Below are 144,179 nucleotides of genomic sequence, written 5' to 3'. Positions count from 1 at the left end.
CAAAGAATAAACTGGAGAGACAGGGACAAAGGGGCTAAGGTGACCCTGAGTCTCTTCCAAAAGTTATACTCCAGTGAATAGAATTAAGGTGGGAGGATTAGCACCTGCAAGCAGACTCCTATAGGGCTGAGGTGAGACTGGAGCATAGCACGAATCTTAAAAGGTCTTATTAATGAAAACAAACCTTGAGCAAGATATTGGGGTCAACGCTGGAAGATCAGAGAAGAAGAACAAGCCACAGGCACCTCACCTCACCAATTCTTCAGCTGATCCTCTTTCCTCAGACTGGAAGTCTCTGTATCCTCATCCGAATGGATCTTAGCTGAACTGCTGCACAAAAGCTAAAAGGTTAACCAGGCTGTAGTTCCTCATCCTCACACCTTAAATACCTTTCCGCTTCCTGCCATCACTTCCTGGGATTAAAGGCGTGTGTCACTATGCCTGGCTGTTTCCAGTGTGGCTTTGAACTCACAGAGATCCAGACAGATCTCTGCCTTTTGAATGCTAGGATTAAAGGTGTGCATGCCACCATTTTCTGGCCTCTATGTCTGTCTAGTGGCTGTTCTGTTCTCTGACCCCAGATAAATTTATTAGGGTGCACGATATATTGGGGAATACTATCACCACACTGGAGAGCTTCTAATGGGGGACAGGAAAGAGAATGAAAATAACCTACCCAAGTTGCAGCCACACAGGGCTTAGGTAGAGAATGTTTCTAGTTATTGTTTGCTGCTACAAAGGATTTAGAATGGCCTAAAAGGGAGTTCAAACCTAATTTTGTTAGTGTTCTTAAGAGAATAGAGATAGAGTGGAAGAAGAGGTCCCTGCAAGAAGACTACTATAGGGCTGTAGTGAGACTAGAGATGTCTTTTTTTCTTCTCTCATACAGCCTCTCCCTGCCACCTCCCTTCTTCCCCAAATCCACCCCCTATCTTGCTCCCCTCAGACATGAGCAGGCCTCCCAAGAACAAGACTCAAACAGAACATAAAAATCTTCAATAAGGCCAGGCACAAACCATCACATCAAGGCTGGATGAGGCAACCCAATTTGAGGAAAAAGGTCCCACAAACAGGCAAGAGAATGAGAGAAAGCCTCTTATCCCACTATTTGGAATCCCACAAGAAGACCAAGCTACTCAGCCATAACATATATGCAGAAGAGCTAGGTCAAAAGCAAACTGCAGATTAAATGCAATTCCAATTAAAATTCTAAAACAATTTTTTTTTTTTTATTTTTTGAGACAGGTAGCTTTGGCGCCTTTCCTAGAACTCACTCTGTAGCCCAGGCTGGCCTCAGACTCACAGAGATCTGCCTGCCTCTGCCTTCTGAGTGCTGGGATTAAAGGCATGCACTACCACCACCGGCTCCCAACACAATTTTTTATAGATCTTGAAAGAACAATACTCAACTTCATGTGGAAAAACAAAAAATGCAGGATAGCTAAGACAATCCTTTACAGTGAAAGAACTTCAAGAGGTATCGCCATCCCTGATTTCAAGCTGTACTACAGAGCTGTAGTAATAACACCCACATGAAATTGCCATAAAAACAGACACGTTGATCAATGGAATCAAATCAATGAGCCAGACACAGATCCACACCTATGGACACCTGATTTTAGATAAAGAAGCCAGAAATATATACAATGGCAAAAAAAGCATTTTCAGTATAATGGTGCTGATCTAACTGGTTGTTAGTATGCAGAAGAATGCAAATAGATCCATATCTATCACCCTGCACAAAACTCAAGTCCAAATGGATCAAAGACCTCAACATAAAACTAGATATACTGAACCTGATAGAAGAGAAATTGGGGAATATTCTCAAACACATTGGTGTAGGAGACAACTTCCTGATCAGAACACCAATAACATAGGCACTAAGATCAATAATTAATAAATGGGACCTCATGAAACTGAAAAGCTTCTGTAAGGCAAAGGGCACGATCAATAGGACAAGGTATCCTATAGAATGGGAGAAGATTTTCACAACCTTCTCATCTGAAAGAAGGTTAATATCCAAAATATATAAAGATGTTAAGAAAATAGATATTCAAAAACTGAATAATCCAGTTAAAATGGAGAACATATCTAAAAAGAGAATTCTCAACAGAAGAATCTCAAATGGCTGAAAGACATTTAAAGACATCAGGGAAATGCAAATCAAAATGACTCCAAGATACCATCTTACACCTGTCAGAATGGCTAAGATCAAAAACACTGATGATAGCTCATGTTGGAGAAGATGTGGAGCAAGGGGAACACTACTGTTGGTGGAAGTGCAAACTTGTACAGCCACTTTGGAAATCAGTATGGCGGTTTCTCAGAAAATTGGGAATTGATCTTCCTCAACTGGAGAGATCTTAATGGACAATAGAGAGTAAAAAATATCATCTGCCTCTATATGTTAGTTCTTAGTCACTGCTTAAGTAAGGTATACAGTTAAAACTCTGCTTTCTATTTTCCTTAACAGACACATCTCAAGGTCAATGTCTACTAAGTAAGAAAGGTGCTCGTTATATAAAAGGAAGATGTGTTTTTTGTGGAAGATTTACCAAGGTGGTTTGTGTATGCACACATGAGTGTGTGCAGTTGTGTGTCAAAATGTCATTCATGAGAATGAAGTTTATAAAAAATCTAATGCTATTCTCATGTTCAGAATATGAATTATTCTATGCTTGGGATTGAAGAGACTGTGACTATTACAAGACAAAATGTGTAAAGATGAAGACTTCTTGCCAACAAGGCACTGTTTTTCAATACTTTCTGGGATGCCATAAGTTTTTGGTTAATATTCAGAGCTCTAAAAAGTTGATTTTAATATTAATTTATTGAAAATTTTCATCCACTGCTATCAATGGAGAAGCAAAATTTTAAGGTCTTTATTTCACCACTTTGCGGGACATACAATGGCATCTGTTTGAAGAACGTACAGTTCTCCCTGAGCTAACAAAATTCAAATAACAATGTGTCTTACATAACCAGCAGATCAATAGCAATAATACAGAAAATATTTATAGAAAAAACTATTTTCTGAAATCCCCTTTACCAGAAGTCAATTCCCAATAAATCACACATTTCATTTTCAAAGTTTGAAATTTTCAAAGTAAACATGGTCTTTGCACATTGCAACACTTTCCTTCACAGTCTGAGTTTTAAATGAAAAGTTCATCTCAAGTTAAAAACAAAAACACAGGGAAAATATTACTGGAAATTACTTGGAAAGCCCCTCCCTGAGAATGAGCTCTCATGGTATGCAAAGGTGCTATTTAGGCTTCCAAGGGTAAAAAGCAATTAATAATCCTACTGAACTGTAAAACTAAAGAAGCACAACAATGACTGCCCTGGCAAGATATTCCCCATGGTGCAATAGTGACACTTTTATTTTGGGACTAAGCAGCTATCTAATTACAGTTAAGGGCTGCTGAATAGGAGGCTATTCATGTTTTGCAATGTAAACCTAGCCAACTTCCCATAGCTGGTGAGGTTATAGCACCTAAAGGAGAAGTTACTCTTGCCACTTCACTAAACCAGTATAATTTCTAACTGCTTTCTAAAACCTTATGCTTATATCAACACCTAAGTGTAGTTATCACCACTCATCAATGGGCTTGAAACAAACACAGTTTATTACAGAGATCCACACTGCTCAAAATGCAGGAACCAAGTGATCATGGGGTATTCACCTCCAATTGATACATCTACAATACCCCTGATACAACCTAGGCTCAGAACATTGCAGAAGAAGTATGGAAAAGCCAGGGGATCATGATGCCTGCTGCTACTTAGTGTCTTTTAGATATGACATCAATAATATGCACATGAAATTTCAAAAAATATGATTGACAGAAAACATTACCTGAATAATGACAGCACCAGTACACATTCCATCATTGATGAGAGAAATTTCACAAGGCTCCATTAGTAGAGCTACAGGTAATAAATGGCTCTGAGAGTGAAAGAATAAGTTTTCTAAAGGAGTGAACTTCCTGAGAAGTTTTGCAATCCCAAGTGGTCAACTCCAAACACATGACACCCTAGAAACAATAAAGACTCAGTAGGTTGTATAACAGTCATAATTCAAAAAGAGGTAAGGAATTTGAGAGAGAGGGGATATTGGAGGAGTTGAAGGGGGATATGGAGGGATTTAACTGATTCAAACAAAAATTTCACTTAAAGAAAGATTTAAAGCAAAAAAAATGTTTCTAGAATTTTATAATTTTAAGTGTTTTTATTATTCTATTTCCATGTAACAGTCATTAGCACAGAGAGCTCATTACCTGTGATAAGAGGGAAAAAACAATCTTAACTGAAGAGAAATATGACCTGTTCATAACAAAAGTTCTTCTAATAAGCCTTCTTAGCACGCCAATACTTTGTCAATGGATAGCATACAGTCATTAAAATGTTTTCCTCATACATATGTTTACTGTATTATACCAGAAAAATTACAAAAACAAAAAGTTCACTTAAAGTTACAACATATGGCATAAATGTTGGATAAATCTTAGAAGACAATGATCAGCTTGAAACAACATATTGAATAGATAGTAGAGTGGAAGGACCATATCAAATTAAATGGAAAATTAGAAAAATAAAATAAAGTGATTAGATTAGATTAAACATTTAGTCTGTCAATGAGCCTTTGAAAATGTTCTGATACCAAAAAATAAAGATGATTGAAGGCAAATTAACTTGCATCTTGTTAGGAAATACTATCTCTATAGCACAGGGTAGAACTAGAGATAATTGATTGTCATAAATACAACAAAATGGAGATAGACTAAACAGATGATAAGATGACAATTTTAAACTTGATGTGGTATATTTGTATGTCTGTTGAAATTGTAGAATTTTTTTGTCCCAGTAAAATGTGCACAGGCAATATTTTCTTTATCATGTTAGTGGATTCCTATTGCTATTAAATCTGACTAATAAATCTTAGGTCCACTGTTGCAAAAGAATCAATTCTAGAGGTCATATGTCATATGACATGGTAAAGCCATAGTGCTAGACAATTTGAACACTGAAACTAAAGTTAATTTTGGTCCAAATATACTTACATTGACATTGTTTTTGTTGTCCTTTTTTTTATTATTTTGTCACAAAAGACTAAGATATGTACTTAAAAATTCTGTTGAGTTCATGGCTAAAGCAGTGCTCTCATGTCCAGAAAGCACAATTTTACTGCAGCCATCCACTATCTTTGTCTTTTTTTTTTTCAATCTCTTTGCCCACTTCTTACAAAATCATCTCTGAGTCCATGTGTGTCTAGGTGTGGTCATATGGTAGATCTGTTTTTACCAGGAGGAACCTCCACACTAATTTCCATTAATGGCTATACCAATTTCCTTTGCCACCAACAATGAATAAATGTTCCTCTATTCCACATCATCACCAGTACTTAAATGTTATTTTGTTTTGTTTTGTTTTTAATTGTAGCTATTCTGGCTGGGGTAAGACAAAATCTAAAAGTAATTTTAATTTACATCTCTGCTGGGGGATATCTTTCTGTATGCTGTGAATATATGTTGTTCCCATTGGTTAATAAATAAGCTGCTTTGGCCTATTGCAAGGCAGCTTAGAGGCAAGCAGGAAATCCAAGGAGAGAGACAGGAAAGAGAAAGGTGGAGTCTAGAGAGAGAATCTAGGCTACTGCTCAAGGAACAACATGCTAGCAGACCGGTAAGCTATGGAACACATGGTAAAACATAGATTCATAGAAATGGGTTAATTTAAGATATAAGAGCTATCTAGCAAGAGGCCTGCCATAGTCCATACAGGTTGTAAATAATGTTAAGTCTCTGAGTGATTATTTTATAAGCGGCTGTGGGTGAGAGAGATTTGTTCTGACCACAGGCTGAGTGAGACACAGGAAAACTTACCACTACACATCTCCTTGACAGCTGAGGATGTTGAACATTTAAAAAAAATTAAACATTTTTATTTTTCCTTTTGAGAACTCTTTAATTAGTTCTGTCACTCAATTTTTAAAAATAATATTTTAATTATTTTTTGAAAATTTCATACAATATATTTTGGTCATATTTACTTCCCTTCCCCAAATCTTCCCAATCCATCCTCTCAACCACCATTACCCTAATTCCACACTTCAAAGTTCTTATTATTTTTTAAAAATTCAACCTAATTTTTAAATGGTTGGTTAGTTTTCTTGGTGTTTAGTATTTTGACAAAGATATATGCCTCCTAAATATTTATTTGCCACTTACCATTCTGAAGGTTGTCTCTTCAGTCAAATGATGGCATCCTTTCCTTTACAGAAACTGTGGTGGTTTGAAGGAAAATGGTCCCCCTAGTCTCACAGAGAATGACACTATTGGGAAGTGTTGACTTTTTGGAGTAGGTGTGGCCTTGGAGGAAGTGCATTACTAGAGGTGTGTTTGCAGTCTCAGCTGCTCAAGCCTGGCCAGTGTGTCTCAGTCTCTCCTTCTGCTGCCTGATGTAGAACTCTCAGTTCCTTCTCCAACACTATGGTTGCCTGCATGCTGCTGTGCTTCCTGCCATAATGACAATGGACTAAACCTCTGGAACTGTAAGCCTGCCCCAATTAAATGCTTTTCTTTATGAGTTGCCATGGTCATGGTGTCTCTTCACACAAATAAAACCATAACTAAGACAGAAGGTTTTTAGTTTCATGAGGTTCCATTTGTCAGTTTTCTTAATGCCTATGCTACTGGGATCCTATTCAGAAAGTCTTTCCCTGTGCCTTTAAGTTTAATTGATTGTATTCCTTCTTTTCTTCACTACCAGGTTCCCAATATCAGATCTAGTCCAGATGTCCTTGATCCATTTGGAATTGAGTTTTGTACAGAGAGAGCTAAGTATCGAGTTTCATTCCATTGTATATAGCTGTCCAGTTTGACTAGTACTATTTGCTGAAGAAACTATTTTTCATACACTGTGTATTTCTGGCCTCTTTAGTAGCACAAACATGGTTGATTCTGACAGTTTTACCAACTTTTTCTTTTAATTAAATCAGGGATGTCCCTTGCAATTAGCAACGTGTCTATTTATCTCTGATGTCACTGTTCATATTGATCTCCTTCTAAAGAGATACAAAATGTGTTCAATATAGGAAAGAAACTTTTTTTACAGAAAATAGTGTTAGAAGAAATTAATATTCATGAAAAGAAAAGATCTGTGGTTCTAAACCCCTGCCATATTAAAAAAAAACAACAATTTGTGATATAGACCTAACAGTAAATGCTAAATCCAGTTTCTGCATCAAAATGTGTGAGAATGTATTCATGTGTAGACAGAGACTCACCATAGAAAAAAATAAACATATGAAGTAAATAAGCTTAATTACAATGATTTTGTTTTAAAAAACTCTTTTGCTTATTTAAGATGCTTGTACATTCAGTAAGTAATTTGTATTCATCCCATAAAAAGGATTCTTAATACTAAATTATAACCAAAAGAAAAATACAATGATGATGAAAAATCTCTGTAAATATTTCAAAAGGAAATATAAAATTTGTCATTATAAACATGAAAATATTGCCTTAGAAAATAGCTGAATCCAAATTAAAATAAATGTGATACCATTTAATATTTACCCAAATATATAAAATTTTATAAAGCTGACAAATACTGAATGTTTATAAAGTTGTATAATAAATGACATCATTATTATTACTGGAGTTTGTTTTTTTTTTAAACAAAAGCCTAAGGTCCAGCAGCTACAATGAGCTTGATTTTGTCTGTTCTTTTTTTGTTTTGTTTTGTTTTTTTAAGACAGGGTTTCTCTGTATAGTTTTGGAGCCTGTCCTGGAGCTTGCTCTGTAGACCAGTCTGGCCTCAAACTCACAGAGATCTGCCTGGCTCTGCCTCCTGAGTATGAGTGCTGAGATTAAAGGTTCCACTACTGCCCAGCTTACTTTGCCTATTTTTGATATGCCTAATAGAGAGACTGATTATAAACAGAAAAAAGATTCCATTAGTCAGAATTCTTTAGAGAGAACAGAATTTATAGAATGAATCTCTCTCTCTCTCTCTCTCTCTCTCTCTACATATATATATATATATATATATATATATATATATATATATATATATGGGACTTTTTAAAAGATTGACTTACAAGATATTGCTCAACTAATCCAACAATGATTAACTATGTACAAAAAGTCCAAGAGTCCAGAAATTGCCCAGTCCATGAGGCTTGATGTCTCAGTTTATCTTCAGTAGATTCTGGAATCACAAAGAAGTAGGTTCTATGCCAGTGAAGGAAGGGACTTGGTAGCAAGACAAGAGCAAACTGACAAGTAGGAAAGTCTTCTACCTTTCATGTCCTTACATAGGCTTCCAGCAGAAGGTGTGGCCCAGATTAAACATGTGTATCTTCCTGCCTCAAAATTTGAATTAGAAGTGAATCTTCCTACTTAAATTAAGCAAAAATCCCTCACAAATGTGCCCTCCAGTTTTGGATATAGCTAATTACAGATGCAGTCAAGTTGACAACCAAGAATAGCCATCACACCATTCTTTAAGCCAGGAGCAAAATTATATACATTTCTGATTTCACTTCTAAAGATTCCAGGACAGGCAAACTTTAATTTGTTAGTAAAAATAAGAATAGCATTTGAGGGGCTAGAGAGATTGGTCAGTAGTTAAGAGCTTGTGCTGCTCTTGTCAAGGACAAAATTCAGTTCCATGCACCCATATACAGTGGGTCAAAAACTCCTGTAACTCCAGTAGTAGTGAATTCAGTGCCCAGTGTACTGTCTGTGGCCTTTTGCACTCATGACCCACATATAATCAAACACGTATATACATACGTAAGAACAATAACAAAAAATCTTTAGAAAATGCATCTGTGCTGGGGTGCCAGGATTGAGTAGAATCAGACTTATAGAAACATTGTGGTATAATTAAAATATTGATATATTAATTAGGATTATGTCTATATAAGTATATCCTTTTAAAAGTAGTAATATGCATTCACTGTGTTTAAATTTTATCTAAGGAAAAATAAATACATTGTTTTTTCAACAATTAAAAATTTATTTATTCACCATTTCAATGAGCTTTTTTTCTTAATTTGCTTCTATAAAATGGCATTCTTCTCACTACTCTATAGAATGAGGATTGGATGAGTATAAGATAGTACATGTTTTCCTCTTAGGTTTATCACCTACTATTTTGCAGATAATTTGAAGTATTATGTATCCATAGACTCTAAATCCCGAGGAAAACATATATATATATATATATATATATATATATATATATATATATATATATATATAATGTATAAGAATGTCTAAAGTAAATTAGAAAATTCCTACTGAATGGCTTGTAGGCTTCTGTATAAAGCGCCCCTTTTTATAGTCAATTGAAATTTTAAAAACTTAATAAAAATTAAAACTTTTTACTTTGTCTGTCATCTGAATTCAGAGTTTATGAATTCAACTTTATGAAAGTTTTCTTTCTCCTGGGTCACATTCAAGGCTAATTGACTAGGACACTGTTATTGAGACATCCTTGAGAAATCCTGTCTAAGCTAATGTCCCCTATGACTCAATATGTACACCCTTTCCTCTTGAGAAAAACACTCAATCCATAAGAAAAGACTGGATGATAATATTAGAGGGAGAAAAACATCATTGACATTTAGAGGTTTTATGTTTTACAGAAAGCATGTCTTCTTTAAAGTGGGATAGTTAGCGATAGCTTCAAATTGGTTTCGACAGTGGATAAAATCTTCTTTAGAAATTGCAGTCAGGTAACAAACAAGTTCATTGTGGCTATAGTCATTCATTTTTGAAGAAGAAGGAAACTTTCTGCTTCAGTGTTCCTTTCATACATTCTTTAGAGAATCTATTTTATTCAGTCACACTGAAGAAATCCTCTGGCTATTGATAAATTTTTGAGCATCTTCTAGCTATAAGAAGGCTCTTGTGACCTGATGCAATATAATATTCAGGAAGACTAGTAGCTTTCCACATGGATTAGAGTTTCTTTCTTTATCATCAGTTCACTTGTTAAATCAAATACAATAGCTGTGTTAGAACCATTGCATTCCATTGTAACCTGTCTTATCTTTTCAATACTGACATAGCCTGTAAAGATCTTAACACTTTGGCTAATATCGTTATGGCTACCCGTCTTGGTTTTGGTGGATTTATGAAATTATATTATAAAGAACTTAAAGATTCTCATAAGAAAGACAACATATAATGTAAAATTCAGAGAGAGAGAGAGAGAGAGAGAGAGAGAGAGAGAGAGAGAGAGAGAGAGAAGGGTTTTAATGAGAATGAAAAATATAATTTTAATTACTCTTGGGCTTAGATCATTTCCTTTTTCAAAAACCAGTAGTCCAAAATAAGCTTATTTATAATATTTTGAAACAATTTTTAGTTTCAACATTTGACAGATTGTAATATTCCTATTTTTCTAACATATTCATCTCTAGTTTCTATGTATTTGTATTTATTTCTTTGAATTGTCACATGCATCTCAGAAAATGAAGCTCTGTTCATTCATAAGAATCTCCTTGACTTTCATTTTTCTCAAATCTAGTAGTCTCAAGATTACTACCAAAGATATGAACATATATACATACATACATATGATACTGTTGCTAAGCAATAGGAAACCTTAAGTTTAGTTCAATATAAAAGGATGGTACAATTTATTATAAATGTTATTTGCATTCTTGATAATTTGCTTTCATTAATTTCTAATTTTGTCACATCTTTTCTATGAGGATCCATTTTAAACAAAATAACAACCAAAAAAAAAACCAGACTCACTTCCTTATTACTTTGCTCCACATTTATTGTTTAGTGTTGAATGCATAACAAATTTCTACTTATTTACTTGAAATCTTTAACATCTACATAAACATTCAAAGATACACAGTACATAAACTTTTAAAAATATACATAAATGCATGTAGTAGCAATTCATGTAAAAAGCGTCAATGAGTTTGAATGATTGTGTAACACTCGATTGTTATGTGTGTGACAATGCCAGACATTAGTCCTCCAGTTTCTCATATTTTACCACATCAAGTTTACTCTTCCCCATCTACTAACAAGGACTTAATGTCCAATAATGTGGCTTGACCAAACTTTAATCAGGTTTCATTCTTAACCCTAGCCTCCTGACCCTGATACCTGGCTGAACCAGCATCTGAATATAGAAGAGCACACGTCTTTGACAAGATTAGGCTGACTACAAGGAAATCATTTCAGGTTTTTAACTCTCTAAACACACACTGTTTGCTCCTCTGTACCATTCTTAGGTGTTCCTTAGTCTTGTTTAGCCCTTGCTATGATGAGCACTACTTTCTAGTTTACCTTGCAAGTCTCAGGCATGCACCTTTCACCCTGTTGCAAAAGCTAACCTCTTCTGGTAATAATCTTTTAAAATAATGCTCTACTATGTTCCATTGATTTTGATGTGGGCTCTTACTATATAGCCCAGACGGACAGCCTCCTTAGTACCAGTACCAGGATTATAGATATGACCCATGACACCTAGTCCAAAGTTGATTGTAATTTGACATAATTAAAATCACAAAAAATGAAATTTCAAAAGAAGCTAGAAATTTATGCATAAACTATTCAATAAAAACTGCAATTTTCATAATGTTCAAATCTATTAATAATTTTATTAAGAATTTTGACTCATGACAATTGAAAATACACATTCACCCTTATACACAGTTTAAAGAAAGCTTCAGCTTCAAAACTAATTATACCATTATACTAATGTATACATCTGATTTTTAAAATGAAAATAAATTAGAAATGATAAACCCATAAAAATTAATGAAGACAGACTAACCAATAGGCTGATGCTATATAAGACTTATTCAGCATAGAAACAGTCAAATCTTGTAGCTTTCCACAAAGGAAGGCTGATAATATTCTAATTGTTTTCTCCTGTGATTGATGCTTTAATGAATTTTGACTAAGGAAAATGTACTCTCTACATGCTATGTGTGTGGTTCTTCATATGGAGTAGGCCATTAAAAACAATAACAAGATATTTTGTATGGGGTGATAAGTAAGGATAATGCCAAGATGAGATCTGATCCTAGAAAGTTTGTAGGAATTTTCCTTTGAAGAAATAAGTGAATATCCGACATTATAGCTCACTGGTACAGTGCTTGCCTAGTATATACAATGTGCTAAGTTTAGTCTCTGGTTATGCAAAAAAATAAATAAATAAACAAAGAATGAAAGGGGAAAATAGAAGCAAAAATGAGATCAGAAGTGAAAAAAATGAACAAAAAGTAATCCTAAAAAGGAATAATGATATATTTGTCATTTTGCTATAGAAAGGTAATATGTGTTTTAAATATAAAAATTTATGAGTCAGTCTTATCCCTGACTGACCTAAGCTACATGATATTCATGCAACCAAAGCTCCACCATTTGTCAGCACTGAAGGATTCACAGTAGCCAAGGTGCTTTCTCTATATTTGATTTGATACTTTCGCTAGTATGTGATAGATACTATCCTGAAACCTTTTCCTCAGATGAGCACATTGAAACACAGAGGGTTTGAGCGACTTCTTTAAGCTATGCAATCAGACAAAGGTAGAGCTAGAATTTTAAGCCAGGCAGTCTTACTCTGTAGTTCAAACATACAAATTATACTATATAAGCAATAAGATAGTCACCACATTTTGTGCCTGTATTTGTATGACTCTACTGGACTTACTACACTCCACAGAAATAGAAGCAATCTTCTTTGAAATTAAATTTAAATAAATAACAGAGTTGAAGAGAATTCCCAAAATCAAAGATTTGAGAATAATATGAATCACAATTTGAAGAACAGTTGTCTTTAGAGGGAGGTAGTATTTGTGTTTAATTTTCTCTTGCTGAATTTTTAATTTTTTCTATAGTGAAAGTAGATTGCTTTCAGAAGAGGAAAATATTTTTAAATTATTGCTTATGGAAAAGAAGACTTTATTTTCAATATGCTGTTTGCCAAAAGACTAAAACAGTTCTCTTGTGCACATCCCATAGGGCTTCTGTCTCTGATCATACAGGTTTTCTCTCACTACGAAAGTGCCTTGGAATATTTAGTATGATTAATATTTTTTGAAAAAGCAGATTCAAGGCCACTCCCAAAGAACCTCATGTTTAAAAAAAGCTCTGTGTTTTGCTTTTCAAAGGTGCTTCCAGTGACTATCATGCACCTGGTCAATGAATACAGTAAACCTGAGATTTAATCTCCAAGTCTAAACTATAGTACTTTACAGAGGGAAAGGGAATGTCAAAAAATATAATTGTCTATTTTGAAAACATGTATGTATTATCTTCAAAATTGCTTTAACTACATTGATAGAGTAGTAAATTAGTTTGCATTTGGGTAGGAGGGAATGGAGTAACAGCAGAATGAATTTAGGGAATATCATAAGTTTGGTTATTACACTAACCCTGACACTAGATTATAAACTGGTTAGTTTTATTTTATTGATTTACTTACTATATTTTTAGAATTTTTATTTTGATAAAAATATAATTACATCATTTCCCCCGTCCTTTCCTCCCTCCAGCCCCTTCCATGTTCCCCTCCTCACACTCTCTCAATTTTATGCCTCTTTCTCATTATTGTTACAAACACCAATAAACAAATACATACATATGTTTTAAAGAATTATTTAGTAAATCTTTTCAATGTATTCTCAATATCAATTATTGCAGATTTTGAACTGGTGTAAATGGCATAGTCATGCTCTGAAATATTGCAGGCGACCTACTAGTGCATGAAAGATGCAGAGTTACCATTAGCCTCTGTGTGTCTTGAATTTTCTGTTTGTGGGCTTTTCTCTTGCTAACAGAAGTGGATACTGGGGTACTTTTTATTTTCCTATGAATCTTCATAACCATTCTAGCTGAAAATAATATCAAGAATGACATATAGAATAATCAAAATTAACACTCCATAATACTTACATAGAGACCACTGAAAATTACCATATGCTCCAAAAATTGTAGGGATGGGTTCATAAGGATATTTGTTGTTTTAGTTTTCAACTCCCTTCTGGGAGAGAGAACTGGTTCTTTTTCACTCTTACTCTTGGTGTTTTGAATGTGATCAATTCCATCATCTTTTTCTAAGATTTGATGTGACACAGACCTCCTTCTCTTAGATATACAATACAATATGTAAAACAATAACAACAATAAAACCCTAAAACAAACAAGAAAATCAGCCTCAAGCATCTAAAGAGATAGCTTAGCAGTTAAAAACACTTGTAGCTTTTAGAGAGGACCTGGGTTCAGTACCTACCACCTACACAGTGGCTCACAGTCATCTGTAACTCCAGTTCCAGGTGATCTGATGTCTTATCTCTTCATGAAGCAGGCATGTATGTGATACACATACAAAAGTGCAGGATAAATACTCATATACACATAAAATAAAATAAAAACATCTGAAAAGACAATTTTCAAAATGAAACTCCTTCAAAAAGTAAAGTTTTGCATCTTTTAAAGGCAATATATTTATTTGAATATTAAAAATCAGGTGGAGCCTAAGGTGGTTGTGTATCCTTATAAATTCAGTTCCTTAGGGGACTGAGGCAGGAGGAAGGCAAATTTGAGTCTCACCTAAGAAAGTTTGATGAGTCTCTGTTTTGGAATAAACTTTTCTTTTAAAAAGGAGGTTGGAGCTATAACTTGTCCAGCGCATGTGATGCCCAGGGTTCAGTCCCAAACACCAATAAAGAGCAGGTCAGGCACTTATTCTTTCTATATATTCATTCACACTCATCAGTTTCTTAGAAATTCCTGTGGAAAATGTACTGGTATTTTGAGTATACTTTAAAATACAGTCTTACTATTCTCAATATTTTATTTACTGAAATATTCTTCAAAGTTACATTTTATATTTCCTAAGTTTGAAATGATATATACCCTATATTGATTCATTTATTCACTACTCTTCAGGCTCTAAATCCTGAAGCACCTAGAAAACTAAAGAGAATTCTGTTCACTACACTACATTCTCAATTCTGTTGATTACAATGAAAGGTGAGCATATGTTTAGATGCATTGGTTTTAACCTTTGTTCAGAGCATGTTCCATCAATACATGTGTTTCATACTACAAAATAACTGATGTTATCTCATTGAAACACCTGAATATTTTAATACATTTCTGCACGGAAAAATCAAAGACTTCTAATTTTTTCCATCTTATTATGAAAATGATAATTTAACTGAATTAAAACTAAATTTAGAACAGTTGTTCTTTGAAAAGCTCACAACTCAAGGTATTCAAAAATGAAATATAAGATTATAAGTTTCCAGTTTCTAACACAATTTAAGCTATGATCATTTTATTTTCGTCTCCTTTTCCCGTTCTGCTTCATTTTATTTCAGTGCTGTGTACTGAACTCATGGACTTTTGTATGCAAGGAAAGTTCCCTAGCATTGAGCTATACATGTATGCCTCCATTTTCAATGGGGAGAAGGTCCTGCATATTCTCCAGGTTCATCATGAGTTTATTTTTGTCCTCATATTCCTGAGTAGCCATGGCTTTCCCTTTGCTTGTATAATACCAAATTTCATTTTCAATGCTAGGAATCATTAAAAGCCAAGAAAAGTGAGGAAAAATATTTCAATCTTAGCGAATTAAAGAGTAGCTGATTCTGAAAAGATTCAACAAATATAAAGTACTTATTTGCTAAAAATACTTTATTACAGTTGTATAATAGGCTAATTAAAGTAGTTAGAAAGGGGGCTTTGTTCTTGGAATGACAGCTTCGGAAATATATCTGAATTCTAACTGGTGATTGGCAACAAATATGAAAGGAGGTATTTATATTTAGAAGACTCTCTAAAATATTATTACTCAATAGAAACTTCACAACAATTAAGTGTTTTATTAATTACTTTTTGTCAACAATGCTCTTCTTATACGTTTAGTAGATTTTTTTTATACTAAATGACAGAATATTACAGTATTTTGGGAGGATGTAGTTAGAAAATATTTCTGCTACCATCAATTCCAAAAACATTTTGCAAAAACTTATTTTACAAAGAAAACATTATCATTCATTATTCCACCAATATTTGTGTTCATACTGTTACTGTAAACTAATTTTTCTATAGATTAAATGTTTCAACTGAATGGTCTTAATTTGATATTGTAAGAGCATGAGCTACAAAATATGGTTTATAAAATGAACCAGGATACATCCCATTTCTTATATAATGAGTTTAAATTAGGACTCACATGCTATTAGGTCATTTATTTACTTATTTTCATTTTACTGACAGAAAAAAAGTCTTTGATGAAACTTGAAGTTTTTCAGTTCTCTAGCGTCAATTTTGTTTGGTCTCAAAAAATCAAATGGCATCAGCACAGTTATGAAGCAACCAGTTACAGGGCTATAATGACTATTTTTACATTTTTGATGTGGGTTTGTATCTGAGAACATCCAACTTTCAGTCCTTATAGAAGTATTGCTTAGATCTACTTCACAGAACACACCATTTCATATTTTTAAGCTTCTTCTAACTTCTCTCAGAACATGAGATATGTCTGTCACAAGGTTAACATTTATCTTATTTTTTAAAAACCAGCAATGACAGCTTATTGGTGTTGGTGATAATTACATGCATTTTCACATTTGGAAGCATCAATATTAACACTGGGAAATCACAGTGTTTAAAATTCTGAGTCTGAAGTATTTTAAACACTATCACAACAATGTCTCTTCCAAAAGAAGACTTTGGCACTGGACCAAGTAAGGGATTTGCTCCAATTCTTTATATGTGATACATTTAAATTCCATTTTAGCCCACACAGTCTATTGTTCTGTTATTTGTTCTTGCCATTTTACTGATATATGCACACACTATGTGCATATCAAAAGTGCTTTGGTTCAGATTTCAGATTCTTCCATGGGTGCCTGTCCTTCTCTAGGATTTATAAGCAATGCCTCCTTCTTTCAAATCTTCCCTTTATCTTAGTTACCTTTTCTGTATCTCACTTGAGGGGCACACTTAAACTTAACTATGTCTTTATCAGGACTCTCCTAGAAAGTGACTACGTAGTAAGAATAAAGTGGGCAGAATTCACGCAAGGACCAAAAGGACATCTGGTAGCATAGAATTTTCTCCAAAGAGACACTTGGTCCTGTTATAGACAGTCAGGCACTGGAAAACTCTCAGAATGGTGTCCTAAGAAAGACACACAGTAAACAGGACCTTAATGACCTCCCCTGGAACCCTATCAGGGCAAGAGTTTGTAGGCATTCCTCAAGGAGAGACTTTGAAAGAAAATTGCAGAAAAGATAAAAAGAGCTGGGATAGTGAAATTTTCTAGAAGCTGATAACACTGCCTGTCCAAAATAGCTCTTCACCTATCCTAGAAGGTGATGACAGTAATTGGGGCACTGTTTGTATTGGGATCACTTAAGATGCTCTAAGTGGAGCTCTCACTTCTAAGTTACAGTATCACAGAAGTTCAGAGTGAGAAGTCAATGACCATAAGAAACCCAGAGTTAGTCCTTGTGGATTTAATGATTTTACTAACTGCATTGAATTCTAAAAATACTGTTCCTTTGTTACCTTAAATTTATTTCTTTAAAATACATCTGTTTGCTAATTCACAATTTGTTTTTCAACAGTGGATTTTTTAAAGTAGAAAAATAACAATTTATTTGGTTTGTATTATATCAATCCTCTTTTCAACCTTAGTGACTACTCATTATTTATCATCATTGTGGGGATACCTTTTCTTTAATTAGGTCACATTTTATACTTGTGTGTGTGTGTGTGTGTGTGTGTGTGTGTGTGTGTGTGTGTGTGTGTGTGTGTGTAATGTGATATGTATGTGTATACATATACACATATATTACATAATATATACATATAATTGTGTGTGCAGCATAATTTTAGGTAAATACACAATATATAATAAATATATAATTCACTTAGGCTTTATAAATAACCTTGTTATTTGTCCCTCATCTCTCCATCTCCTTCTGCATTAACCTCTTTACACCCCGCCTGCTTGGAAACCCCTCCCGTTCTTCCTTTCCCTTTTAATACCACCTCTACCCAATATTTTCCTCTCAAGCCACCACTCAGTTGTCCCGTCATACTCTCTTAGTTTCTGAGGTTACTCAATGTTGTATACTCACATCTGAAATTTGGAGCTAGAAACTGCATAGGAGAGAGAACATGAGGCGGTTTTCTTTCTGGGTCTGGGATACCTTACTCAATATGAATGAATAGTGCTCCATAGTTTATATGTATCCTATTTTCATTATCCATTCATCTGTTGAGAGAAATTGAGGTTCTTTTTGTTTCCTAGCTATTGTGGATAGAGGCCCTCTGCTTTGACAATGTAGACTCCAACAACTATTTGAGAAGATTTTGAGTGGGCTATAATTCATTCTAATAGATCAGCTTTCCCTGGTTTTGACACTATGGTCATTCTGAATGGATAGCTCTTTGTTACATGGAGTTATATGCAATTTAGCATATTTAGTCACAATTTAACATACTTATTTGCAATTCTGATATCTACTTAATATATGATTTGTGAGTCCATCAGTTGTGCAATATCTGCAAATATTGCCAAATATTACTTGGATGAAGAAAACTGATTCCTGTTGAGAAATCCTATTGTAGGCTGTGAAGATAGAGAAAGAGAGCCCTGATTCATGATTATGGCTATAATCTGTTTTGCCCTAAATAGGAGAGTCCAAGAAACTGTAGTTACCTGTAGAAATGAAGATATACCTAACCTCTTTAATATGTGTTCAATTTGTTCACAAGTCCCATATAGGGCTCTCCAGAGAAACAGAACCACCAGCGAGTTATTTTAAGACATTGGCAAACGTGTTGTGGGAGCTAGCAAGTGTGAATTTTGTAGGGCAGACTGGCAGGGTGGGAACTCTAAAGGCAGAATTATCACCATTTTGAAGCAGATTTTCTTTTTTCTATGGAGAAATTTCAATTTTTCTCCTAAGGTTTTTAATCTGGTTGAATGAGGCACACCAATACAATCAAGGTAATCCTAAAATTGAATTCTATTGATTTTAAGATTAGTCATATTTACAAACTGTGTCCAAAATAATAAAGACTTTCATGTTTGATTAACTGGGTACTGTGGTCTAGTCAAGTGACATGCAAAGCTACCATACTATCTACAATTTTTAATTTCCTAAGCAATTATCTTTGAACATACATGTTGTCATATTGGTTGTGAATTACAGTAATTCTTGAAAATCAAAATTTATAGCTATTGCTGCTTAAAATTATAGAAACTTATATAGTTTACCCCTAACATCACACACATGAGCTCACAAAGGAGTGATCACAGCAGCAGAAACATGTATTCTGGAGTGAGGCAAGCCGGAGCCTGATTCTAAACCAGACCCTCCTCACCACTTCCTATATTATATGTAGGGTTATTGAAAATTTAAACTTTATCCTATTTCCTACTATCTTTTGTTCCAGAGGAGACCTACACTCCTTCATTAACATATTTTCTATACCTGTTTTTATGTAAATAAACTGAAAGGAAAAACTACTACAGAGACTTTATAGTTGTTAAAACCCCAAATACTGGCTATATGATTTTTACAGAAAATATTTGCCATCCTGATCTCTACACTGCTATAAACTTGGCCTACAATCCATTCTTTATCTCTCTCTTCTCTCTCTCTCTGTGTGTGTGTGTGTGTGTGTGTGTGTGTGTGTGTCTGTCTGTCTGTCTGTCTGTCTGTCTTACTTAAGATTGTAGCATTATATGAGTCTAGAAAGATATAAATTTGTGAAACAGTGAAATGCATATGGAGAAGCTGCCACCTAGTTGATGCTGATAACAGTATTCATATGATAATGGAAATGAAGAGAAAAATGGTTATATACCACCATCTACTGAGAAAATCTGAGATTACAGAAGATGGGACTAAAATCAATTTCATTCAGTTTCGATTTTTGTATCCATCAGCATCACCTGGTTTCTTAGTATAAAATAGTAATTTCTGGATCACATTCTTCATTGACTTTAATAAAACGTTCAAGGGAAACAAAATCCATACCTGCTTACATTTCCAATTATTTTATTTACTTTGTGAACACAGGAACATATCACCTTCTAGAGCAAGTCATGAATTTGGGATCCAGAGAAGTCAGTAAGTACCAAGGCAGAGTCCTAGGCATACTGATTTGTAGTGGCAGAGATCATTCTGAGACAGATGTCTGCAGGAAATCAGAGCATTTTAGTTAGCTGTGCTAAGCTAGAAACTATTGGACTGAGCAGGTTATTCTGGATGAAAATTTCAGGGTTGCTTTGGTGTGAAAAAGAAAGAAATCTGATGAACTTCTCAAACAGGGAATCTATTACTAATTTTGTCAGATATTATTCTATCAAGAGTACAGAACTGTCCTCTGAATGCATCAAAAAGTTATAAAATTTCTGATAGCAATCACTATGTATAACACTTTAATCTTCAGCATCTTATACACTGTACAGGCTATAAAGCTTCATTGGTGTGTATATGTATCCACATTATTCCACAGCAACTTTGAGGCAGAATTATAAAATATTATCCTTTTTAGTCTAGATTCATTCATCTTATTCAGAGTCACACCAGGAGATACAATTATGTGTTAGTCAGAGTTCCTAGAAAAATAAAATGGATAGAATAAAAATATATGAATACATATGAATATATATTTATATATGGAATTTTATAGTGGTTTATGAGTTATGGTCAGATGATTCCAGCAATGGCTCTCTCTTTAGGAGGGTCCCTGCAGGCTCTACAGCAAGAAAAAAAAATAAGGGTAATGTAAGAATGAAAGTCAGATCAGCACAGTTTTGGTAACTGGTGATGGACCAGAACTTCTAGAGTCTGACTCAGATCATTTTACTTTAGACATATTCAGCAAAGCACAATTTTGGGAAAAAAGGTTTTGATAACAATTAATTCACTCCTGAGTACACAATAATTTTAAGACATGTTTACATTGAGATTCTTTACAAAGTACATCTGGATTCTTTCACAAAAATGAGTACTATTGGCTTAGAGATACCTGAGGTAAACATAATGCCTGTGGGTGCCAGGATTGGCCTGGCCCTAAGATAACATAGAAGTTACTTAGCCTATGATAAAGTACAAGTGATAGCACTGATATGGATGAATTTTATGGCTGAAATGCAATGCTTAAGAATTAGAGGAGAAGGGTCTAGGATAAGTAAAACATAAATTCTGGAAGATATGGGTGGGGCTAGCTCAATATGTACCAAAGGATTACCCAGTTACAAACTACAGCTAAGCACCTCATACCACTGAACAGATAAGCTGTGCATTTAACTTTCCTGAATTCTTCAGTGCTTAACTGTGTACACAAGGACTTTCTTGCCCTCTACATGTCTCCCAGTGGAAAGTCCAAGAATACAGTAGTTGTTGAGTCTCACAAGGCTGGTTGTCTCTGCTGGTTTTCAGTATACATAAGAATCTGGAAGGTTCTAATGCCATTAAAAAAATGAACTAGCCAGCAAGGACGAGGGCAAGAAGTCAAACAGCAAAATCTTTCTTCCTTGTCCTTTACAAAGGCAACTGTAGTAAGTCAGGCCCATAGGGTTGAGGAAATTGGCTCAAACCAGTTGCCAAGGTATGCACATAATGTACTTCCTTATGAGCCAACCTGTAATCTGCCTGAGGGCCTACCAACAGGTGCTGTCAGAGTTCCTAGTCACTGTCAGAGTTCCTGACTGTGTGGAGTCTGCCTGAGGTCCGAGTAACAGGCACTTTCAGAGTTCCTGGTCACTGTCGGAGTTCCTGATCATGCCCAGCCAATGAGGGACAAACATTCAATGCCACCAGATTTGGACACAGCTTGGGTGCTGGGAGGAGGATATATAAGGCCTTCCTCTTATTGACTAAAGGAGTCTATGTTTGCCTTCAATTGACTCCCAGGGTCTGTGTCCTTGATGCTGCACCTTCTCACTCCATCCCTTGAGGGAGCCATTAGGATCCAGCAACAGGCAGCTACCAGAAGATGTGGTCCAGATGATCCAGATTTAAGGTTGGTCTTCTGACCTCACGTGTTCCAATTAGCTAAAAATCTCTTGCTTGTGGGTCCAGAGGCTTGGGTTTTAATTAATTCCACATGTAGTCAACCAAGAATAGTCATTACAAGTCTATCCCTTATCAACTTGATACAAAATCATATGTCTTTATATCATGCTTAATTTCTAAGTAAAAACAATAATCAGATCATAATTACTTCTAACATGGTATAACTATCCCACATACAACTGCAACACATTATATCTTTTAGAATAGGTGGTTGGCCGGGCGGTGGTGGCACACATGTTTAATCCCAGCACTCAGGAGGCAGAGGCAGGCAGATCTTTGTGAGTTCGAGGCCATCCTGGTCTACAGACCAAGATCCAGGAAAGGCGCAAAGCTACACAGAGAAACCCTGTCTCAAAAAAACCAAAAAATAAAAAAATAAAAATGAAAATAGAATAGGTGGCAATGTCCCTTGAGGGATATTTTTTAGTATCTCAAAGCTTAAATATGGAAATCACTAAGATTATCTCAATTGATCTTATATGACATGATACAGAATTTGGGGAAAGAAATTTCAAATATTGGTACAAACACATTATTACAAAATATGACAGAAGCAATCATATGTCATATGGCCTTAGCTGGTCTTTATAACTATCTTCCTCTACTATTTATTCTGCATTTCCTCCACCCTCAAAAGCACCTCAGGAGATCCTTATTCTTTCCCTGGAGGATTTAACCATACATTTATTCCTAAAGGGTCTGTGCCCTCTATCATCGTGCCCAGATTGGGTTTTTGTAGTTTCCCATTGACTTTAATTACAGGACACAGTAACACCAGGAGAAACCCTGTACTCCAGACATAATCTTACTCCCCTCTACTGTGAAGAAGCAATCCCATTTCTCTTTAGTAATCTGGAACAATCATCACTCCTAATACTGTTATTCCTTTGTTAGCCTGTCAGCTTAAGAGCATCAGAAGACCAAAGTGGCCAGGAAGTAGTCTGAGACTCTAGTTCAATGGAATATTTGTTGTGTCTCCTAGCAGGAGTCTTCTGCTCTCTAGAACCAAAATTCTAGGCCAGTAGAACTTAAGGTTGTTGGAACAGAAAGAAGTTCTTTTGTCCTACTGGTCACTAGGGATGAGATAGTGAGTGGAACCATTCCCTTTTCCACTTCTTGATTTCTGGACTCATAAATCCTGGCTATGGGAAGGATCATATCATATAGTATGATTCAAAGTTTATACCATCTTCTGGAGAACCCTGATGCAACCATCCATGACACTGCCATATAAATGATGCTTTCACTGTGTCTACAAAAGGCCATTCCAAGATTCTATAAGGCAAATTGCTTCAGTATGGTGGGAAATATAGTAAGATGAGTGGATTTCATGACTGTTCCCACTGATGCAGTTCTCTGACTGTGAAATGAGTTCCTTCATCAGAAACAATATGATATAGAATATAATGACAGTTGAATATGGATGGTAGTCTTGGGAGAAGCATTATGTACAAGAAATGCAAATACATAACCAGCATAAATATGTACTAAAGTAAGTACAAAGCATTGTCATTTTCATGAAGGATGGATTTATTTCAATGTATTCAATCTACCACCAGGTCACTAGCTGTATACCTCAGAGAATGGTGACATATCAGAGTCTCAGTGTTGCTCTCTTATTGGCAGATCTGTCACCCAGCAGCAACTGTGGCCTGGTCAGCCTTGGTGAGTGGACATCCATGTTTTAGAGCCTACATACAACCCCCATCTTGCCACCATCGCCACTTTGTTCAATGGCCCATTGAGTGATGACAGGGATAACAGAAGAAAGAGGCTGACTATCCATAGAATGGGACATCCTATCTACATGACTGCTGAGCTCCTTCTCCATTAAAGCAGCCTTTTGATGAGGATTTTGATGGGATACAAGTATCTTCACATCCTCCCCCCATTTTGAGAAATACATTCACATAATTCTTCCCCAGATGTCTTTATTACAAAATTTCCAATCATGTTCTTTCCACTTCCCTCATCATCTAGCCAATCTTTTGGCTAGAGCCCATGAAGTAGTGAGCAATCCCTCATCTGGTCATTTCTCCTTCCAAACAAAATGTATGACCACATGTACTGCCTAAATTTCTGCCCCTTGTGTAAGTTTCCCTTTGCCTGTGTTGTTCTGAGTTGCCCAAGAAAGGGATTGTAAGGCAACAGCTCTGTGCTTCTGGGGGTTGCTTTCATAATGTGCAGAACCATCAGTAAACCAGGGCCTATTCTTCTCTTCCTTAGTCAACTAATAATAGAGGACACACCATGAGACCATAGGTGCATATTGAAAACAGTCAGCATTGTAACAGCAGTAGAAGTCATAGGAAGTTGGGCAAATTCTTCATGTAACTTGCTTGTGCCTTCAGGACCTGATTGGACCTATTCATTTTGTATATATATTCCATTAGCTAATGTATTGCTGCTATGTATTATCTATTTTATGACTCTGTAAGTCAGACAATACCCAGCACACGATAAGAAGCTTAGCTCACATGGTAACTTGGTGGCTCATTGTCAAGCATTCAGTTTCCACTAAGGTCCAATAGTAGGGCAAGAGTTGTCTCTTAAAGAGAGAATAGTTGTTTGCAGACTACAGACAGTAGAGCCTTGCTCAAAAATGTCAAAGGTCTCCTCCTCTGGTTTACCTCTAGGAGGCTGCCAAAGGCTCCAAACAGCATCCCTATCTGGCACTGACACTTCAAGTACCATTGGGTCTGCTGGATCATATGGTCCAAAAGGTAAAGCAGCTTACACAGCAGCCTTGACCTGTTGAAGCTCCTTCTGTTCCATGCCCCACTCAAAGCTAGCACCTTTCGAGTCACTTGGTGTATAGGCTATAGTAACACACCCAAGTGAAGAATATGTTGTCTCTAGAATCCAAAATGGACCACTGATCATTGTGTTTATTTCTGGGTGATGAGAGAGACCAGGTGTTACAGATTATCCTTCACTTTAGAAGGAATATCTCTGCATGCCCCCATACCACTGGACTCCTAAAATTTCATTGTGGTAGAGGTTCTTTGAATTTTGTTTGGATTCATTTTCCATCCTCTGACATGGATAAGTCTTATCAAGTCCAAAGTGTTTGCTACCTCCTACTCACTTGGTCCAATTAGGATAAAGTCATCAATATACTGGACCAATTTTGTATTTTGTAGAAGACACAATCAGAATCTCCTCAAACTAAATTATGACATAGGACTGGAGAATTAATATGTCCCTGAGATAACTGTAAAGATATACTGTTGGGCTTTCTACTGAAAGTAAATTGCTTCAGGTGGTCCTTTTCTAAACACCTAGATAAAGGCATGTGCTAGATCAATAAGTGCATAAATCTACAATAGATGTGTTAATAAGTTTGCGAAAGGACATCACATCTGGTACAGTAGTTGCAATCAAACTCAATATTTGATTAAGCTTTTAATAGTTAATTGACATTCTCAATGATCCATCTGTCTTCTGTATAGGCCAGATAGAAGAGTGAAAGGGAAATGTGGTGGGAACCAATGGCTGCATCTTTCAAGTCCTTGATGGTGACACAAATTTCTACAATTCCTTCTGAGATGCCACATTGTGTTTGGTTCAGTATTTGCCTGACAGAATCAACTGCAATGATATCTATTTGACCTTTCCAACCATAATGGCCCTCACCACACATGTCAGGGAACCAATGTGATAATTCTACTAACTTGTATAAATATATATATATATATATATATATATATATATATATATATATATATATATATTCTGGAACTGGAAGAGGTTGAGTTCTGGGACCCACTGGACCTACTATGTGTTGGACTTTAGCCAAAAGTCCAGTGATCATCTGGCCACCACAAGCCCTTACTTTAACCAGAGGGCCACAATGCTTCTTGTGGTCTTCTGGAATCAGTGTCAAAATTACAAAAGTACAATGTGAAGAAAAATGAGCCTTGAAAGCATAAGAATGTTAAGATGAAATTTCTGGTAACAATCACCAGGTCAGCTCCTTCATCTTCAGCTTCTAGTATAGGTTATAAAGCTTCAAAGGTTTATAAATGCATTTGCATTCTTCCACAGTAATTCTGGGGCAGAATTATTAAACATTCTTTTTCACCCAGACTCATCCATTTCATTCCAAGTCTAATCAAGAGCTACAACTAGCAGTAAATGTCCATAAATATGTACATCTAATGAAAATTTAATGAATGATAACAAATATAAATGATTTTTGTTTTTTGTTGTTGTTTTGTTTTGTTTTATTTTGTTTGCATTTAGAAGTCTATTTATTCACTTCACAGAAACCATTAAGTCAATGTCCCTCTTCTTCATGGTCTATCAGATCCTAGAATGGATTTCAGATCAAACCTTAAGGTAATTTCAATCCAAGATTACAGTTTGACTACAGCATAAAGACTTTGAACTACAACCAAACACTCAAGTTTCTGCTGTATATGTGATTTTCAAAAAGTGGTATGTAGTTAATCTTTGTTGTAATAAAATTTTCAGATACTTTATTATACAACAGTGACATAGAATGGATATGATTATCCAATAATATTTTTGGTTTTTTTGAGAATCCATGTATGATTTTCCAATAATATTTTTGCTTATTTTTGAGAATGTATTTTGATCATACAAACCACCACAACTCCTTCAATTTTCCCCATACTCTCCCAAACATGTTTTGTTCCTAACTTCATGTTTTCTTAATTTTTTTGTATTGATTTTTATATCCCCCCTGAATCCACCAAGTGTTCTGCACAATATGGACATAGCAAATGATTATGGGGTCATGGACTGGAACATAAGCAACACACAAGGACATCTGTATGAGCTATACTCTTATAAGGAAGAAAATGGCTCATCATCTACTTGTAGACAGTAAATACCAGTGGCTCTTCATCAAGGGCTGTGACTTCTGTACCCTTCCCCATACATGTTGGAAATTTGCCTGTTTAAACTTTAATAATCTTGTGCAGGTAACATAAGTTGCTGTGAACTCATGAGTGAAAAAACCCTGTCATGTACAGAATGCAATGTATTTCACAGTCCTCTTCCCCCTTATCTGGAACTTATGTTCTTTTAATGTCCTTTTCCAAGGTAATGTTTCCTGAGCCCCCAAGAAAGGGAGTTGAAAATACATACACACATTTACAAACACACACACACACGCACACACACACACACACACACACACACACACACACACACACACACATCAACATTATTTATTTTGGCTGTTCAAACTATGTGATGGGGTTAAAGCTGAGTTATCTCTTATTTTGCATGTATTTGATTAAAATAATGTTATTTTAATACATATACCCCTCACATACACTATTGTAATGGAACTCATTTGGTTGCAAAAGCAACACAAAACACACGAAAGTAGGAACAGCTAGATTAGAAGAGGGAGGATGATAGCAGGATTGAGGGAGGAAAAAGAGGGTTAAAAAAGGGTGAGTATTAGCAACATATATTATGTACATGTAGGAAATGTTACAATGCAACTCATTATTATGGATAATTAATATATGATAATTAAAACTCAAGTAAGGTCTTATATGTCTTATGTGTGTATAATAGCCTCTCTATATCTCTCTATCTCACTTAAAGATGTGGAAACGTCTACAGCTCTCTGTTGAGTATTTCAGACAAAATAAGAAACAATTATAGACAAAAAAAAAACAAATAGGATATTAGCATTCAAATATTTTAGCTATCAAGGCACTACAGCATCAGAAGGATCATTAGACATGCACTCAGTATATTCTAGAACACAGTGTTTAGAACCAGAGGGGAAAGATTTTACTTAAATTCAAGTTTTTCAAAGTACAAATACCTTTGTACAATTTATACTGTGCTTTAAAAAATGGTAGATAGTAGTAGGAGGAAGAATACATTTTATAAGCATATCTTTGGATTTTTTTAATTGCAAAAAAGAGCAGTAATTTGGATGAGAAAAAAATTAAAAATGATCAGAGCAATAAATTTTTCTAGCACTTTAAAATATAGTGTGTAACTGTTGTCTATAGTTAGCATAATTCTAAATGGCACACCAGAACTTCGTACATTCTATTTGCTATGGGATTCTTAATTTTAAGCGAGGGGTCTTTGCTGTGGGATGTTCTGTATGGCAAAGGTGTTGCTCTGATTGGTCAATAAATAAATCACTGATTGGCCAGTGGCTAGGCAGGAAGTGTAGGCGGGACAGGGAGGAGAATAAAGCTGGGAAGTGGAAGGCTGAGTCAGAGAGACACTGCCAGCCGCCAAGATGAGAAACAGCATGTGAAGATGCCAGTAAGCCACGAGCCATGTGGCAAGGTATAGATTAATGGAAATGGATTAATTTAAGCTGTAAGAACAGTTAGCAAGAAGCCTGTCACAGCCATACAGTTTGTAAGCAATATAAGTCTCTGTGTTTGCTTGATTGGGTCTGAGTGGCTGTGGGACTGGCAGGTGAGAGAGATTTGTCCTGACTGTGGGCCAGGCAGGAAAACTCAAGCTACAGGTCTTTTTGCTCATAAAACACAAAGAAGTTGAGAATGTGACAAGATCTTCCTGTGACTAGCACACAGACACAGACACACAGACACGCAGACAGACAGACACACACACACATACACATACACACACACACACACACACACACACACACACACACACACACACACACACTTAGACTATTTTGTTTTATCAGCAATCTTCTCATGATGTTTTCTTTCTAGGTCCATGGTATCTTTATCTGGTATCTTTACCAACTTAACTGGGGACCTAGAAAAACCTACTTGTAATTTAACATGTCTTCTTATTGAATCCCTTTTTCTTATATGTACATCTACCAATCTTTTAATGTGAATTATATTATTCTGATAATTTCAGACTGGGAGTATAATTTATATTGTTACATAAGAAAAGACAGAAATAGTCCCTTGAACAAGATTGGTGAGTGTTTGGCACTGATATCTCTGTAACCACTCAGCTAAATGAAAGATGTCAGTAACTTGTGATTCAGCCTGATTCTCTCAAACAATAAGAAACAGAACATCATAATACCATTTTGATGATTTTATAATGTTTTATTTAGAAAGAAATGTACAGACTAAGATAATAAATCATTTAAATGACAGAACTTGTGTTTGTAAAATGTTATTTGTAAAGTTACCTAACCACAACCAAAATAGAACTGTAGATCTGTGTAATTTTACAAAGAAATTTCAAACACATTCTTTTATATCCCATATTTTAGCCAGCCTTTACCTCCAGCCCAATTTATCAGTGATTTTTCAGTTATAAACACTTCATATAAATGGAATTATATGATGTAGGTCCCTACCACAAAACCTGTAAAGACAGAACTACAGGTTTCAGAAGGTGAGAAATCTAGTACAATATGTCTGAAGGATGTGACTACTACTCTCAATAGTTATGGAAGGTTATAAGTCTCTTGCACTCTGTGTCTTTTTTTGAAACCTCTAGACTGATGACCTAGAGGTGAAAGCATCTCAACAAAGATGTTTGTAGATTGCACTAGTGTTATAATGGTTTGATTGATATCTGTTTTTTATTTATTGATGGTGTAAAAGTAACATGCATAAAGTGGAATCCATACTTTAAGTTTTAGCTTATTGTCTGTTTCCATCCTACATACACATATTAGGCATATATATTTCTAATATCGGAAAGGCAGGACATCAGCAGAGAATTGCAACTTCCTGGCAGCTACATGATCACAAATATAAGTAGTTGATATTCTATTATTCATTGTGTTAATGTTTTGATATTTAGTAGGTTAGAGGCATTAAATGTATTTGTACCTTGGATGTTTTCAATTTATGATGAATTAGTAAGAAATAATACTGTCATAAGTTGTGAAATATTTGTACTCTGGACTTCAAGATCCAAAGTAGTTTTTTTGTCTGTTTGTTTGTTTTGTTTTTCAAGACAGGGTTTCTCTGTGTAGCTTTGGTGCCTGTTCTGGGTCTCAGTCTGTTGACAAAACTGGCCTCAAACTCACAGAGATCTGCCTGGCTCTGCCTCCTGAGTGCTGGGATTAAAGGCGTGTGCCATTGCCACCCGGCTTGTTTTGTTTTTCTATAATTGGTAATTGGAATCTGTCACTTCTCTCATCTTTACTACTTCTATTTAAGAAAGGACTGTCTCTCATATACCTGTCCATCATATACATGTATATGTATATATATATATATATATATATATATATATATATTTATTTAAAAATGAATAAATAAATACAAAAATTTTTCAAACATTGTATTCTCAATCCATTCCCCCTCCTCTAAGTCTTACCAGAATCCCGACCACCACTACCCATCTCCAGGCCTTTTCTTTCTTTCTCTGTTTAAAAAACCAACAGACAGATAAACGCCAAAATAAAAATAACAAAAACACCAAGAAAAAGCACAGGAAAGTGTGTGTGTACACACACACACACACACACACACACACACACACACACACACACACACACACATAAAAATTAAAATTAAAATTAAAAGCACAAAACTGGAAACTATAATATATAAGCAAAAGGCCTGTAAGACAAAATTTGTCCCAGCACTGCTGTATGAGACAAAAAGTCTGCAAAAAAAATGCCACTGAGTTCTGTAAATATCTGTCCATTTGAATTATGATGTTACTTAAGTCCAGCATTTCTCTGTTTAGTTTTTGACTGATGTCCTATTTATTGGAGAGAGTGAAGTATTGAAGTCTCCCACAATCACTGTGTGAGGAACAATATGTGATTTAAGCTACAGTTAGTGTGGCTTTTACAAATTTGCATGCCATTGTGTTTGATGCCAAAATATTTAAAATTGCAATATCATCTTGGTGGATTTTTCCTGTGGTGATTATGTAGTGTCCTTCTCTATCTTTTCTGATTAATTTTGAAATCTATTTCATCTGATATTAAAATGGTTCCACTAGCTTGTTTCTTGCATCTTTTTGCTTGGAATATTTTTGCCAACATTTTACCCTGAGGTGATGTCTATCCTTTTTATGTTAAGGTGTGTTTCTTGGAAGCAGCAGAAGGATGCACACTGTTTTCTAATCCAGTCTGTTATTCTGTGTCTTTTTAGGGGGAAAGTGAGACTGTTAATATTTAAAGTTGTCAGTGAGCACTGTTTATTGATTCCTGTTATCTTGTTCTTATGGTCTGAGTTTTCCCTCCTCTTTGGGTTAACCGGTCTGTAATCATATATTTTTTGTATTTTTATGGGTGTAGTTAACCACTTTTCACTGAAGTTTTCCTTCTAGCACTTTTGGTAAAGCTCAAATTGCAGATAGAAATTTGATTTTTACTGTGGAATGATTTTCTTTCTCCTTATTTTGTGATTTATAATTTTGCTGGGTATAGTTGTATAGACTGTAGTCTTTTAGAGTTTGAAGAATGTCTGTTCAGGCCCTCCTGGCTTTTAGAGTCTCAATTGAGAAGTCAGATGTCATTCTAATTAGCCTGCTTTTAGATGTTACTTGATCTTTTCGCTTTGCATCGTCTAATAATTTTTACTTTGTTCTGTATTATTAGTATATTTATTTATTTATTTATTTAACATCCCAGCCACAGTTTTCCCTTCATTCTCTCATCCTATGCCTTCCCCTTCCACCCATTCTGTGCCCATTCCCCAATCCACTCCTGTTTCTCTTCAGGAAACTACAGGTCTCCCATGGATATCAACAAAATGTGGCATATCAAGTTGCATTAAGACTTAGTACCTTCCCTTATATTAAGTCTTGGCAAGGCAATGCAGTGTGAAGAATAGGGTCCCAAATGCCAGTAAAAGAGTCAGAGACAGCCCCTGCTCCCACTGTTAGGAGTCCCACAAGGGGACCAAGCTACACAACTATAACACATGCAGAGGGCCTACGCCAGTCCTATGTAGGTTCCCTGGTTGTTGATTCAGTCTCTATGAGCCCCTGTGAGCCCTGGTTATGCGGGCCATTTTCTTGTGGTGTCCTTGACCCCTATGGCTCATACAATCTTTTGTCCACCTCTTCCACAGGATTCCCTGAGCTCCACCTAATGTTTAGTTGTGTATAGGCAAGAGTTTTCAGTCAGGACTGCTGGCTCCCCAAAGAACCACACAGAGACTTGTTATTAATTATAAATGCTCAGCCAATAGCTTATCCTTGTTACTATCTCTTTCAACTTAAATTAACCAATATACCTTATCTCTGCTCCACCATGTGTCAGTATGTCTTTCTGCCTAGCTAATGGCCAGTTGGCTCTTTATTAAACCAATGACAGCAAAACATCTTCACAGTTTACAAAAGCATTTATTCCACAGCAGCTGTGTGTTTGCATCTGTTTCCATCAGTTATCGGATGAAGCCTTTATGATGATAATTGATCTAGGCACCAATCTATGATTATAGCAGAATATTGTTAGGCATCATTATAGTGACATTATTTTTTTTCTCCTGTCATGTTTAGTTCTATCGTAGGTCTCTGGGTCATTATTATTATTATGTGTCATGGGGAATTTCCTTTTTGGTTCTGTCTATTTGATGTTTTGTAAGCTCTTCTACCTTGACTCTCACCTCCTTGCTTAGATTGGGGAATTTTTATTCATTAATTTTGTTGAAAATATTTTCTGTGCCATTGGCCTCAGTCTTTCCACTGACTTGGGTCTCTTCTTCCTCTACAGCTATTATTGTAGATTTGATCTTTACATTGTGTCACAGGTTTTCTGGAATATTTGTGCCTGACTTTTTTATTTTAGATTTAACATTTTGTTTGATTAAAGTATTCATTTCATCTATCTCATTTTCAATGTGTGTGGTTCTCACTTCCATTTCTTTTACTCTGTTGGTGAGTTGTACCTATGAAATTTTTTGTTTGACTTTCTAAATTTTTCATTTCTACTTTTATTTCAGTTTGGATTTTCTTTAGTGGTTCGATTTTTGTGATAAACTCTACTCTCATGTCATAAATGGGTTTTATTATTTTCTTCAATTGATTGTGTTCTCACAGATTTCATTGACTGATTTATTCATACCTTCTTTAAGGTCTTCAAACATACTTATAATTGCTGTTTGCAGTTCTTGTCTTGTGCTTCAGCTATATTATGTTTCCCAGAGGCAACTATCATAGGTTTACTTGGTTCTGATGGAGGCATATTGTCTTGGCTGTTACTGTTTTTGCATTGGTATCTAGTCTTCTGGAGTTATGGTGATTGAGGTTTTATCTTTGTTGGGTGGCTGTTCCATTAATTTATGTTTCCTGCTCTGGATCTTAGGAAAGTGGGTTTGCTGTAGGTTCCCTGGTACAGATTGCTTCTACCAGTTGGTGGGTGGCAGAAATGAATGGAAATGTTATAGGAGAGAAGGCTAAGAGGGACTGCAGGAAAGATCTAAGGTAATGCTGCTGTGGGATGGTCTGTATGTCAAGTGTGTTGCTGATTGGTCAATAAATAAATCACTGATTGGCCAGTGGCCAGGCAGGAAGTATAGGCGGGATAAGGAGGAGAATAAAGCTGGGAAGTGGAAGGCTGAGTCAGAGACACTGCCAGCCACCAAGATGACAAACAGTATATGAAGATGCCGGTAAGCCATGAGCCATGTGGCAAGGTATAGATATATAGAAATGGGTTAATTCAAGATAGAAGAAGTAGATAATAAGAAGCCTGCCATGGCCATACAGTTTGTAGCCAATATAAGTCTCTGTGTTTACTTGGTCGGGTCTGAGTGGCTGTGGGACTGACAGGTGAGAGAGATTTTTCCTGACTGTGGGCCAGGCAGGAAAACTCTAGCTACAAATGGTGTCCAATGTGGTGGCAAGAGTTTCCACCTAAAAACTGAGAAAAAAGATTCTAAAATGGAGCTAAAAACAGTTCCTAATTGTCTCTCTCAAATGAGCAGCAGCTGACGGTTTGAGCTACTTGTGGGTTCCTAGTGTACGCCCTATGGCGGGAATGAGGCCTCTGCAAGTGGCACATTAAGCTGCATGGTGGATTTAGCCTTTCCTAGTACAAAACAAAAAAAGAGGTTTCTGGGCTACATACTGCTTGGATAAAAGCATAGAGACCCACTATAGCTCCCAGAGCTGGTGGAAAACGTACCACCGCCATGTTGGGAAGCTGAGGTGGGCAGAGCCAGCAGCCATAGAACAATTTCAGTCTTACAAATGCTGTAGTTTAAAGCAATAGTTTCATAATAAGACAGATTCAGATGTAATAGTTTACAGTGTGTGTAAAATATACGTAGACTTGAAAGAGAAAAAAAAGGTGATATATACAGTTATATAAACAAATACATTGTTTTAAAAAATAAAGTCTTTAAAGAGACAATAAAATTAATATAAAAAATAAGCCACATGAAGATGAATATTACACAGAGAATCTGGATTGTGTTGTCTTTGGGATTTTTAACTGCAGAAAAACATTTCATTGTAAAAGCTGTTGAGTTATGCCAAAATGTATATTTTAAAGGTACCTTGACTTCAAAATTTGGATATAAGGATATATTGCTTTGGAAAAGAGTCTCTGCTTTTGTTCCCACAGAAAGCCAGAGGCTATGGATTTGTTCCAGATTAAGATACATCAGGTTTGACCAGCCAAGACCCCCTGAAAGGTCTCCGATGACACCAAGGCCCAGACGATCCAACATCCAGAATGGTTTGAAGGCAACTGGCTCAGACAATACAGCCTCATGGACTATTCGATAATCCTAAAATTTTCTTTGTGTCCCCATAAGATACAGCGCCCCCCTCCAGCAGGATGTAGTAAGAGAAGCTATGCCCAAATTCCCAAATTATATGTAATTTTCCTTTGTTAAGGTTAAAACCTTCCTTTTTGAAAAAAAAAAAAAGAAAGAAAAGAAAAGGGGAAGTGCTGTGGGATGGTCTGTATGTCAAGTGTGTTGCTGATTTGTCAATAAATAAAACACTGATTGACCAGTGGCTAGGCAGGAAGTATAAGTGGGACAAGGAGGAGAATAAAGCTGGGAAGTAGAAGGCTGAGTCAGAGAGACACTGCCAGCTGCCACGATGAGAAACAGCATGTGAAGATGCCGGTAAGCCATGAACCGTGTAGCAAGATATAGATTAATAGAAATGGATTAATTTAAGCTGTAAGAACAGTTAGCAAGAAGCCTGCCATGGCCATACAGTTTGTAAGCAATATAAGTCTCTGTGTTTACTTGGTTGGGTCTGATCGGCTGTGGGACTGGCAGGTGAGAGAGATTTGTCCTGACTGTGGGCCAGGCAGGAAAACTCTAGCTACAAATGATGTTCACATCAAGGGGCAGGGTCCCCTGGGAGTTGACAGGGTGGTGGGAGGAGGAGCTTCTGAATGTGGACTGCAGTAAAAAAGGAATAATTTGGAGAGACAGGGATGAAAGAGAGAGAGGAAGACACTGTGTCTGCATCGAGAGTTGGAATCTCCAGTAAATGGGGGTGGGACAAGGGGAAACTGCAAGCTGGTTTTGAAAGGGCTGAGGGAGAGGATAGAGTGATTGTAATGGAGGATAGAAAGTATAGTGTGAATCATCTACCTGGCATGGCCATCGAAGGTCCCAGGTAGAAAGTGATTTGAGGTATAGAGGGATGACACAAATGAATAGGAGTGGACTAGAAAAGAGGGCTAAGAGAGTCCACAGGTAGGAGCAAAGCTGAGTTCTCACCAAGTTTTGGTTTCAAAGAATCAAGATAATTTGGGAGGAATGACATCTACTAGACAGGAGAGATTATAATGGAGGACAGAAAGAAGAGTAAATATTTCCTACTGAGTCCCAGCTGGATGTGCCTACTGGGGTGTGCCAGTTAGGATGGGTTTCTAGGTATCTGAGGCTGATGCAAAGGAATAGAAATGGGCTAGAAGGAAGGACTGAGAAGGTCCACAGGTAAAACCAATGCTGGTTCAGCATCAAGGCTTGTCAGGAGTCCTCATGAAATGGAGGTAGGGTGAGAGGAGGAACACCTGTTAACAGGCTGCTACAGGGCTGGGGATGAGACTAGAGAGATTGTAATGGAAGACAGGAAGGAGAGTAATAATCTACTACCTCAGTCCCAGCCAGATGTGGCACATGGGTATTCCAGTAAGAAAGTATTTTTAAGTATAAGCAGCTGAACCAAAGGAAACTTATTACAATTTATATTCACACTAATGTGGTTGGTTACATAGGTTCATTGATGAAAATGAATTTTTTCCTTAGGATAAAGCATATCTTGATTCTCCCCCATATCTGATTTAAATGTTTAGACAAAATGTTAGACTTCAGAATTTCAAAATGAATCTACAAAGTATTAAGTGTCTGTGGTGGTTCTAATGGAATAACAATTTTACATGTGACATTGGCACATGTCCTAGAGAATCAGGACTTAGATATGTAAGTAGAGTGTATATACCTCTTACCTAAATACACATTGAAGTCCTATTTCCTATTTGTAATGCTATTAGGAAGGGAGGTCTTTTAAAAACAAGTGTGATGTCATGAGGATACAGCTGTATTTAATGGAATGAATGTTCTTATAAGAACTCTGAAAAAAACATGTTTCTCTCTATTTTCCATTTTGTTAGGATTTAGGGAGAAACTGGCAGTCTTAAAGCAGAAAAGGAGCCCTCACCAAAATTATATCATGCTGGCACCCTAACCAAGGCATTTTATTATCAATCAGTATAACAAATAAATATCTTATTTTGATAAACCACTCTGTTTATGGTATTCACAAGCTAAGAAAACAATTTTTATCATTATTTTTATCATTGTTGATTTTAAGGGTTATTTGTATATTTTGGATAGTTATCTTTTCCAGATATTTTTTGAAAATATTTATTTCTACCCTGTAGCTTTTGTTTTCATTCTCTTTATAATATCTTCTACAGAGAAGTATTTTTTAATCCAATGAAATATAACTTTTATTTCATGGATTATATGTTTGGTGTTATACATAAAATAAATTAGTTAGATCTTCTATTCATCAAAATATTTTAAAATTACATTATTTTTTATTGTGTTGCATGCTCTTGTATGCATGTAAAATTTAGAAGACAACTGGAAAGAGTTAGTTCTCTAATTATACCATATAGGTCTCAAAGATTTAAATTATGTCATCAAATTTGATTATACATTCTTTTAGTCATGGAGGCATCTTATTTGCTGTCTGAACATTTTTATATTTACAATTTTAATCTTCAGTGCTATAGTCTGGGGAATGTACTTAGGTCTCTTACTTAGCTCTACCTCATTTATTAGTTCACCTTTTCAGTGAATTTTCACTTTTAATATTTAATGTTTCCCTTTCTGAAAACATACTTTATTCATTTAGCAACTCTCTCCAGATTTTATGACCTAAATGTACATTGGCACTAAGAACCCATGTGCTCAGAATGTGTGACTGAGTTCATTAATTGCAAGATTAACACTAATACCATGTGAATGTACATTTCTTCATGTTCCAAGTGGTTTGATTTTACTTTTCCAGAGCTTAGCTATGCATCTAATATTTTTTATTTTTCATCTTATATTACTGTATTTTTTGTTTCAGATTTTAATTTTAATTTTATTAAAATATCTTCAAAAGACCTGTATTCACCTGAGAGAAACATTTGGGTAACATATTTGATATCAGGCTTCACTAAAAATTTAAATTTTAGTTTGAAATTAAATTGCTTTTGGTGTAATATTAAGCTGAATTTTTAACTCATTCAGGCACTCTATAATTAGATATCCACAATAAATTCATTCCTCGAAGTATATTTATAAGTAAACTTCTTGGAATCTTCAGGGTTCAAAGAGGTAAAACAAATTCAGAGACAATTCTTCAAATCTGGTCAATATGCCATTTCAGTTTGTCTTCTCAAGTATGTTTTTCCTTTCTTGTTTTCACAACTTTATACATGTTTAAAATAAACTGTGATCATATTCACAAGTAAGCCCCCTTTTATACCCCACCTACTTGTGGTGATACTTTATTTGTGCTGAAATGTGATATTTTATTTGTATGTTAATACATAATGTTTGCCTGGAGATCAGAGGTCAGGAAGCCATTAACAGAAATTAAGCAGTGGTAGCCCATGCCCTTAATCTAATCACATGGCAGGCAGAGTCTCTGTGTGGTCAAGGACACAGCCAGCATGGTGACACAGTCTTTAATCCAATACCAAACATAGAGATCTGGAGGTCTGCATAGATAGGCAGTGACAAGGAAGTCATGTGGCTGGGCTTAGAGCCAATGAAAAGGCAGAACAGAAAGGCAATAAAATCACAGGTCAGACAGGAAGAAACTCTCTCTCTCTGGAAACTACTGTTGGGGGTAAGCTAAGGCTAGTCATGGCTGTAAGAAGAATGGGATGCAGAAAAGAACAGGATGCCAAGATGAAGCCACCCACAAGCCAAAAAGAATGGACAGCTAAATTCCAAAAACACCAACAATTTCCTGAATTTAAAATCTTAAATCATGACAGGACACTGGTAGAATTCAGGTTTATCTGGTACATGGACTACTCTCACCGAATATGAGGTCGAACTTTAGGCCTTGTGTACAACCTACTTCACAAATGAGTCTGTCAGATACGCTAAGCCTATAGGCTGAATATGATGCCCCAACGTTGTGTAAAAAACCTCAGGTGACTGTCCAGGCAGCTGGCTGTTTCTGTCAACTCACATTTTTTTGAAGGCCACTTGATTACACTTCCTGTTTTACTAGGTAATATTATTTCCTTCTTGAGTCTCTGAGGGAGTTGAAGATTAGATAGTTATTGTTATCGTTAGTTAAAGATTAGTTATAGTTATAGTTTTCTTTGTTAAAATTTTCAAAAAAGAAACTCACTAAAGAGGTGTAAGTGTATAAATTTAAAATACATTATAAGATAGTTCTCTGTTAGTAATACAAGTTAGGATAAAAAGTGAATCAGGCCGGGCGGTGCTGGTGCATGCCTTTAATCCCAGCACTCAGGAGGCAGAGCCAGGTGGATCTCTGTGAGTTCGAGGCCAGCCTGGGCTACCAAGTGAGTTCCAGGAAAGGTGCAAAGCTACACAGAGAAACCCTGTCTCGAAAAAACCAAAAAAAAAAAAAAAAAAGTGAATCAGGTACATTTTGGACTTACCAAAATAGGATAGATAATGTAATATTTTCTCTGAGTTTGTCAAATGTAAATGGATTAGACATTGTTGAGGTATCTATTGCTTGTATATATTATATATAGGTATTATACTTATTGTATATTGTTTTTCTTATATTAGTTATAACTTTTTTCTTTTTATTAGAATAAAAGGGGAAATGTGATGATACTTTATTTGTGCTGAAATGTGATATTTTATTTGTATGTTAATAAATAAAGTTTGCCTGGAGATCAGAGGTCAGGAAGCCATTAACAGAAGTCAGGTGGTAGTAGCCCATGCCCTTAATCTGATCACATGGCAGGCAGAGTCTCTGTGTGGTCAAGGACACAGCAAAGCATGATGACATGAGCCTTTAATCTCAATACCACCATAGAGACCTGGAGGTCTGTGTAGACAGGCAGTGATGAGGAAGTCATGTGGCTGGGTTTAGAGCCAATAAGAAGGCAGAACAGAAAGGCAATAAAATCACAGGTCAGACAGGAAGAAACTCTCTCTCTCTCTCTCTGTGGAAGCTACTGCTGGTGGTAAGCTAAGGCTAGTCTTGGCTATTTGCTCTGATCTCTTCAGCTATTACCTCTGTAATTGTGTTTCTTATTTAATAAGACTGTTTAGAAATTCATCTACACCTACTTCTGCTGATTCCCTTCTACTTCCCAACTAATACCTTTTCTATCTTTGTGTATTCTTGTTCAATAAACCAGAGCTACTGTGTGTTCATGATTGCAAATCATATCCAGAAGGCAAAATTTTACATTCTTCTACATTCCAAAACCCTTACACTGTTCACATCCATTTCTCCATTTTTAATTTGGATGTGTATTATAAGATGTGACATTTCTATCTACATATTCTTCCAGTGCTATTAATTGGATACAATCTTCATAAAATACAAGGCCCTTGATACAATTACAAGATGTATTTGTTTATTGAGTTGAATAGCTGTTTATTGAAAAACATTTTTATACTAGAAACTATGACATGCTTTGGACATACTACAATGAATAAAACCAAGAGCCATCTTGTGATTAGAAAAGAATTATCTGTTTCTCACTGACTTTGACATTTGCTCAGTCAAGCAAATTAATGTGCATTGGGCTGGCCAGAAGTGTCATATAGGATCAGATAGACTTTCTGAACCACATTTGTTAGTGTAGAATTGGAAGAACTAAGACAAATGGAATTGTGAAGATTTGTGAAGGTATGGCTTCCAAAGATCTCCATCCAATTTTCTTATTTCAGGCTTATTTTAAAGTAAGACTAGTCTCACTTCAGTACCCTCCACCGTAGTTCAAGTTAATTCTTCCTGACTATAGAAAGTTTTTAAATATTTTCTATCAATTAAACTTGCTTTCAGATAGTTTTGCCTGTGTGTAATGCATATTCATGACTCTCACCTCTACCTCCCTACCACTCCTATGAGTGAATCTCCTCCCCACAAATTTCTCTCACACATTCATACTATTCTTCTTGTTTTGTGACTAACCATAGGCCATATAACTCCTCCCAGATCCACCCACACCTCTCTACCTACACAACTTCTTTTTTTTTTTGTTTCTTCCAAACCTAGTGAATAGAATGCACTGTACTAGGTTTGGGGCTACCTCCTATAGTGCCGTAAATCTACCAGGAGTCACACCCCTAAAGAAAACTGACTCTCCTTATTTCAGAAGTTATCAATGGCCAATTTTCCTTGGCTAGGGACTTTGTCTCCACTTTTGCCCTCCATGATCAGATTTTGTTGACTTGAGCTTGTGAAGTTCTTGAGCATGCTGTCACAAACACTGGGAGATCATATGTGTAACTCTCTTATTGGTTCAGAAAGCACCATTTCATTGCAGTCATCCACCACCTCTGGCTCTTGCATATCTGTCTCTTCTTCCTCTAAGAGTCTTGAGGCTTGGGAGGATGGTGTAGGATGTAAATTTACTATGTATGGCTAAGCATTCAACAGTTTCTAATTTTCCACATGTGGATATGTTACAGGTCTTACTGTATATCAGTATCTCTTGCAAAATGAAGCTTCCCTATGAGTATTGAGAGATATACCAGTCTGTAGTTAAAGTCAGAAGTCATTAGGAGTCCATTTAGCAGCATAATAATAGTAAGTTCTCTCATAGAGCCTAAGATTTTCTAGCTAGAGGTTTTTGGTCGCATTATCAATGCCAGGTATGGGGTCCATCTTGTGGATTGGGCAGTAATCCAATCAGAAAGTGTTTGCTTATTCCCTGCAACATTTGTGCCACTATTTCACCAATGGGTTTATCTTGCTATGCAAGTCATTATGATATCCTGCAGGGTTCACAGCTGGGTAAGACAGCAGATGCTTTTCTCTTCTGGTAACTTGCATAGAACCTCTCAGAAATCTGAATGCTAGAGAATGAAATGAAGCTTCTAGGTCAGTACCAGATTGATTTCTCTAAATTTTATGACTCATATATGTGATACCATCAGCAATAAAATCTTATTGTCTATTCTGGGGTAAGGTCTATAGGATCCCACAGGCAAACAATTCCAAAAGAGGTAACCCATTTCTGGCCCTGGATTTTGTATTTCCTAACCTGTGTTGTAGTGGAATTGTCACCTGTGGGAGCCCATTTTCAGGTTTCTCATGGCTTTATCCAACAGGTCTGTGTAGAGAGGATGATTAGGACCACAGGCCTGAGTGCAGGTGTCTGAGATGGTCTGCACTTGGCTGTGCTGCGGGGAGGTCTTTTGTTCCACCCCTAGGCATCTCTATAAGATACCTTAGTGCAGATACAATCAGGGCCCATTGGAATAGGTTCTAGGCCCTCTTGAGGCTATCCTGTATTTTCTATCTGTTTATCTCCACATTCTAAATCCTTCTATCTAGTATTTCCTGCTGTTCTCACTCAAAAAAAAAAAAAACTCTAGGGAACTGTAATGTTGGTGGGTAAACACCCCACAGTCACCCATTATAATGTAATAATATAGCTATCTATCGATCTATTTATCTATCTATCTATGTGTGTGTGTGTGTGTGTGTGTGTGTGTGTGTGTGTGTGTGTATCGAGAAGCAATATTTGTGTCTACAAATTGTAGTGTTCAAATGTATGCATTCATACACTTGTTGAAAGAATATATTAATTAATAAAACATTTCCTGTAGTGGTTTGGATTAGAAAAATCCCCAAAGGCTCATATATGTGTATATTTAATCCCCAGTTGGTGAACAGTTTGGAAAGAATTAGGAGGTGTGGCCTTGTTGGAGTAGTTATGTCTTTATTGGAGCAGATGTGTCATTGGAAGTGGGCTTTGAGGTTTCAAAAGCCCATGCCAGGCCCAGTCTCTCTCTTTCTCCCTCTCCCTCTCCCCATCTCTGCCTACTGCCTGTGGATCAGGATAAAAACCTCTTAGCTACTTCTCCAGCACCATGTCTGTCTGTTCCCTCCTCATGACAAAAATGGACTAACCCTCTTAGACTGTAAGCAAACACCAAATTAAATACACTCTTTTTTATGAATTACCTTGATCATGGTGTCTCTTCACAGCAATAGAACAGTAACTAAGACATGTCTCTACCTAAGTCTGCCTAAATTATACTGATAGATGATCTCCATGAATACCTGGAAAGAAGGAACTGCCTTCACTCCATTTCCCAGCTATGTTTCACTGAGACAAAGAGAGCTATGGTTTTTTGTTTGTTTGTTTGTTTTTTTGTTTTTTTTTTTTTGTTTTTTGTTTTTTTTTTGTGTGTGTGTGTGTGTGTGTTCTAGGCCACTGTAGGTCTTTATACATATTGGTCACATCTGCCCAGATTTCTGGATTTCATTTTGAGTTCATTCTAGGATAGAGTAGCCAAGCATAATTTTCAAATGCAGCTGTGAAATGGTAGCTCTAGGTGACATGTGCATTTCTCCTTAAAGTCAATAAGCATTTAAACAGAAAACTAGCAAGCTGGAAAAAAAAAACATTGTATTCTTTGTCTGTTTGTTTGATTAGGCATTAGTATGGGCACATTTAGTTTGTTGATACCATGTAATCATTACAGTAATGTTGACAATCTGTGATAAACAACAGGCCATTTAACATGTAGCTTACCAAATTGTTCACAACCTTACTTAAGTGGGTGCCTTAAACTGCAAGACGGGTTAAAGACTGAGATATTTGTACTTCACATTGATTTGATAAAAAAAAATGTTAATTTAAAACATCTAACCAACCTCTCACCCATGCTACTGTAAACAACACTAATGGAACTCATTTGTTTTGTTTTGTTTTTTTGGTTTTTTGAGACAGAGTTTCTCTGTGTAGCTTTGTACCTTTCCTGGAACTCGCTCTGTAGACCAGGCTGGCCTCAAACTCACAAAGATCCACCTGCCTCTGCCTCCCGAGTGCTGGGATTAAAGGCGTGAGCCACCACTGCCCGGCTTCATTTGGTCACAATGAGTTATAAAAGGTAAATACAATAGTCATGAAAGGAAGACCTAGCAAAGGAGAGAGAGGAGATTAGTATCAGTGAAAGAAGAAAGGAGATGGTAGCTCAAGGATGAATATTATCAATATGCATTATGTAAATGTAGGAAATGTCACAAGGCAACTCATTATTATGGGTAATTAAAATATGCTAATAGCAAACAGTAAAATCCAGCAAGGTCTTATGTGTTTTATTTATGTATGATAGCCTCTCTGTCTCACCTCTAGACTTAGAAACATCTGTCGCTCTCTGTTGAGAATTAGAGACAAAATAAGAAACAAAGGAGGGGAACTGTACATTAACATGCAAATATTTTAGCTATCGAGAAACTACTGCCTCAGAAGGATCATTCGACATGTACTCAGCGTATTCTAAAAGCACAGTCTTTAGAACCAGAGGGGAAAGATTTTATTTAAATTCAATTTGTCAAAGTACAAATACATTTGTGCAACTTAGGCTGTGATTTAAAAAGAATTAATAGGTAGGAGGAGTAGTACATTTTATAAGCATCTCTCTGAATTTTGATGGTTGCTTTGATATTCTACAATACAAAGTTCATTTAAGAGAAGATATTATAGAAATTCTAAAATGGAACATTTACTTGAAAAGTTAAGTCATAAACATGAGTTTTCAATATTTCACCATATTGTTTAATCATTAGGTAGAATAAATGAAAATACTGTTAAAAGCTAAAATACTACTCAAAGTCTTTTTATTTTTTACTTTCAAAAGTGTAGATTTGTAGTACATGTGTTCTTACCATTTACTACTAGGTAAACATGATTATGAAATTGAAAGAAAATCAGGTATTGATAGGTAAAGAGAAGTTATAGAATTGACTGTACGTATTAGACATTTTGGTGTTCCCAAGTGTTAACACTATGCATCATATTCTCAACTGTAATCTTTAGAATTGTTTAGATCAACTTTTAACTTAATGGAAGGTGTTTATAGAGAACACATTAAATGCTTGAGAAGAGAATTAATTTCTGTACAAGTGAGGCCCTCACATTCTGAAGCTCAGGCACAGTTTGTATCAATATGATATTCACTGTTACAGAATATAGATTGTATAGGCGACATTATGATATTTTACTGCAAATGAATCTACTAACACACCACAGCATGGAATAGAAAAATCTATACACATATTTTGGCAGATAGTTAGCTGAGTATAATAGCCTGTGAAAAGTTTGACATAGTGTGATTAGTATAACAAATTATATCAATGAATAGTCTATTTCATCTTTGACACAGAAAACCCCTTCTTCTTGGCACATGTGAGGTATTATTATCTAGGTGAGCTATTGTTTGATACCAGACTTGATGCTTCAAGGCTTCTGTCATTATTTTATAGTACCTTTAATAAGAAATGTTTTTACTTCTTAGATCCTTACATGAAAATTGTTAATGCATTCATCACCTTCAAATACTGCCCACTGCCAAATTTTTGTTAGGTACTTTAACATTATATGGTAATGAGGCTAAACATAACCTATTGGATTTCTCATTAGATTATGATCTGAGATAGCACATAACACTCAACACTAACAGGTAATCCACATTTTTCAGCCTTACGAATGTTAACAATTTCAACTATACATGAAAATGACAGAACAGAATTTGAATTTGTTATAAATTTCATAAAAGACCATATTTCTTCTTCATTCTTGAAATAAATCCATTTCATTACATTAGCCAATGAGAGTTTCAATGTAGCTTCACAACCACAACACATGCCCCAGCTCGTCCAATGTTGACAGGGACTTCCTAAAACACAAATAAAAAAAGAAAAAGAAAAGAAACACTGTCTTTAGCATAACTGAGAATGTTGACCTTCAGAGAGTCTTTACATGTTTGGGCCCAACTTTTGCCTGGTCCTAAAATAAGAAAACTGCAGCTCAGATCATTATAGACTGTAGAATGCTAATAGATCTCAGCTGAAAGTTCAGTTACTTTGTGATAACTTTTTACATTGGTGACAATCTTCTCAGGTTTTTTTCAACTGTGAACAGCTAATGGTACTACTACTCAAAGGTTTTGTGAGGATTAAATGAAATGATCGATCACAAGAATTTGGCATATATAATTATACTGCCATTCTCTGTTAGTGTTCTTTTATGCTTTGAGTAAACAAATGATGAGACAGTGATAGAGCCAAAGTCGGAACCTAGGACTCTTGGGTACTTGTCTACTAAGAAAAGATCTGGTCTGGCTGTACAGAGGAATAACGTGAAATTAATTCCAAAATTAAGCTTTAAAAACTCCTTAAATTCTGAAATATACCAATTTGAAGATTTTTACATGAATACCTCTTTCCATTCATCTTTCTGAGCATCATATGATTCAACAGTATTCAAATAAGTATGACCATCATATCCGCCAACCACATAGAGTTTGTCTCCAAGGGGGCATACAGCAACAGCATCGCGAGGAACACTCAAAGGTGCCACGGTTGACCACGAGTCACTTTTTGGATCATATCTAAAGAGATTTAGGAAGAAAATTGAGAGGCAAAATCCAGTAATGTTATAATGAAAATCAATAGGCATTAATAAAATGTGTTAGTGTGTAAAACACATAATTAGAAACATTGAAAAGCAATATCAAGTGTAGGTTTGCTATACAAGACAAAAGAATTTTCATCTAAGAACATGTACAGGACATAACTCTTTTTAGCCACTAGATGGCATGTAAAGCATAGAGAAAGAAGTATTTCCTTCCCTAGTACTATGCATTTCTTTAATCAACTCAATTCATATGTTATACCAATTCGGTATTAAAACTTTTTATGGAAAACTTTTCTATAATTTTGAAGTGTATGCTAAAACTATATAACATTGTATCTGAGAAGTGTGAAAGTTAAGCAAATTCATGTAAGTATACAGGAAATGCTCTCTAATCACATTGACCTATTTGTAAAAGCACATTTAAAGCTTTTTTCATATGTCACCTTTTACTAAGTATGTTAGAATTACAACCTTTAATCTAAAAATTTTCAATAGATATTCAAAATATCTCATTTTAACTTGTATCTGAATTGATATCAATTAAATAATATTTAAATACTATCAGAAAGCTAAAAATTATCAAGACAACCTCTATGTATCTTATATATTATTGAATGCCCTTACTGTGTCACCTTAAATTGTTATTATATGTTGAGACCTAGATCAAGAAAATCTACAGTTGATCCTCTATGTGTTGTATTTTCCAAGTAAAGTAGTTATATGTACAACGGGTGAGTGAGAACTTGCAGAGGGGTTTCCTTACATATTTACATAAAATCTCAATAATTTTCTATTCATTCACAATTAAATCTCAAAATATTAATATTATCAGGTTATTATCAAGTTAAGAAAATGTTGAATTGTTATGGTTTTCATTTATTTCTTCATTATTGGCATTCTTGAGGATTGAGTGAATCTAGGTTCTTAACATGGTTGACAAGTGGGCTGGTTAAGCCACTTAGCTATACCCCAAGCCCAGGAAATATGGAATTTTAAGAAGGAAATAAAATTATTGAGATTTTTTTGCAATCTGTAAAGACATGGAGTAGTAGTTATCAAGAAACATGCTGACTAGTTCATCATATTCAATTTAAAATAGCACCATTTATCTCCATTTCTCCATCTTTTCAGTCTATAGAGACAGATACATTATATATATTAATTATAATGGAAATTTCTAGTGATCTTGAAAACAAGAGGCTTAATCATGGGCTCATTGCTCATATAATAGAATAATTGGGAAAATTTCTTTGACTTCTTGAACTTAATTTTTTAATTAACATTATAGAAAAAAAATGAACACTGATGGTTTGGGAACCATCTAAGTTAAATGCTTCTGTATCAAATAATGGTTAAGAGAAATCCAGGATAATGGGCAAGTTGACTGTTTTTTCAACGCATAATAATGTTGTAAAAATAAAGCACTTTTTTTTTCTGTTGTGCTGGTTAGTTTTTGTCAATTTAACAAACTGGAATCACTGGAAAAATAGGACCCTCAATTAAGGAATTGTCTCCATCAGATTGGCCTGAAGGCATATCTGTGGGCATTTTTTTCTTGATTAATGACTAATGTGGGGTATTGCACAACAATGTTGGCAGTGTCATCCCAGGACAGATGCACCTGGGCTGTATAAGAAAACAAGCTTAGTGAGCCATGGGGAACAAGAACAGTTAGTGTTCCTCCATACTCTCTGCTTCACTTCTGCCTCCACATTCTCATCTATAAACTGAAATAAGTCCCTTGCTCCACTAAGTTAGGATTGGTCAGCAGAGAAGCAAAGCAACAAACTAGAAAACCCTACTTTCTTTACTGTAATGGCTTCAATCAAATGTGACGTGTGTGTGTGTGTGTGTGTGTGTGTGTGTGTGTGTGTGTGTGTGCATTAGCAAGGACATTTCAACAAAAATTTATGTCTACAAAGTACAAAATCTACCTGTTTCATTAATTTCATTAAGGGCATATTCCCTAAATCATCTGTGTCTTCTGAGATCCAACTGAAAAATTTATGATTTGATGATAAATTAACACTATTTTAACTGTTTTTGTACCCACACATGCTGTCGACTTTGAAAGAGAATACAGACAGATGATCTTTATTTTAAGCAACATACCATGCCATTTATCTGAATCAATGTTTTCAATTCAAAGAGCTTATGTTGTGGAATATTATTTTAAGATATGTTACATTCATTCATGCTGTGGAGTATTTGTTTAATGATGCAAAGTTGTGTTGCATTATTTATGTTGCATTTGTTTACCTCTGTAAAGCTGTATTATTTTCCTGCCTAAAACACAAGATTGGTCTGATAGAGAGCTGAATGGCCAAGAGCGAGGCAGGAGAGAGAAAAAGGAGAGGCTGGCAGGAAGAGAGAATAAGAGGATGAAGAAAAGGAGAAGAGGAGGATGCTCGGGGCCAGCCACTCAGCCACCCAGTCAGTCAACAGAATAAGAAGGAAAGAAAAACAGAAAAGAGAAAGGTAAAATCCCAGAGGCAAAACACATTTAAAGAAAAATGGGATAATTTAAGTTAGAAAAGCTGGCTGAAAATAAGACAAGCTAAGGCCAGGCATTCATAAGTAAGAATAAGTCTCCATGTATTTATTTAGGTGGTGGGTAGGCCCACAAAGAGCAAAGTGTAAAAACAATCATCTGCTGTGGGATGTTCTGTATGGCAAATGTGTTGCTGATTAGCCAATAAATAAAATACTGATTGGCCATTGGCTAGGCAGGAAGTGTAGGCGGGACAAGGAGGAGAATAAAGCTGGGAAGTGGAAGACTGAGTCAGAGAGACACTGCCAGCCGCCATCAGGACAAGGAAGATGTAGAGTACCGGTAAGCCACAAGCCACGTGGCAAGGTATAGATTAATAGAAATGGATTAATTTAAGCTGTAAGAACAGTTAGCAAGAAGCCTGCCACGGCCATACAGTTTGTAACCAAATAAGTCTCTGTGTTTACTTGGTTGGGTTTGAGCGGCTGTGGGGCTGGCAGGTGAGAGAGATTTGTCCTGACTGTGGGCCAGGCAGGAAAACTCTAGCTACAATCATCTACAAATTTAGCTTTGAGCAAGGAAATACTTATTGCAATAAGTAAGGTTGTTGTTCAGAACATTAATTTTATTTGGAAATTCTGCCTATAGTTTTGGTGGTTTTTTTTTGCATTTTGGAGACTGAATTGAATTTAGAAACAGCAAACTTAATTTGATTTGAATTTCATGAGTTGATTGATACCTTTTCATAAAATGTCCTTACTCTTTTAGCTCTTTTGTGTCACTACTTTATAATAACTAAACAAATATATTTCATAAAGTTTGATACTAAATTTTAAGGGCTTTTTACAAAATACTTTGTGTTTAACCATAGGTGTAGAATGTTACAAAGAACAAATCTATTTAAAAGTCTAACATATCAGATCACATTTTGGTAGTTTCTAATTTTTCTTATTAAAGAAAAGTCCAGATAAGTACATGTATAAGACTTACCTTTCTACACAGTCAGAAAGCCTGGAGCAATGGTTAGGAGCAGGGGCATCGTGTCCCCCTACAACATACAAGTATCCATTGTGTGTTGCTACACCTACACCTCCACGTCTTTTGGACATCGGAGCACACAGACTCCACTTGTTAGTGTGCGGGTCAAAGTACTCCATTGACTTGAGGCAGGAACTTCCATCACGCCCACCAATAGCATACAGTCTAGAAAAATAGAGACATTTAAATATATATATATGTATATATATATATGTATATATATATACATATATATGTGTGTGTGTGTATGTGTGTGTTCACATATTCATACAAAATTCATTTATAGAAATGAAAATGAAGGCATTTCTATTTTCTCACGCTTCATAATGTATATTCTAATCCATCACTATTTGCAACAGAAAGGCTAGTATGGTGGTACTGTGTTCCCCAAAATATTGTGCACCCTAATAAACTTATCTGGGGTCAGAGACAGAACAGCCACAAGATACAAAGGCTAGAAAATGGTGGCACTCACACCTTTAATCCTAGCACTCCCGAGGTAGAAATCCCTCTGGATCTCTGTGAATTCAAGGCCACATTGGAAATGGCCAGGCATGGTGACACACGCCTTTAATCCCAGAAAGCAAGCCTTTAATCCCAGGGAGTGGTGGTAGAAAGCAGAAAGGTATATAAGGCATGAGGACCAGAAACTCGAAGCATTTAGCTGCTGAAGCTTTCAGGCTTCTAGCAGCAGTTCAGCTGAGAGCCATTGGAATGAGGACACAGAAGCTTCCAGTCTGAGGAAACAAGATCAGCTGAGTAGTTGGTCAGGTGAGATTTGCTGTGGCTTGTTCTAGTTCTCTGACCTTCCAGTGTTCACCCCAATAACTGGCCTCAGGTTTGATCTTATTAATAAGAACTTTTAAGATTCATGCTATAGGCTCGGTTTATGAATGGGTATTTATATATGGCACTTGGTAAAGCTTAGTCTATTCCAAACATTCCTCTTTGATTTTTGTTAAAGTAAATTTAACTTAACACTAAAGGTCTGGAAAATAATTATGGGCAGAAAGCCAGAAGGTATACAATGTTTTATTTTTGTATATGGTCCCAACAATCAATTTCAATGAAGTTGCAGCTATAGAAGTTCCAACTGCTTCACTTTACACTTTCTGTCATGTATAAACTACTTAGTATGAAATATTTTTCCTGAAAGATATTCATATAAACATACTAAAGAAATAGAATAGAATTGAGAAGGTGGACTATTTTTAGGAAGAAAATGTAGCTATTAAAGTTTCCTTAGTGACTTATAACTCTCAATTATTTTAATATATATTTTAACTTACATTTTATACTATAATAATAAAGATGATAAACATTTATTAAACCATATGCATGTAACTTTCTTTCACACTGAATTTTAAACAACAGAAACTCAGTAAAACTAAATGAAATAAATTCAAGTTGTTGATTTGAGTCTGGTATAATGTATAGAGGTGATTATGGAACTGAATCACTTGATATCACCAGGTTAGATTAGTCAGTTTAGGATTATGTGAAACTTCAAAATATTATGGATAGGGACCTATTTCTGTTTTAAATATTTCCTATTTCTTTTTGTGTTGAGTTCTAAAATATATCTGTGCTGGTTTTCTACTGAGCTTGTTTACATGTTTTACGCATAGTAGTACAGAATTACATAGATCTTCTTGACACTGGTTACTCTATTGTCTGAAATTCCTATCATGTAAGCTATCCTATATGCTACCTTGAGAGGTTCCATGTCTATGAAAACAATCAACCATGTAAGTAGCATTATACAGATTAAGCAGGTTATATTTAGTTATATATATATATATATATATATATATATATATATATATATGTACATATATGAATGTGAAAATAATGAATGAAAAAGAGGCCATAAATTTGAAAGAAAGAAATGAATATTATCTGAGACAGTTTAGTGGGAGGAAAGGGAAGGGAGAAATGATGTAATTATAATATATTCTTAATGATAGAAGAAAAAAATTAAAAACTAAAGAAAACCATTAAAATTAATTGGCACTAATTCAATGCTTGGAAACATCATTAGAGATTATTAGCTTGCTTTCACAAGATCAGGAAAAAGTAAATCTTTAGGATGGGCAAAACCAGATGGAATTTAATACTTATGAACCTTAAACTCTCAGAGGAGAGATTGCTAAACAAAAAAGTTACTGTGTTCATAAACATGGGCAGACAAATGATTTTATATATTTAGGGTAAATAGAAATGCAAAATGTGCCATTCATTTAGGGTAAATTGGAAATGTTTATCTTCAATAGTGTTCTCAAATTCATATGTATATACTTTTCTTCATTAAAATCTCATTACAATACAGAGTCTAAGTATTTTTAGACAAGGCTGAGATGAAATATTTGTCCCAAAGAATGCTCATATTTCTGGTTCCAGGACCAAATTTTGAGCAGAAAAAGTCTATAAAATATTTAATGAAGCATTTATTGTAGACAATTATTTTCCATCATAATGAATGGAAGTTTCCACTAAATGACTTTTATAATCACTAATAAGGATGTTCTGATAGTGTAGAATGTCTATTGATTGATGATCATAATACTGAAACTCTATACTGCATGGTCTGGTAGCAAAGAGTTTTTATGTTTAAGCTTACTTGTTGTTTAATGCAACAACTCCAACTGTACTTCTAGGAGTTGACATGCTGGCCACGTAATTCCACTGACGTCCATCAGGATCCCATCTTTCTACAGTATTTAGATAACTCCATCCATCATGACCTCCAACAGCATACATTGGTCCTTCAAGTGTGGCTACACCTAAAGGATAACATAGTATGAGGGATCACCTATGCATGCCTTATGCAATACATGTATTTTCACTTTAGAAGCAACTAACTGCTTTAAAAACTGTATTTTGTATCTGAAATAGGTTTCTGCCCATGTGAATAATCAATTGATTCTCATATGAGGCTAAATAGGGTCTTATTATCATAGAAAAACTTCCACTGATCACTATATATCATGGAAAACTATCATTCTTGTATAACTAAAAATCAACTGAAGCAGAGAGCATAATACTAGGAAAGCAATTAAAATGGAGACTAACATTTTTCTGGCATAATTTCAGCACTTTTTAAAAATGAAATCACATACAGGATAGGATGCTTAACATAAGATGAACTACTACTTTTAGGCTTAATGTGGAATGTTTTTTTCAATTCTTATTTGAATACAGGGTTAAAATTATTTCCTTGAGATAATTCACTAGGCCTTCATTTTTGAAGTTTAGCTGGATGTTTTTGTTAGAAATTATAAATGATCTCACTCTGTCCCTCAGGACTCTTAGAATTGGCCTCTTTTTTCACTTACATCTTAATCAGACTCTCATTGTGTTTTGTACAAACATTTCACATATGTGATTACTAACATTTGTTAGATTGTATTTTTAAAAGCTTGCTTTTATTTCTCTGCAGGACATGCACATGGGTAAGTATTACATAACAGATAATAACTACATTGTTTATGATTTAGCAGAAACAACTTATCAAAGAAATGGTGAGAAAATTCCAGTCCAGGAGCTGACACTTAGTAGCCATATGAAAGTCTATTGTGCTAATTAGAGAAATAACTCAGTGGTTAAAAGTAGGTCCTGATCTTGCCAAGGACAGGATGAGTTAAGTTCTGGCACTCATGTTTGGCAGTTCACAATTGTCTGTAACTCCAGCTCCAAGAGATCTGACACCTTCTTCTGATCTCGAAGGCACTATTTTCATGTTCATAAACCTACACATAAACACACTTGCCTACAAATAATTTTAAAAATTAACTTTAAAAGCATATCATGTAAACAAAATGTCAAATACTCTATTTTTCAAGTACCATAATATTTAAAGCACATGGAACATAGTATAAAGAACGTACCTTGACAAATACCCAGGAGAACTAAAGTTCCACAAAATTCTACACAACCTTACTCAGTCTTAAGCTGCTTAGAAACCTCTGACTTAATTATACTTTAGAGCTCTGTGCTAATCATAAATATATTTATCCCGGACCTGAATCCAAAATCTTTTAGTGAATGCAAATTTGGTTGTTGTGGTAGAGGCATAATTTTCTAACTAGAACTTATAATACTTTACCATTGTCAAAACTTTTACACTCTCAACTGAGCTTAGAGAAAGTGTTCTCTTGCCTTTTATATTCTCCATAAAATATCCTTTCTGAAAAAATTATCTTCTCTGAAATGGAACCCTTTCAAAAGTTGGTGGAAGGGACATAGAATTAAAATATACCATTATGTTACAGTTGAAAATTTCCATGGGCTCTTCACGTTTGCTAACCTTCACAGAACTTTTAAGCCAATGTAATAATTCATGGAATAAGTCCTAGAAAAGTGCTGCTATATTTAATTTGAAAAGCTTTCCTGTATATTTTTGAGAAATTATATAACATTAAATATTTTACCTAGTCCATGCCTATGTGTCGACATAGGAGGCATCACAACCCAGGTTTTGGTAACTGGATTAAAACATTCCACAGTATTCAAAGTTTTTAAACCATCTCTTCCTCCCACGACGTAAAGTTTATTATCAACAACTGCAACTCCAAACTGAAGTCTACGACCACTCATAGTGCCAATATGGATCCAACTGTTGGTTCTGAGGTCATACTTCTCAATTGTAGTAGTACCTGTTAAAGATGTAATTAGCAATGATAAAATCATGTTAAAATTCTAAGTTGGGTTATTTCACATTATGTGTTTTAATTGACAGCATAGCACCAGGAAAGAGAGCTCAAATTAAGTTAACTAGCTCAGATGACAGTACTAACTGAAGAATAAGGTAATGAGTGATAACTCCACCACTTTTGAATTAAACTGGAATACTGAGCAGAAAATAGTATAATATATGTGGCTTATGTCATCAAAGTATGATTTTGGTGATAATATTAAATATAACATGAAATATAATTGTGGCTATATTACTAGTCATACCAATACAGGTCTTGAATATTGTATATATAATGAAAAAGCCCATAGCTTGGATTCTGTTACTGGATATTTATGTAAAGTGTTGGTTCAATTAATATTCACTCCAATCTATAGTTCACTGAATCCAGTGAATTGAAGTTTTAATTGTGATAATCATTCTTTATTTGTATTTTTCTACAATTTAAGAATTTCTTTGTTCTATGTATATAGATGTGTGTGTGTTTAAAATTATTTAAAACGAAGTAAATATTAGATGGATGATTAAATAATCAGGAATTAAAATTCCTTTCATGTAGGTTTTTGGCATTGTTTCTGAAACTTTTCCATGGTGGTTATGTGATAAATTGCAGCTAAAGTTACAGAATTCTGAAGAATTACCTCATTAATGAAAGTTTTAATTTAAACTTCTGAAATACCAATTTAGTGACATAGTCAAATCTCATCAGTGCAATAGTAAATTCTAACTATTATTGTAATGAATTTTTCAATTCTGTAAACAATGCATTTTGTCATTCACTAAAAGTTGTTATTGAGTGTTTCCAGTTAAAGCTGGGTTTTCACAATGGCTAGGCTTCTAATGAAAAAATGCAAGTTGATTGAATTAGTATTCACTCCTACAGTTTATCACAGGGATAAGCAAAACATTTCCCATGTATTCTTACCTGGTAGATTTGTGGAAAAATACTTCATTGAAACAAAGTTAACAATGAAAATAAAGTTAACATCTGCAGTGCTGTCATTGATAGCTGTAAGGCTAATGTCTGGGGCATATAAAGGCAAAATAGGCAGAACAAATATTGTATCTATAGCTAATTTATCTTGATTTGGGTCATCTTTTCTGCACTATAAATATTTAGATGACACTGTTAAAAATGAAATACATACAAATTCCTATATGATTTCAAATCCAGTTTTTTGTGAATGTTATTATGTTTCTGTTTAATTATTACAATTTTCACAAATTTTTCTTTTCATTCTTTTTGATTTGTTTTATTATTGTTTTAATCAGTGAAAATTATAGTCAATTTAGATTAGAATTAAAAATTAAGTTATGCTAATTATTAAGAAAATATAGAGAACAATGGAAAGGTAAATAGGTTAAGAAATTACACAAGGCTACATTAGTTAGCTATCACAAAAATATTGAGTTTGAAATATTTAGATATCTGTTTTATGCCAGATCAGTTTTCCAGGACATTAGTCTAGCTACAGAAGGTAAGGGTTTTTTTTAACTTCTTTATTACAATCACAAAAGTTTTGACTAGTGGTTCTTTCATGACATATTGTAGTCATTAAAGTTAGCATTAGACATTTGTGTAATATCTGTATTTAACTGAAGTTCTGTATCTATTATATGATACAGAACCAAAACTAAATAACAGAGTACTATATTCCTAGACATTAATAGGTGAAATTTCAAAAGGCATCTTTAAGGTAACTGAAACAATATACTATAAGGAAAGGCATATATAGCACTGTGAAAAAATATACCGATAAATGCTTTTTTAAATATAATACTGATTTATATAAGCAGATATTACCCTTTACATGTTTTTGTGCTTACTACTTAGATTTTGTATCTAATTCTTTACTGCTTTATTGTTGATCTTAAGTGCTCACTCTGGTTTTTCAAGAACCTGAAACCACAAAGTATAGGGAGGGTTTTGCTGCTATCCATTCTAGAATAGGGAAAATAGAGATAGAAGAACATGACTTTTAGTAAGAATTCATTCAATAGAATTTCAAGATTATGTAATCTTATATTGCCCCAAGTAGAAGTAATAGAAACTCTCTTCCAGTAATATGGTCAGACATGAAGTGTTTTCAAAAAGGTACTTGAAACTACTAGCTCTTATTATTTTCCTAATAGTTGGCAACTTCCAATAGAGCTTTATACGGTGTCTCTATATACAAAGAACTCAGAGACCCTCAAAATGAAAGGCTTACTTGCCTTCCAAACAAAACTGTGGTAATAGAGTTCAGATATAAAAATTTTATATTTTGCTTATCTTTAGAATCAGACATCAAACTGTATATACTTATAATCATTTTATTGTTTAAAAAATCCCTTCATTTAAGGATAACATAGACAAGAAATGCTTGAAAATGACAAAATAGAAGCAAATGTAACAAACACACACATATAATGGTTTCTCTACTGTACCAGAGAAGTGTCTCAGTGGGTCAAAGTGCCAGCAGCTAAATCTGATGGTTTGCATCTGATCTCAAGGAGACAACTGATGCCTGTAAATTGTCTCCACATGCACACGGTGACACACATGTGCTCACACATATAATTAATAAATAAATTAATAAATAAAATGAACAAAAGTCTCAACACTTAAAAATGATTCTATATTGCAGATTGTGTCTTTAAAGATAACACAAACTAGAACCAGAATTTATAGCTCAAAGATACAGCATTAGTCTAGCATGTGTAAAGCCCTGGACTGATTCCCAGAACAGAAAGAAAAAAATCACAACGAATGATAATTGCATTCATGTTTTGCACTTAGAACATTTAGCTTTTATTTTAAGTACCAAGAAGATGTTAATGTTATTCTATTCAATGCTCTAAAGTCAAGTTTAGTTGCTCATGTCCATAATACCAAAACTCAGGAGGCTGATTCAGGAGGGTTGTCATTACCATTTAGGTCAGCCTAAGCTACAGAAGCAAAAGTATACCAAAATGTGAAAAACAAGACAATAAAATACCAAACTGTCAAACCTGAAATTAATTATGGTATCCGATAAGATTTGTTATTTTCTGAAGAACAGTAGTTATATGAAGTAGTTTCAAAATTTTGGAAATAATCCCATCTACAATCTCATTTTCAGAAGTGTTAAATTTGATATATATTTTCTAGAGTTTATATACTGAAATTTAGTGCAAAATATGGCAATATTTAGAGGTGTTTGTATTAGAAGAACTGATAAGATGAGGAATAATTACTCTCACAAATGGATTAATTCTGCTATCACAATACTCAGTTATTATGAAACCAGACTATTTCCAAGCAAAAATCAGACAGGAGATGAGAAATGATAATAGAGGGAGTGAATAGTAATAAAAAATTATATGTTATATGTACATATATGAAAATGTAATAATGATACTACTGTATTCTACAATCAATGAACACCAATAAAAATCAAAGATGCACCTTTATATGTTCTTTACTATTTTCACTTTCTTTCTTTTCTGTCCTTCCAACTCATATATTTTTTATTATTTTGAATTTCTGAGCCTCAGATACTCTGTTATAGTAACAGAAAATTCACTAAGTGTAAAAGCTTTGTAATTAACTGACATATTTCTTATGTTCTCTTCCAATTTCCAATGGAAATAATGGATTGTTCCTAGGATAAACCTTCAAGTTATAGGTTGTTTTGTCAAATCTATCAAAAATAAATTTCACTGGGCTGTGATGGTGCACGCCTTTAATCCCAGCACTCAGGAGGTAGAGCCATGTGCATCTCTGTGAGTTCGAGGCCAGCCTGTTCTACAGAGCAGGGTCCAGGACAGACACCAAAACTACACAGAGAAACCCTGTCTCAAAAAACCAAATAAATAAATAAATAAATAAATTTCCGTTTATGATTTATCAGTATGCTTACTTTCTTCACAATAAACTTTAGCTATAAAATCTTTGCTTCAGTTTGGAGAGATGATTCACCTGGCAAGAGCAACAACTTCCCTTTCATAGGATACAGGTTCTATTTCCAACACCCACTTGATGGCTCAAAACCACCTGTAACTCCATTCCTAGGGATCTGGTATCTATCTCTTCTAGTCTTCTTGAGACTCTACTTGTGGGTACCAAACATGCATATGATTCACAGACATGTATGAAAACAAAACACCCTTGCATTTAAAATAAAATAATAAAAATAAATCCTTGCTTTGTTATTCTATCCAAAAGCAGCATAAGAAGGAAAAAAAACACATGCAAATAGCGAAGCCATAGGCAAAAAAATGTTAAGAAGGGGAAGGATAATGGCTTTAGAAACTGCTTCTTTAATTTCATGGAATTCTTATTTATATAAAATTAAGCTTTTATTGCAAATTTGAATTGATGGTCTTACTGTCAGCACTTCAGTATTTTTGTTTGTTTGTTTTGATTTTCTTATTTTATATTTTAATTTAATTTTATATATCAGCCACGAATTCCCCTGTCCTCCCTCCTCCCGGACCCCCCTGCCCTTCCCCCAACCCATCCCCCATTCCCATCTCCTCCAGGGCAAGGATTCCCCTGGGGATTCATCTCAGCCTGGTAGATTCAGTTGAGGCAGGTCCAGTCCCCTCCTTCCTTCACCCAGGCTGAGCAAAGTGTCCTTGCATAGGTCTCAGGTTCCAAACAGCCAGCTCATGCACTAAGGACAGGTCCTGGTCCCACTGCCTGGGGGCCTCCCAAACAGTTCAAGATAATCAACTGTCTCACTTATCCAGAGGGCCTGAGGAGCCCCCAACTGGATCAGTATATTTTATAACTAGTCTTTAAGCATGTAGCTGAATTGAGAGCAATAGCTGGATAGCACTATTACATTTGTGCAAAAATACATTTGGATGTATTTATCTGTTTCAAAAATAGATAGACATACAGATAGATATATAGATAGATGGATGGATGGATGGGCGGGCAGGCAGGCAGACAGACAGATGGACTGATAGGTAGGTAGATAGATAAATTTTCCCTGAAAAGATTTGACAGGAAAAACTGAATGTTCAAAACTAGAATTGTGTTCATAAAGTAAAATCCCCATTAAGAATTTAGCCAGTAGTAATTAATGGAGTACAGTCCATAAGATGAGAAGGAAAATGAAGTCACAGAATCACATGAACTACCCTAATTATGAAAATCAGCTTCAGATACACTTACTTAACAAGGATTTACTAGCATCCTTATAACGTGGGCTGTTAGAAATAGCTCTTCTTTTTTCAAATGGAGATATTTTCCCAATCAATTAATGTGTTGCTTTTACCTTTAGCAGCATCCATACCTCCCACAGCATAAAGTGCCCCCACAGTTGACTTTCTAGGTTTTGTACGAGGGCTTTGCAACATAGATCTTCTCTCAGGCAAGAGATGATACTTCATAGCTTCCATTAGTAGCTTCTGACACTCCAGATCATCAGTAAACATCGAACTGTTTTCCAGATCTGCAAGTAACTGGAAAGTAATGATGCACAGCACATATATAAGGAGTCCAAAATCAGAAAGAGCATGGTTTATTTCTATAACATGAAAGAGTAAGTATGGGGAAAGACATAAAAAGAATTGTCAAAAGTAATCAAATAGACTAGCTATAGCCACACAAAGTTGGATATCTTCATCTACTGCTTGTAGCTAATGCAAGCAGTACATATTTTTGTATATTTGAGCTATCACAGATGTCATGAAAACAGGATCTGTTAAAATATTATTCCCTGTATTTGTACTGTATCTTTATCGTTACATCACAGCATTATTCTGAAAGTGTATGCTTTTTAAGGTGAAATAATGTACATATGTGAGTAATTACGAGTCAAGACCAGCAAAAGTGGGTGATAGATATTGTCATTACCTGATACAATATAGGATCCTAAATAACAATGATAAAATATAGGTAAAATATTGCTCCCAAGATTAACTGGGGAAAATTCAAAGACATATTTCAGAATGGTGACATCTATTATACTCTATTCATTTCTTTGAAGTTTTAGATCCACAGTGGTATAGTATATCAAAAAAAATAGCAAACACGTTTGCTGGAGTAAAATTGTTAATCTCAACCCATAAGATTTCTATGACATTTACTTCTTTTCTGGTTAACTTTAGTTTTCTTTTATTTCAAGTTGTATCTCTCTGGTGAATCACTATTTTGATTTGCCTGATAAAACTGTAGGCATTTCTTTAACGTGGTATTTGAAGTAAGTTTGAAGACTAAGCTACACAACTTTCCTCTAAAAAACACTTTATAGATTTATAATCTTCATATATTCTATTTCCATAGGGTTTGTTTAGAATTTATTAACTTGTCTTAGAAAGCCTACATGCCCATATCATTGCCTATTACTAACAGTATCAGGAAGTTTTCACATAAAACATATTTTAGGAATAAAGCATTATTAAAATTGAGAGAACAAGAGTTGTATGATTAGGCATGACACATCCCTTCATTCTAATACAGAAAAGTGTAAACTAATACCTGCTGAGAAATACCAAATCTACATAAAGAACTGTAAATTTAAGAGATTCAGATACAGAAGTGTTTCTCAGGATTTTCTATGCCTAAAAATATCTGATACACATATTAAGAGATATATTATTAAGTCTGATTATAGACAGTGATTTGGCTGGTCAGAGTAGGGCCTAAGAACATAGATTCTAAAAAGGTCATAGACAATATCTTGTTGCTGCTCTGAGGACATTTCATACATCATTGAATTACAGAATCTAATAAGTTGTCTAGAAACTCATGTTCACACAAAAATAAATTTTCTACAAATTCTGAATTTCAGCTATCTGGTCTTTATTTAGTATCTTGAGAACAACATTATATGTATATACATATATACATATATATGCATATATATTTAAGTAGTTATCTTTTAGGTATTACTATTGTGTATTCTTTTGTATAAACAATATACTCAAGAATGCAGTTGATATTATGTCATTGAATATATATATATATATATATATATATATATATATATATATATATATATATACTCAAACAACATATGAAGTTTCATAGTTTAATTAACAAAAGAGCTTATTAGGAACTATATGATAGCAAAAGCAGTTCTAAGAGGATATTAATGCTTTCATTAAAAAAAAATACAATTTAACAATGCATTTTAATACCATAACAATATTAATAACAAACTATACTCAAAGTCAATAGACAGGAAGAAATAACAAATGTTATTGCAGAAAATAATGGAATGGAGAATAGAAGAACATTACAAAGAATCAATGAAATAAACAAAGATAAGGGCCAAATTTACCAAGATGATAGCTGAAAAAAGAAACACTAAAATAGAGGCAAATTCATTCCAAAGAATCATTAGTGAATACTTTCAAAATTTTTATTTCAAAGCCTCTGGAAAATCTATGATAAAGGGTAAATTCATAAGCAGCTACATCCTACTAAAATTAAATTCAGAGGTTATAAAAGTGTTAATAATAGTATAAAATAGTGAGACAAAAGATTCAGGCTTTATCAAAGTATCCCAACAAAGAAAAGGAAAATACTGGACAGATTCATTGATGAATTCTACCAGATATTTAAAGAAGAATTAACATAAATGTGTCTTAGACCATTCAATAAAGGAGAAAGAGATAGAATTGTATAAAAACTTTACTAAAAGAAGCTATGATTATCTTGAACCTTTGTGTGTATGAGAAGGACACACACAAAAAATAGAAAATTTTAGACCAATTTCCCTAGTAAAATTAGACACAAAATATATCAAAAAATATTTGTGAATGGAATTGAATAATATATGAAAAATGTCATACAATATTATCAAATATGCTTCACTTGTGGTATGTGAAGAAGCTACAACAAATGTATATCAACAAATGTAAAACTGTAAATTAATAGACTCAGGTAAAGAAAACACAAGATGATTTTAATAAATGTAAAACAATATCAACAACAAGAAAAGCCTTCAGTGAATTTCAACATACCTTCAGGATAAAAAGCTCTGAAGAAACTGTTACTAGAAGAAACACACCTCAATATAATAAAGAGTATATAAGGGAAATTCATATCCTGCTTAAGGTATCATGATATTCAATCTCATATAGTACAATAGTTCCATTTTAACAAAATAAGCATGGCATTGTCACAAAAACTTGTGCATGTAAACACACACACACTCACACATATACATATAGATCAATGAAACAGGCAGAAGACTGAAAGAAACTGCATTACTTGGGCAGTTATTAAAAGGTAAGAAACTGAAAGAATTTCCCTTTAAATCACAGAGTATACAAGAGTGGCCACTCTTTCTATTCAATAGAATTGTTTGAATAATAATAATAATTCAATTCTTATTCAATAAATTGAATTATTAGCTAAATCTATGAGGGAAAATATAATAGTGAATCAAATAGGAAAAGAAGAACTTAAATTATTTGGATACATACTTACGATTATATATGTAAAAGGCTCTAAGGAGCTGACTACAAGAGTCTTAGATGGGCTAAACACTTTCAGAAAAGTAACAAGATACAAACTTGATATATAAAAATTAGTAGATTTTTTTAATGCCAGTGAAAATTGTGTTTAGGAAAACATTCCATTCATAATAGCAGCAAAAAGTAAAATACCTAAGAATAAACCTATTTAAGGAGGCCAAAGTGTTCTACCAGGAAAACTCTAAAGGACTGAAGAAGGTCATGGATACTATAAGAAAGGTTACATTAATGAAAGCAGTGTATAGATTCACAGCCATCCCAAACAAAATGACAATAGCGTTCTTCATGCAAATGGACACACACACACACACACACACACACACACACACACACACACGAGGCAGGGGCACAGAGAGATAGAGTAGTGGAACAACATAGAGAACTTAGAAATAAACTATACTCCTACAGCCTAACTTTTGATAAAAAACTATCCGTATCAAAGATTTTCTCTTTAGCACATGGAGGGAGGAAAATCAGATATCCACATGCTTAAGAGTAAGTATAAGTTTCTACCTCTTTTTTTTTTTGGTGGTTTTTCGAGACAGGGTTTCTCTGTAGTATTGCGCCTTTCCTGGAACTCACTTTGTAGACCAGGCTGGCCTCGAACTCACAGAGATCCTCCTGCCTCTGCCTCCCGAGTGCTGGGATTAAAGGCGTGCGCCACCACCACCTGGCAAGTTTCTACCTCTTACACTGCACCTATCGATTCTAAACGGATCACGGAACAGGATGAGGATTGCATAAAATAAATAAAAAGCTTCACAGAAAACAAGTGTAACAGACCTCTACAGAATGCAAGAAATTTCTATACATTTAACAAGGGCTAATATCTAGAATCCACAAAACACTCTGAACTTTAAATACCAATACACAATTTATCCAATAAATAAAAGGACAAATGAATTGAACAGAGCAGATAATCCTCAAACTAAAAAACACAAATGGTCACTCAACAAACAAATACAAGTTTCAACATCCTTAGCTATCAGGAAAACACAAAATAACACCACACTGACATTTCGTCTCACACCAGTCCAAATGGGCATCATCAATATATACCTGTAAGAATTTTTTTTTTTAAGATTTAAAGTTCAAAATTTAAAAACTCTAATAAGTAACATATTTGGCTGATGTAAACACAAAGAAACCCTTGTACATTGATGTTGCAAAAGTAATCTGGTAAAAGGAAATTAGTATGAAGTTTTCTCAAAAATCTAGAATAGAGCTACTATATAGTCTAGCTACATTATCCCAGAAATATATCCAAAGAAATCTAATTCAACATTCTATGTAGAGTTACCTACTCACCCATGATTAATGCAACACTATTCACAGAATCTAAGATATGGAATAAACCTAAATGCCCACCAACAGATGACTGGATGAAAGAAAATGGTGTTTCATTTAGCCATAAAGAGGCACTAGACAATACAATTTACAAGATAATGGAGGGAACTGAGGACCATTCTCAGCAAAATAAGCTAGTCACAAAGAGAAATATCACCTTTTCCACTCATGTACAAAATCTATTTTTAGTTATAAGTGTGTGTACTCAAGGGTGTGTCCCTTATACTTTCATGCGATGTTTATTTGTGGGGGAATAAAAGAAAGGCAAAAAGGGGACATGGGAGGTGACAGTAATCTGAATATCAACAAACTATAATTGATGCATATGAAATGTCATTAGGAGAGCCTTAATTGCATTGTATGCAAATTAAAACACTAAAAATAATGTCAGCAACTATTCTTCACTCCATTAGAATGTGAGTAACAACCACCTTAGAAAACAAATTTGGGTTATTGCTTGGCTTTATAATAATGTTTTATATAAACACATACAAATAAGTAACAACTGAAAATAAAGAGAAAAATTATCAATACAGTAACATTTTTTCAATATTAAAATTTAATTGAGGAATATGTTATAAAATGTATGAATTTTATATTAATTTTACAAGACTTCTTTTCTTTCCAAAGTAAATGATTTGGGGCACTTTAGCCAGATCCAATAAATATGAAATTCATATGAGCAATGTGTTTTTCCATATTGTACAAACCATATTTACTATAGATCAGTTTGCAATTGATAAATGGTTGTTAATGCAAATGTTGCAATTATACAACGGGCCTGCACTGCTTTTCAGTGAAAATTCATGTTAAAATTGAACAACATATGAGCCAATCCTAGGTCTTAACTAAGGACATTTATTTTTAGAATCATCTTTGCTACAATCCTTTAGTTCAGTATACATAATGAGAATACCATTATAATGAGTGCATCTGAAAAGACAGGAGCTTGCTTTCAATTACAGCAGATAATTGTCCATGTTTGTAGGTATTATCCTGTATCTGACTCCTCCTAAAGCCCCTTACACAAAGCTGCTATCTTGATTATTACCACTTTGCTTAGAAGGTGAGTGGAAACAGAAAAGGATCCCCAGTCATTTTCTTTGCTTGTTATAATGCTATTTGGCAAGGGAGGAAACTGAAACTGATGGATATTACAATGTTCAGGATCATCTATAGGTTACTCTTTTAAGCTGCATTTCCTTTGCTCCATTATAATATTTTTAACTGAAGAGTATGTTGTTCTATGAAGTGAATTCTATATACACCATTACTATATATTCTCTGAAAAAAATGGATGGATAATGACTGGTCTGCTGCCTAGCAGTAATTTAGAAATCTAATTTACATTACCTTAATAAAGTTCCATACCTGTGGCGAAAGTAATGGCAGTCTGATATAAGAAAGCAGCTTCGCCAGATCTCGTTGCCTAGTCTGAGCATCATGACCTACCCACTGCATAAGAGCATGGAAAATTGTTTCTTCGTCAGGCACATTAATGTCATCACTACACAGAAGTTTTGAAATTTCATTAGCTGGAAGCAGAAGGAATTCTTGGTTCTTTACTACATCAATGAAATGTTCCTACAAAAGAAACAACATCTTCTGATATAGTAGTTGAGAATTTGCTTAATAAAAATAAGAATACACAGTTTTTTATTTTGTTAACCTCCACAAAGATTAGAAAACATATTTTAATGTATTTTATTTCATGTTTCCATGTTTGCAATTGCCATATATTTCATCTGGTATCAAAGTACAAGCAGTTATATTTCAATTTTTCATCAAAGCACCACCATAATTTCTAGTTCTTAAATAAATATTATTAGAACAGGTTATTTCAAATATTTACACAGTTGAATATCTCAAGCTTTAAGTATGATAAACTATTATACTCTTAAAACAGAATTAAGCATTTAGTTTGTAATTTGAGTTGCATACAAAGTAGATATTCTGTGGGAATCTTAAAACAGAGTTTAAATAATTGGCAGCTTTGATTAAATCAAATCATTACATCACCTCTACTCCTAGTTTAGTCATTAGCGAAAGGAGACTAAGTAGCAAAATGGCCCATAAAGCAAAAAATTAAAATAAAAAAGGCTGCTAATTCCATAATGAAAGGCTGATGCCAGGAATTCACAAAAGGGTATGCCTATTTAGACAATGAACACTTTTGTGATTAAAGCAATCAGTTGAGACAAAATTGATGTTCTTCCTGTAGCAAACCACTATGGCTAACATTCCTCCCATTTATAGCAAATCATTGCTATGCTGTTTCACACATTAATAAATAATTATGCAAGTGTTAACTAATCACTATGGGATCTTATGAGGACATGGAGTTACTGTAATGAGAAGCATTTGAACTCCTATATAATGAGCTGAAAACTCTGAACTCAAGCATTAACATCTGAAATCATGTTTACTATATTTTGCTTAATTATACAACTATATTTTCTAGGTGATAAAGCATTTATAGAAATGTTAAGAAAAAATGAAACACTATAAAAATTAAATGTATGTTTAACTGTCACCGTTATCAGGTGTTAATTCTGAAACTGTATTTATTCCTCAAATAAAAATCGGAAACCAGAGACAGAAGATTTCAGTGTGCCAAACCTACTCAATGCCAAAATGGATCATAGAGAAGTTTATTTAAAATGCCTCTATGGAGAGTTTAAGCAATGATAAGAAATTGTTGATATGATATGTAATATAAAAATATATATTATAATTTGTGATCCAATTGATATCACTTCAGAGTTGTTGCTTCATAAGAATATTGAAAACTGATGAGCAATGTAGATTAGTTTAAATAAAAGTATATGTATTATGTTCAAATATCTGTGCATGCCATTGTGGAAATTCGTACTGTAGACAAGAAATCTTTTTAAATTGTTTTATATTAAACCTAATGCTCTTTTCTTTATGCAACCTCTCCCAAAATTTTCTTTTATGTTTTTGGTTAACCATTAGGATCTGCACTTAATTTCATATAAGTTTTATAAAATAAATGTACTGTTTATTCTATTCTGAGTATTTATATGACTGAGATAGACTCTTTTATGTGTCCGCTTGTGGTATGTATCTGAGGCTGATTGTGGATGAATACCACCCAAATCAGGGTGAGTAAGCTGCTTTCCTTATTCTACCAACTCAACTACAATTTGCGAGCATTAGTGATTAACTCTGAATCACCAATAGTGCATTGGTGTCTCATTAAGGAAAGAAATGAAAGCACTTTCTTTTGGAGTAATTTGACCAAGAGATACTTTATACTCCCTGTGTGCTCTGTTCTCCTCTGTCTGTTGTATAAGTCTGAATCTGTTCCTGAATATATATCTGTAACTGTCCTTTGTTTGTCTATGTGAGTCTCTGTGTCTCCCATTGACCAAGAACTTTGTATTTATTGAGCAGTATAGAAAACATTACATGGAGAAGGAATGGGGTACTTTACAGAAATCGTTAACAGAGTTTTATAAGATAATAAGTCACTGACTCCAACTGATTCCTACTAATCCAGGCAACAAACATCAACCAATATCCACTGCTTTCAATTTTTATGTTAGATTTTAGGAAGTTGTTTTCAACTTCTGTGTTTGCTGCTTTCACCAAACGATACACATGAATAGTCTAGGTCAGGGTCTCAGAAGAGTATATAATTTCAAATTGTAGGTATGCATTCATTATCTTAGGCTGTGAAACTTGATTATGTGGTAAATCCAAAGGAAGTAAGCTTGTCTGTCAAATTATTCTCTTAAAAGTAAGTTAAACCGGCAATTTGAGTACACAATAGGGCAAGAGCTCTAAATCTTAAGTGATTTCAAGGTGTACTATTAAGTGGCTGTGAGGTCTAGCAAAGCTACAGTCTTTCAGAATGTAAGAGATATTTTAACAATATTACATAGCTGCAATAATTTAATACTTATTTTCTCTAACATTATTCTTAGAATGTAATTATTTATGTTCTTATCCTATCAATATAGAATTGTAAAAGTATTATAAGGAGTATTTCTAATTTTATTGTAATCAGAATAGAGAATAATATTAATGGAATGGATGTTAAGGGACAAAGCTCTATTGCATTTTTATGGACATCCTGCTTTGACACTCAGTTTGGATAGCACAATGCAAAGAGGAAGACAAGTTCATTTTGAGCAACAAAAATAATTCAAGTTGTTTATCAAAGTGTATTTTGTCTGCAAGAGTAAGATACCAGACAGGAAACTGATAATACTTAGTTCAAGAATTTAAGCAATTTAACAGGAAGTTTTCATGTTTGGCTTTTATGGTAAGATTAACCTTTGAACTACATAACTGCTGTTCTTTTAGATTATATGGCATCCGTATTTAGGACACAGGAATATAAATAGCATGACTAAATAACACATTGTAAAATGTCAATCTATGATAATGCGATTCTTCACATACTGGCATTGTTTCAAGATTGTATCTGAAACTTCAAATTCTGAGCAATGAGCTGGTGGGGGTGAGGGAAGAAAGAAGAAGAATATTTACAAAAAAAAACTTACACAACTCAAATTTGATGTGCTAAGCTTTAGAAAAGTATTTATGTGTACATATATATATATATATATATATATATATATATGTGTGTGTGTATGTATGTATGTATTTGTCCTACAATCTGTTACTTGTTTTGAATGATTTTACATTTAGTTTTATATTGTTCATTAGTATGCAATAAGCTATTTTTAAAAACTCAAATGAATGGAGCAATTTAATTTGTTCAAAGAATTTATCTTTTGATGAAGTTTCAAAAAGATCCATCTCTCTTTCAAGCTCCTGTTTCAGAGGTTAAATAGTTTGTTTTCATTTTATCAGACAAGTATTAGTAACCAAAGTAAAGATTTTACTTTATATCAAATGTGCAGTTTTCCTTACCCTTTTATATTCTGTATTTCATTTGATTGTTATCCAATTAAAGATGGTTTTATTCTGAACAAATTCTAAATAAGTATGATCTACTGATATATTCACTTGCTTCATTATAATTGGTAGAGGTAAGAGGGTTTTTAAAATTCAGTGAATGAACTAAACTCTCTTTTTAACTAAACTACAAGGTTTTTCTAATACATAAAGCAATTAAAAAATATTTGAGTTACTAATCTTGATGATCTGTTACTATTTACACTTTTCTTTTCTTTTCTTCTCCTCTTCTTTTCTGAGACAGTCTCATGTATTCCAGCCTGGCCTGAGACTCTTTATAGAACTAAGGATGACCTAGAACTCCTAATCCTCCTGCCTCCTAGAATATAGGCTAGAATGCAGATATTAGCCACCATGCCCAGTTTATGAAAGGCCTATGAATGACACCCATGATGACGTGCATGCTAGGTAACCAATCTACAAACTGAGCTGTATCCACAGTCCTAGCAGTTTTTTAAGTTGAGTACTATATAATTTCAGTAGAAATCCTAATTTGTACAATTTTACAAAAATTGCTAATTATGCAAAAACTCATAGAGGTAATGTTTTCAATGCTGTAGATTCAATTACAAATACAGAGTTGTTCAATTTAATAATAACCAATATTTTAATTTTCTGGAGTTTAGAGATTTAGTAAAACTTTAGTTCTAAAATGAAACTTTTGAGTATTATTCACATTAACAAAACCTTTTTTAAAGTATGTATTATGTACAAGTCACCTGAAAACTATTGTGAGTTCATATAGGCTTTCAGTTTTATCAGGGAAAGTATATATTTTTACAATAAGTTAATTTGAAACAAATGATTTTACCATGGTGTACTTATGTGCCACATTCTGGAGCTCCACACAGCCCTGGGCATCTCCAAATGAGCGAATCCCTAGGCAGTTTGAAGGATGTAGTTGCTTTATGAGGAAATTGCAGCAGACATCAATGACCTGCGTCAGCTGTAGGAGACATGCTGCAGCCAGCAAATTTTCAATGGTGTCTTCTCTCAGTTGCAGCACACCTAAATGGTTTAAGTTAATAAAAAAATGATTATATATCACATAAAATAAGACACAGATATTTTAGGTGACATTTTTGTTGCTTTTTATAGGAGCATCTTTAATGGTCAGTAGCTTCTCTAAGAATATGGTTTAAGATAAAAATACAAAGGAGTCTTTGTGAACATACAAATAAGGAGGGAAAAGGCTGTCAGGCAAGATTATACAAAATGACTGTAGTAAATGAATAGTGAATATTACAAAGAATGGTAACAGTATTCTCTTATCAACTTAAGAAAAGCTTGCATTTCAATTTTGTACTAATTGTTTTACATTCTATACATATATAAGAATACCACCTTAAATTTATATAATTTAAATTGTTAATAATATATAAATGAAGCTAGAAAACTTCACATTACAAGTTAAGGGAATGTTATGTCATATTTTCTAAGGATAATAACATTGGTCATAAGTACAGTGACCATTTTGTAAGAGTATAGATCTTTATAAACAAGAGACATAAGAATACTTTATCTGCTTTTTGTATGTAAATTTATCAGGTAAGGTTATCTTTGCCCAAACATTAGGCTCAGAATTCCCTCTGACTCTTTCTGAAAATGAAGAGAATATTGCAGAGTTCACAATGAAAAACTGCTGATTTGAATTAACATTTTAGTATGAAGTTATCAGAAGCAATTTAAATCATGTGTTTATAATGCTGCTTTGTTTTAGAAAGAATTATTGATGATTTATTGCAAAAATTTGTAAACAACATATACCCCTATGTTTTGTCATTTTAGCCAAGTTACAGAAGTTATAAACCTTGTTTCCAATGGTTTACACAAAGAATATTATTCTTTTTTTGGTTTGTGGACAGAGGGTTTCTCTTTATAACAGCCTTGGCTGTCCTGGAACTCACTATGCAGACCAGGCTGGCATCAAGTTCACAGAAATCTGCCTGTCTCTGCCTCCCAATTGCTGGTATTAGGTACATGTGCCACCGTGCCCAGCCTCAAATGATTTATATAAACAATATTATTCTTAACGGTTTTTTTATTCTAAGAAATCTTGCCGGGCGGTGGTGGCGCACGCCTTTAATCCCAGCACTCGGGAGGCAGAGCCAGGCGGATCTCTGTGAGTTCGAGGCCAGCCTGGTCTCCAAAGCGAGTTCCAGGAAAGGCGCAAAGCTACACAGAGAAACCCTGTCTCGAAAAACCAAAAAAAAAAAAAAAAAAAAGAAATCTTATAGGTTTTTCACAATCATAAATAAAAGTAATATGTATCATCATTTGCTCTATTTATTTCAAACTCTCAATGTGGGTGACAGTGGTGTAGATTGATCTGTTTGTGGGGCCCCTGGAAGAGGAACCAGGACTTACCCAGGTGCATGAACTGGCTTTTTAGAGTGCATTCCCTATAATGGGATGCCTTGCTCAGCCAGGATCCAGGTGAGAGGGGTTAGGTCCTGCCCTAACTTGGTAAACCAGCCTGTATTGACTACCCAATGGAGGCCTTATCTCCTATGAGGAATGGATGGGCGGTGAGGTGGGGAGTAAGTGAGGGGTGGGAAAAGGGCAGGGAGGGAGAACTGTGGTTGGTATATAAAATGAAAAGAAAATTTTAAATAAAATAAAATATTAAAAATGGACCACATGTGCTATGAGAAGCTATTAAACAATTCTTAATTTATGAAGATTTAAAATTGACATGATCATGTTAAATTTTGCTGTAGTCAATGAAGAATGCACTGAATTAAGCAATACTTAAAAAATAAAAACAAACAAAAGATCAAAAAATACTTTCCAATGTGTGCAGTAAATCTACATATTTTAGTGTGTTATTTCTTGAACTGGGGTTTAAGAGGAGAGAACTGTTATTATCTCATAAAATAAGAAGTATAATCATATCCTGTATTTTTAAACCTCCAATTTCTCTTACACCCTTGCAACTATGGAATCATATAATAAATAGTCTTCACAGTAGGTTTCCTTCAACTAGCATGGTATTTAAAAATTCATTCCTATCAGAGAATCTATCAGTGTTTCCTTCATGTTTCATTGCCTATTAACAGTGCATATTATGCATCTAACTAATCTATATTTTTCTTCAGGTTACAAATATTCTGATTTTTCATTCTGTATAATTATGACTAACACTAATATGTCATTATGGACACACTTTTGTATGTCATATTCTACTTCCTTGGGTCAACTTGATCCTGACAACATTTTTATCTGTTGTTGAACTTGAAAATTTATCAAGACTGTCTGCATCCATGTTCATCATGGAGTTTGACCTGTAACTATATTTATGTTGTTTACTCATTTTGCTATTTATTTGTGTAAGACTCTTTTCATAAAATGAGTTTAGTAGCATGCCTTTCCTTTCTATTTTGTGGAATTATGCAAGAAGTATTCATATTAGTCCTTTAAATATCTGGTAAAATTCAAAAGTGGATGAAGTTGGGTTTGAGCTATTTAAATTGCATTGTTGGAGCTTTTAAACTACCTTATCAATTTCATTACTTGTTTTAGATTTACTGAAGTTTTTTTTACATTATCTTAATTTAATTTTGGTAATTCATGTGTTTTTATAATTTAGTCATTTTCTTTAGATTTTCTAATATATTGAAATACATATTTTCAAAGTATACTCAAATGATTCTCTGAGTTTGATTAGTATCTTCTGTGATGTTTCCCCTTTCCTCTCTAATTTTATTAAACTTGATTTTTTTTAAAGACCCAATTCTTTGTTTCATTGATCCTTTGTACTGTGTTATTCTTAACTATTTAATTAATGTATGCCCTGATCTTAGTTATTGTTTTCTGATTACTAATATTGAAATTACATTGTTGTGATACCCATAATGTTCACTAAGTTGTTTATTTGAGATATCTCTAACTTTTAAATGTAGACATTTATAGTTATAAATTTTGCTCTTTGAAATGCTTCCATTTTATCCCACTGTTTCTAGTATTCTATTCTCATTTTTCCTTTGAATGTAGGAATATTTTAATTTCCTTCCTGATGTCTATGATGATGCATTAATCATTTAATAATATGATGGTAAATTTCCATGAGTTTATATAGTTTCTGTGTTTTTTTTTTTTTGATTGATTTCTGGTTTTACTCAATTGCAATCAGATGAATGCTGTACTGATTTTTAAAATTGTTCTTTCTTTTTGATGAATTATTCATTTCAAGAGTTTACAACTGCCCTTAACTCCAGCTCCATGGCCCAATAATCCCTTGTATCCCTGATGGCACTTACAATCAGTTGCACATAGCCTCCCCACCAAGTACACATATTTAAAATTAATATAGATGAATTACTCCATACTTTTTTTTTTTTTTTTTGGTTTTTTGAGACAGGGTTTCTCTGTGTAGCTTTGCGCCTTTCCTGAATCTCACTCTGTAGACCAGGCTGGCCTCGAACTCACAAAGATTCGCCTGCCTCTGCCTCCCGAGTGCGGGGATTAAAGGCGTGCGCCACCACTGCCCAGTTTACTCCATACTTTTAACCCAGACAAGACACATTCTTATATATTTATGCCAAAATACCCCGATCCTTTCATGTTAGTAATATTTAACAACACTTTCTTTATATTTTATATAATGGTGATTAATTATTTTGTCTTTTTTTTATTTTACCGGTTTTAGAAAGTGATTTAACTGCTAAATGTTATATTTTCATACTTGTAGAGCATAAATAATTATAACACATGATGTATAACTGTAGATGAATTTCTAAATGGTCTTATTAAAAAAAAACACAGCCAAATATAGGAGCAAAAGCCTTAGAGAGATCAGGGAAATAGGGAAAGCCACCAGCCACCCTTACCTCACCAACGCTGCAGCTTCCAAATGTGAGTTACTTCCTGTCTACCCACGCCTTTATTCCCTTGCTGTTCTGCCCTCTCATTTGGCTCTCTTAGCCCAACTACCTCATTTCCACTTCCTACACAGCTCTGTCAATTTCTGTCTGTCTGTACAGACCTCCAGGCCTCTATGGTTGGTACTGGGATTGAAAGTGTGTGTCACCATGCTTGGCTCTGTTCCCTAGTGTGGCCTCGAACACACAGAGATCCTGCCTGCTAATGGATAGGATTAAGGGCATGTGCTACCACTGTCTGACTTCTTTGTTTACTTAAAATGGCTTGTTATTTCCTCTGATCTCCAGGAAAACTTTATTTATTTAAGCACAAATAAAATGTCACCACATTTCAGCACAAATAAAATATCACAATATATACTGCAGAGTTCATGTTAGTTAATGCACAATGAGAGTTTACCTGTATAAGCATACTGCACCAAAGAATTAAGTGCATTTGGATCTACACCTTCCATCCTGACCTCTTCTTGTCTGGCTTCAAGCACATCATTAGTAAACATTGCAGCAAAATAGTCAGACACAGCACTGAGAACCAATCTAGAAACAGAAAGGTTAAATCAATACTTTTATCAGTCAACAGTATCAAAAATAATCATGCAATACTTTCAATAAGTTTGTGAAACTTGTCAGTATGCTTTCTCCATTAAAAGTTCACAGTTGCCAGGCATGGTTATAAATGCCTTTAATCCCAGAGAGGCAGAGCCAGGCCAATTCTGTGATTTCTAGGTCAGCCTGGTCTACATAGCAAGTTCCAAGCCAGAATGGGATACATAGTGAAAGTCTGTCTCAAAACAAACATACAAAATATCACAATTTGTTAAATTGTACTGTTGTTAGAAAGGGCAATTAAGTAGACTGATCTTTTTAGAGTTTATGTTGTTTCATTTGCGTCATCAAAATATCCACCTTTGCCTGTATTAAATATTAGACAAAAATATTTGTTCAATATTTCAAAGTAAAAATGATTTCTACATTGTCCAATTTATAATCAGTTTACAGACTCCTCCTCATTCATACTTGTATCCTTTGGATGTTCTGTCTGCATAATGATACTTACCTGTGAGCTGGGATTTTGAGAGGTCCAGCGATAAGTAGCACATCACACAATTTTTTCTCTTTCAAATAGTTCTCCATTTTACAGAGAGTATGATCTGCATGGTTTCGAGAACGGAAGTGATCCTCAGAAATGATATTCATTTCTTCAGGTTCTTCAGCATATAGTCTGAAAGTTAAGTGAAAATGAGAATATGATTTGTCATATCACTATTTTTTCACATTTCCATCTCCTAATATATGCATATATGTATATATATACATATACATATATATGTCTAGTGGAAATGGTTACAAATTCTATATACAACTTATTTGAGTAAATTACATTAAAATTTTCTAATAAATATTTCACTATTATTACTGCTTAAACTTCCATTCAAATGATGGGTCATAGTATTTTTATTCAGAACAACACTACAACTAGTATTTTTATATGTATAAATATAATCAACAAAATATCACCCTATTTTTGTGCTATTTCTTTAATTCATATAGTTATCATTATTATGTTTAGACTTAATTCAAAATAATATTTTAAATCATATTAAAAAAGATAGACATATAGACAGCAGATCAAGCTACACAACTGTCTTGCCTATGCAGAGGGCCTAGTCCAGTCCAATGCAGCCTCCACAGTTGTTGATCTAAATTTCATGAGTTCCTACTAGTTTGGTTTGGTCATCTCTGTAGGTTTCCCCATCATGATCTTGATGCCCTTGCTCATAGAATCCCTCTTTTCTCTCTTCACCTTACTCAGCCTTTCATAATTTCAATAATCCCATCTATCTTTTGCCTCTAGGCTTTTTCATTTTCTTACTTCTATAATGTTACTTTCACTCTTACTCTGTGGCTGACTGTGTATGAGTGGCTGGCCCCTAGCATCTTCCTCTCCTTGTAACATAAACAAAAGTAACACACCTTAAAATAATATTCTGCATGTACTTGTGTTTCAATTAAAATGATATTTAAAATACAATAAAATTGAAACTAAAAATAGACTATTCTGTTTTCTATGAATGTGCTGCACCAGTTTTTGAAAGACAATTCCTTCTTTGAATGGACCTTTTAAAAATATAGTATCTTTTCTCACCCTCACTGCCTTCACTTAGCCCCTCCCCAATATCTTGCTCACTCACTTCTCATCTAACTCCCTTCCTACTTTCACTAATTTGGGCTCAAGATTTTTGTAGCTAACTCACCATCTCCTCTGATGATTTAATTTACATTAATATGTCAATCAAGTATTCAGTGTCTAATAGTTTTAGTTATTACCAGTAGTTACAAAAATAGTGGAATATATTCTCAATAGAGAGGACTGGATATTTGGAATTTTGTGACCAGAAATGATTTTTTCTGATATTTCTTTGGACCAATTTGGTTAACAATAAAATAATTTCTTTAAATACCAACTAATTCAGATTTTTACTCAGATATAATGACTGATGAGATAATTTAAGTATATTTATTTTTATCATGCATATATTTAGACCTTAAACATCCTACAAAGATGAACCCTAAATAAGCTCACAAAATGTTATGTAAGTACCACAAGCCTTATAATCGGTTGTACCACTGGAGCAACAAGTTTTCAATATTTCAAAACAAAGACATAAGTCTGTGTTTGGTCAGTTTAAGAAATAAGAAATGAGTACTTGGAGATGTGTAGATGAAAATGCAATATATATATATAATATCATACATATCTATCTTAAGTTATAATATGAAATAAAAATAAAATATGTCTTGTTATTATTTAAGGAGAGAGTAATGAAACAAATAAGCAAACCACTACTACCATAAACAAAGCCAATCCATTTTCCTAAATTGATCTTAATAATTTTGTAGAGTTCATAAGTTTTTCACTTTCCATATTTTTAATGCTATACTGTTAGGTCAGATATTACAATGAAAACCACAGCATTGGACTCTGTCCTTCATGATTTTCTAACCACAGTTTGTAACATGGGGGAAGGGAAGTATAAGGTATCAAGAAAAGCATAGTCTATGGGGTTAAAATGCTTACGTTAAATGCAAACCATAGCTACGTATTAGATAAATTATATTGAACAAATATTTCATCTTTCCAAGTATTAATTTTATCTTACAAAATTTAGATAAAAGTAATATTAATGCTTCCTTCCTTCCCTGGTGACTCCACTGGCTCTTGGTGCAGACTCAGTTTTGCTCCTCTTTGTGGACCCTCAGCTTCCTTTCTAGCCTATTCCCATTCCTTTGACTCAGCAACTAGGATCCAAAACACCTTCTACCATGGACCCCTATTGGCCACACCAAGCTGGGACTCAGGGAGGTGATTTTCATTACCCTTCTTTTTCTCAAATATGATGATTTTTGCCCACAGCCCTGTGACAGCCTGTTTGCAGATGTTCCTTGTGTCACTGTACCTCCATTCCCTGGGGATTCTGCATTTTCGTGGGGACTAAGCTTGACTCTTCTGTGCAGACCTTTTAGCCCTGCATTCTAGCCTATCCCCATTGCTTTATGCCAGCTGCTGATAACTAGAAACATTTTCTACCAGTGGCCATTTCCAGCAGTGGCCACACCTGGCTGGGACCCAGGTAGGCAATCTATTGTCCTTTTTGTCATCCATCTCACCCTCAGCACTGTAAGAACCTTCTTACAGATTATCCTCCAAACTTTTTTAGAGAAAAGGACAATCTACTTAATAAATGTACCCCCAAAAAACTGGATAATCACCTGCAGAAGAATAATATTAGATACACATCTCTCAGTCTGCACAAAAATCAATTCGAAGTGAATAAAAAACCTTAGCACAAAGCCTGAAATACTAAAACTGCTGGAGAAAAATATTCAGGATATATATTTAAGTAAGAAAGTTCTGAATAGAATGCTAATAAAACAGAAAATGTCCCTAATAATTAACAAACATGATCACATGAAATTATAAAGCTTCTGCACAACAAAATAAACTACTTCCAGAATGAATAGACAGAATATATAATAGGAGATAATCTTTGCCATCCATACTTCAAACAAGGGTTTGCTATGTAGAATTCATAGTAAGTTGTGAAAAATATTAAGAGATTTTCTATTCATTTTACATATAAACCTCAGATTCCCCTGTCCTCCCTCCTCCCATCCCCCAGCCTTTCTCCCCAACCCATCCCCCATTCCCACCTCCTCCAAGGTAAGGTCTCCCTTGGGGAGTCAGCAGAGCCTGGTACATTCGGTTGAGACAGGTCCAAGCCCCTCCTCCCTGCACCAAGGCTGTGCAAAGTGTCTCAGCATAGGCAGTATGTTCCAAAAAGCCAGCTCTTGTACTAGGGACAGGTCCTGGTCCCACTGCCTGGGGGCCCCCTAAAAAGTTCAAGTTAAGCAACTGAGAACTTATCCAGAGGGCCTGGTCCAGTACCATGGGGGCTCCTCAGTTATTGGTCCACAGTTCATGTGTATCCACTAGTTTGGCCAGTTGTCTCTGTACTTTTTCCAATCATGGTCTGGATATCTCTTGCTTATAGAATCCCTCCTCTCTAGAGTTGTGAAAAATAAATCTAGGTCCTCTGCATGGCGAGACAATTGTGTAGCTTGATCTACTTGGGGGTCCCCCTGGCGGTAGGATCAGAATCCATCCCTGGTGCATGAGGGGGCTTTTTGGAGCCCACTACCTATGATGGGACACCTTGTGCAACCTTGAGGCAGGGGGAAGTGCTTGGACTTGCCTCTACTGGATGTGCCTCTCCATGGGAGGCCTTGCCTTCTTGTGGGGGGAAGTGGGGGATGGGTTGGGAGGGGCAGGCTGAGGGGTGGGAGGAGGGAAGAGGGGGATCTTTAATTGGTGTGTAAAATGAATGAAACATTTTTTCTCAACAAAAAGAAAAATAAATCTACCTGCTAATCAACTCTACTAAATAAAAGATAGTTTTCAAAAGAAGAAGTACAATAAATATTCCTAGAAGTGTTTAATATCCTTAGCCATCAGCAAAATTCAAATCAAACTAATTTGTAATCCCATACTACCCCAACCAGAATGGCTATCATCATAAGAAATAAATGAAACAACCAAACATATGACAAAAATTCTAGTGAAAATAGCAGAAAGATAAACATTTATTCAATGCTGATGGGACAGTAAAATGGTACAGTTACTACAGATATCACAATATGTTTCTGGGGGAGAATTTTCAACAACACTATTGGACATCACCTACTACACTTCTGACCTACCAGAGAAAATATGACCATTGGTGCTATGGTGTTATGACTTATAGATGGGTAGCCAACCACTTTCTGATTGAATGAGAGGCCTCCTCTACAGGAAAGAATTCAAATCTGGTGCTGTAAGCCTGGTCAAATGCACATGCCTAGGCAGATAATAAGCCCTGCTGAGGTTAGGAAAGTAATATAAATAATAATAATAGCAACAACAACAATAAACAACCTAAAATAAGGCTGCTTTATGACTCAGTTATATCCCTTCTTTTGGGTATATACCCAAATAACTTTATATCTTACCACAGAGATATACTTGCTAATCCATATTTATTGCTGCTCTATTCATAATAGCAAGGAAATGGATTCAAACTATATGCCTAGCAACAGATGAATGGATAATTTTATCCATGTGGTAATTTTATGCAAGAAATTTTATTCATCCATAGAGAAAGATGTTTCCAAGAAAATAGATATGAGGTAGATAAGCTTTGGAAATAGCTTAACAACGTGGAATTCTACTTGGCTTAGGTTATACATGCACACCTCTTCTAATAATGCACTTGACAACCTGAGATCCTCATCCTGTTCTAAAAGTATACATGTTGGTAAACTAGGACCCCTCCTGTACTGAGGTTCAAGCACACTACCCTCTGAACAATGGAACAAGTTTTTTCTACACTTATGACAATCAAAATTGGGCAATTTCTCTTATAATGCATCCCTAATACTTGTGGTTAGAAACATAAGGGAGAAAGAAAGAAAGAAAGAAAGAAAGAAAGAAAGAAAGAAAGAAAGAAAGAAAGAAAGAAAGAAAGGAAGGAAGGAAGGAAGGAAGGAAGGAAGGAAGGAAGGAAGGAAAGAAGGAAGGAAGAAAGAAAGAAAGAGAAAGAAAGAAAGAAAGAAAGAAAGAAAGAAAGAAAGAAAGAAAGAAAGAAAGAAAGAAAGAAAGAAAAGGAAAGAAAAGGAAAGAAAGAAATGTAAGGGGCAACATGGTCTGAAATAGTCTGGAGTACATGTATAATAAGAGTCTCTATCCTGCAAGGGAACACTTTAAGAATCTCTTCATTACCATATTATGTCTATGGACATTTGGGCACACATAAGTTAAAAATTGAAACATTGTGGGAAAGGATAGATACATTAGTTAAAGGTTACATAATCCAAAACAAAGAACCATCTACAATATATCTCTTAGCAACCAAAGTCCTCCTTCTCTTTAATTCCACAAAAGAAAACCACTAAAAAATGGTAGCCTCATTTATGTAGATTGTTGTTAATTTTGACAGCATATTTCTTTCTGATACAAACTGTTGATTTGTTTCTTATATAGTTTTCTCATTATTTTTGAAATCCTTATCAGCCATTATTTCAAATTCAAGGCCAAGAAGCTGGGAAAAGCCAGCCCAGATACTATAATGCAGTAACAGATGGGACTGGAAAATATTATATTTAAGTGAGGCCATTCAGGCTCAGAAAGAGCAATAGTTCATGATATTTAATTCTTTATTTAATATGTGGATACTACCTTTTAAAATGTGTGTGTATGTGTATGTGTGTGTGCAGTACTTAGTGTGGATAGAGCCTCGGATATTAGAAATTATTCCATGAGATAGATAAAATGAGGCTTCAAAGGAGGACCAAAGTGGTTAACAATATATGTGATATGAAAGTAAAAAGGAGAATACTTGTATTAGAACATAAATGATGGCAGGGGAAAGAGAGATAGAAGAGCATGTGGTGGGAGAGAAGGAACTTAAGCTAATTATGTATGTAAACATCACCAAACTAATATTTTCTGTGTTGTGTGAAAAATTAAAGTAACAAAAATATAGAAAAAATAAGTATCACAAAAATAAAAAACAGTTATTTCATGAATACAAACACAAAATAATCATCAACACAATTCCAAAAACCCATTATCAGCATATTAAAAGAATACATGCAGTAACTAAGTGAAATTTATCCCATGAAAGTTGATTCAATATTCAAAAGTTAGCCAATATTTAACACCCTTTAAAATAATCAAAAGTAAAAGAATGTGCCAATCAATGAAACAACACATTGATACAATCTAGCATCTATTCCTGATGAAATCAACAAATTAGGAATAGAAATTATCTTACTCACTTGATAGGTAATTATAAAAATCAGAAGTTCTCATCTTATTTAAAGATATGAAAAATCACAACAAGATACCACCACATACCTTTTATAATGTCTATTATCAGAAACAAATATAACTCCCCTCAAAAAAAGAAAAAAATAAGTATTCACAGGGATTTAGAGAAATGAGAACTCTTGTTCATTTTGAGTAATCCTGTAAAATGTGACCTTTTTGGGAAAACACATTAACTGCTCAAATGAGCATGCAGATTAAGCAGTTGCAATTCTAGGTATTAACTTAAAAAATTAAAAACAGACTTCCCTTTTGGAGCACAGGTGAGTGCCCTTCCTTGCCCCGGACCCCATCCCTGGGCACCAGCCACTCCGGGGAAGACCTGCCCAACTTGGCCCCAGGTTCTGGCCACCGGACAGGTTCCCTGCTAGCCCCACCAGGAAGGATCCCCTTCTTCAAGACCCCTGGCAGACCCTGCAGTCTCCGCACCCTGCCCCCACGCCCATCCGCCTGAGCCCCAAGCCTCTTCCTGAGACTTAGAGGCCGACCCCCAGCTCCCATCTTGCCCCAGACTTCCCTTTTGGAGCACAGGTGAGTGCCCTTCCTTGCCCCGGACCCCATCCCTGGGCACCAGCCACTCTGGGGAAGACCTGCCCAACTTGGCCCCAGGTTCTGGCCACCGGACAGGTTCCCTGCTAGCCCCACCAGGAAGGATCCCCTTCTCCAAGACCCCTGGCAGACCCTGCAGTCTCCGTGCCCTGCCCCCACGCCCATCCGCCTGAGCCCCAAGCCTCTTCCTGAGACCTAGAGGCCGGCCCCCAAATCCCATCTTGCCCCGGACTTCCCTTCTGGAGAGAGAGAGAGAGAGAGAGAGAGGAGCTCTCATCCTGCCCCGGACTTCCAATTTGGACAAGAGAGCTCCCATCTGGACAAGAGAGAGAGAGACTTCCTGAATCTGTCAGCTCTGTCTGAACCAAGTGTGCGGATAAGGCCAAGAACGAACCAAAAGGAGATGGGCAGACGTCAAGGCAGAAACATATACAACAAAATGAATAGCAATATAGCATCACCAGGCCCTAGCCCTCCTCCAACACCTAGACCTGAACATCAGAAATTGGAAGAAGCAGAAGAAAACAGCCTTATGAATGACATCATGAAGAAGCTAGAGGCTTGTGTAGAGGAAAAGACAAAAAAAATGTGAAGAACGCTGTAAACAACTAGAGGAAAGGGCAAACAAATTAGAAGAAATCAATAAAGTCCTGGAAGAAAACAATAAAGTACTGAGAGAAAATCAAGAAAAATCAATGAAACAAATGAAGGAAACAGTCCAAGACCTGAAAAGGGAAATAGAAAAAATGAAGAAGACACAAACAGAGGGAATGCTGGAAATAGAAAATCTGAGTAAACGATTGGGAAATTCAGATGCAAGTATAATCAACAGAATGCAAGAGATGGAAGAGAGAATCTCTAGCGTTGAAGATACAGTAGAAGAAATAGATTCATCAGTCAAAGAAAACACTAAAGCCAACAAAGTCATGAACCAAAATGTTCAAGAAATTTGGGACACCATGAAAAGACCAAACCTAAGAATAATAGGGGTCGAAGAAGGAGAAGAATACCAACTCAAGGGCACAGAAAATATATTCAACAAGATTATAGAAGAAAACTTTCCCAACTTAAAGAAGGAAATGGCTATGAAGATACAAGAAGCTTATAGAACACCAAACAGACTAGACCCCCCAAAAAAGTCCCCTTGCCACATAATAGTTAAACAACTAAACGTACAGAATAAGGAAAGAATATTAAGAGCAGCAAAGGAAAAAGGCCAAGTGACATATAAAGGCAAACCCATCAGAATAACACCTGATTTCTCAATGGAGACTTTGAAAGCCAGAAGGACCTGGACAGATGTAATGCAGACACTAAGAGACCAAGGATGTCAACCTAGACTAATATACCCAGCAAAACTTTCAATCATCATAGATGGAGTGAACAAGACATTCCATGACAAAGCCAGATTTAAACAATACTTATCCACAAACCCAGCCCTACAGAAAGCACTAGAAGGAAAATTCCAACCTAAGGAAGTCAGATACACCCTCGAAAACACAGGCAATAGATAAAGCCACAGCAGTAAACCCCAACGAAGAGAAGTACACACACATCACCACCAAAAAATAACAGGAATGAACAATCACTGGTCATTAATTTCCCTCAATATCAATGGACTTAATTCACCTATAAAAAGACATAGGCTTACAGAATGGACATGAAAGCAGGACCCATCTTTCTGCTGCATACAAGAAACACATCTCAAATTCAAAGATAGACACTACCTAAAAATAAAAGGCTGGGAAAAGGCTTTCCAATCAAACGGTTTTAAGAAACAAGCGGGTGTAGCCATCCTGATATCCAGCAAAATAGACTTCAAACTAAAATCAATCAAAAGCGATCAAGAAGGGCATTACATACTCATCACAGGAAAGATCCACCAAGATGAAGTCTCAATTCTGAACATTTATGTCCCAAACACAAGGGCACCCACATATGTAAAAGAAACTTTACTAAAGCTTAAATCACATATAAAACCCCACACATTAATAGTGGGAGACTTCAACACCCTACTTTCATCACTGGACAGATCTCCCAAATTGAAAATTAACAGAGAAATAAAGGACTTAACTGATGTCATGACTCAAATGGACTTAATCGATATCTACAGAACATTCCATCCTGACAAAAAAGAATATACCTTCTTCTCAGCACCCCATGGAACCTTCTCTAAAATTGACCACATACTTGGCCACAAAACAAATCTAAACAGATCCAAAACAATTGGAATAACCTCCTGTGTTCTATCAGACCACCATGGTCTAAAGCTGGATTTCAACAACAACAAAAACTACAGAAAACCTACAATCTCATGGAAACTGAATAATACCCAACTGAATCACCAATGGGTTAAGGAAGAAATAAAGAAAGAAATTAAAGACTTCCTAGAGATCAATGAAAATGAAGACACCACATATCCAAATTTATGGGACACTATGAAAGCAGTACTAAGAGGGAAATTCATAGCACTAAATGCCCACATAAATAAGTTGGAGAAATCTCACACTAGTGACTTAACAGCACACCTGAAAGCTCTAGAACAAGAAGAAGCAAAGTCTCCCAGGAAAAATAGACGCCAGGAAATTATCAAAGTGAGAGCTGAAATCAATAAAATAGAAACAAAGAGAACAATACAAAAAATTAATGAAACAAAGAGTTGGTTCTTTGAGAAAATCAACAAGATAGACAAGCCCTTATCCAAACTAACCAAAAGACAGAGAGAGAGCATCCAAATCAACAAAATCAGAAATGAAAAGGGGGACATAACAACAGACATTGAGGAAATCCAGAGAATCATCAGGTCATACTTCAAAAACCTCTATTCGACAAAAACTGGAAAAACTAAAAGAAATGGATAACTTTCTGGATAGGTACCACATAACTAAGTTAAATCAAGACCAGATAAACTATTTAAATAGTCTAATAACCCCTAATGAAATAGAAACAGTCATCAAAAGTCTCCCAATCAAAAAATGCCCAGGACCAGATGGTTTCAGTGCAGAATTCTATCAGATCTTCAAAGAAGAGTTAATACCAATACTCTCTAAATTGTTCCACACAACAGAAACAGAAGGAACATTACCAAACTCCTTCTACGAGGCTACAATTACCCTGATTCCTAAACCAAACAAGGATACAACAAAGAAAGAGAACTACAGACCAATCTCCCTCATGAACATTGATGCAAAAATACTCAATAAAATACTGGCAAACAGACTCCAAGAATACATCAAAACAATTATCCACCATGATCAAGTATGTTTCATTCCAGGGATGCAAGGGTGGTTCAACATACGAAAGTCCGTCAATGTAATACACCATATAACCAAACTCAAAGAAAAAAACCACATGATCATCTCACTGGATGCAGAAAAGGCATTTGACAAAATCCAACACCCCTTCATGACAAAGGTATTGGAGTGATCAGGAATACAGGGAACATACCTAAATATAATAAAGGCAATTTACAGCAAGCCAATAGTCAACATCAAATTAAATGGAGAGAAACACAAAGCGATTCCACTAAAATCAGGAACAAGGCAAGGCTGTCCGCTCTCCCCATACTTATTCAATATAGTACTTGAAGTTTTAGCCAGAGCAATAAGACAACATAAGGAGATTAAGGGGATACAAATTGGAAAGGAAGATGTCAAGCTTTCCCTATTTGCAGATGACATGATAGTATACTTGAGCGACCCCAAAGATTCCACCAAGGAACTTACACAGCTTATAAACACCTTCAGCAACATAGCAGGATACAAGATCAACTCAAAAAAATCAGTAGCCCTCCTATATACAATGGACAAAGAAGCGGAGAAGGAAATCAGAGATACATCACCCTTTACTATAGCCACAAATGACATAAAATACCTTGGGGTAACACTAACCAAGCAAGTGAAGGACCTATATGACAAGAACTTTAAGTCCCTGAAAAAAGAAATTGAAGAAGATGTCAGAAAATGGAAAGATCTCCCATGCTCATGGATAGGCAGGACTAACATAGTAAAAATGGCAATCTTACCAAAAGCAATCTACAGATTCAATGCAATCCCCATCAAAATACCAACACAATTCTTCACAGACCTGGAAAGAATAATTCTCAACTTCATATGGAAAAACAAAAAACCCAGGATAGCCAAAGGAATCCTATACAATAATGCAACCTCTGGAGGCATCACGATCCCTGACTTCAAGCTCTACTATAGAGTTACAGTACTAAAAACAGCTTGGTACTGGCATAAAAACCGACATGTGGACCAATGGAATCGAATTAAAGACCCTGACATTAATCTGCACACCTATGAACATATAATTTTTGACAAAGAAGCCAAAAGTGCACAATGGAAAAAAGAAAGCATCTTCAACAAATGGTGCTGGCAAAACTGGATATCAACATGTAGAAGGTTGCAAATAGATCCATATCTATCACCGTGCACAAAACTTAAGTCCATGTGGATCAAGGACCTCAACATAAATCCAGCTACTCTGAACCTGCTAGAAGAGAAAGTAGGAAGTAGTCTTGAACGCATTGGCATAGGAGACCACTTCCAAAATAGAATACCAGTAGCACAGACTCTGAGAGAAACAATCAATCAATGGGACTTCTTGAAACTGAGAAGCTTTTGTAGAGCAAAGGATATGGTCAACAAGGCAAAGTGACAGCCTACAGAATGGGAAAAGATCTTCACCAACCCCACATCTGACAGAGGACTGATATCCAGAATATATAAGGAATTCAAGAAATTAGACATCAAAATGCCCAACAGTCCAATTAAGAAATGGGCTATAGAACTAAACAGAGAATTCTCAACAGAGGAAACTCAAATGGCCAAAAGACATTTAAGGAATTGCTCAACATCCCTAATCATCAGGGAAATGCAAATCAAAACAACTCTGAGATACCACCTTATGCCTGTCAGAATGGCTAAGATCAAAAACACTGAAGACACCTTATGCTGGAGAGGATGTGGAGCTAGGGGAACTCTCCTCCACTGCTGGTGGGAATGCAAGCTTGTACAACCACTTTGGAAATCAATATGGCGCTTTCTTAGAAAATTGGGAATCCATCTCCCCCAAGATCCAGCTATACCACTCTTGGGCATATACCCAAGGAATGCTCAACCACACCATAAGAGCACTTGTTCAGCTATGTTCATATCAGCATTGTTTGTAATAGCCAGAACATGGAAACAATCTAGATGCCCTTCAACTGAAGAATGGATAAACAAAATGTGGCACATATACACAATGGAATACTACTCAGCAGAGAAAAACAATGACATCATGAGGTTTGCAGACAAATGGATGGATCTAGAAAAAATCATCCTGAGTAAGGTTACCCAGACTCAGAAAGACAAACATGGTATGTACTCACTCATAGCAGGATACTAGATGTGGAACAAGGATGACTTGTCTGCTACTCACATCACCAGGGAGGCTACCTGGAAAACAGGACCCCAAGAAAGACACAGGGATTGCTCAATGACAGAGAAATGGAATGAGATCTACATGAACAGCCTGGACATGAGTCGGGGCAGTGAAAGGCGAGGGTCGAGGGAAAGAGAGCTTGGGGGAGCGGGAGATCCCAGCTGGATCAACAACAGAGAGGGAGAACAAGGAATAGGAGACCATGGTAAATGAAGACCACATGAGAATAGGAAGAAGCAAAGTGCTAGAGAGGCCCACAGAAATTCACAAAGATACCCCCACAACAGACTGCTGGCAATGGTCGAGAGACAGCCCGAACTGACCTACTCTGGTGATGGGATGGCCAAACACCCTAATTGTCGTGCTAGAAACCTCATCCAACTACTGAGGGATCTGGATGCAGAGATCCATGACTAGGCCCTGGGTGGATCTCTGGGAGTCCAATTAGCGAGAATGAGGAGGGTTTATATGAGCGAGAATTGTTGAGACCAAGGTTGGATAAAGCACAGGGACAAATAGCCAAATGAATGGAAACACATGAACTATGAACCAATGGCTGAGGGGTCCCCACTGGATCAGGCCCTCTGAATGGGTGAGACAGTTGATTGGCTTGATCTCTTTGGGAGGCATCCAGGCAGTGGGACCGGGTCCTGTGCTCATTGCATGAGTTGGCTGTTTGAAACCTGGGGCCTATGCAGGATTGCTTGGCTCGGCCTGGGAGGAGGGGAATGGACCTACCTGGACTGAGTCTACCAGGTTGATCTCAGTCTGTGGGGAAGGCTTTGCCCTGGAGGAGATGGGAATGGGGGGGGGGTGGGGGGAAGGTGAGGGGGACGGGAGTGGGGAGAACAAGGGAATCCGTGGCTGATATGTAGAACTGAATTGTATTGCAAAATAAAAAAAAAATCAAAAAAAAAGAATGTTTCTCTATTCAAAATTGTACTGTTGAAATATTTCCATGATCTATATAGAACAACTTGGCATGTTTAGCAGCTAAAGCTAAATTGAAGCTCTAAGTAATTAAATGATCTATATATTCACACATTCAGCCCTTTTAAGAACTAGGAATAAAATCCAATATCCTCAAACAAACAAAAAAGAAAATTAAAAACAGAGGCTCAAGTAAATAGTTAGAGCAATTTTCATAGAATCATTAAATATAAAATATATAAGACATAAACAATGTATGTACACATTTACTTGTAAACAAAGTAATATATTCATGTGATGAGTCATCTTCACCTTAAAAGGATTAAAATCTTAATACATCCTACAACATGAATGAATTTTAAAATATAATTTGACAAAAAATAAGGCAGACAAAAATGAACAAAACTGTGTGGCTGTACTTATATATCTGTAATAGTTTACACCAATACAACAGATAAACATAAAGTTAAACAAAGAAAAGACCAATAGTCAAAATAGATCCATTAAAAATTGAGATATAAACAGTAATAAAAGTCTTCAAACTGAAAACTGTTCAGATACAGATGGATTCACAGCAGAATTGTGTGAGACTTTTAAAGAAGCAGTACAACCAATCCTTTTTAAACATTTTATAAAAAGAAAGAAAGAAATATAAGGATAACTCCCAAAGTCCTTGTATTAAACCAGTGTTACTCTAATACCAAAACCATGAAAAGATCACACACACACACACACACACACACACACACACACACACACACACAGCACAAACCAATATCACAGATAAAAAAATCCTCATTAGAATACTAGCAAGCTGAATACAAGCACATATCAAAAATCCACAGTCAAGTTGGCTTTAACCTTACAATGCATGGTTGCTTCAATATATATATATATATATATATATATATATATATATATATATATATATATATATATGTCAATAAATATAATGATTCATGTAAACAGAGGGTTTTCAAGAGAAGATATAATGAAGGTTAAGAAATACCCCAAAATGTGTTCATCATCCTTAGCTATTAGGCGATTTAAAATAAAAACAACTTTGAGATTTCATCCCACCCCAGTCAGAATGGCTAAGATTACCAAACAACTGAAAACAAATGCTGGCAAGATATGGAGAATGCAAGTGGAGCTATCATTCACTGTTAATGGGAAGGTAAATTGCTGTAGCTCCTCTGGAAATCAGTATGGAGAATCAACAACAACAACAACAACAACAACAACAACAACACACACACACACACACACACACACACACACACACACACACACACACAACCCAGCTATACAAATCCTTGGTCTCTCCCCAAAGAACTTGAAACCCTATCCACCAGATACTTGCTCAGCAATGTTCATTGCCACCCTATTCTCAATATCTAGAAAATATGAATAGCTTAAATGTTCTTCAACTGAGGAATGAATAATGAAAATGTCATGTATTCCATGTACATTATGGAATAGGAATAGTACTCAGCTGTAAAAAAAAATGAAATCACGAAACTTGCAAGCAAATGGATGGACCTAGAGAATACTATATGGACTGTTGTAACCCACTCTCAGAAAGACAAATGCAGCATGTATTTTTTCTTTGCAGTATCTTTCTCCAAATCTTCAGAAGTCCGTATGCAATATGAAATAACCACATATTACCTTATCTTCAAACTAAGTGAGGAAGATGTGAAAAGTATTCTAGATAGAGTAATGGTACATCCTGGGTATAACAACCTAAGAGTATATGTTTTATAAGAATTTGATTCTCTTGCACTTCTATTCTATTTTCTATATATTATTTCTGTGATATTTGAGGGTTAAACTATAATTTATTATTATAATCAGGTGTTCATACTCCACTTTACCATGTGGAGTATATTATCTATCAATACTACTAAATGTTTAAACAATCCCTATATATTCTTATATAATGCTTAAATTTCCTAAAATATCACATTTTATTCCCTATATATACCATGTTTGTTCAAATGAAATTTTCTTCGAACTCAAGGCAATTGTTGGCAGATCTTTTATAACTTTTGATTTACAATATTTCCCCCTTTCCTTTCTTATCTCCAATCCCTCCTATATGCACCCCTACTCACCCTCCCTTGAAATCATTGCCTCTTCTTTATTGTTATTGTCATATATATATTCAGAAATATATAAATACAACCTACTCAGTCCATTTATTGTTAATTCTATGTGTATGGTTGCATGACTGATTACTTTCAATCACATAACCAATTAGGAGCCTCATTCTTGGGGAAGAACATTTCTCCCACATCAATATTCAATTTAACTTGAGGGATCCCATACCCTACACTGCCTGGATAGACAGGAATGAGACTGGATAGTCCAGAGACCTAGGAGAGAACCAAATATAACTGGCAAAAAAAAAATCAACGAAATGATTCTTAGTGATATTCTGCTAAACTCTTGTACAGTCATCATCACAGAGACCTCCACCAGCAACAGATGGGAGCCAGTACAGAGACCTACAAACATGAAGAGGGAGAGTATAGAGTCTAACTTGTAGATCTCTAATGAGTCCCTCACTTCAGAGATCAGGGAAATCCAGGAAAGAGGAGGATGAAAGATTGTATGGGTCAGGGGAGACAGAGGACACCAGGAGCACATGGCCCACTGAATCAACTAAGCAGGAATCACATGGGCTAACAGAGTCTGAAGCAGCAAGCATAGAGACTGCATGAGTCTGCTCCAGGTCCTCTGTATATATGCTATGGCTGTTAGCTTGGCATTTTTGTGGGACTCCTAATAGTGGGTTTATCTCTAACTCTTTTGCCCGATCTTGGGACTCTTTTCCTCTTACTGGATTGCCTTGCCCAGCCTTGATGTGAAGGCTTTTGCCTTGTCTTAAGTGTATCTTGTTTTGTCCTGTTTGGCTGTCATCTCTTGGAGGTTGTCTCTTTTATGAAGAGGAAAGAGAGGGGGAGTTCATCTGGGGAAGAGGAGAAGTAGGGGGAGCTGGTAGGTATGGAGGGAGGGGAAACTGTGGTCAGGATATATATGTGTATGTATATATATATATATATATATATATATATATATATATATATATATATATATATATAAAGAAGAGTAAATAAGGAAAGTGCAAGGATAAATAAAAATTATCCAGCCCAGGCTGGCCTTGAACTCATGATCCTCCTGCCTCTGCCTCCTTCAGCAAATCCTACTGACATGAGCCACCACAACCGGTTCACAATGGAGAAACCTACAGAAACAACCAAATCAAACTAATGGGAAATCATGAAATTTAGACCACCACCTGTAGAGCCTTCACAGGACTGGACTAGGCCCTCTGCATAGCAAAACAGTTGCATAGCTTGATCTGCTTGAGGGGAAGGCTGGAAGTAGAATCAGAATCTATCCCTGGTGCATGAGCAGGCTTTTTGGAGCCCACTATCTATGGTGGGACACCTTGCACAGCCTTGAGGCAGAGGAAGGGGCTTGGACCTTTCTCTACTGAATGTACCAGGCTCTGCTGACTCCCCATGAGAGGCCATACCTTCTTGTAGGGGGGAATGGGGGGTGGATGGGTTGGGGAGAATGCTGGAGGGATGGGAGGAGGGAGGAGGGAAATCTGTAGTTAGTATGTAAAATGAATAAAAAAAATTCTTAGTAAAAACTAAATCTGATTACAAATCTTAAAAAAAGTTATCCAGGAAACTCTCACTCTTAGACAATTTAAGCATCAGGATGTTTTTTCCCACAACTGATAAAAACTCAAATGTTGTCGAGACCATAAAACAACTCAAATTTGTTTATCAAATATAGCAAAGATCAAATCTATGTTTTCACAGTCTGCTAATGTCTAAATTATTTAATAATATCAAGAAAGATGTGGTCCCAGTAGTGTGAACAAAAATGTAGTGGTTTCTTCATTTGATTTAAAATAAATCACTACACAAAATAAGATCATGAAAATAGAAAAAAACAAATGTTTCCTCTAATTTTAGCTATGCTTAAATACTTTAAAAACATTTTCTTTAGTGTTATATAGCATTTAAAATTTATTCACTCATAGTAGTCTTATATTTACTCTTAAACTGCAGTATACACATTCTTTTTAAAATAGATATTTTCTTTATATAAGACAATTTTATATTTTTTTCTGAAGAATATCTTTTTCCCTGGAGAACTCCGTATTTATTTTTCTTGCTTCTGTGTGATATATATTGGTTATTTCTTATGACATCATTGAGAACTGTATGTTCACTATCTTTAAAATTAAAGATAAAAGACTATTAAGAAAAACAGAATATAATGTCTAGTGTTTGGCTTTAAGGAGAAGTTGATGCACTAGCTAAAAGAATAAACTCTTATTACTATGAGCAGTAAGGAATAACATTTAGGCAATAACTTGAAATTTTATTTTTACTTCTATTTCTTAAAATAACTGTATTAAGGTGAACATTTTTGTCTCTTGGTAAACACAGTGTGCTTTCAGAACTTCAATTTCACAGCACAGCACAGTAGCATTCAAAAGCTCACATCCACATACTTCTCAATGAATCATATTACTTTAAGTGCTATTGGGAACTAAAGTACATAGAGAACTGATTCTCAAATAGTCTACTTACCTTTCTCTCCTCTGGCATCAACAAAAATTTGGTGTTTGGTCTACAAGTATAGCCCTTCAGTCCACAAACTCAATAACAAAGTTCCAAGAAAATGATTATAAAGGAAGGGTGGATTGTAATATCTGGCCTTAGGAATTCCTTTAGCAAGAGGAAGAGTTCTTACTTTTAGGATGACTAATACTCATGTACATCTGTGTACCCAAATAAAGATACATTCCAATTTTTATGTAAAAATTCTGTTTTTGTAATATATTCTCTACTTTTTACTAGATAGGTTGTCTGTTATCTGAAAATATTAAAATATGCATGAAAGAACAATTATAATCAGAATGATTATTTTAAAAGAAAGCTCTAGACACAAATTAATATTTCAAATAAAAGAGTCAGTTACTGGGTATATAGAGCAAATTAGTTTTTACAGTAGAACATTAAAGTTTATTATGCACTTGACATAAACCAATACAAAAGGAAAGCATGATGTCATAAATTTTATAAAACCTTAAATGTACAAGTTCATTGTGAGGGAGACTATTTTTTTGCTGAATCATTGAAATAATAAATATTATTTTACTCAAAGAGAATTTCTTTGACTAGAGTCATATAAGTCAGTAAGATTTTCATATAAAAGTTTCTCAGTGGCCAAGAATGAAATATGAAGGCAATAAATAAATTATAAATTCAACAAAGGTGTTTGTTTTAATTACCACATTGTAAAATTCATTTATTAATGCATTTTGATGATATAACAGAAACAGAATTATATAAGTCCCCTACATAGAAAATTACAATTTCCCATAGCTCATTGGCTTTCAAACATTGACCAGCTCTATCTATTGAAGCGATTACCTTAGTAAAATGCTGGCAAAATGTTTAAACAACACCAGATCCTTCAGCCAAAAACCAGAATTCTTCTTGTAAGCCTAGTACCCAGGTTAGACTCTTTTATAAAAATAAATCCATCCCTGGTGCATGAGCAGCTTTTTTGGAGTCCACTACCTATGATGGGACATCTCTCACAGCCTTGAGGCAGGGGGAGAGCCTTGCACCTGCCTCTACTAAATATACCAGGCTCTGCTGACTCCCCATGGGAGGCCTTACCTTCTTGTAGAAGGGAATGGGGGGTAAATTGAGGGGGAGGCTGGAAGGGTGGGAAGAGGGAAGAGGGAGATCTTTGATTGGTATGTAAAATGAATAAAAAATGTTCTTAATAAAAATTAATAACAAAAATAAAGCCATATCTGGTTGATTTTGATATAATACTTCTTATTGTGTGTCTTAGTTAGGGCTTCTATTGTTGTGACAAAACACCATGATAAAAAGGAACTTGGGGAGGAAAGGGTTTATTTGGCTTACACTTCAGCATTGCTGTCCATCATCACAGGAAGTCAACACAGGAACTCAAACAGGACAAGATCCCTGAGGCAGGAGCTGATGCGGAGGCCATGGAGGGGAGCTTCTTATTGGCTTGCTTCCCATGGCTTGCTCAGCCTCCTTTCTTATAGAACCCAGGACCATCAGCCCAGGGATGACACTACTCACCATGGACTGGACCCTCCCTCATTGATCACTATTTGAGAAAATACATTACAGCTGGAACTCAAGGAGGCATTTCCTCAGCTGAGGCTCCTTCCTTTGATGACTCTAGCTTGTGTCAAGTTGACACACAAAACCACCAACTACAACTGACAACTTGTCAACTTGACACACAAACAGGTCACTATTAAGTCACAACCCTTCCTTTTTTTATTCGTCCATAAGATCTTAAATAACTTAGAGTCAGACAGTCTTTACAAATTCAAACACATTTAAAATTTCAGTTACTTTAAAACAGCTAGCTCTGAAAAAATCCTAAGTCTTTTAAAATTCAAGTCTCTCAACTGTGGGCTCCGGTGAAATTTTCTTACTTCAAAAGAAAAAAATCAGGGCAAGTCATAATCAAATCAAAGCAAAACAAAATTCCAACTGGCCAATATCTGGGATCCACTCACAATCTTCTGGATTCCTCCTGCAAACGACTTGGATAACTTCTCTAGCTCTGCCCTTTGTAGCAAATACAGCTTGTCTTCTAGGCTCAGGCTGGCTCCACTCCACTGCTGCAGCTGTTCTTGGTGGTCATCTGCCATCTCCAAAATGCTGGGGTCCCTCGCTGCAACTGGGCTGCACTTTCACCAAAAGCCTCTCATAGGCTCTCTTCATGTTGCCAATCTGTAACTTCTTCCTTCAGTCCTGGGCCTTCAACTGCTACTGAGGCTGCAACTTCACCAATTGCCTTTCCTGGACCTTCACAGTGCCAACCCTCAGCTTCTCTCCATGACCCCTTCATGCCTTCAAAACCAGTACCACCTGGGTGACACTTACACATTACCAAGTCCAGCTACTAGCATGAGGTACAACCACAACCACCTCTGGAACATGCTCAGGTCTGTCACAGCAACATCCCACTATGCTAGTACCAATTTGTATTAGGATTTCTATTACGGTGATGAAAACTATGACCAAAAAGCAAGTTGGGAAGTAAAGGGTTTACTTGGCTTCAGTATTGCTGTTCATCACAGAAGGGAGTCAGGACAGGAACTGAAACAGAGCAGAATCCTGGAGGCAGGAGCTGATGCAAAGGTTATGGAGGAGAGCTGCTTACTGGCTTGCTTCCCATGAGCTCAGTCCACCTTCTTATAGAACCCAGGACCACCATCCCAGGAATAGCAACACCCACAATGGTCTAGGCCATCCCCCATTGATCACTAATTGAGAAAATACGTTACAGCTGGAACTCAAGGAGGCATTTCCTCAGCTGAGTCTCCTTCTGATGACTCTAGCTTGTGTCAAGTTGACACACAAAACCACCCATTACTTTGTGTCTTTCAAATATTAATTACTTATACTTTCAAACATTTATTACTTAAACTTGTGGTGATTGGTAATGGATTCACTGTTGAATTCTCTAATAAATCACAACTTTAAACTATTTACTGAGAGGTGGAAAGAGTATAAGAGACAAAATGGAATGTAGGACACCAGGAGAAAAAGTACTCCAAATCAGCCTGACCAAAGCTCATATGAACTCATGGAGATTAAAGCAGCATACACAGGGATACACAAGTCTGTACTAGGCCATCTGCATGTATATTATGACTTTGAGTTTAGTGTTTTTGTGGTACTTCTGAGTGTGTGAATGAGTGAGTCTGATTCTTGTGATTTCTCTTGTAGATTTTTTTCTTCTGTTGGTTTGCCTTGTTCAACTTTAATATTATGGTTTTTATTTTATCGTACAATATTTTATTTTGTTAAAACCAAACCAAAAAAGATTTACTAAGAATGTTCTATGTACCAAAAAATGCACATACAAGATTTTACTTCTTTTGGTGCTTTTACTGTGGAATGAAAAGAGGCAGAGATGCATGTAAATAAGTAAATATGTAAGACAATTTCAGTAGTGACTAGTGCTGTGAATACATTAGAGAAACACTATAGTATGGAGAACAATCAGAAAAATGGGTCTTGAATTAGTTGAAGGGTAAGGATAGAACATGGCATATTAATAGTCCATGTTGTTGATGAAATTATAAATGATAATCCTGGGATTCATTTCCATTATGAATGGTTAGACTATTTCTTGAGAACAATACTAGTTTTGTATAAAAGCAGAGCATAGAAACATCTGATATATAGGTATTATAAAAATTCAATTTTCAATGCTGAACCTCTCTTAGAGATGGTACTTTAAGAGATGTACTACATAATAGGTTATCCACACCTAAGTGGTAAGCCCTAAACATATATAAATGAGCAATATTAAATGAACTCAGCATGTGGTATTTAAATTTACATATGTAAATATAATAAAATGGTAGCAATTAAATGAGAAAATTCCATGAATTCATGAGGAAGTGTGGGACAGACACAGGAAGAAGGGGAAGTGGGTAGATTGAAAGTGACCTAATTATAACACACATGTATGAAATTTCAAAATTTAAATTGAAAAAAATAGTCTAAACCCCAATGCACTAAAACTAAATGTATACTACCTTGCCCAAAAATGTAAAAGAAATTCATCACACAATCCCAATGTTCCTTCAATATTTTGGACATTACGTAGTAAATTAACAGTAAGAGACCAAATAATGTGAAAATTAGATGAGGTAATGTAATGTTGTCTATTAAAGAAAAATTGACAGCAAGTAAAAATTGAGATCTTAGTGCTCAGCCCTAAACAGGATATTTATACCACTTCATCTGCAGCTCACAGAACATTTCAGAATAGAATAGGAAGAATGTAAGAGCTAGAAGGTAGAACAGATGTAAAATACTATCTTCAGGGCATGGCATCACCACTACAAATGTGGTCATACAACAGGCCCTTGGCATGGAGGCTACTATGAGACTGGGTCGGTCAAACATCAATCATGGATCAATGGGAGGTTCAGGAAGCATTTTCCCTCTCTGTAAATTTGGCAACTGATGAACTCACCAAGCTCTAGTATACACTTCTACCCATCAGACTCCAGTAGATAATTCCAAACAAGTGGCCATAAGGAAAATACATGTTAAAATCAGAGGTCACACACTCAAAAACAAAAGAGGATGGAATTGGGAAAGGGGTTTGTACTGAGTATAGGAAGATAACAGGGGCAGGAGCAAGAAAAGAGAGTCAGGGAGGGGAGGGAGTTAGGGTAACCAGAATACATTGCATACATGTTTGAAATTGCCAAAGGACACACAAGTTGGCTGAATGAAAAAAAGTAAAAATTAGAGCTGTGGGCTGACTAGTCTTAGATCAGCTTGACATACAAACTAGTTTTATCTGAATGGAAGGAATCTCAACTGAGAAGATGCCTTCATAAGATCCAGATATAGGGCATTTTCTTAATTAGTGATTGATGGGGGAAGGCCTAGTCCATTGTAGGTGGTTCCATCCCTTGGGAGGTGGTCCTCGGTTCTATAAGAAAGCAGGCTGAGCAAGCCAGGGGAAGCAAGCCAGTAAGCAGCAACTCTCCATGGTCTCTGCATCAGTTCCTATCTCCAGGATCCTTCCCTGTTTGAGTTCCTGTCCTGACTTCCTTCAATGATGAACAGTGCTGTGGAAATTTAAGTCAATAAACCTTTTGGTCATGGTTTTTTGTTGCAGCAATAGAAACCCTAACTAAGGTAAATGATAGAAAGTTCTTAGTGACTGTGGTGGTTTAAATGAAAATGGCCCCCATGGGCTCAAAGGGAGTGGTACTATTTGAAAGAATTAGGACATGTGGCCTTATTGGAGTAAACGTGACCTTGTTGGAGGAACTGTGTCACTGGTGGTGGGCTTTGAGGTTTCAGAAGCTCAAGCCAGGCCCAATGACTCACTTTCTTTTCCTGCTGCCTTCTGACCCAGATATAGAGCTCTGAGTTCCTTCTCTAGCATATGTCTGCTTGTGTGCCTCTGTGCTTCCTGCCATGATGATAATGGACTAAACTTCTGAACTTGTAAGCCAGTCTCAATTAAATGTTTTCCTTATTAAGAGTCACCATGGTCAGGTGTCTCTTCACTGCAATAGAAACTTTGACTAAGACAATGACAACCAATAACAGATTAATTCAATTTTAAGATCTTCTCACAATTAAGACATCTTATTATATGAATGAATGATAGTAAATATGCTTGTGATATACAGTGAATAAAATGTGAATTTATAAGAGAGAAATAATTATTAAATAATGTATCTTCAAATATATATGTGATGGCAACAAATAATAAACCCAATCATAATGATCTTAGAATATTATTTTATTCTAAAACATTTTAAGAATTGCAAATACCCATGTATCTTGAGGAGATATAATGGGCATACAACTAATTCTAAACCATGAAATCTAAAGCTAACTAGTGTAACACAGTTTTGTAAAAGTCAAATACTGTTCTTAACTATTTTAATGGAACAACCTCATTGTCCACAACTAATGGTTTTTTTCAATATGTATTATATTATGAGAACTATTACAGAAACTTATTAAAATATGTATAATATGTGTGTGTGAGAGAGAGAGAATCAGAGAGAGAGAGAGTTTAAATGAAATTACCCTAAAATGGGGATACAGTGATATATGTAAGTTAACTCTTTTCAAGTGTTTGATTAATGAGTTCCTACAGACACATTCCCAATCATGAGAGCCTATTCTCATTGCTCCTGGTTTCCCTCCAGAATTTGATGATAAGACCATATTGCTAAACACACCTCATATCTGCGTCATAGAGTATGAAGAAATCAAGTTGGTAATGATCTGTAAGCTTCATTCCTACTCAATATCTTTCATTACACTGGAGTGTTCTATGCATGCTACCAAGGAGGTAACAGTAATCAGTAGTCTTACCTTGTGCAATCTACAGTAACAGCTGAGCTAGCGAGATATTTCCATTGGTATAATAGTGTCACAAAAATTATGAGAATAACAAAACACTTTCTAGTTGGATTTAAATCTAGATCCATGAGCTAGAACACAAGTCTAGTACTATTAACTGCTCCAAAAGTCCCTTGCTGTCTAGATCATAGACCTTAGAGGAAAACCTAGGACTACTATTCTGCTAAGTGGACATAAAATAATCTGTCTCCTAAGTTGTTAACTTTATACACACAGATTATTAGCTCTCTCAGCCCTCAATGGAGAAGATTCATTTGGCTAGTCAAAATCTCAGCATGATTGGAGGAGAGGATCATTAATTCCCACCCTTGTCTGAGAAAAATTTTGCAACTGATGACTGTTAGGGGAGGGACAGTCCACTTTCTTTAGAGACTGGGCCCTGAGAGGCTACAGTAGATGGTACTACACTCATGTCCATAAAGACAGCACTGAATGGCAATCATTGAGTACTCAACAAAAGAGAAAACATGAAGTTCAGAGGTAAAAGAGAAGGGGGGAGGCCCATCTTGCTCCGGACTTCCCTTTTGGAACACTCGTGAGTACCCTTCCTTGCCCCAGACCCCATCCCTGGGCACCAGCCACTCCAGGGAAGACCTGCCCAACTCGGCCCCAGGTTCTGGCCACCGGGCAGGTTCCCTCCTAGCCGCACCGGGAAGGATCCCCTTCTCCAAGACCCCTGGCAGACCCTGCAGTCTCCACGCCCTGCCCCCACGCCCATCCGCCTGAGCCCCAAGCCTCTTCCTGAGACTCAAAGGCCGGCCCCCAGCTCCCATCTTGCTCCGGACTTCCCTTTTGGAATACTGGTGAGTACCCTTCCTTGCCCCAGACCCCATCCCTGGGCACCAGCCACTCCAGGGAAGACCTGCCCAACTTGGCCCCAGGTTCTGGCCACCGGGCAGGTTCCCTGCTAGCCGCACCGGGAAGGATCCCCTTCTCCAAGACCCCTGGCAGACCCTGCAGTCTCCACGCCCTGCCCCCACGCCCATCCGCCTGAGCCCCAAGCCTCTTCCTGAGACTCAAAGGCCGGCCCCCAGCTCCCATCTTGCTCCGGACTTCCCTTTTGGAATACTGGTGAGTACCCTTCCTTGCCCCAGACCCCATCCCTGGGCACCAGCCACTCCAGGGAAGACCTGCCCAACTTGGCCCCAGGTTCTGGCCACCGGGCAGGTTCCCTGCTAGCCGCACCGGGAAGGATCCCCTTCTCCAAGACCCCTGGCAGACCCTGCAGTCTCCACGCCCTGCCCCCACGCCCATCCGCCTGAGCCCCAAGCCTCTTCCTGAGACTTAGAGGCCGGCCCCCAGCGCCCATCTTGCTCCGGACGCCCCTTTTGGAACACTCGTGAGTACCCTTCCTTGCCCCAGACCCCATCCCTGGGCACCAGCCACTCCAGGGAAGACCTGCCCAACTCGGCCCCAGGTTCTGGCCACCGGGCAGGTTCCCTGCTAGCCCCACCGGGAAGGATCCCCTTCTCCAAGACCCTTGGCAGACCCTGCAGTCTCCACGCCCTGCCCCCACGCCCATCCGCCTGAGCCCCAAGCCTCTTCCTGAGACTTAGAGGCCGGCCCCCAGCTCCCATCTTGCTCCGGACTTCCCTTTTGGAACACTGACTTCCCTTTTGGAACACTGGTCTGTCTGAACCAAGTGTGCAGATAAGGCCAAGAACGAACCACAAGGAGATGGGCAGACGTCAAGGCAGAAACATATACAACAAAATGAATAGCAATACAGCATCACCAGGCCCTAGCCCTCCTCCAACACCTAGACCTGAACATCAGAAATTAGAAGAAGCAGAAGAAAACAGCCTTATGAATGACATCATGAAGAAGCTAGAGGCTTGCGTAGAGGAAAAGACAAAAAAATGTGAAGAACGCTGTAAACAACTAGAGGAAAGGGCAAACAAATTAGAAGAAATCAATAAAGTCCTGGAAGAAAACAATAAAATACTGAGAGAAAATCAAGAAAAATCAATGAAACAAATGAAGGAAACAGTCCAAGACCTGAAAAGGGAAATAGAAAAAATGAAGAAGACACAAACAGAGGGAATGCTGGAAATAGAAAATCTGAGAAAACGATTGGGAACTTCAGATGCAAGTATAATCAACAGAATGCAAGAGATGGAAGAGAGGATCTCTAGCGTTGAAGATACAGTAGAAGAAATACATTCATCAGTCAAAGAAAACACTAAAGCCAACAAAGTCATGAACCAAAATGTCCAAGAAATTTGGGACACCATGAAAAGACCAAACCTAAGAATAATAGGGGTCGAAGAAGGAGAAGAATACCAACTCAAGGGCACAGAAAATATATTCAACAAGATCATAGAAGAAAACTTTCCCAACTTAAAGAAGGAAATGCCTATGAAGATACAAGAAGCTTATAGAACACCAAACAGACTAGACCCCCAAAAAAAGTCCCCTCGCCACATAATAGTTAAACAACTAAACGTACAGAATAAAGAAAGAATATTAAGAGCAGCAAAGGAAAAAGGCCAAGTGACATATAAAGGCAAACCCATCAGAATAACACCCGATTTCTCAATGGAGACTTTGAAAGCCAGAAGAACCTGGACAGATGTAATGCAGACACTAAGAGACCATGGATGTCAACCTAGACTAATATACCCAGCAAAACTTTCAATCACCATAGATGGAGTGAACAAGACATTCCATGACAAAGCCAGATTTAAACAATACTTATCCACAAACCCAGCCCTACAGAAAGCACTAGAAGGAAAATTCCAATCTAAGGAAGTCAGATACACCCTCGAAAACACAGGCAACAGATAAAGTCACAGCAGTAAACCCCAACGTATAGAAGTACCCACACATCACCACCAAAGAATAACAGGAATGAACAATCACTGGTCATTAATTTCCCTCAATATCAATGGACTTAATTCACCTATAAAAAGACATAGGCTTACAGAATGGATACGAAAGCAGGACCCATCTTTCTGCTGCATACAAGAAACACATCTCAAATTCAAAGATAGACACTACCTAAAAATAAAAGGCTGGGAAAAGACTTTCCAATCAAACGGTCTTAAGAAACAAGCAGGTGTAGCCATCCTGATATCCAGCAAAATAGACTTCAAACTAAAATCAATCAAAAGAGATCAAGAAGGGCATTACATACTCATCACAGGAAAGATCCACCAAGATGAGGTCTCAATTCTGAATATTTATGCCCCAAACACAAGGGCACCCACATATGTAAAAGAAACATTACTAAAGCTTAAATCACATATAAAACCCCACACATTAATAGTGGGAGACCTCAACACCCCACTTTCACCACTGGACAGATCTCCCAAATTGAAACTTAACAGAGAAATAAAGGACTTAACTGATGTCATGACTCAAATGGACTTAATCGATATCTACAGAACATTCCATCCTAACAAAAAAGAATATACCTTCTTCTCAGCACCCCATGGAACCTTCTCTAAAATTGACCACATACTTGGCCACAAAACAAATCTAAACAGATACAAAAGAATTGGAATAACCTCCTGTGTTCTATCAGACCACCATGGTCTAAAGTTGGATTTCAACAACAACAAAAACTACAGAAAACCTGCAATCTCATGGAAACTGAATAATACCCAACTGAATCACCAATGGGTTAAGGAAGAAATAAAGAAAGAAATTAAAGACTTCCTAGAGATCAATGAAAATGAAGACACCACATATCCAAATTTATGGGACACTATGAAAGCAGTACTAAGAGGGAAATTCATAGCACTAAATGCCCACATAAATAAGTTGGAGAAATCTCACACTAGAGACTTAACAGCATACCTGAAAGCTCTAGAACAAGAAGAAGCACAGTCTCCCAGGAAAAATAGACGCCAGGAAATTATCAAAGTGAGAGCTGAAATCAATAAAATAGAAACAAAGAGAACAATACAAAAAATTAATGAAACAAAGAGTTGGTTCTTTGAGAAAATCAACAAGATAGACAAGCCCTTATCCAAACTAACCAAAAGACAGAGAGAGAGCATCCAAATCAACAAAATCAGAAATGAAAAGGGGGACATAACAACAGACATTGAGGAAATCCAGAGAATCATCAGGTCATACTTCAAAAACCTCTATTCGACAAAACTGGAAAACCTAAAAGAAATGGATGGCTTTCTGGATAGGTACCACATACCTAAGTTAAATCAAGACCAGATAAACTATTTAAATAGTCCAATAACCCCTAATGAAATAGAAACAGTCATTAAAAGTCTCCCAACCAAAAAAAGCCCAGGACCAGATGGTTTCAGCGCAGAATTCTACCAGATCTTCAAAGAAGAGTTAATACCAATACTCTCTAAATTGTTCCACACAATAGAAACAGAAGGAACATTACCAAACTCCTTCTACGAGGCTACAATTACCCTAATTCCTAAACCAAACAAGGATACAACAAAGAAAGAGAACTACAGACCGATCTCCCTCATGAACATTGATGCAAAAATACTCAATAAAATACTGGCAAACAGACTCCAAGAACACATCAAAACAATTATCCACCATGATCAAGTAGGATTCATTCCAGGGATGCAAGGGTGGTTCAACATACGAAAGTCCGTCAATGTAATACACCATATAAACAAACTCAAAGAAAAAAACCATATGATCATCTCACTGGATGCAGAAAAGGCATTTGACAAAATCCAACACCCCTTCATGATAAAGGTATTGGAGCGATCAGGAATACAGGGAACATACCTAAACATAATAAAGGCAATTTACAGCAAGCCAACAGCCAACATCAAATTAAATGGAGAGAAACTCAAAGCAATTCCACTAAAATCAGGAACGAGGCAAGGCTGTCCACTCTCCCCATACTTATTCAATATAGTACTTGAAGTTCTAGCCAGAGCAATAAGACAACATAAGGAGATTAAGGGGATACAAATTGGAAAGGAAGAAGTCAAGCTTTCCCTATTTGCAGATGACATGATAGTATACTTGAGCGACCCCAAAGATTCCACCAAGGAACTGATACAGCTTATAAACACCTTCAGCAACATAGCAGGATACAAGATCAACTCAAAAAAATCAGTAGCCCTCCTATATACAATGGACAAAGAAGCGGAGAAGGAAATCAGAGATACATCACCCTTTACTATAGCCACAAATGACATAAAATACCTTGGGGTAACACTAACCAAGCAAGTGAAGGACCTATATGACAAGAACTTTAAGTCCCTGAAAAAAGAAATTGAAGAAGATGTCAGAAAATGGAAAGATCTCCCATGCTCATGGATAGGCAGGACTAACATAGTAAAAATGGCAATCTTACCAAAAGCAATCTACAGATTCAATGCAATCCCCATCAAAATACCAACACAATTCTTCACAGACCTGGAAAAAATAATACTCAACTTCATATGGAAAAACAAAAAACCCAGGATAGCCAAAGGAATCCTGTACAATAACACAACTTCTGGAGGCATCACGATCCCTGACTTCAAGCTCTACTATAGAGCTACAGTAATAAAAACAGCTTGGTACTGGCATAAAAACCGACATGTGGACCAATGGAATCGAATTGAAGACCCTGACATTAATCCGCACACCTATGAACATATGATTTTTGACAAAGAAGCCAAAAGTGCACAATGGAAAAAAGAAAGCATCTTCAACAAATGGTGCTGGCAAAACTGGATATCAACATGTAGAAGGCTGCAAATAGATCCATATCTATCACCGTGCACAAAACTTAAGTCCAAGTGGATTAAGGACCTCAACATAAATCCAGCTACTCTGAACCTGCTAGAAGAGAAAGTAGGAAGTAGTCTTGAACGCATTGGCATAGGAGACTACTTCCTAAATAGAACACCAGTAGCACAGACTCTGAGACAAACAATCAATCAATGGGACCTCTTGAAACTGAGAAGCTTTTGTAGAGCAAAGGATACGGTCAACAAGGCAAAGCGACAGCCTACAGAATGGGAAAAGATCTTCACCAACCCCACATCTGACAGAGGACTGATATCCAGAATATATAAGGAATTCAAGAAATTAGACATCAAAATGCCCAACAGTCCAATTAAGAAATGGGCTATAGAACTAAACAGAGAATTCTCAACAGAGGAAACTCAAATGGCCGAAAGACATTTAAGGAACTGCTCAACATCCCTAATCATCAGGGAAATGCAAATCAAAACAACTCTGAGATACCACCTTACGCCTGTCAGAATGGCTAAGATCAAAAACACTGAAGACACCTTATGCTGGAGAGGATGTGGAGCTAGGGGAACTCTCCTCCACTGCTGGTGGGAATGCAAGCTTGTACAACCACTTTGGAAATCAATATGGCGCTTTCTTAGAAAATTGGGAATCAATCTCCCCCAAGATCCAGCTATACCACTCTTGGGCATATACCCAAGAAATGCTCAACCACACCATAAGAGCACTTGTTCAGTTATGTTCATATCAGCATTGTTTGTAATAGCCAGAACATGGAAACAACCCAGATGCCCTTCAACTGAAGAATGGATAAACAAAATGTGGTACATATACACAATGGAATACTACTCAGCAGAGAAAAACAATGGCATCATGAGGTTTGCAGACAAATGGATGGATCTAGAAAAAATCATCCTGAGTGAGGTAACCCAGACTCAGAAAGACAAACATGGTATGTACTCACTCATAGCAGGATACTAGACATGAAACAAGGATGACTTGTCTGCTACTCACATCACCAGGGAGGCTACCTGGAAAACAGGACCCCAAGAAAGACACAGGGATCACCCAATGACAGAGAAATGGAATGAGATCTACATGAACAGCCTGGACATGAGTGGGGGTAATGAAAGGCGAGGGTTGAGGGAAAGAGAGCTTGGGGGAGCGGGAGATCCCAGCTGGATCAACAACAGAGAGGGAGAACAAGGAATAGGAGACCATGGTAAATAAAGACCACATGAGAATAGGAAGAAGCAAAGTGCTAGAGAGGCCCACAGAAATCCACAAAGATACCCACACAACAGACTGCTGGCAGTGGTCGAGAGACAGCCTGAACTGACCTACTCTGGTGATGGGATGGCCAAACACCCTAATTGTTGTGCTAGAAACCTCATCCAACTACTGAGGGATCTGGATGCAGAAATCCATGACTAGGCCCCGGGTGGATCTCTGGGAGTCCAATTAGCGAGAATGAGGAGGGTTTATATGAACGAGAATTGTTGAGACCAAGGTTGGATAAAGCACAGGGACAAATAGCCAAATGAATGGAAACACATGAACTATGAACCAATGGCTGAGGGGTCCCCACTGGATCAGGCCCTCTGAATGGATGAGACAGTTGATTGACTTGATCTGTTTGGGAGGCACCCAGGCAGTGGGACCAGATCTTGTGCTCATTGCATGAGTTGGCTGTTTGAAACCTGGGGCCTATGCAGGATTGTTTGGCTCGGCCTGGGAGGAGGGGACTAGACCTACCTGGATTGAGTCTACCAGGTTGACCTCAGTCTGTGGGGAAGGCTTTGCCCTGGAGGAGATGGGAATGGGGGGGGGGGTTGGGGGGAAGGTGAGGGGGACGGGAGGGGGGAGAACAAGGGAATCCGTGGCTGATATGTAGAACTGAATTGTATTGCAAAATAAATTAAGAATAAAAAAAAAAAAAAAAAAAAAAAAAAAAAAAAAAAAAAAAAGAGAAGGGGGGATATAGGAGAGGGATTGGAGTGAAAAAGGAGAGCAAATTTGATTCAAAATTATATTATGTATAAATATTAAATAAAATATTTTTAAACTAAAGTTTAAAATGGTCTTTTCCTAAATGTCTACATTGAACAATAATTAAACTTACCTACCTAATGTGTGCCTTTCAGTTTGCAAATTTCAACCGTCTTTTGCAATAAGGCAAAATATAAAGAAATGGATTCATGAATAAGGGGATTGAAATTTGTGGAAACAGCAAAATTAATACATGTGTGCATGTATGTAATTATCAGCAACATCTGGAGAGGGTTTATAGTATAGAAGGAGGATACTAGATTTGTTAATACGACAAATGAGTGAGAGTATATAATATATATTTATAACTCACAAATTAAAAACTGGTGACAATCATAACTTGTTTTATAGTGCTGAGTATCAAATTGAATAGTAAGTTTGTCACTGTTCTTTGAACTGTAAAGCTATCTCATCCACTGAGTTATACTTGTCCTAGAATTTGTTCATAAACTATAATGTAATGCTATTTTTAACATGATAGATTATTCTAAAATAAATGCTAGGTATAATAAGTTCAAATATATGAAACGGGGTAATATACTTGCTATGAACAGTTCACAGTATAGTGTGGAATGCAAGTGACAAAAAGACTATTACAACTTCCTTGCCCCGGACCCCATCCCTGGGCACCAGCCACTCCAGGGAAGACCTGCACAACTCGGCCCCAGGTTCTGGCCACCGGGCAGGTTCCCTGCTAGCCCCACCGGGAAGGATCCCCTTCTCCAAGACCCCTGGCAGGCCCTGCAGTCTCCACGCATTGCCCCCACTCCCATCCGCCTGAGCCCCAAGCCTCTTCCTGAGACTTAGAGGCCGGCCCCCAGCTCCCATCTTGCTCCAGACTTCCCTTTTGGAAAACTGACTTAGAGGCCGGCCCCCAGCTCCCATCTTGCTCCGGACTTCCCTTTTGGAAAACTGGTGAGTACCCTTCCTTGCCCCAGACCCCATCCCTGGGCACCAGCCACTCCAGGGAAGACCTGCCCAACTTGGCCCCAGGTTCTGGCCACCGGGCAGGTTCCCTGCTAGCCCCACCGGGAAGGATCCCCTTCTCCAAGACCCCTGGCAGGCCCTGCAGTCTCCACGCCCTGCCCCCACGCCCATCCGCCTGAGCCCCAAGCCTCTTCCTGAGACTTAGAGGCCGGCCCCCAGCTCCCATCTTGCTCTGGACTTCCCTTTTGGAAAACTGGTGAGTACCCTTCCTTGCCCCAGACCCCATCCCTGGGCACCAGCCACTCCAGGGAAGACCTGCCCAACTTGGCCCCAGGTTCTGGCCACCGGGCAGGTTCCCTGCTAGCCCCACCTGGAAGGATCCCCTTCTCCAAGACCCCTGGCAGGCCCTGCAGTCCCCACGCCCTGCCCCCACTCCCATCCCCCTGAGCCCCAAGCCTCTTCCTGAGACTTAGAGGCTGGCCCCCAGCTCCCATCTTGCTCCGGACTTCCCTTTTGGAAAACTGGTGAGTGCCCTTCCTTGCCCCGGACCCCATCCCTGGGCACCAGCCACTCCAGGGAAGACCTGCCCAACTTGGCCCCAGGTTCTGGCTACCCGGCAGGTTCCCTGCTAGCCCCACCGGGAAGGATCCCCTTCTCCAAGACCCCTGGCAGGCCCTGCAGTCTCCACGCCCTGCCCCCACGCCCATCCGCCTGAGCCCCAAGCCTCTTCCTGAGACTTAGAGGCCGGCCCCCAGCTCCCATCTTGCTCCGGACTTCCCTTTTGGAAAACTGGTGAGTACCCTTCCTTGCCCCGGACCCCATCCCTGGGCACCAGCCACTCCAGGGAAGACCTGCCCAACTTGGCCCCAGGTTCTGGCCACCGGGCAGGTTCCCTGCTAGCCCCACCGGGAAGGATCCCCTTCTCCAAGACCCCTGGCAGGCCCTGCAGTCTCCACGCCCTGCCCCCACTCCCATCCCCCTGAGCCCCAAGCCTCTTCCTGAGACTTAGAGGCTGGCCCCCAGCTCCCATCTTGCTCCGGACTTCCCTTTTGGAAAACTGGTGAGTGCCCTTCCTTGCCCCGGACCCCATCCCTGGGCACCAGCCACTCCAGGGAAGACCTGCCCAACTTGACCCCAGGTTCTGGCCACCGGGCAGGTTCCCTGCTAGCCCCACCGGGAAGGATCCCCTTCTCCAAGACCCCTGGCACGCCCTGTAGTCTCCACGCCCTGCCCCCACGCCCATCCGCCTGAGCCCCAAGCCTCTTCCTGAGACTTAGAGGCTGGCCCCCAGCTCCCATCTTGCTCCTGACTTCCCTTTTGGAAAACTGGTGAGTGCCCTTCCTTGCCCCGACCCCATCCCTGGGCACCAGCCACTCCAGGGAAGACCTGCCCAACTCGGCCCCAGGTTCTGGCCACCGGGCAGGTTCCCTGCTAGCCCCACCGGGAAGGATCCCCTTCTCCAAGACCCCTGGCAGGCCCTGCAGTCTCCACACCCTGCCCCCACGCCCATCCGCCTGAGCCCCAAGCCTCTTCCTGAGACTTAGAGGCCGGCCCCCAGCTCCCATCTTGCTCCGGACTTCCCTTTTGGAAAACTGTGTGCGGATAAGGCCAGTAACGAAGCACAAGGAGATGGGCAGACGTCAAGGCAGAAACATATACAACAAAATGAATAGCAATACAACATCACCAGGCCCTAGCCCTCCTCCAACACCTAGACCTGAACATCAGAAATTGGAAGAAGCAGAAGAAAACAGCCTTATGAATGACATCATGAAGAAGCTAGAGGCTTGTGTAGAGGAAAAGACAAAAAAATGTGAAGAACGCTGTAAACAACTAGAGGAAAGGGCAAACAAATTAGAAGAAATCAATAAAGTCCTGGAAGAAAACAATAAAATACTGAGAGAAAATCAAGAAAAATCAATGAAACAAATGAAGGAAACAGTCCAAGACCTGAAAAGGGAAATAGAAAAAATGAAGAAGACATAAACAGAGGGAATGCTGGAAATAGAAAATCTGAGAAAACGATTGGGAACTTCAGATGCAAGTATAATCAACAGAATGCAAGAGATGGAAGAGAGGATCTCTAGCGTTGAAGATACAGTAGAAGAAATACATTCATCAGTCAAAGAAAACACTAAAGCCAACAAAGTCATGAACCAAAATGTCCAAGAAATTTGGGACACCATGAAAAGACCAAACCTAAGAATAATAGGGGTCGAAGAAGGAGAAGAATACCAACTCAAGGGCACAGAAAATATATTCAACAAGATCATAGAAGAAAACTTTCCCAACTTAAAGAAGGAAATGCCTATGAAGATACAAGAAGCTTATAGAACACCAAACAGACTAGACCCCAAAAAAAAGTCCCCTCGCCACATAATAGTTAAACAACTAAACATACAGAATAAAGAAAGAATATTAAGAGCAGCAAAGGAAAAAGGCCAAGTGACATATAAAGGCAAACCCATCAGAATAACACCCGATTTCTCAATGGAGACTTTGAAAGCCAGAAGAACCTGGACAGATGTAATGCAGACACTAAGAGACCATGGATGTCAGCCTAGACTAATATACCCAGCAAAACTTTCAATCACCATAGATGGAGTGAACAAGACATTCCATGACAAAGCCAGATTTAAACAATACTTATCCACAAACCCAGCCCTACAGAAAGCACTAGAAGGAAAATTCCAACCTAAGGAAGTCAGATACACCCTCGAAAACACAGGCAACAGATAAAGCCACAGCAGTAAACCCCAACGTATAGAAGTACCCACACATCACCACCAAAAAATAACAGGAATGAACAATCACTGGTCATTAATTTCCCTCAATATCAATGGACTTAATTCACCTATAAAAAGACATAGGCTTACAGAATGGATACGAAAGCAGGACCCATCTTTCTGCTGCATACAAGAAACACATCTCAAATTCGAAGATAGACACTACCTAAAAATAAAAGGCTGGGAAAAGACTTTCCAATCAAACGGTCTTAAGAAACAAGCGGGTGTAGCCATCCTGATATCCAGCAAAATAGACTTCAAACTAAAATCAATCAAAAGAGATCAAGAAGGGCATTACATACTCATCACAGGAAAGATCCACCAAGATGAAGTCTCAATTCTGAATATTTATGCCCCAAACACAAGGGCACCCACATATGTAAAAGAAACATTACTAAAGCTTAAATCACATATAAAACCCCACACATTAATAGTGGGAGACCTCAACACCCCACTTTCACCACTGGACAGATCTCCCAAATTGAAACTTAACAGAGAAATAAAGGACTTAACTGATGTCATGACTCAAATGGACTTAATCGATATCTACAGAACATTCCATCCTAACAAAAAAGAATATACCTTCTTCTCAGCACCCCATGGAACCTTCTCTAAAATTGACCACATACTTGGCCACAAAACAAATCTAAACAGATACAAAAGAATTGGAATAACCTCCTGTGTTCTATCAGACCACCATGGTCTAAAGTTGGACTTCAACAACAACAAAAACTACAGAAAACCTGCAATCTCATGGAAACTGAATAATACCCAACTGAATCACCAATGGGTTAAGGAAGAAATAAAGAAAGAAATTAAAGACTTCCTAGAGATCAATGAAAATGAAGACACCACATATCCAAATTTATGGGACACTATGAAAGCAGTACTAAGAGGGAAATTCATAGCACTAAATGCCCACATAAATAAGTTGGAGAAATCTCACACTAGAGACTTAACAGCACACCTGAAAGCTCTAGAACAAGAAGAAGCAAAGTCTCCCAGGAAAAATAGACGCCAGGAAATTATCAAAGTGAGAGCTGAAATCAATAAAATAGAAACAAAGAGAACAATACAAAAAATTAATGAAACAAAGAGTTGGTTCTTTGAGAAAATCAACAAGATAGACAAGCCCTTATCCAAACTAACCAAAAGACAGAGAGAGAGCATCCAAATCAACAAAATCAGAAATGAAAGGGGGGACATAACAACAGACATTGAGGAAATCCAGAGAATCATCAGGTCATACTTCAAAAACCTCTATTCGACAAAACTGGAAAACCTAAAAGAAATGGATAACTTTCTGGATAGGTACCACATACCTAAGTTAAATCAAGACCAGATAAACTATTTAAATAGTCCAATAACCCCTAACGAAATAGAAACAGTCATTAAAAGTCTCCCAACCAAAAAAAGCCCAGGACCAGATGGTTTCAGCGCAGAATTCTACCAGATCTTCAAAGAAGAGTTAATACCAATACTCTCTAAATTGTTCCACACAATAGAAACAGAAGGAACATTACCAAACTCCTTCTACGAGGCTACAATTACCCTAATTCCTAAACCAAACAAGGATACAACAAAGAAAGAGAACTACAGACCGATCTCCCTCATGAACATTGATGCAAAAATACTCAATAAAATACTGGCAAACAGACTCCAAGAACACATCAAAACAATTATCCACCATGATCAAGTAGGATTCATTCCAGGGATGCAAGGGTGGTTCAACATACGAAAGTCCGTCAATATAATACACCATATAAACAAACTCAAAGAAAAAAACCATATGATCATCTCACTGGATGCAGAAAAGGCATTTGACAAAATCCAACACCCCTTCATGATAAAGGTATTAGAGCGATCAGGAATACAGGGAACATACCTAAACATAATAAAGGCAATTTACAGCAAGCCAACAGCCAACATCAAATTAAATGGAGAGAAACTCAAAGCAATTCCACTAAAATCAGGAACGAGGCAAGGCTGTCCACTCTCCCCATACTTATTCAATATAGTACTTGAAGTTCTAGCCAGAGCAATAAGACAACATAAGGAGATTAAGGGGATACAAATTGGAAAGGAAGAAGTCAAGCTTTCCCTATTTGCAGATGACATGATAGTATACTTGAGCGACCCCAAAGATTCCACCAAGGAACTGATACAGCTTATAAACACGTTCAGCAACATAGCAGGATACAAGATCAACTCAAAAAAATCAGTAGCCCTCCTATATACAATGGACAAAGAAGTGGAGAAGGAAATCAGAGATACATCACCCTTTACTATAGCCACAAATGACATAAAATACCTTGGGGTAACACTAACCAAGCAAGTGAAGGACCTATATGACAAGAACTTTAAGTCCCTGAAAAAAGAAATTGAAGAAGATGTCAGAAAATGGAAAGATCTCCCATGCTCATAGATAGGCAGGACTAACATAGTAAAAATGGCAATCTTACCAAAAGCAATCTACAGATTCAATGCAATCCCCATCAAAATACCAACACAATTCTTCACAGACCTGGAAAGAATACTACTCAAATTCATATGGAAAAACAAAAAACCCAGGATAGCCAAAGGAATCCTGTACAATAACACAACTTCTGGAGGCATCACGATCCCTGACTTCAAGCTCTACTATAGAGCTACAGTAATAAAAACAGCTTGGTACTGGCATAGAAACCGACATGTGGACCAATGGAATCGAATTGAAGACCCTGACATTAATCCGCACACCTATGAACATATAATTTTTGACAAAGAAGCCAAAAGTGCACAATGGAAAAAAGAAAGCATCTTCAACAAATGGTGCTGGCAAAACTGGATATCAACATGTAGAAGGCTGCAAATAGATCCATATCTATCACCGTGCACAAAACTTAAGTCCAAGTGGATCAAGGACCTCAACATAAATCCAGCTACTCTGAACCTGCTAGAAGAGAAAGTAGGAAGTAGTCTTGAATGCATTGGCATTGGAGACTACTTCCTAAATAGAACACCAGTAGCACAGACTCTGAGAGAAACAATCAATCAATGGGACCTTTTGAAACTGAGAAGCTTTTGTAGAGCAAAGGATACGGTCAACAAGGCAAAGCGACAGCCTACAGAATGGGAAAAGATCTTCACCAACCCCACATCTGACAGAGGACTGATATCCAGAATATATAAGGAACTCAAGAAATTAGACATCAAAATGCCCAACAGTCCAATTAAGAAATGGGCTATAGAACTAAACAGAGAATTCTCAACAGAGGAAACTCAAATGGCCGAAAGACATTTAAGGAATTGCCCATCATCCCTAATCATCAGGGAAATGCAAATCAAAACAACTCTGAGATACCACCTTACGCCTGTCAGAATGGCTAAGATCAAAAACACTGAAGACACCTTATGCTGGAGAGGATGTGGAGCTAGGGGAACTCTCCTCCACTGCTGGTGGGAATGCAAGCTTGTACAACCACTTTGGAAATCAATATGGCGCTTTCTTAGAAAATTGGGAATCAATCTCCCCCAAGATCCAGCTATACCACTCTTGGGCATATACCCAAGAAATGCTCAACCACACCATAAGAGCACTTGTTCAGCTATGTTCATATCAGCATTGTTTGTAATAGCCAGAACATGGAAACAACCCAGATGCCCTTCAACTGAAGAGTGGATAAACAAAATGTGGTACATATACACAATGGAATACTACTCAGCAGAGAAAAACAATGGCATCATGAGGTTTGCAGACAAATGGATGGATCTAGAAAAAATCATCCTGAGTGAGGTAACCCAGACTCAGAAAGACAAACATGGTATGTACTCACTCATAGCAGGATACTAGACATGAAACAAGGATGAATTGTCTGCTACTCACATCACCAGGGAGGCTACCCGGAAAACAGGACCCCAAGAAAGACACAGGGATCGCCCAATGACAGAGAAATGGAATGAGATCTACATGAACAGCCTGGACATGAGTGGGGGTAATGAAAGGCAAGGGTCGAGGGAAAGAGAGCTTGGGGGAGCGGGAGATCCCAGCTGGATCAACAACAGAGAGGGAGAACAAGGAATAGGAGACCATGGTAAATGAAGACCACATGAGAACAGGAAGAAGCAAAGTGCTAGAGAGGCCCACAGAAATCCACAAAGATACCCACACAACAGACTGTCGGCAATGGTCGAGAGACAGCCCGAACTGACCTACTCTGGTGATGGGATGGCCAAACACCCTAATTGTTGTGCTAGAAACCTCATCCAACTACTGAGGGATCTGGATGCAGAGATCCATGACTAGGCCCCGGGTGGATCTCTGGGAGTCCAATCAACGAGAATGAGGAGGGTTTATATGAGCGAGAATTGTTGAGACCAAGGTTGGATAAAGCACAGGGACAAATAGCCAAATGAATGGAAACACATGAACTATGAACCAATGGCTGAGGGGTCCACACTGGATCAGGCCCTCCGAATGGGTGAGACAGTTGATTGGCTTGATCTGTTTGGGAGGCATCCAGGCAGTGGGACCAGATCTTGTGCTCATTGCATGAGTTGGCTGTTTGAAACCTGGGGCCTATGCAGGATTGTTTGGCTTGGCCTGGGAGGAGGGTACTAGACCTACCTGGACTGAGTCTACCAGGTTGACCTCAGTCTGTGGGGAAGGCTTTGCCCTGGAGGAGATGGGAATGGGGGGGGGGGGGGCGTTGGGGGGAAGGTGAGGGGGGACGGGAGGGGGGAGAACAAGGGAATCTGTGACCGATATGTAGAACTGAATTGTATAGCAAAATAAATTAAAATAAATTAAAGAAAAAAAAAAGACTATTACAATATTTTGATACCTTAGCATGATTTCTATACTATAGTGTACAGACTATGGAGTATTGCTGATAACAGACCCTTCTCTACTGGTTAGGTTTAATTGCACCCATATATATATATATATATATATATATTATTTAAATGAGTGCTATCAAATTCAGAATAAATCTAAAATAAAATATCCAAGAAGAAAAGAAGTATGAACAAATAGTATAAATTTAAGTATCTGAATGATGTAAGGCATATGGGTTTTCAAATGTTGCAAATAGCAAAACAAACAGATAGATAATACAACTGTGTGTTAGAGAGGAATAGGTTTATGGAAGAAGTAGAATCTATTCTGGCTGAAAGGACATGACATGGCTGATTCATACATGAACTCGCATTAGCTGTAGCTGACTTCATAATTTCTTTTTTTTTTTTTTTTTTTGGTTTTTAGAGACAGGGTTTCTCTGTGCAGCTTTGTGCCTTTCCTGGATCTTGGTCTGCAGACCAGGCTGGCCTCAAACTCACAAATATCCACCTGCCTCTGCCTCCCAAGTGCTGGGATTAAAGGCGTGTGCCACCACCGCCCGGCTGCTGACTTCATAATTTCTGCATAAGATCACACCATTCAAATTTCCAGCATGAACTAGGGGAGGGGCTCAGCAGTCTTCTCCCCCAGCTGAGGAACTACTGGAACTTGATATCTGCTCAGGGAAGTAGAGTCCGCTTTCTTTGAGGCTGCAGCTGCCAGTAGGTTTCCTACACCCTGGTGGGTAGTCCCATAGTCACTAACATATGGGAAGCAATAGTTGGAATAGGGGGATAATTATATAACTAGATATCTAGATACTCCACATAGGCATGCCCAGAGGCTTGTCTGCTGGAAGATTCTAGACCCTATGAAGATGACACTAAATATAATCACGTATTAATTACAGCATTATTCACAAATAGGGAAACACCTAAATTAACAAAGATGGTTTAATGGATAAATCGTGGTTTATTCATCCAATGGAATATTATTCAGTGCTGAGAATCCTGTGATGTGAAATATGGATAAATTTGAATTATTTTGTGCTAGATAGAATTATGCAACAACGGCAGGACAAATACTACATTATTCAACTAATATGGTATATCCTCAAGAGTCAATCTCATAGAAAGATGGAGTGGAACATCAGTTGCTAGGAGGTTATGGGCAATGGCAACATGAAATTGTTCCAGATTGGGTGTAAAGTTTCAGTAATGCAGAAAGAATAAATTACAGAGATCTGCTACATAATATCATTCTATAGTTAATATAGTATTGTACATTTAAATTTGTTAAGCGTTTAGAACTAATTTTAAGTATGCTTGCCACAATTCAACAATGAACAAGTAACATACGGAAAAGTGTATTTGTTGTTTACAAATGAACATGTTCCTATTGAAAGCAGTAACAGAAAGGCCATGGCTATTTACAGCTAAACAAAAGACAATGACAGCCTTGAAAGAGAGGAAGTAATCTCCAAAAATAAAAGCGGGAAATCAGCTAGATGTATGAGGGCAGAATATCTGGGCTGTGAAATGTTTTTCTACTAGTCTTTAAGTAATTCTTTGCTTACCTAATTTTATGTTACGAGGAATCTTAAAGGAAGGATGAAGTAATATTGTAATAGGATTCTAAAAACAAGTGCCTGTTGGCAATATTACCATTAAGTAGTGTGATTTTATTTTTATACAAATGCATCCTTACATAAAAGAGCTAGTCATTTATGAAAGTAGTAGGCACCTAAATTATATACTTCAAATGAGAAGTATATATTTACACATACACACAGACAGACAGACAGACACACACACACACACACACACACACACACACACACATTCATCAGTAGATAACATACTGGGATTAAAAGTTTAGTTCTTGCAAGCTTGTTTTCCTAATTTAGTTAAACATGTTATTTATGACTTTTGGGATATACTGTTATTTAGAACTTACTACTGTATTATTATAGTTATTGGTATACACAATTTGTTCTTCCCTAGAATGGAAACAAATAGAAAGCAAGTTTTTAGGATGTATTTTCCATTTTGACCTTTTATACATTTATTATACATTCTACAAATATCTATTGAACTTAAGGATCATGTATGGAAATACTTTACATGCTCTTTTACTGTTTTATATCAGTGCAAAACAACTTGCAGTCAGCTTATTTTAGTTCCTTTAACAGTGTTCAGAGCATCCTGACATAACAAAATGAGTCTAAATGCAGTGTGAAATCGAAACACTTCTAAAAGAGTAAGCAAGAGTCATCTACTGAGAATTTTAAGAAAGTTCAAAGCTCTAAGGAACTCAGAGAAGTCTGCCAACTTGAGAGCACTTTTCACGTCTTTCTCTTCGGGCAATATTAATTTTGTGTCTCCCAGCATGCTAGAATAGTTACATTTTGTGGGCTAAATAAGACAAGCTAGCCATTTTTCATGAAGCATTAATTATGATTCTATTTTATGATTTTGAAATGGACTATGAAAAATTTGAAATTCAACATATGTAAATATAGTTTTATTGAAACTAATTCATGTACAATTTGCAAAAGTGAACAGATGACCACAAAACCTTAATATTTATTCTTTGTGTTTTTGCAGAAAAAAATAAAATTTACATATGTTCTAAAAATTTGGCTAAATTCATTTTTTTCAGGATGTGCTCTAGAACACATAGAAAAAACTAAAATAACATTTATTATCATGTCTTATGCATTTGATAATTTCATTTAATATAATACAAATAAGGCAATGATGGAATAAGATAATAATTCAATTTCTCTTTTTTTCTTAATGCTTTTTCTTTGAAACATCATGAAAACCCTTTAAGGAACATATATACAAGATAAACATGACCGCACAATGAAAATAACATAATTAGAGTCATTTATGCTTGTCAGCTAATGTTAAACGTGAAGTTCTGGGAGTCTGACTCACTATGGGGCTAGAAGGAATGGTAAGTATTCCTCTCCTTGTTTCTCACCCTCTCCTTCAAGAGAATCCACACCAACCTCCTCATAATCTTTTCTAGGGCAGCCATGTCTTTAAGAGGCTCACAAAACTCCCCTTCCTCTGTGCCCTTGCCAACATATCAGTGCACAAGGGCACACTCGGCGTACATCAGGCCGAGCTTGTGGTCGAGGTAAGCCTAGGCCTCAGCAATTGCTGTGGTGTTGCTCAGCATGCACATAGCTCTCTGTACCTTGGCCATCTCCCCATCATGTACCACAGTGGGAGGTTGATAATTAATGCCAATTCTTAAGCCAGTGGGGTACAAGTCTACAAACTAGATGATACTGCACTAGGTCTTGATAGTGGCAGTGGCAGCAGTGACATCTGTGGGAACCATATCACCACTGCACAGCAGGCAGCTGATAGAAAGGGTCACATTTCACCATCTGGCTGGCTGGCTCAAAGTAGGCATTGATGATCTCTGCTACAGAAAGCTGCTCTGGTTAGACTTTCTCAGCTTAGATAATAGGGGCATATGTGGCCAGAAGGAAGTGGATTCAATGTTAGGGCACCAGATTGGTCTGGCATTCTGTCAGACCATCATTCAGGGACACATCAAATCAGAAGGAAGTTGTGATGGAAGACACAATCTAACCAAAAAGGCAGTTAAGGTTAATGCATGTTGAGGCCTCAATATTGAGGTTTCTAAGACAGATATCATAGATGGCATCATTGTGTGCTATGAAGGCAAAATCAGAATGTTACCGGGTGGTATGGGTGATGAGTATGGAATTGCAGGGCTCAACAATAGCAGTGGAAATCTAGGTGCTGGGTAAATGGAGAACTCCAGCTTGAACTACTTTCCATCTTCAACAGAGAGCCACTCCATCATCAGGGAGGTTGAACCCAGAGACAGTTCCCCTCCCAAAGCTATGGAAAACTAGGAAGCCCTGAATACCTGTGCACTAGTCTCTCAGCCTGAGAATTTGGTCCAAGACAAGGTTAATGATTTTTTTTACCAGTGGTGTAGTGGCCACAGGCATAGTTATTTGCAACATCTTCCTTGCCAGTGATGAGCCATGTGGGGTGGAAGAGCTGGTGGTAGACACCAGTATGAACTTCATCAATAACTGTGGGATCCATGTCTACAAACACTACCCTGAGCATATGCCTGCCTGTGCCTGGCTCACTGAAGAAGGTGTTGAAGGAGTCATCTCCTCCCCCAATGGTCTTGTCATTTGGCAGCTGGCCATCAGCTGGATGCCATGTTCCAGGTACTATAGCTATGAGCAGGCATTGTTGATCTGGACACCAGCCTGGCCAACATGTATGGAGATTCACTCATGCATGGTAGTTACAGGTTAGGAGGCCAGGGTGACAGATGTGGATACTGGGTCCAGTTACACTCCCCAACAAGCTAAGAGTAGAGTTAAGTAACACAAGAAATTGCTGAATTGTTTTGCTTTTTTTTTTTTTTTATGAGAGCTGAAATTCAAGTTATCTTTATCTGGGAGTAAAACTTAAATAATGAATTTATAGTTTTTCTTTTGATTTAGAAGCATTTAAGTTTATACATATTTTACACGCAATTTTCAAAGAATTCCCCAAACTTTGACATTTCATTATTTTTAATCAATCAATTTATTCATTTTACATCCTGACTACAGCCTCCCCTCCCTCCTCTCCTCCCACTTCCTTCTACCTTTTCTCACCCTCCCAATCCACTCCTCCTCCATATTCACTCAGAAAGGGGCAGGCCTCCCATGGGCATCGGCAAAGCATGGTGTATCAAGCTGCCATAAGACCAAGCACCTTCCCCTGTATTCAGATTGAATTTCTTATATTCTATTCATTGTTTGGATTAATAGAAAATATTAGTTTTTAAACTTTCTTATTCCAGAAATTAATTTTAGCAAATGATGTTTATAATAGACTAGATTATAGAAATCTCTCCAAATGAGAAATGAAGGGCTTATAAAAATAACAATTATTTATCACTCTATAGAATAACTCAGTGAATCAGAAATGACTAGGAGGCATTTTTTCCTCAATCCAAAGCAATGCTGGCTAAATTTCCTTAATTATTTTAATTTTCATAAAATACAAACGAGGCATTCTAAAATTATTCAGACATGTGAACTCATAATGCTAACATTTACTGAGCACTTGTGGATAAGGAAATATTCCAAAATTTTTCAATTTATTGTCTCAGCAAATACTCCACATAGTCATATGAAATATTTATAGCTGCACTTCATTTCATAGATGAGAGAAATTGAGGCTCACAAAGATTAAACAGTTCAATGGAGTTCATAACAGCATTAAATACCAGAACTGGCACTTGGAATTATATACTTTGCAAAGGCACTCAATCATATCTTTCTATATAGAGTTTGCAAGAAGCACAAATTTCATTTGGAGAGCAATAGCTTTTATGTTATCTATAATAAACATTTTTGAAAGTTGTTTTCCTTAATTTAAAAATAAATTCCATTGCTTGTGTCGACTAATTATTTATTCACTTAGCATATTAGAAATCTGATGAAAGTATTTTCTTCTTCATTCTGGTATCTTTATAAAGCAGTGATGACTACAAACTGACACAGACTAGGAAATCAAACAACTAACTACAGTGTTACACTTTGTCTGTTATCCATAACAATTACTCGTTAATCTCTACATTTGGAGCCAGTACCAAGATGAAAAAATCAAAAGATGGGAGGAAAACTGGCTTGGATCTGCTTAGCAACAATATGTATTTATAAGTCAGCTCAGGATTGACAATGGTAAAGCTGTCTTGAAATTCTGAGATATTGATTCAAGATACTAAACTTAACAAATTTCCATTTTGACTTTTTTAATGACAGATCATTGTGAAAATTAAAGATGTATTTATATAATTGTATATGATTTCAGTATTGTTTTAGGTAAAGATTACTTCACCATTGTTTATTCCTTGTTATTAGGTAAGCTGCACATATGGAATCTCAATTAACTGGTTTCACATATTAGAAAATATCCTGAGATAATTTTCAGTTACAATAAAAGTCTGTTAATTTGGTAGAATTATCTATATTTCAGTGTATCTATACTTTAAAATTTGAGAATTATTTCCATTTTTCCTGGAAAAATTAAAGAAATTGAACTTCAAATATGTACATACCAAGTCTTTCCTCTCCAAATGTCTGCAAATTTTACCTTGCAATGTCTCCCCCCCCCCCATACCTTCTAACTGCATCATGGAAACCAAAATTAAGTAGTAAATGGTAATGAAATGCCACTTGATTGGTAGAAATAGGCCAAGAGAGGACTGAATAATAAACTCCTTAGTAAGAAGCTTTATTTCATGTATAATGGCAGATATGAAGATTCCAGCCACTACCAGAATCTTATTAACACAGTGACACAATGTGAATTTTTGATGTGAAAAACTGTGTATATGATAATAGTATCATAGTAATGGAGAGAGCTGCAAAAGACAACAAATCAGGTTTTATATTATTGTTAGCAGCCATAAAGTGTAAATTTGTACATTAGGTATATCAAACACACAAGATTATGGAGAAATTAGAAAACCGTTATGTGCCGGATGGTAGTGGCACATGCCTTTAATCCCAGGACTCAGGAGGCAGAGGCATGTGGATCTCTGTGAGTTGGAGGCCAGCCTGATCTACAGAGTGAGTTCCAGGAAAGGCGCAAAGCTACACAGAGAAATTCTGTCTCGAAAAACCAAAAAAAAAAAAAAAGAAAAGAAAACTGTGATGTATTAACAAAAGAGATATATTTATTTTAGTATAGAGAAGAGACATTAAAACAATAATATTCTCTGGGCAAAAACTGGATATATATATATATATATATATATATATATAGCTAGAAATTGGAAACAGCCTAGATGTCCATCAACTAATGAACAGCTAATGAAAATGTGGTACATTTAAATACAGAGATATTATTCATATGTTAAGAAAAATGAAATTTGCAGGTAAATAGATGGAATGATACTCAACCATCCTGAGTGAGGTAGCCCAGACCCAAGAAACACATATTCCTTTTTCCTCTTATTTGCAGATATTAGCTTTTAAGCTTTAGGCATGTATGTTTCAAACATTTTAACCACAGAGTTTAGGTAACTATTAAGGGACCAGCAGGGTGGAGGAGCACTTTTAAAAAAGTGAAATAGAATAGAATATAGCCCCACAAAGAGATAAAGGAGAAATGAGAATAAGGTGATTAAATGGGGAGCAGGATGGGAAAGTAGGATAAAAGAGAATAAAAGGAAAAGACACAATACTAAAGGTCTTTTGAAAGGCCATATGAAAGCAAACTATTTTAGAAGATTCCTAAAACACACACACACACACACACACACACACACACACACACACACACACACACGTATGTGTGAGTTTTAAATTGGGTCAACACATAATAGGGGATGCAATGCTCCAATCAGATATCTCATGCTACCAATATGGAAATATTTAGCTGTACCCAACTAGAAACTTCATGCCTACCGACTAGAGTTCATGGTGCTGGAAGGTACTTTCTACACTACCAGAGGAGAAAAGTAATCATGAGTAACACCCAGCTACAAAGTCTGTGACCTACATCAACAACCTGCCTGCAAAATGTACTGATGCAATAATGATACAAATTTGATTGGAATAAACAGCCACTGCTTTATTGTATTAGAGACACTCCACGGTATGGAACCCAAATAAAGGACTGTTAATGAGGCCAAGAACAGACTAGATGGGTCATGGTCTTAGGGGAAATCTTACTACTATTATCCTGCTATAGGAACTTAGTAATAAAATGACTCCTTATGACCTATTGCTATACCTGTATATTACTGTGTCACTCAAGCCTCTTTAGAGAAGCCTCTTCTTGCAATAGATGGTAACTAACTGAGACATTGTGCAGATAACAGTGAGTGGGAGCAAACAGCACTAAATGGGATGTCCTCATCAAATAAGGACCTATGTAGAAGAGGATGTGGGAAGACTTTTAAGAACCAGATATATGGTGAATGGATCCAAAGAAACAGTGTATTCCTGAAGCAGCCAGACTGGTGCACTTATGAACTGACAGAGACTGTGGCAGCAAGCACAGGACTTACACAGGTTCAAGCAAGACAGTCCTAGCACTGAGAAGGGGTAGTTGACGCAAATTCCCACCACTGATCATGAAGGCATTTGCAATTGATACCTGCTGGAAAAAGGAAAAATAAGTATTCTACAACAGAGTGTCACTGTGTATATCAACCACATTCCAGGGCAGGGATAATGCCCAGGATTAGTTGGCCTACACAAAAATAGTTTCAATTTATGTTTGTTGTATTTTGTTTCAGGTTTTTTTTGTCTTACTGGCTCTTTGATTGTTATGATTTTTTTTAGTGCTTGATAGAGAAAGAACATAAAATTGGGAGCATAGAGAAATGGGGAGGATCTGGGAGGAGTTGGGAAAGGGATCGAAGATGACTAAATTTTTTTTTAAAAAAATACTGAAAGATATTTCAGCCACAACTATTCCTTAAAAGGAAAATAAAATATTACATCTCATGTGGTTTCTTTCATTTATTATGTAAAGGACCTACCGTCTTGACTGCAATATGAGAAATATTAAAGGATTTTTGCATAATAGTCCAGAATTAGGAGCAATTGAAAAACAATAAGAGGTGCATCATGGGATATGTAGTATCTTCTTACCTTGCTTTCTTGCAGTAAACCCTTAAGGTTTAACTGGAGGAGAACAATAGAATGGAGAGTGGGTGATGGTAAAACTCATTCATATCATGAGTAATATCTAGTAGTGGAATTGAGGACCTCTTTATACTTCACTATAGTATTCTAGCAAACTGTAACAAAATAGAATTCTTCATTTAAAAGAACATTAAAAAAAAGTTAACCTTTAACAGCTGAGTCATCTCTCCATTTGGCTCCAAACCCTTTGATTTACAAGAGTAACACACATGCAATATACACTGGTGCAATAGTGACACAAAGACTGTGGAAGTAGCCAACTAATATCTTATTTGAGTTAAGGCTCACTCCATGAGATGGAACCCATACATAACACTGTTTGGGTGGCCATGAATCTGAGACTAGAAAGGCCAGGAACCTAGGAAATGTCAAATATTATTGCTTTGATAAAGGAGCATAGCAATAAAATGACTCCTAATAACATTCTGCCATGGTCATAAATTTGTTCATTATTCAGTTATCATCAAAGAAGCTTCCTACTGCAGCTGATGAAAACAAATACAGAGACCCATAGTCAGAAAATTTGCAAAGAGTGAGAGACCTCGGAATACTCAGCCCTAAAAGGGATATCCCCATCAAATCCCTACCTGAGGACTCAGGAAATTCTGTAAAAGAAAAGGCAGAAAAAGTGTAAGAGCTACAGGAGATAGATGATGCCAAGGAATCAAGACTTTCTAGACACAACTGATTTGATGCATATATGAATTCACAGAGACTGTGGCTCTTGCACAGGGACTACAAGGTTCTGCCTCAGACAGGGTCCTAGAACTGAGAGGAGACATGGAAACATGCCCCATCCCTAACCTACACGCTATCTCCAATTGATATCCACTTGCAAATAAAAAGATGGTTTTCTCCAAGGGAGTCTCACTGGGGAAACAAACCGCTTGTAAGGACAGGCCCCATGCTTACTAGATGGCCAAGAAAAAATGAATTCAACACAATTTTTGGAGGTTCTTTGTCTAATAATGTCAATTCAGGGCTTGAAAAAATATTTACCTTACAAGTCCTTTGTGCGTGTATATCTTACACACACACACACACACACACACACACACACACACACACACACACACACGTGTCTTACATGTGCATTCTGTATACATTTTTAATTGAATTCCTGTGTGTGTGCACATGTGTGTCTCTGTGTCTATAAGCATTTCATATGCTTTACGTTGGTTATTATTCTTGGTTTTGTTCTTGTTTCATCCTATTTTGATTTGTTAGATTTATCTTATTTTATTTTTATTCCTTAGACATATGTTTGTCTTCTAATAAGTGATAGAAAGGGTGTGGATCAGGATTGGAGAGGAGATGGGGAGGAGTTAGAAGTAGTAAGGGGAGGGGAAACCAGAATCAGAATATATTGTATGAAACAAACCTTGTCTCAAATTCAAACCAACCAAAACCAAACACAATAGTTAAAAAACATCCCAAATAGCAACTCATTTAGTTCTTTGCTCTCTATATTACTAACAGGCAGAAGCCAAACAAACAATAGACCTTGTTCTCCTGACTTTCAAATTCCACAGAATCTGCAAAGCTCCTCTTTTGTGATATACAACTTATATAGAGTAATACCTGCTTACAAATTGACTACCCAGCATAGGTATCTTTTTCTAAATAGTGAGCAAGGTACTTTAACCATGTCCATTCTCTAAAGGTTTGTGAAGTATTTTTATGTGAATATTTCATATGACAACTTTCCATTTTAAAATGGCACAGTTACTTCAAATACTTAATTCCACACCATTCTCTGTACAACTTAATCTTGATACTTTCTAATTCCAACTATAATGCTAACTTCAGGCACATAATTCTTAAGAATGAAAGAGCCAAACAAGAAACTGAGAAAGGAAAATGGTGAGCATCCAGTCATTAGAAAAATGTGTTTACAGTTTGATTTTTTTCCCTTGAATTAGCTGTGGTCATTTTATAGTTGTGTTTGACTTTGTAAATCTGTATAGTTCTTTAAAAGCCTTTTAAGCTCAGAAACATCCTGATATTTTAGAGTGAGATTATCATGGGCAGCTCAGTGGAAATAAAATGATCAAAATTCTGTGCAGCAGTATTGCTTATCCTTAGATATACAATATCTATGAAAATTTGCTATGGGACCTGGGGAAGGTGAGGAAAATCTTTGAGTACTGTGACAGAACATGATTGGCAGAATAAATATTTGCAGCATATATAGGATTGTATTAGAAACCTTCCAAACTGCTCATCAGAGAGTTGAGTGGAACCCTAGTGATAATAGTACATTATTGGTTATTTTGTTTTTTGATGCTGGAAAATGGAAACCAAATAAAAAACTTCACATTGTTGAATTTGTTTCTCTTCTTGAATTGAGTCTTTCCCTGTTTGTATTGTGAATCATTAGACTTACTTCCATCTTCGCTGTCCTACACTAAAACAAGTTGCTGCTGTTGTAATTGCATTTAAGGTTTTTATGGGGGAAGTGTATCTCCTCTCCCCATTTTTTACCATTCAGACTACATTGTAAAATTCTTAAGGGCATGACCTTTAACTATTTGCTATTCTATAGCAGAACTTAATAAAGCCCATTAAATATCAAAGTGGCACAAGGCTTAAGTAATGCTGTGGACTATTTGTCAAGAATTTTCCTTTAGAAATACTATGAGTGAGTAATTGTGACTATAAATCCCAGAATTTCTCCAGGGAGCAGCTGATTGTAGTATGTTCTCTGTTTCAGGCTACTTTGCTGCAGTTTTTATAGTCGTCAAGACTTACTAAGGGTGCTTTATTCTTTATATTCCTGTTGAGCTTTAAAGGTTAGCTTTACAATATTGGTGCCTTTTCTGCTTCTTTTACTCCAGAGTCAGACTTCCAGCTTTATAAAAATAAATATACAGGTAAAAAACTTCTGATTTTTGCCAAATAAAATGAATATTAGTTCTCTTAACTCCCTTTACTTAATCATATTTCTTGCACTACACTTATTCTTGCTAATAAAATTTAGATGTGAAAATAAAAAAAATTGAGCCAACAAACTAAGTTTTAGCATCTAAGTCACATCTCAGTTTCAAGGAGATGAATTCTAACACACCAGGCCTGCTATTTTGAGCATTATTTGCTTCTTCTCGTTAAAACTTCACATTGTATACTAATGGACTAATAAACTTGAAACAGGAAGTACCTGAGATTTAAGATAGCTAATTATTAACCTAGAGATTTATAATTAAGCAATGTAGTTAAATTTTATGATAGGAAATAGAGCCATCTATTGTCTTATGGTGTATCATTTTTCTACTATTGGCTTCATCTTCATTCAGAGTGGGATTAAAAGCACATGGCTTTTAGTCTCTAAGTCAGCTCAAAGATTATTTATTTTATAAAAGTTTTTTAAACTTTTTACTAATAAGAAAAAAGTAAGTTTATTCATTAACAATGGTACGATTTAGAAGAATAACATACCATGAACACAATTCCCAGAGAAATACCAATTATCCATGTGAATACGAACTTTACAATGAAAGATTTTTTCTTTGAAAGAATGAGAGAGAAAGAAAATCATGTAAAAATTGTGTGTGTGTGTGTGTGTGTGTGTGTGTGTGTGTGTGTGTGTGTGTGTGAGTGAGTGTACCTGGAATACAGTAAATGTTGAAACAATGTACCATTCAGGTATGCCACATCAAAATCAGCTGCTACTCTGTCCCTTTGCTATAAATCACTACACTTCATTATGGACTAGCTGATTATTTGCAAGTATTTATTGTTAATATACAAAAATGCTTTTTTTTAACAAGACGTTTTATTAATGGCAAAGTAAAAACTCTGAATTTTTAGGATCATGGTCACTTTAAGAGTTGTCATTGCTAACTGAAGCAACACTGACCAAATCCATGAGGTTTTTAACCCTAAATTATCCATATGTTATATATTATTAATTTTTTGAACACCATAGAATAAGCTTATGCATGGAAAGGATGGAAAAGAAAACAGTGGGGCACTTGGGACTGCACTAGATAGATTTTAGCATTGATTTTTTAAAAAATCAATATATTTTTGTATGTTTGGAAAAACATGCACTATGTATATTACTCCAGATAACAGATGCATTTGTATTTTGCTTGTATGAGAACACAAATGCAAGAGTACAACTTTTTATTATGGAAATCAGAGAGTCTATTGTAGGAGAAAACTGCACTGATCAATTCAATCTCACTATATTTTTAGGTACTGAGCCTAGCATTCAAAATAAACTGTGATAATATTCGTTGTAAAATGAGAAATGGTAAACATTATTTTGCCTACCAGTTTTAAAACCAGCACTGTTTTTTCTTTTTGTTTCTTCATATGTGCTTGCAAATCCTTCACTTTTCAAATTGTCATTTACTTAAGATGAAAATTTGTTTCTAATGAATATAAAAGTGTATAACTTATACCTTAAAATAGCTTTTAAACAAATGAAAGATAAATTTATTTTTTCTCCCAGATACTTATCAGGCTTCCTGTATACCCTAACTGTAATCATCAGTGTTGTACTGGTGATGTTTTATACACACATCATCCTATCCTGCAACTTACATTCATTTTAAAGAAACCTTACACTAATGAGGAATTAAAAGACATCTTTTACACTTTTCGATATAACACTCACTTGGACATCTAAAACTGGTTTCTTAAAACATATTTCACACCTAGAAATAAGGATAACAATGATTTTTTAAGTCCATTTCATTTTAGCATTACTTTGATCTTATTAATATTACCTGTCAAAACATCTCTCCTCTGACTGTTTCTGTTGAGCACTCTACTAGAAGATGCACTGGTATTTGAATGTACCTAGTACATTTCAGGCATAGGGTCATTGAAATCACTGTTTTACTTTCTTGGAGCCTGCCTACCAATACTATATAGCTGCCTATTTGTTGCATTAGAAAGAATATTAGAACAAGTTTCATCATTTTCAATTCAGGTTTCTCCTTATGCTTAAATATTTTCTAAGTAGAATCCCTATTACAGATGGGTTTGGACAGAGAACAAAAGCCCATACTGAATTTGTCTCTACATGAATATTTTGAAAAAAAAAATCTTGTACACTGTCATGTTTATGTTTCCTACAAAGGGCATATGCCTCTGTGCATGAGACATACTGTATGGGAGCAGGGTATCCAGTTCTCTAGCTAGCACAATGCCACCATCCTTACAGGTTGACTGAGAAGTCACCTCTGTGTCCAAGGGCCGTGAATGTGATCATAAAAACACCACAATTAACAATGCAATGTGAAATTTTTAGTTCATCATTTAATCCGAGGACATTTTGTACTTGATTCAATTGGTTATGTGGGGACATGTAGTACTGCTTTGCACAGAAAAATGATGTATAGTAGTTAAGGGCTCTTCTGTGGAACAAGGGCAGTGACCTCTCACTTGCCTCGTATTTGTTAATCAGAAGCTTGGCCTCTTTCATTGCACTTGAATCTCTGCTCAACTCTCATTGCTTCAGAAAACCTGTCACTGTCTGAAGGAAAACCTCATTTTCTACTCTTTCCCCTTTAATTTTCTTTAAGACCACTTACAGTCATTTAAATGTTATATTTTGGCTTGTTTATCTCCTCTCTTTCTGTCTATGAATATAAGTTCTTATATGTATATGTTATGAAAATGGGTTTCCTATTCTATATTGATATTTACAATTACAACTACAATTTTTCAAGGCAAATTTCACTTGTAAAATAGAAAGTGTTCAGCGAAGACAGAATTTTGAGTCTCATTTCACACTCCCAAACTAGAAATATATACAGATTAATTTACCTGTAGAGTCGTCAGTTTTTCAAAACCTTGTAAATCCAACAGGACAGCGGCAGGACCCCATTCCTTTTGATGTCTTTAAACTAAATAGCTCTTTAACTGGAAGCTTTCTACTAAGGTGTGTGTTGGTAACATAAATGTGTGTTGATACCATAAACATGTCACATTCATTTTATTCAATAACTGTTGTTTAGTATAATGTGGATTAATGTTAACACTGTAATTTCCACCTAAACATTAATACAATTATTTATTTAGGAGTAATTAAGTATGGCTATAACTTAGCACAGTCATAATGTAATATTAAAATGTTTATTATTGGAACTTTATGATTGAAACAAAGAAGAGAAAAATCTTTTCTTGAACTAGGTAGTTACTCAAAAGTAAAGATGCAGAGTTGGCAGATAACTATCATAAAAATCAAATGACAAAAGAATTCAGAACTCTGATGATGGGAATACTGATATATGCATCCTCACAGTGATTAAACATATGACAGCCATTCTTAAATATACTACATACTTGTGATCCAAGCTTGTAGGTATATTTTTGAATTTTTAAATTTATTATATCAACATATTAATAAAACTAGCACAGTGACTTTAATATCTTTGGGGAATTAATTTGACTTATTTTGTTGTACTAGACACTTATAAATCAGCTCATTATGGATTCAACTTTTATAATATTTACAGAAAGTGGAATGTCATAGAAAGCATTCTTTGCTATGATATCAGAGTTCACCCATAGTAGTTTAATGATTTCTCCGTGCTGACTGCTGTTTTTATTTTATTTCATTTTAGTCAAAATAATTGTATCAAGGATATGGCAGGCTGCTACCAATTTAGCACAGTCTTTTCCTCCAGTTCTGCTATCTTGATACAGAAGAGAGAATTAAAGGAGCAAAAAATCCAAAAGCTTTTCTTTGAACTCTCTTGAAACAAAACAGAAATTTATAATGGGCGGTAAGAAGATAATAAGACATAATGTTTTAACTAATAAGCTCCTCAATTTAGTCCTCCCCTTCTGCCTTGATAGTCTTGGCACACATATAAGTACTTCCTGTATTTATTTTAAGAAATACTAACTTTCCTATGAAAATTCAATTATCAGAAAAATTCTTTGGAACATAAGGAATGTCAAAATCATAATGTAGCCTGGACAACTACCTGTCATTTTCTTCTAGCATCTAATTTATTAGACTCATCTCTATTCTTTTCATTTTATTCCCAGATACCCAAGAATTTTCCTAAGAAATGACAGTGGACTTTTAAAGTTTGTATATAGCAGAGTTAAATATACCCATTAACCTTCAAATTGTCAGTTAAAATGTTTGAGAACAGCTCAGAGAAAAATTCTCTGAGTTGAAAAACACTATTTGCATATTACTCTGAAAGTCCTTTAGTTGTGCTAAATTCAGTTTTCAATCTTAATATTTATATTGTTTTCTTTAAGTAAAGAAAAATACATATGCTCTCAGAGAAACACTTTGATGTCTTAAAAGATCTATATTACAGGAGATCTAATATTGTGCCTAAAATCATTTCACCATTTTTTAACCTTTGCATTTCATTAAGACCAAGTTCCTATATAGCTGTCATCTTGCATATGTGATTTTTCTCTATCATAATGCTGATATACTTTATTTTCTTTTGATATTCTGATTTGAACTCATGGAAATAAGAGAGCATTTTCTAAATATACTGAATAAACCCACATGATGAGGAAAACATCCCATTCTTTAACAGGAACACACTGTCAAGTATCTAGATTTCCAAGGAAGTTTGTATAGGTTCATTGTAGATTAGTATGTGATTTTTCAACACATCAAAGCAGGTTCTTTATTCTACATCACTTCCAAAACTCAATTATGACCTAACCAAATTAACAATACAAAACTGGTAATGGCAATACAAAAACAATGGGCAATGCACTAGGTTTACTTATACTTGACAATACTAGAGGATAGAACATTTCTTGCATTCAAACCTTACTGATGAAATCAAGTTAGGATAAAATCACATGTCATAAGAATTCTACTCCAAAATACACATTTCATTTTCTTAGCTCATTTTGATGTCTTGAAAAACTTGGCATTTTCTATTTTAAAATCCTGCTAATGTGAGCAGCTTTTTATTACTTGCCTAATGAACATTTCTGTTTACAAACCGGCTGTGAAAGTAATGCCACTTGAAATGACTGACTCTCAAATGCTAAAGAATTTTACATATTCTTATTTAAAGAGAAACACAATTTTAAAACTATTACTATGTCCTAATCTGTAAACAAAAATATGCTCAGCAGTTCAAGCTTGGATTTATTTTTGTCAAAGTTAGCTCTGTTCACAAAATCAGCAAGAGTTCTGATTTAATGCACTTGTTTAAACAATCCTCACTGTTAGAACATCTAAGCTGCTTAAGATATCTACAGAAGTTAGTCATTTAAAGGAATGTCTCTTAAAACCGAAAGAGAATTCTGAATGGATTGAGAATGTAAAGGAAGTAAACCTACCATAGGGAAAATAACTTTTCACTAATTATCAAAACAAATTCGTGATTACAGTGTTCTTTCATAGACTAGAGACAGGGGTTTCTTGAAGACCCTGATTGGCTGCTCACAAACTCAGAGATACTGTAACACTTCTATTTAGCACGAAATGAGAGTCTTGTAGAATAAGTTAATCTAGGCTAAAGCTTTCACTTACATAACCAAAAACTCCTACCGTGCTCTAGAATCTTCTATATTGTCATCACCCATCATCTCCAAATCTCGTGAGCGCTTCTCACAAGCTTCTCTGAGCAAATTCTCCTCTGGAACGGCTTTAGGAGTATCTTCATTTGCTTGAAGATGTACTATCACGTTTTGTTGGTGCCAATTCTGGAGGACTCTTTGATGGGTAGGGGCTGGTCCTGGCACCGGCGTCAGTATATTGTGGTGGACAGGACTATTGCCTTTCTTCAGTCCGTTTCTGTCCCGTGAGTGGTTCTTCAACCTGCCCTGAACCGGGGTCCCTCTATGCTCATATCCTTCCTGCTGAAGGCAGCTTCCAGTGTTAGGCGATCCTTGAGAAGGATGACTAAACCATCTCCAGCGAAGCCTCAGGATCTGTTTCACATCAAACTCTTTCTTGCCGGACACTGACATTGTTGCCGGAGGAAAGACAAAAGCCTTCTCTAACAGAAAGGAAATGGAGCCTTTGTTATCTCTTGTTTCTCTGCCTCTTGTGTAGAACTAACAAAAGCACAAGTGCTGAGAGAGAGAGAGCAGTCTTTCTTGCTTTCTCTCCCCTCCCCCTCTGCCTGTGATACACTGAATACTTCCAGCCTAGCTGAAGCAGAAAGCTGCCGCTAACAGTGTAGGTGGGAACCCATACTGACAGGATGATGAGGTCAGACCTTAAACAAGTAAATCAGCTTAGCACAGGAAAGCAGCTACCACAAACACACTCCAGCTGCTGGATTTGCAAACTCACAGCCCTCACGCCTGAACTCGTAAATATCTAACCCAGCTTCTTTGATGCCAAAGTGCATAGCTGCTACATAAACCCAGGCATGTGAGTAAAAGCAACCTGTTTAAGGTCACTTCTACATCCCTCCTGCTCTCGCCCACTGTCATACTCACTCCTCAGTAGCCCACTTCCAAAACTGTGCCAATTTGTCCCAGGAGAGTTTGTCATAGTGAATTCATTATGATCTATTTTGGATTCTTCTTATGTAAAATTTGAATATAGCTCATTAAGGAAAAGCGACGTATCCTCAGTCCCCTTATGCAGATCTGCAGTTATTATATGCAAAGCTTTTCTAAAAATGTGAACGCCTCTGGATAAACATTCTACTTGAAAATAGAAGCTATGAAAATTGTAAAACCATGTTGATTAGCCATGACTACACCCCCACACCCCTACACACACACACACACACACACACACACACACACACACACACACACACCACTAAGTGCTGTAGGAATAGTAACTAACTTAAGCTAACATATGGAGAAACAGTGCTTTTCTAAGTTAGCTTGAAAAAGATGTTTTCTCTCGTTGTCCATAGCTTGAAAATGAACACATCATTCTGGCCTCTTGCCTATATAAACACTTCTTTATCATGCCCTGTACTTTCACAGGCAGTGATAAGGCTTATTTTCTTTGTTCAGAAGTCTTTATAAAAGGATGCAGCAGGGCATGTTTTAAATTCACTCAAAATCACCACTCTTTAGTAGTATCCAAAATACTTTGACATCTGATTCAGAATGACTATTTTATGCCAAGGCAAATACTTCTAATTCAAACAAGCATATATCAATAGCATAACACTAACATCACGGTGCAACTTATTTTCAAGTACACAAAGATCTTGTGGTTTACACTCATATTAATAAAAAGGAACTTATTTTAGCACATCCTTAAAATCAATATTGAATTTGAAAGATTTTGAATTTTAATTTTGTAGTTAATAAGTTGTGTGGCCCTGGTAAAGTCACTATAATAGGGAGAAGTTGAAATGATTTCTAAGCATCTACCAACACCAGTGCAAAATGGCTTTAAGAAGAAATTAGAGAAGGAAATTTACTCTTCTAAGTTTAGGGTTAATCTCCAGTTGTGTATAAATCTAATTGCAACTTTCCCTTTTCCATCTTGCTTTAGTAAGCATGACTTATTTTATGGCAAATTGATTGTGCTATAAAATGCCCAGATATTTGATTAGACATTCATTTGGCTGTTGCTGTGAGGATGTCAGTGTAAGTTTAATATTTACATTAACAGAGTGAGTAAAAGAGATTGGAATAATTCAGTGTGACACATCTAACCAGTTGAATGCATGAATCTTTGTCCAGATTTAAACTAATGTTGCCTTTTCCTGGGACTCATGCCTGAAATCATTCAAACTTGAACTACAGCATCAGATCACATGCTTCTCCAGCTTCCTTGTTGCAGATCTGGAAACTCTAGCCTCTTCTCTCCCACCATGTACTCTATTAGCTATCTTCTCTAGAGAACTCTCGCTAATTCCGGTTTGTCTGATACTCAAAAGTCACTAAATACATATTGATCAGATATAGAGATCATTTTATGAGTTATGGACAATTTATTCTCATCTCCAAAATTTTAAACTATTTTCCCATAGATTCTTTAATCCTAATGTTAACATCTGTAGTCGTACATCTTCAACAGTTTGTGAAGAGTACTCATCACGCAAACTCTCAATAACCAAATAAAATCTCAAATAGTACTTTTCATATGGCCAATGTGTGCAGACAACTATATCTGGAATCCTTTCTCATTATCTAAGTATGTAAGATTCTAAGTAAACGTCTAGGACTTGTGGTATACATTTTAGACCCACTATACATAAAATACATTGCTGCACAAAGAAAAATTAAATTGTATATACCAGATAGAATGATGGAAGAGTTTTAATAGATGTGTACATGATGTGTAACAGGAATAAGTACTGAATTCCAATCAATTTGGCTCAAACGATGCTAAGGTTTGAAGGTAGGTTCTCCCATTAGAGTTCATGTGCTGGAAGCTTCTGCTATGTAGCCATGGGGGCAATAGTAGAAATCTGAAGGAATGGGAACTATGGGAGTAAAGTGATTAGAGAACCTATAATTAGAAAGAATTAACATAGTTGTCATAGGATCCAATAGTTTATGAAATAGAAAAACACAAACTGTCAAGATTGATTCTCTAACCATTCTCTGACTTCCTGTGTCATGTGATTTTTCTCCCCTCTTGCATGTGCTTTTACCACTATGGTGAAATTAAGCATAAGATTATTCTTACCTAGAAGCAAGTTGCCAAAGGTGCTATAGCTTTGGTACTCTAAATAAAAATTCATATTTTTAGTTAAATTCAGTTCCAAGATAACATCATGTAGAATGAAGTAACATATTATAGAAGCATTAGCAATGTTCTACAAAAGAAAGAATATATAATAATGCAAAATTGGTTACTGCTGTCATTTAATTTTAAAAACTAAAGATATGTATTGTATGTAACCATAAATAATAAAAGTAGACTGTCTTCTTTTTAATTCGCAGTCTATTTCCTTATTTTACATGAAAATATGAAAAAGTAGACTTTAAAATAAAATACCTCTAAGTGTGTGTGGTGGTACCCATGTGAGTTCTATAGTATTTTCAGTGGAATCTCTTTCTTCTAAAACTATTTTCCACTTTTGAGTACCTTGCTTTCAAAGCAGGAAAAATATTAGGTTGGAATTGTATACAGTAATTTGGACTAATATATCTAAGTTTCATATAACTTAATGTCTAAATTTTTAAAGGACTATAGTTAAATTTAATTTCTTCTTTTTTGCCTTTGCATAATTTATTTCTCTAAAGACCAAGATGTCTTTGAACTAGAGGGACACACTCTTACAAATGAGGAAATATGATACCAGATTATTGTATACATTAATTTGGATTAATATATCTAAAGTTTTATGTAAGTTGATGTCTAAATTTTTAAAGGAGTGTGGTTAAAATTAATTTCTAACACTCTGGAAATAGGCAAAGCCAGAAGGAACTTGGAAGTGAATTTAGAAGTTTCACTGTAACAGAAAAATCCAATCCCAAGTTTTTGGGTACAGATTCAGTATAATATTTCACAAATATATATCTTGCAATGTAGATTGTATACATGTATTTGTTAAAATGGAGAAAGCTATGCATACATTGACATAGGATGAAACAAATTATCTCTTATAGGTAAACATTTAAAAACTTAAAATAGAAAATTCTCTACAAAATAATATTCATTTTCCACCACTACAAAAATACACTGATAAGCACATGAAACCTAGCAGGGACATGTAGCATATTAATAAGTGTACACACATATAAATTCATAGTTATTTTAAGTAAGTATAAATTTAAGAAGGTAAAAAAGTACAGACTGTACTAAACCTACTCTCTCAATTTTATAAATCTACCGGTTTGGTTTATCACAATTATCTACTTACCAGTGTAATTTGCTGCTAATTAAGACATTTATTCAAAATTTATTCAAGAAGGTGAAAACATTCTTTTGCCCTCCACAGTAGAGATTGATGAAAAAAATAAAAACTGCAAAAATAGTAAAAGATTCTTTTTTTTTTTTTTTTTTTTTTGGTTTTTCGAGACAGGGTTTCTCTGTGTAGCTTTGCGCCTTTCCTGGAACTCACTTGGTAGCCCAGGCTGGCCTCGAACTCACTGAGATCCGCCTGGCTCTGCCTCCCGAGTGCTGGGATTAAAGGCGTGCGCCACCACCGCCCGGCTTAAAAGATTCTTAAGTAGAATGAAAGTGTAGCTACTCTGAATTGATAAATTCAATTTTAAATCAATATTTTAGTATCTTAGGGAAATATTGGCATGAATAACTTCAACTGTACTTTGAATATATATACCTCTAGTTCAATGTTGATCAAGTTGGAAATAAATATCTGCGATTCTTTTTTTTTTTTTTTTGCCAATGTAAGATTTGAGAATTTTGAACGAAAAGTTGCCAGCAGATGTATGTGAAAACGTTCAACATCTTCAATAATAAGAAATTTACATTAAATGTACAATAAAATATCACTTTGAATCTGTTGGCTACTGTTAAAAAGATCCTATACCTAAGGCTCAGGAAATATTACAGAGAAGGAGACACAAAGATTTTAGACAGACTGATACAGATAGAGTCCCACCCCCCAGACAAAGAATTACAGGCAACTAATAACTGCTGAGAGTGGGAAAATTTGCCTCACCCAGGGACAAACTGTCTAACTAGTTATTCATTGCAAAGTGGTAATAATCAAAGAAAAAGAGGTTATCAATTTGAGAGAGAGATGGGGGCATGGGAGAGATTGGAGAGAGAGAGGATATATTAAAGGATGAAGAAGGGGGAAATGTTATGGGTATGGTTATATTTTAACTTAAAACATATTAAATAAATAAAACAAGTGTCTAGAGAATGTTCAAGTAAAGGAAATTTTATACATTTGATAGGATGATAAATCAGTACAGTCATTGTTGACAGCAGTATGAAAGCTTCTAAAAAATTAAAAGTAAATCTGTCATATAAATCAACACTCTTATGATTGGGAATATACACAAAAGAATTAATATCTGTGCATTGAAGAGACATCAATACTACTATGTTCATTGAAACATTATTCACAGTCATGAAAATATGGAAATAACTTAGATGTTCATCTGTGAGTGGACACATTAAAATTCTCACGTAACTACACAAATCAATACTCTTTGAACTTTGAAAACACAAATTATGTCACTTTTGACAAAATGATTGAATCCAGAGAACATTATGTTTAGGGGAAAAGCAAGGGGCAGAGAAACACAGTACTTGCTAATCTATATATGGAATCAAAAAGGAATTGAACTCACAATTACAAAATAAAAAGATGATTATCAGGGATGGGAAAGGGTTTCAAATGAGAAAGTAGAAAAACTAGTCAAAGAGTACAAAGTTTCAGTCAGATGTTAGAAATGAATTCCATTGTTCTATTCACAATAAGATGGCTACAATTAATGATTGATTACATATTCCAAAACATTTGGGGATTGTTTTTAATATTCTTACCATAAAGAAATGATATTTTTTAAATCAAATGATGCTAATCAAATTAGTCTGAAGTGTTCTTTTTACAATGTAAACATACATCAAAATATCACCTTTTACAATTTAATATGTATATAATTATTTGCCAATTAAAATAAGTAAATTTATGTACCAAATTATACAGAGATGGCTGTCAAAATGGAGAGGGAGGATACAAAAAAGAGTTACAGAGAGTCAGAGGTTAGGAAATACTTTTCTTAAAATTAATCTTTTTCACACAATATATTTTGATTATGTTTTTCCCCTCTACCAACTCTTCAAAATCTTACCCATATCCTTACCCAACCAACCAACTCATGTTGCACCCAACTTCATGATTTCCCTCCCACTCAATGAAAACTTGTGATGTTCAATATAGTGATTAAATGAAAATAAAATATAGGAAAAAGTAGATTCATGCTGAGTTACTCAAACCACACAAGTTAGGCACAGTAGAACAAAGCTAAAAGTTGACTTATTTATATTATATGATTCATATACTATAATTCCAACATTATTTAGAAGTATAATGTTGTTTAGAAGTGGACACTGAGCTCATGGTCACAAAAATTCTATTTAGTATTTGCTTATATAGTACATTGTTTCATGTAAAGAATAACAGGCAGACATATTTCATGATTCATTCTTTATATTAATTACCTATCAAATTGAAAGACATTCACATGAGCATTATATAACCAGCATTTTCAGCAGTCTTGTAAATATGAATTGTGAACATACATGAAAATGCACACAACTATCAGTTCTTACTGTAAGCATTCCAGATAATTAGAAATCACAATTAATATCAAGGCTGAGTGAATGTATTTATATAGCTGTTAATAATAATCCAAGAGCTAAATTTACAATTTTATTTCATTCAAATATAATTTGTGCTCACTTAGTCATGCAGAAATGAAGAGCTCCATCGAAGATTCATATTGTATATTTGAGATATTCTGAGGAAAATTACATTTAAAAGATCTTCTAGACTTTTTAAGACAACTGCATATTTCAATATTTCTGAAATAAATAATAACATACAATGAAATAATTAGAGTTACTTAAAGGGGAAATAATTGAAGTATAGTGTTTACAGCTTCCTTACCAACTGCATCTCTGAGAAAAATTATGAAAAAAAAATTGTCCCATGCTTTAGGTTGTCTATATAAAAGAAAGTAAAGAAATATACAGTTTTCTAGTGTATAAAATGTTTTGAAGAAAGGCAAATTAAACTATAAAGTATTTATAGATATCTACAAATAAGCAATGTAGAAAAATTCCATTATATAGCTATTACTTTAGAGTATTTTTACTGTTAGTAAAATGTATTTGCATGCATCTTTATGTCTAACAACAACTGCCATGACAAAACAATTTATAGTCCTTAATTCTCAGTCCCAAATAAAGTAATAAGTAATAGGATGGTGTCTGAGTTTGGGTTTCTATTGCTATTTAGAGACACCATGACCCATGACAACTCTTATGAAGGAAAACATTTAATTGGGGCTGGCTTACAGTTTCAGAAGTTTAGCCCATTATTGCCATGGCAGAAATCAAGGCAAGGTGTAGGCAGACATTGTACTGGAGAGGTAGCTGAGAGTACTACATCTTGATCCACAGGCAATAGGAAGTGAACTGAGACATATTTCCTCTAACAATGTGACATGTACTCCAACAAGGTCACACCTCCTAATAGTGCCACTCCCTATGAACCTATGGGTGTCAATTACATTCAAACCACCACAAATGGACAGACACACTGGAATTGTTAGAATTGAGGTTAATAGTGTTATATATAAATGAAATTGCAGTTCTTTTAGTGAAAGGTAAATAAAATACATACAGAGAGCTAACTGTTCATCTAAATAATGCATTTATCCCTTGTAAGTGCATGTGTAGACATGCCAGTTTAGCATGATCAAAGCAATATAACAAGAAAATACATTAAAGTGTGCTATCATCAGCGCTGTCAGAGAAAAAAAATGCTACTGAATTAAAATCAGAAATATGAGGAAGGTGCTTTGATTTTCCTGTTTTTCAATTTTTTTTCAAAATCAATGTTTATAGTTTTTATAGTAAAAAATATATTTTTCACTGAAAAACTTGATTAAATTTGTTTTAATGTGATTACATTATTTTAACAAAAGTTTTTTCTCTCTAATTCTGACCATAGCTTTCTGCCTGTTTTTCTCTTTATGTGTGTATGTGAAATGTCTGTGTGTTCAAATATATGTATACATTATATATAATATGTATTTATTATTTGAGTATTGATTATATGTATATCTATGTGTATGGTATGTTTATTAGGAATCTATATTATTTATAATTGTATTTAAAAATGTGTGTATTTAAGCAAATAATTTTTATATGCACTTTTTTCTTTGAGATTATAATGAGCACATTTCTCCTTTCCCTTTCTCTCTCCAAATCCTCCCATATATTCTTCGTTATACCCTTTACAATTCATGGCGTCTGTTTTCATTGTTTTTGCATGCATATATACATATATTTTTTTAATATAATCTTTTTTTCGATATAATGCTAAGTGCTATATGTTTTCAGGGCTGACCAGTCTTCATTGGACCAATTGTTGTATTCATCTCTGGATGAATACTTCTCCTACTCCCAGCTATCCTCAAGTTCCCTATATTTCTTTGTGTAGAATAGAGGGCTTTCCCCTATCCATTTTGGAATGTCCCTTGGTGCCATTCTTGTCCTGTTCATGTTTGGGCAGTCATGTTGGCGAGACTTTATGGGTATAGCTTCTGACATTCCAGGGATATACCATCTCACAGCAAAGTCTTTGATCCTTGGATATGTTATGCCTTCTCTTTCACAATATTTCCTGAGCCTTAGGAGTGGGATTGTTTTGTAGATATATCCACTGGGACTGAGCTCCAAAAGTCTTCATTTTAATTAGCTGTGATTTTTTTGTAATGGTCTCCCTGAAAAGAATCAATTTTAAAAGCAGCACAGTACATAAAAGACAATTCAAAATATAGGAAAACTAAAGGCTCATACATGAAAAAAATATCAGAAATATTAACAAAATGAAAAAATAATAAATATTATTTAATAGCATCAAAATATCAATCATTGACTAGAATATTAAGTAATGCAACAGGAAACCATTCTCAGTTCTAGTACAGTAATACATTACCAAAATACTTTTGATATAACTCCACAAAATTGAAATTGCACAATACTCAGATACCAGGCAGGTGTTTCACCCCCATATATGATAAATTTTCATATATATCCAAGAAATGAAGATACATGTACACAAAATCATTTTGGAAGTGTTATTTTTAAATATATAAAAACCACCTTGGTATAAGAGTTTGTGCCTAGGTTTATTATATCTTATTATGCCATGTTCAGTTGATATCCCTGGGAAGACTGTTCTTTTCTGAACAGAATCAGAGGAGGAGTGGATCTTGAGGAGAGAACTGTGAAGAGCAGAGAGGAAACTGCAGTCAGGTTGTAATATATGAGATAATAATAAATTTAAAAATAATTGTGTTCATGTTTTGCTTACATGCATGATTGTATACCACTTCCTTGCCTAATGCACATGAAAGCCAGAATAGGATGTTTCATCCCCTGAAACAGGACTTGCATGTTGTGAGCCACCATGTTGCTACTGGGAACTAAAACTGGGTCCTTGGCAAGACCAAAATTGCTTTAAAATCACTGAGCCATCAGTACAGCCTTGTGGATATGCTTGTAATAAAGTGAAACTAGAATAAAAAGCAGATTATACATATATATGTATATATTCTATCATGTCATAGATATATTTTATTTATGCGGCACCCAACTTGTCAGGTACAAATTCTTGAAAAAGCTAGTTGCCTGTGGCCTTGCACATAGCCAGTTGTGGTGGCACATGCTGGTAGGATTTGCTGAAGGAGGCAGAGGCAGGAGGATCCCGAGTTCAATGTCAGCCTGAGAGGCTTGCTGAGGAGAAGCTGTGGCTGGGCCAGACCACAAACTGTGTACAGTGGGACCATGGAGGTGGTGGCTGCTGCTCCATGTTGCCAGCTGCTTCTCATCATGTTGGTGGCAGCCACGATGCTACTACTGAGGATGAAGGGTTTACCATTGCTTGTTCAGAGAAGAATTGCCAGGACCATCATATTACAAGAAAGCATCAGCAAAGGTCATTTTGTACAAGTCTGGCGAGGCAAGTGGCAGGGAGAAGTTGCTGTGAAGATGTTCTCTTGTAGGAAAGAACATTCGTGGTTCCAAGAGGCAGACATTTATCAGACTGTGATTGCTCTAAGCCACAGAAGAGGTGCAAAAAATAAAAAATAATAAATAAATAAATAAATAAATAAATAAATAAATTCTGCAGGGAACTATGACCACACCTAACAGTGACTTAGAAATCTTAAAAAAGATGACAGGACCCCACAACAATTGACATTCCACGTGGACTATGATAATACCATAAAGCTGATTAACACCACCAAAAGATCGGCTTTGAACTACAAACTACTCAGGACAATTTTGAGGTGGCTAGCTAAGATGATCCAGCTTCATCCAGCTGCACAGACTATTTGAGCAAGGACTTAAATAAGCCATGCATTTTCCCATTGTGCAGAGACTGGAATACCAATGATCCAGCTACCTCTCCCAGGACTTGACTATTAACCCAAAATTTTTCTTTTCAGCATCCCCTAAAGATGCTTTCAACCACAAACAGCAGGAAGTAATTTTAAGAACATGATGCCCACATTCCCAAGAGGTGGGGTAGGTGGTTTTTGGTCTTTCAATGTTTTTTGGTTGTTTAATGAGTTACGGATATTGTCATTTTTTATGATGGTTGGTTGCAAGTTGTTAATTGTTAATAGTCAGGGAAAAAAGTTAAACAAAGGAGATTGCAGTCAGGGTTCTTGTTTGAAAAAAAACAGAGGATATAGAGAAGAGGTAGATAATTGAATCTACTCTGAAAAAAAAGATAGAAATAATAGGATAAAAGGATAGATAATTAAATCTACTCTGAAAAGGAAAAAGGGAAGATATAGAAATGGTAAGATAAAAGTAGATTATTGAATCTACTTTAAAAAAGAAACTACTTGTTTTAAATATTTTACATTGGATTGGATTTTTTATAGTGCATACAAATTTTGTGTTGAACTCATCAAAATAGGATAAATAAGGAAATTTTTTGTTTGAATTTGTCAAATATTAATGGACTAGACATTGTTAATATATATAATGGAGTTTTTTGTCTAAATCTGTCAAATGTTAATGGACTAGACATTGTTAATGTAATTCTTGGCTGTATATATTGTATATAGTGATATTTTATTTGTACTAAAATGTGATTTGTATGTTAATAAATAAAGTTGCCCAGGGATCAGAGCTATTAGAGCCATAGCAAAACCTGGGCAGTAGTGGAGCATGCCTTTAATCCCCACATTTGGTAGGCAGAGCTAGGTAGATCTCTGTGTGTTCAAGGACATGGCCAGCATTGGAGACACACACCTTTAATCTCAATACCAACCATAGAAGACCTGGAGG

At 36.1% G+C, this 144,179-nt stretch overlaps 1 protein-coding gene and 1 pseudogene across 2 annotated transcripts; both read right to left on the bottom strand.

Moving 5' to 3' along the window:
• Positions 1-43,978: 43,978 nt before the first annotated feature.
• Positions 43,979-133,554, bottom strand: Klhl4 (kelch like family member 4). Of its 2 annotated transcripts, none has more exons than XM_052735025.1 (11): positions 132,780-133,554; positions 75,011-75,175; positions 74,354-74,490; positions 69,885-70,081; positions 65,495-65,707; positions 59,566-59,752; positions 54,057-54,281; positions 52,247-52,409; positions 49,579-49,791; positions 45,900-46,071; positions 43,979-45,357 (listed from the first exon to the last, which is right to left on the bottom strand). In XM_052735025.1, exons 1-11 carry the CDS (start codon positions 133,199-133,201, stop codon positions 45,298-45,300), a joined length of 2,154 nt encoding a protein of 717 aa, XP_052590985.1. In that variant the 5' UTR covers positions 133,202-133,554; the 3' UTR covers positions 43,979-45,297. The 2 variants fall into 2 exon arrangements, with proteins under 2 accessions (XP_052590985.1, XP_052590994.1); XM_052735034.1 differs by having other exon boundaries at positions 59,584-59,752; positions 132,780-133,546.
• Positions 119,002-126,674, bottom strand: LOC128113465 (tubulin alpha-1A chain-like; annotated as a pseudogene).
• Positions 133,555-144,179: the final 10,625 nt, after the last annotated feature.

The sequence above is a fragment of the Peromyscus californicus genome, unplaced genomic scaffold (genome assembly GCF_007827085.1).
Source record: "Peromyscus californicus insignis strain IS unplaced genomic scaffold, ASM782708v3 Scaffold_10__1_contigs__length_136768540, whole genome shotgun sequence".
NCBI classification, from domain to species: domain Eukaryota; kingdom Metazoa; phylum Chordata; class Mammalia; order Rodentia; family Cricetidae; genus Peromyscus; species Peromyscus californicus.
The sequence above is the reverse complement of the archived record's forward strand: the minus strand, read 5'-3'. Positions and strand labels throughout refer to the sequence as shown.

Excerpts from the sequence above, each read along its gene's own strand:
- Klhl4 (XM_052735025.1), bottom strand. The coding sequence starts at position 133,201 with ATGTCAGTGTCCGGCAAGAAAGAGTTTGATGTGAAACAGATCCTGAGG. Across the intron at positions 75,176-132,779 it reads ATAGAAGATTCTAGAGCACG|ACTATATGCTGAAGAACCTG; the intron begins GTAGGAGTTTTT and ends CTTAACTTTCAG. Across the intron at positions 70,082-74,353 it reads GGTGCAGTATGCTTATACAG|GTGTGCTGCAACTGAGAGAA; the intron begins GTAAACTCTCAT and ends TAAACCATTTAG.